The following is a 144,179-nucleotide window of genomic DNA, read 5'->3' as shown; positions in this document are numbered from 1 at the left end:
AGACCTATGTCACGACTTGTGCCCTGGTGATTGGGTGCTTGTGAAAAAACACGTCCGGAAGAACTGCCTAGACGTGCGTTGGAAGGGGCCCTACCAAATAATCCTGACAACGAATACTGCTGTAAAGTGTGGAGGGCTGCCAAACTGGATTCATGCTTCCCATACTCGAAGGGTTCCAGCACCCTTAGAAGAAACAGCTCCTCTCACAGATGAAAATCCAGCTGTGGACGGCGAACCACTAGAGGGGATCAGTCAAGCTGTGGGGGTGTCGAAAGAAGTTGGGAGTGCTACAGATCCAGCAGAAGAAAGACAGGACGACAGTGAAACTGAAGTTGCCACCGAAGGAGAAAGTTGCTGTGAATACGGCTCAGACACGGATCAAGACAAGAGTGATCAAGAACCGAGTGTGAGGACAAGAAATAGGAGAACAAGGCGTGGAGAAGCTAGTTGGCCTGAAAGAAAGGAGAGGCCGAGCTTGAAGCCAACTCCAGAGAGAACTCTTGCTCCTATATCTGAAGACTCGGATTTGGACGAAGGTGCACAAAGACAGGAACAGGAAGGTCCGAGAAGATCGAGGAGGGTGCGAGTGCCCTGCAGAAGATACGCTACTCCTGAGTGGACCTACCTAGCAACAGATGTCCAGTGCACGGAGATCCGGGAGGGTGAGGGAAGTGACAGTGACCAGTACTGACCCAATCATAACATTGGAAGTAGTGTTGTTGGTACCAGGAGTGGAGGTCGAAGGATTGCTGACACTCACTATCCCCAATCCCCCTTATCTGAGCAGGATAAGAGAACTGGTTTTAAACAGAATAGAGTTTCCGACTTTTTGTTCAACGATGCCAACACTCGAGGAGATCATTCTTCGTTTAGAAATATTAGAATACGTGATTAGAGCCGCTGGAACACGTATGATTCCAGATTGCTAAAGACTTTGTAAATAAAACAGATTGAAAGATAACCTAGCGCCAAGTGGAAGAAGAAGAAATTTAGGGACTTCCCATTTAGTGGACGGAGAAGGGCTAGGGTTGTCTGTTGCTATAGAGCTCAAAGACTGATCTTGCAGAAGGGAATATCAGCTTCCAGGTGTGGTTCGGAAAGGCTGAATAAGCATAGAAAAGAGACTTTGTGTTGTGAAAGAAAATCAGAACTACACTGTCTTGAGATCATGGAGGCCGGCAACCCAAACCGCAAGACAAAATGCATAGTAGGCACACTTTTAGTGGGAGTAATTTTTCTTATAGTTTTATTAGTTACTATATCATATGTAGTGGGACATGAAAATGAAGAGAAGGCAACAAAGGAAGCAAAAATTGTATCGATACAGAAACCTACGACTGCTGGTCAAAGGGGGGACAATACAGAGAAAGATAAAGCTTTACTAGCAGCAGAGACTCGTAGGTTGCATGTGGATGAATCACAGGGAAATTTCAAATCAAATGCATATGCTAAATTGCTTTATGAATATATTGATGCTATGGAGGCAAATGATTGCTATGTGTGCATGCAATTGCCAGCCTCTGTAGACGAATGTATTAGATATCATCATCTTCCATTGACTTATGGAATCACATGTAGTTTGTTGCTTAGTATATTTTATGAACGTGATGGTTTTGAGTATTATTTTTCAAATTTTTATGCTGTTTTACCAGAAGTTCCAAACTACAAGCACATGAACAAGTGGGATTATTATAAGAGTGAAGATAGATTAAAGAAATTTATCATTCCTTGGAAAACGTTGGATACTTCACATGCCCGAAGAAATAATTTGACTTGTAAAGTGTCAGAAATTGAGAAAAGGTTTATAGGACAGGTGGATGATCGGTATAGGAGACAGAAGATCTTAAAGGCTTCAGGCCAATGGAAAACAGATTGGACCGAGGAAGAAAGTTCACACAAAAGAAAGGGTAGTAATGGTCCAATAGCTTTAGATCGAGAGCAAAAAGGGAAACTGTGTATATATAGGGGTAAAACCTATTATGAGAATGTGTTTGTGGGAGAAGTAAATTGTGAACATGCTTTCCACTTAGAATATTATACAAAGGATTTCTTGAAGGGAATGCAGGTGATCCCGAATGTATATTTTGTTTGTGGAAGAAATGCATACGTGAAACTACCGGATAATTGGTATGGATCATGTTATTTAGCAATTGTCTTCCCCAAAATATACCATGCTAAGGATCTAGAAATTATAGAGGGAGGAACTCAAGCTAGAGCAAGAAGGGATGTAAGCTATGAGGAGGTAGTTGGAGACGTATTTGGTGCTATGTTTCCTCTTTTAGGGATAGTACTGAATGATGTCAAGATTAGAAGATTGGCAACAGTTGTAGATAGGTTGTCCGCCAGTACTGCTAGATCATTAATGCTGGTGGAGGGAGAGATGCAATCGATAAGGGCAATGGTTCTTCAGAACCGACTTGCTCTAGACGTTCTGTTAGCCAAAGAGGGAGGAGTCTGTAAGGCTTTGAAGGTTCAGGAATGTTGTACTTACATTCCAGACAATTCAAAACCTCTAGAAAAGTATATACGGAACATCACTGAAATTCATCATGAGATTGAGGATTTGACACAGGTAAATGTGTGGGAAAAAGTAGGTCATGGAATGGGTAAAGTTGGAGGTTGGTTTGCCAACCTAGGAAAGGGTTTCATTTGGTACATACTGAAACCTATCATCATAATAGTGATTTGTATAATCACCTTGTGGGGATTGGTGCGGCTGTACCAATGGTATAGATCAAATAGGTTGCAGAGAGCCATGAGAGAGCAGGAGAGGAGATTAGCTGCGATGCAGGATAATCAGTACAGGAGTCTGAGGGCTCTAGAGATGATGAAACGAGAGAGTACTGCAACGAGTTCTGTCTGATTCAGTTCATACCTCAGGGATGGTGTTGTGATGGTGATGACTACTAAAAGTCATCAAAGGGGGGAACTGATAGAGCGCAAATTGAGAAAAAATAGAAGTGCACCATATTTACAAGCACGTTGCATCAGTTTAGTAAAGATTACATAAGAGTGTCGAATTTATAGAGAGAAAATACATAAGAGTGTTTAATTAAACTAGAATGCATATATCAGTGTGAAAAGCTAATGTAGAAGTGTGTAGAGATGTTAGAATGATGTTGAAATCCCATGTTATGTGGCTGTTGTAGAGGAGAATGTAAAACTGCTAAACGTAGAAATGTGTAGGCCACATGGCAGTTCACAGAGAATGAAAGGTGCTGTTACACTCTCACATGATATGGTTTTTTAATGTTGTTGTAATTCAAAGTATTATTGATCATAGAACTGAAATATATGTTTTATAGAAGTGTTTCATATAACCATTGTGTGTAATAAGTTAGAATACTGTTTAGACTAAGAAATTAAAAAGGTTTACAGAGTGCACAGGCCTGTTTCATGTAATTCTAATAGGCCTGAATAGATAAGGTCATTTCTTTTGATCTGCATGTGTTAGTTAGAGGAAGGTCACGTTAAGCATAAATTGCGGAGCCTGCTCGAAGGTTTACGACTTAGAAGATACGGTGGAGGCCGGAATTTGGGGCCCACTGTACAAGTGTCTGTTTGCAGGTGCGAGGAGGTTCCAATCAAGAGAGTGATGAATAGAGTTTTGTTCAGGGAGTCAGGCACAGGCCTGGAGGAGGCTTCAGGAATTTCCTGGGGGGTACCGTCCTGCCGGAGAAGAGCCTGAGAAGCAAGGTCAACGCTAACGATGGGCCCAGAGGAGTATCAGCATGGAAAATGCCAGAACCTACACCACATGAGGGGCGTCTCTAAAGGGCGTTTCTATTGTAAATGTGAATTTTGTATTAGGGACAGCACCCCTGGGTGGAGTTAGGGCAGATGGTCTGAGGAACCTAAGAGAGCGGATGGGTAGGCAGATAGGATAACAGCGAGACACCGATTTACAACGAAGACTAAGGGAAGTGAGTGATCTTCTTTGGAAGTCACCACGGCTGACACCATTTTAGGTTAAGATTTTACTAAGTAGGGATGTCACTTAGTCTAGTGTAGGGACAGTCTAATCTGGATTTTCTTCTTTTTCTGTAAATGACTCACAAGTTACAGCTTGTGTCTATTCTTGCAACTCTGATGATTTTTGAATTGGTTTTGGTAATATTCTTCTGCCGACTAAGAGCATTTAGAAAATGTATGTTTGTATTGATACCAGTATATCTTTTGAACCTTATTTTGAGATGTTTGTATCTCCAGTTAACTTTGGCTTTATAATAAACTTTTAAAACTTATTCGTAGTAAGTGGTTCTTTAGAGTGGTGAAAGTCCTTAACTGATTGACCTAGTAGTGGATTGCCTTTTACTCTATGACAGGTATCAACGGTTCAGTCGACCTGAGTTGGGATCTAGATCTGTAGCAATAGATCAGAAATCCCGCCGTAACAGTCACATTTCATGTACCATTTGTTCACTTCTTTTTACGTGCAGCAGGAAATTAACATGAAAGAAAGACTTATACCTCTGTGTACTTCGATTACAAAGAACTATTTCAATTCATTCTCATCAATTCAAATAATAAATAAGAATATCTGGGCACACTTTTCTTTATAAAAAATAAATGTTAGACAAGTGTCTTATTGTAGTTGACATCCCTGGTAATAAATGATCAGCCTTGACATATAATATCAATGACGGACACCACAATCCATTGATCACTAATGCAGTTATATTGTGTAATATTTTAAGCAACTGATTTGTTTCAAAGTACTAAATACAGAGAAACTCTCATACCTTTTTAATAAATATAGATATTGCCAGTCATCCTATCACAATAATACCACATTAATACCATATATATATATTTTTTTATTGAACATGTCAAAAAGACATTAACCCCCACCCAAAGGAAAAGGAAACTGAACCCAAAACAGAATGTAAAATGCTTTAAAAAATCTAAAACCTTACCTAGACCTAATACTAATCTATTCCTACTCCAAAACTACACTTAACACTACCTAACATCGTACAGTAAGAAATAATATAAAATTATGCATCAAGAAATAGGGAGACTGTACAAGGGGGGAGGGATAAACACGTTTGGGACTCAGAAAGGGAGCCCGAGAGCACCCTTAATGTCCTGTAAGTGTGAGTTCATCTCGGAGATGTCCCGTTCCACATGAACCATCCGTACATTGAGGTCCGAAAGCAACCTATGGTCCTTGTTGGTGTAGCTGATATTTTGTCTCTGTGGTGCAGCTGGTAGCGATGCTGTGCCTTGTGGAGCAGGTTGTGAGAGGGCACCTGGTTGTGGAGCTGAGGTTGGTGCAGCAGGATGGCCAGGTATGGTTGGTTTTGGAGCAGCAGACGGGTGCGGATGTGTGCCACCACGCTGGACACCAGAAGGCATTGCCTCAGTGTCCCTCTGCTGACTTCATGAGGCAAGCAGGATACCACACTTTTGTTCACTTTTTTATCAAAATCTGGCATTGACTTCCACTGTACGGATGCCCTCTCCTCCCGGTACCGCCTAGCCATGGCATTGTAGCCCATTACCACCGGACGTATATGTTGATATTGCTCCTTCTGCAGATGGAACTGCTTCACTTCCTCAGATGTCTGCCTATCCTGTGGGTCTGTGAGTCTGCCCGTCTCTGGGGCTGGGTAATTCGACACGCTCTGTGTGCGCTTCCTGGGCTGGGGAGGCAGAGGTTTTTGTCCAGGTGTTTTGTGGAGCGGCCACTTGGTTGTCCCTTCATACATTTGTTCTGCATTATCGCTTTGCTGTTTTCCTTGCCTCTGTTTTGCACACTGCTGTTCCTTATTCCTTCGTTTGATTAAGTTTTGCACTTTTGCAAGGATCTCTGGTATCCTGCTTTTTTTCTTCTTGGGCCTCTGCTTGTGAGTTCCTCACTATGGGGCCGATTATGATGGCGGACGGACCGGAGTCCGTCCGCCACCATAGAGTAGGAGGGACCGTCCGCAGGGGCTGCGGCTGTCCCTCCGTGCAAATTAGGATGTGACCGCCACCCTGGCGGTCACATCCTGTATTTTTAACATTGCTTGAAGCAGCACCCGCCGTAATGTTAAAAATGTAAGTTGTGCATTTGCATGCACAAAGCGGCAGGCACCGCGCGGTGCCTGCTGCTTTGTTCACGCAAATGCAGGGGGGTATCATAGGTACCCCCCATGTGCATCCCCCACCCCCCCTTCACCCAGGGGGCCCGCAACGGGCCCCCGAAGTGAAGGTCCGTATGCTTTTCCACGGCGGAAAGGCCGCCGTGGAAAAGCATACTTTCTACTCCATCCTAATATGGCTGGCGGTGTCTGATAGACACTGCCAGCCATGTTAAAGCTTTTCCGCCGCGGTCGGAAGGCGACCGCGGCGGAATAGCTGCGGACAGATTGCAAGACCCACCAGCCATCCTAATTTGGCGGTGGGTCTTTCAAGCCTCCGCGGCGGTTTTCCCGCATCCTCCGGGCCGGCGGTGGCTTCCGCCGGGCCGGAGGATGCGGGAAATCCGCAATCGTAATAGGCCCCTATGTTAGGACTGGGACAAGGAGGAACAATGAGGGGGCAATTTCTTGTTACTTACCGGTAATCTTCATTACCCCGATTAGGGTCCTCCTTGTCCCAGTCCTGTTCCCTCCCTCCCTCCTGCTGTGTTTGTGTCTGGACTTGTTGATAACAAGCATGGCGGTGGGTGGGAGGGGCTTATATATTCTTTAAAAAAATTATAAGCATTCTGATTGGCTGTTGGGAGGCAGGATTGCCTCAATATGTTAGGACTGGGACTAGGAGGACCCTAATTGGGGTAATGAAGATTACCAGTAAGTAACAAGACATTTGTGTAAATCAGACGTAAGCGTAAACTTCTCACTCACCGATTCAGAGTAGCTTGCACTCCCCAGTGACGCGATGGTACCACCCATTTCAAAACCTATGAAACGTGAGTGCGGCTCTCAAGCAGTAGACAAAGCTCATCGAAGAAAGATCAGAGCTAAAATGAGGCCGAAAGAAATTAGAATTGTTGTCAGCCATGAACAGACAGACCAGGAGCATTGCATTATTTATACTTGATTTGTTTGTGTGTGTGTATTTTATGACATCCCTGCAGCCGTCTTGCACTCCAAACGCCACAAATATTCAAATGATGCATGTTGTGTGGTATTGACAGGTACTTATGGCCACGCCACGGCAAGTGTATTCACTAAACTACAGTCTTACCCTCAATTCATACAAGTTCATTGTCACTTGCCAAATTTTTTCTTCCTTAATCGTGTTATTAGTGGCACCTTGTAAGTATGTATGTATTGTGACTTATATAGCGCACGTATCACCCGAAGGCATCAAGGCGTTTGCCTTGGGAACCCGTCCTGGCTTTTCCCTGTGAGATAACCCCTACTGGGTATCCCCAGGGTGAAAGCCAAGCATCCCGCAGCGGGTGGGCCGCCGTAGTGGAGATTAAGCAACTATTGCCCAGAGTTGCAGCGTGGGACCCCATGATTAGAATAGGCACCGAGGCGAGAATTATCGAGTCCGTGGACATTTTGGGCTCAGGACCCTGCCGCGTCGGGAATTGAACCCTGGTCCCGGGCCAGACCTCTGCATCAGGGTCTGCCGCTCTAATCAGTGAGCCACACTCCTCCACCCACACTCCACCTTGCTGAACAATCGCGAGGTCTGCCTCACAGGCTTAGTTCACACGAAGTATGGGGGAGTCGTTGGGGATGGCAGCCGGTCTGAGGAACCAGAATTAGATTAGGCCTCACATGGGGAAATAGAGCATGGTTTCTAGGTCAGTGTTCAGCGTGATGCAGCTAATTAACATACTAAGAACGCCCCTATGGCATAAGACACTCCTTTTGTTCTAAACCGTCAGCTATCATGTAATCGTTTTCCTTTTCCCTCCTTGTAAATAGGTTAGCGTCGGTCAGTAGGACCAGCGCCATTTTGTTTGGCCCATTCATAGCCCTGTCTGTAAACTCTCCATGTCTCAGCATTTTCGTAGCTTCCCGTTCTCATGAGAAATAGCTAGACCCATGTAGCCAGCAGCTGCTTCTGCTTTTGGGCCCCGTCAAGGTTATAGGAGGGGGCCGGCCAGATAAGCACATTCTTGCAGGCGCTGTGCGGACTCTCACCGAAACTAGCAGAAGGGAGTCAACCGGCCTGACCTTGCTATACTGAGCTCAGATAGACGCTTTGTGTGCCATATATGGGCATACCCCATGTCACCTCCTGTACCAACCTGTACTTTTCCATTTTGGGTAACGGTTGCAAACTGTGATAGTATATATGTGTTGACCTGACAATGTGCCAGCAGTCTCTCTGCGGTCCTCGGGGTGTGAGGTCGTTGGGAGCTCCTCTGGCAGAGTATTGTTTTGTCTAATAAACGCTTGAAATTTCTACACTGCCAATCGACTGATTATTGATGAACGACCTTTGGTTATTGTAAGTATAATCCGTTAGGGGTTTGTAAATCTCGGTACTTCAGTTGGCGACTCCGCCGGGACTCCGCGTTGGGGTCGTCCCTCCGTATTCGGAAAAGGAAAGGGACATTAAAAGGGGTGCACTCGTTCGGGGGGTGGACTGACCAAAGAAAAAGGGTTGCTCCGCTTTTCCGATCAGGAGAAGCCCCAGCTGCTAGTGGCCCCACGCCGGAGTCCTACGGGTGAAACCCGGAAGAATAGATCGATTGGCAGTGGAGAAATCTGCAACCGGACCTGAGTGCACCAGGTGAGTGTTTGTCTCGTCTCATGTTGGATATCCTTCTGTAATTGATTTGGAATTTGGTGGTCGTTGACCACGGAGATCGCGGTATTTTGGGAGGTGGTCTGACGGGGCAGTAGTGAGACTGCACGGGCGGACACCTCTAATTTGTATTTGATAGAGATATAACTAACATGCCTAAGTATGAACCGTAAAACGTTCATACCTGGCCGGATCGCCCTCTGAAAGGCTGATTGTCATACTAGGGTAGCACTCGGACAGATCTGGAGCGGTGCTTGAAAAAGCGGGCTAAGCCAGCATAGTCCGGGAGGTGAACCAGGAGGGCCGTCGGATGGTCGGTAGGTCGGTCTGTGGTAGTGAAAAGCCTGTGTGGCTATCTCTAGGCAGCCCCTATGGTGAGGCTGTTTTGATCTTTGGTTCTTTGACTTTGTAAAGACCGGTTCTCCACAGACTGGAGTCGACGGGGTCCGTCTTTTGATTTGGGCTAGCATTCGTTCTCACTGGTTTGTACTGTCTGTATTTCGGTCTATGTTCTGTTTTGTGTTATTTGTATTCCGGATGATCAGCTGAATTTTGATTCTGAATAAGTGATTGTATGAGTAAATGAACATGGCCATGTATGTGTGAAAGTATTGTGAATAATAAATTGCCTTTTCCTTTTATACAGATACAATTTGAACAGTAATAAAACAATACCGTGCTTCAGTCGACTATGTTTTGGCTGTACCAGCCCAAATATTACTAGATTAGACGTAAGTCAGCCGGCCCCTCCGGAAGGTACTTCCAGCCATGATCTATACTGTAAGCACGGGATTGGACCGTTGATATTTAATCGTATATGGCACAAGTATACCAAGGATAATGTAGAACTGCAGTGGCCTCTGACAGGGTCCTTCGATGAGAAAAAGATTAATTATTTACAAGAGCGTCTGTTTGCGAAACGCAGCAGACAGTCCATGTTTGATACCCTGAGAACGTGGCAGAAAGAGGCCACTCGCAGAAGAATGAGGGCCGAAAAATTAGTACAAATGAAACAAGGACAGACCATTACCCAGAAAGCAATTGCGCATGACAAAAACCAAACCGAGCAGAATATCGAGTACCTAGGTAGACAGTTTCGGTTGGAGGTAGATAAGACCTATGTTGTTCGAAAGGAAGCCGAAGATGAGATAGAGGATCTGCTGGGTGTCCGCCCCCCTCCGCCGTATGCTCCACAACGGATATATCCAGCAGTGCCTTTAACGGCGCCCACCGCCCCTGTGGCATTGGCTCAAGAGGGGGCCCGACCCGGGTTCCCACCGATGTACCGGCCACCACCGCTCCTGCCCCTAGGAATTTAGCCACCCTGCTCCCGGACACACGCCACCCCTTGGGGGCGACGGGTGTCTCTCCAGTGCTATCGCCCTTGTGTAGCCCGGTAGGAACTTCCCAGTCAGCTAGCACGACACCCGAGTGCCGTGGCCGGGCTCCGATTGGGGATTCGGAAGGCTTGCATGTTAGGCGCTTGTTCACGAGAGGTGCTGTGGGCTACGGAGAGAAAGAGGTGATAGCGGAGCAAGCAGTTAGATGGATGTACAAAGACATCTATACCTTAACTGACATATGGAGTACCATGAAAGACTTTGAACCGGTGATGCAACAAACTGCCCTACAACACATGTCCCGATTTCTCATCGAAATATGGGAACAAAGCTTTGGAACACGGGGATTAGCCCCACAAATTCTGTGCGACATAAAGGATCGCGCTCATAAATTCCAATTAAGTCCCGATGAAGTATATAAGAATGTCGACACCTTAGTGGGTTATCGAGGCAGACTCTTTTTGCAGTTCCCTGAGTTAGGTTCCCAGCACCCCATGAGGGAGGTACACCCGATGTATCATCCCGAAATTCCCGAACTACGCAATGATCAGAATGTAATAACACGAGACCGAGTAGAAGCCAGGTTTCAAGAACAATGGGTGTACACCCCATGGAAGCGAAGTGAAGTGTTGGCTTTAAAAGCACAACTTCCTGACCCCCGTAAGAATCCCGCTGCCTATTATAAAGAATTAACGGAGGCAGCGTCCTCCGCTGTCATGACTTTAGCTGATATTGAGTTATTTTTCGGGTTATTGGTTCCTTTAGATATATGGCGGCAAGTCCATGATACCCCCCATGCGGCCGAGTTGGGGGGTACCTGGGATGAGCTGAAAGGATGGGATCAAGACCGTAAGCCGGGGGATAAGCCGAGGGCTGAAATAATTGCCTTGCCAGCTAAAATGATAGCTTATATGCATACCTTGATCCCTCCACGAAAGGTGGACTGGGATAAACTGACTGCTTGCAAACAAAAGAAGGATGAAAGTGTCTCCGATTTCTTTACCAGATTCGAGGGAACTTTTATCGATTTTAGTGGTCAGGACCTTGCTAGCGAGGGGGGGATACGATTATTTGTGAATAGATTTGTAACAAATCTGATACCTGAAATTTTGACCCGACTACAAGCTGCGGAAAGCACGTGGACTACGTCCACCCCCTCTATCATATTAAGCATGGCCCAGTATTACGAGCATAGGGAGAATGAGAGCAAGGACAAAGACGAAAAGAAGACTAAGGACCTCAAAACTCGAGTGTTGCTACAGCAGGTTATGAGGGGTCGAGGCACAGGGAGAGGTGCCAGGGGGCCCGGGTCCAGCGGGCCAGTCTCCAGAGGGGGAGGAGGGGTTCAGCCCTCCCGATGGGGACCCAATCAGTGCGCTTATTGTAGAGAGGAAGGCCATTGGAAAGATCAGTGTCCGTGGCTGTTAGCACAGAACGGAGCAGCCCGAGGAAGGGGTAGAGGACGTGGCGGAAGGGACCGTAGTGATATGCACCGAGAAGAGGCAGTGCAAGGAGAAAACAAGCAAAATCATTTTGATAAAGCACACGGCACAGCGCGAGGCACAGGTAGGCAGTACTACAATGAAGATTATGGTTTTGAGGATCAGGATAAATTCGGGGATGTATAGGACAGCCAAGGACAGAGTGGGGGCCAAGTGTCGATACCGGTCAATCAGCAGGGACCCTATGTCACAGGGGAATTGATGGGGACCACCGACAAATTTTTGATTGACACAGGAGCCATGAATAGTTCGGTTGCTCGCTCGTTGGTCCCAGGGGCCACTCTGTCCGGGCATAATAATGTTTCAGTGGGATTTTCGGGAGTTCCTGTAATCAGCCCCATCTCTCAGCCTATCCCTTTCACGATTGGTCCATTCACTATGAACACTCCATTCCTTTTAACTTCCGGTTGCGGAGAGAATCTTTTGGGTTTAGATATGTTGAAAAGACTGAATGCTAAAATACATTGTTCCCCCGATGGTGTTTATTTGACCATTCAAAATCCCGATGTAAGTACGAGACAATGTTTTGCTAAAAATGACCCATTGCCACCTGAATTTGTGGATGTATCGCCCAGTCTATGGGCAACAGGAGATACGGATGTCGGTAAACTAGATATGCGAAATCAAGAGAGAGAGAGAGGACCAGATAGCTAGTCCTTATCCCCGGGGTAATATGTAAATTAATCAAAAAGAGACTAGCTCATGTTTATATTAGGTTACAAAAAATAAGAAAAGACTCAAGTATGTTTCGTCATCGGTTGGGAACACCTGGTGAGTGTGTTCATAAAGCCCTCACCCACCAACCTAGTTGGTGGCATGCTTCATCATCGGGCCCACCCAGTGTGTGCTTCGACGCCTGATTACAGCGGAGCTGGTATGTACCAGCCTCCCACAAGATGCCACTCTCACGGTACTCCATGATATCCTTATGGCAGCTCCCTGGGATTACCACACCCCAAGAGCCTTTGTGATGGCCTGTGCCACCCTAGCGCTCAAAGAAAACTACTTTGAGTTTGACGGGACTCTCTACCTACAGACAAATGGGACGTCTATGGGCAGTGTTTTCGCCCTGAGCGTAGCGGGTTTGTACGTCCATCATTTTGAAGAGTCCTACATAGCAACAGACACAAACCCCTACATCAATCATATTCTGAGCTGGCGGAGGTACATAGATGACATTCTGGTGGTCTGGCAGGGATCCCATGCAGACCTGGACAATTTTATGACCTGGCTAAACAAGAGGGACCCTTATCTTAAATTCACCAGCACGGCCAGTAACAGCCACCTCCCCTTCCTAGACCTGGACATCACTGTTAAGGATGGCACCTTAGTAACAACAACCTACTACAAACCCACTGCGAGAAATTCACTGCTTGACTTCACAAGCTTTCACCCCCGCCCACTCCGAGAGAACCTACCCTACGGACAATTCCTGCGCATACGCAGAAACTGCTCCTACATCTCGGATTACAAGAAGCAATCCGCGGAACTGGCAGACAAGTTGGAACAACGTGGCTACCCCAAGTCCATTATTAAAAAAACCCAGAAGAGGGCGAGAAACCAGAATCGGGAAGCCCTCCTTGAGACTGTCATTAAAGACCAAGAGAACCAACCCATCACCTGTGTGACGACCTATAACACAGCATCCAATAAAGTGTCAAAAATTATCAAAAACCACTGGAAAATCATCAACTCAGGACAGAGGAAATGGGAAACTCCTAGATTTGCATACAAGCGATGCAACAATCTCAAAGACCGCTTGGTCAATACTCGCCCTAAACAACCACCCCAAGCCCCCACCAACACCATTTTGAATGCATGGGGCCTCCCCAAAGTTGCCGGACATTATCCTTGCAATGACTGCAGTGTGTGTTACCTCTCCACACACACCAAAACCCTGGACCTGGAGCCTAACAAGGTGTGGACTCAACGTAGCGACACTAACTGCAACTCCCAAAACCTAATATACCTCATCACATGCACGTGTGGTCTCCAATATGTTGGAATGACCACCCGTAAAACAAAAACGAGAATAACAGAACATCGAAGCACCATAAGATGCAAAAAGAACATCAGCAGAATGACCAACCACTTCATTACTCAATGTCACACACCCAATGACCTAACCTGGACGGTCATAGAACAGGTGCCTGAAGGCACTATGGACAATGACAAGAAACTGCTGCATGCAGAACAGCGATGGATTTATCGCCTTTCCACAGCTACCCAGGGGATAAATGATGCCATCCCGTGGAACTCTCTGACCTATCATTGACTTACTCACATTGTCATATCCCATTGAACTGTGAACTGGTTACCTGTCCCCTGGTAACACACCTCCCCCGAGGTTGAGCCTTACAGTACTGAGCATATATATGTTTTTAGATTGTCCCCCTACTTTATTTAAGGTTCCACACACCATTAGTGATTATTATATCCCATTGGCCCAACTCGCAGTGACTACTGCAATCTCCACACTCTGAACTGGCACAGACGATGAGGACAACCGTCCTGTGCATACGCGTCGGAGTCACTACCGACCCGCGCATGCGCAGACCACACCCGGTCACACTATACATGCGCGCACACCGTACTGCCAGCTCTCGTCAGGCTCTCCACGGAGGAGGACACGCCTAGACTCACGCATGCGCACAACGCGCCCTAACGATAGCGCGTACGCACTCTAACTGCGCCAATACTCTCCTCCAGCAACATGACTCGGCTATCCGAGTCTTTCCACTCTTGCCTCCAAAATCTGCAGGTGCACATGGTTATCCAATTAACCAGGGTATTTAAGAACCGGGGAAAACTGCCATTCTTCACCGGTATGCGAAGGAGGCACTACAGGTCCAAAGAAGGCTCGGTCCAGTAAAGCTGTGAGTATGGGAAACAACCACCACCACTCCTGGTAAGTTTTTTTTCTCCTTCTACAGGTCTCTCTAATCAGTGTGGCCAATTGATTGTTCCCCTTAGGGTCAAGCCCTTGCCACCTCCCAACCATGAGGTCAGACTGAGCAAAAACTAGCGTAAGAATGCTCTCTTGCGCCACTCTACACATATGCACTATGTATGTGATTACCGTCTTTTAGCCACCTCACCCTCGAGTTATTTGTGCGATCCTCACTTAATGGTACCACCAATACCATTACACCTTAGTCGCCTATAGCCTACACGAATACCGCTATAGTGACGGCAATCAGATGTGCCCAAACCTCATACATCTGAGTGACTCAACCCCCTTTTTTCCTGTATGTTTTGTCTTTGTCCATACATGTTACGTGTACAGGTGGTCTTGAGAAGGGAATCCCCCCTCTCACACATAGATAAACACTTTAGGGCGTGTAGACACATAGTCTGTATCACACACCCACTAGTTTACTTACACTCACCCTTTTATTTTAGGTCCTGAAGAAAGCCAGCATAGACATAAGGCACTGGCTGAAACATGTTGACCCATTGGATGTGGGAGGTCGTAACTCGCCTCTAACATCCTCCAGCCTTATTTTTTAACCGCTGACGGAGGCCCAGGTATTAAAGTTTAATCCTACCCTCGGGTACTGGGACCCCCGCCAAGCCGTTTTAAACATCACTTTCTTTACTATCTTCACTGCACACTCAGCAACATACCAGCTCCGCTGTAATCAGGCGTCGAAGCACACCCGGGGCACGCTAGGTGTCACTGGGTGGGCCCGATGATGAAGCATGCCACTAACTAGGTTGGTGGGTGAGGGCTTTATGAACACACTCACCAGGTGTTCCCAACCGATGACGAAACATACTTGAGTCTTTTCTTATTTTTTGTAACCTAATATAAACATGAGCTAGTCTCTTTTTGATTAATTTAGGTAAACTAGATATCCCTCCTGTCCGCATTACCTTGAAACCCGGTGCTAGATTGCCCCGTCTACCACAATACAAGACCTCCCCAGCGGGAGAACGAGCTTTGTTTTCCACAATCCAAGACTTGATTGATAAAGGGGTGGTTGAGGAAACTGCATCGAACATCTGTAATAGCCCTATCCTGCCTATTTTGAAAAAAGCTCCCGAGCCAGGGACCCCTGACAATGTTGATGTCTACCGTTTTGTAATTGATTTGCGGGAAGTTAATAAAATAGTGGTGCCCCAATTCCCGGTGGTGTCGGACATCACTACAATCCTTACTATGATACCTCCTACTGCTAAATATTTCTCTGTCATCGACCTGAAGAATGCCTTCTTCAGTATCCCTATCCACCCTGATAGCAGGCAGGTCTTCGGATTCTCATTATCTGGCCGAAGCTTCAGATTCTGTCGCGCTCCACAAGGTTATACCGAAAGTCCTAGCATCTACAGCCAAGCCCTTAAGGCAGTCTTAGATGACCTGTCTTTGCCAGATGGTAGCGTGCTCTTGCAGTACGTCGATGATTTATTGATAGCGTCTGATACAGAAGAGGGTTGTAAGAAAGCAACGGTCCAGTTGTTGCACCATCTGGCGGACAGAGGTAAAAAGGTTTCCCTGTCCAAGTTTCAATATTGTCGACAGGAAGTGACCTACCTCGGCCACTTACTATCGAAGGAGGGTAGACGTTTATCACCTGAACGAATTACTACCATCACTAACAAGCCTGTGCCTTGTACTCAGCGTGAAGTCCGTGCTTTTCTTGGCATTACCTCTTACTGTCGTCAATGGATCCCTAATTTTTCTCTTCTTGCTAAACCTTTGCTACACTTAACCACTAAAGATGTGCATGAACCCCTCCCTTGGACTGATGAATGTCAAGCTGCTTTTTCTGCCTTGAAATCTGCTTTGTGTTCTGCTCCTGTCCTTGGCACTCCTGATTACCGTAAACCTTTTGTACTATATGTGCACGAGGTCGACGGTTGCTCGCTTTCAGTGTTAACACAGGACTTTGGTGGTAAGCAAAGACCGTGTGCTTATTTTTCGACCACATTGGATAATGTGGCCAGAGCACTTCCCAGCTGCTTGAGGGCCACGGCGGCTGTAGCTGCGGCCATCAGGCAGTCAGAAGGGCTCGTTCTAAATTCTAATTTGACGGTGATGGTGCCACATGCTGTAGACGCATTATTGAACAAAACAAAGACTCAGCATCTGACAAGCGCGCGCCTCACTGGTTATGAATTGACTTTGTTCGCCCCACATGTGACCATTAAACGTTGTGCCACATTGAATCCGGCTACACTGTTACCCCTCCCTTCAGAAGAACAGGCGAATGATGTTCATGATTGTATTTTCAGAACAGAAGAAGAGACGAAGGGAAGAATCGATCTCACAGACATTCCTTTATCTGACCCCAGGGGGAACTGTATGTGGACGGTTCTTGTTTTAAATTAGCAGATGGCACAACGACAGCTGCGTATGCAATCACTACTCTAAAAACGGTAGTTGAAACATTCCGAATACCCCATCGATCAGGCCAAGCTCCTGAATTGATGGCTTTACTACGAGCATGTGAGCTGAGTGAGGGGCTAGAGGTCAACATCTTCACGGACAGCCAATACGCCTTTGGCGTGGCTCATAGCTTCGGGAGGTTATGGAGGGAGCGGGGATTCCTTACCTCACATGGTCAGAAAATACAGAATGGACCCTTGGTATTACGATTACTTGCAGCTCTGACGCTCCCCAAGAAAGTAGCAATTGTAAAATGTAGTGCACATAAGACAGTGGTGGATGAAGTAGGAGAGGGTAATGCTTTTGCAGATCAGGTAGCCAAACACACAGCTCAGACAATGATGTCTTCTATGTACGTAAACTCCTCTGCGCGATGGGTGGGGGAGACAGACTTGTTTGATAATACTATTGAAAGTGTCTGAGACATTCAGAAAGAAGCAACTGCAGTGGAGCTAGAGAGATGGGAGCAGGAAGTAGGAAGGTTGGATGAGAATAATTGTTGGGTGGACCTGACAGACAAACAGCGATGGTTACTGCCCAATGCCATGGTACAGGCTGTCGTCACTATGGCCCATGGACCAGCTCATGTTGGAGCTAAAGGCATTTGTGCCTTATTGGACCCAGTGTGGAATAACCCCAATATACAGAAAACAGCTGTACGACTTGTTCAATATTGCATGGTCTGCCTGCAACATAACCCAGGGAAAGGAGAACCAGTTCTGAGTGGAAATTTTGCACCCCGACATTGCCATTTGAGGTGCTCCAGATGGACTACATCCATATGGAGCGCGTCAATGGCTTCAAATATGTACTAGTGGTGGTGTGCGCCTTCAGTAAATGGGTTGAGGCGTACCCTACCAAAGAAATTACTGCCCTAGCCACTGCAAAGGCTCTTATAAAAGAGTTTTTCCCACGCTTTGGATTGCCTCGCTTGATCTGGTCAGACAACGGCGGGCATTTCCATGGGGCCCTTGTGCAAAGTATATGCAATGGGCTCCAAATAAAACAAAAATTTCATGCAGCTAGGCACCCCCAATCAGCAGGATTAGTGGAAAAATATAACGGAATTCTGAAGTTAAAGATGGCGAAAATCCAAGAGAGTACTGGTTTGAAATGGCCTGACACACTCCCATTAGCTCCTATGTCTCTGCGGGTCACCCCCTATTCACGCTCTGGATTATCTCCTTACGAGATAGCGTTTGGGCGGCCCGCTAATACATGGGGCGTGTCTAGGCCAAAATTGTTTTCTGATATTGAATACCCTATGTTGATCGATTACTTGTATACGTTGACTAAAGATCTTCGTTCTATTCATCAGCAGGTAGCCTCTGTACTGCAACCCCTGCCAGAGGGTCCCGGACATCGCCTGGAACCCGGCCAGTGGGTTCTTGTCAAGAAACATGATCGAGGCTCCAGCTTGGCTCCGAGATGGTCTAAGCCACACCAGATCCTGTTGGCCACGCGGACGGCCGTAAGAGTGGAGGGAAAACGACACTGGATCCATGTGTCGCACCTAAAGAGAATTCCTCTTCCACTCCCCTATGATCAGCGACACCCTGAGAGAATTCTGACTCAGGAAAGCGAGAGAGCTGTTGCCTTTGTTCCTTTCTCCGACGCTTGTGAAATCGGAGCTGAAACAGAGACAGGGCCGGTCGGGGCCGTCTCTGGAGAATCAGCAATCACCCCTGGCCCTGTCCATGTTGATTTGGTTGGCAGCAGATCTGACGAAGGTGCTGTACCTTCCACTGTGTTATTCCCGGATCAGGAAGTACCAGGTCATTTCCGTTACAACCTGCGGCCAAAAAAAAAAAAAAACAGTACCTCAGATAACACTAATAGGAGATAAGGAAAGACTTTGATAAAAGTAGGGTTTGCCAGTTTCCGCTCTGTGGTACTGAGCGAGACACTGGACTGAACTAGTTGAGAGCTGGAACATTGATATTGTGCTCTGTTCAGAAAGAAAGACTCTGTTCTTGTCACTGGCCAGGTTGTTTGCAGTAAACCCATTTTCCAGAAAATCTCCATCGTGGGACGCCGTTGGATATGTATGCTGATTAAAAGCCTGCCTGTGAGGCTTTGATGGACACAGGAAAGAAGAACCCTCTGGCAGGAAGGTTGTTCTGATCCCATTTAGTTAGTTTGGACTTTTAGCTAGGAATGTACCCTTTTGGTCGTTTTATAATAGAAGAAGAACTCCCTTTGGCTCCTAGGTATTTGTCTTTTTACGAACCAATGTTTTCTAGTTGGACCATGCGTGTGAAAATAGCTTTCGTAGTTACTATTGCAGTAATTTTAGCAATCTTCATGGGGGTTTTTATATACTTAGAATATAAGCACCCAATGCAATCAATGATGACATCGACTGTCGCTCCTCCTGAACATTTTATGTACACTTTAGCGCCCCACAAAGACTGACATCGCCAGACCTATGCGAAAAATGTATTTGTTGAGATGTTGCACCAAACACATAGCACCACCAACACCACTGACTGCTGGGTTTGTGGACTTCTGCCCTCTGTTGTACACAACCATGATCTGTTCCTCTCGTTACCTCTCTCCTATTTAGGGAGTTGTGAAGCCTGGTTCAAACTGTTCTCCGCCATGTACAATCATTACATAGAAAATTACAAGCAATTTGTCTAGACTGAAAAAGATTATACCATGATCCTAGCGTACATTAGGGCACATCAAGGTTTTGACCCGCAAGGCAATGGGGGGTGGGGATCTCTAGATCCACAGGCGTGTATGAATAAGTATATGGAGGTTCGAAATAGTACTTGGTTGCAGGATGAACTCTATGATTTCGATGATTTCAATTCTACCAAATATTTTCAGCTTTTTGTTGATCGAAAAGTTACAAGCGAACGCATTGTACCCATTCCTATTCTGAATACTTCCTGTGATTTCTGCGTCCAGGGATTGGGGCATGTGCAGGTTGGTGACAGTGTTTGTAATTATACCTATCAGATGAATATACTTAGCAGTACACCATTGTTGACACCACCCAATGTGTATTTCGTATGTGGGGAAAATGCTTACACTTGGTTACCCCGTGGGTGGGCTGGGCACTGTTACCTATCCTTCCTGTACCCACCTGTGTATATAGCACCATCTGACTACCATAGAACACACCAGTTACATTCAACAAGATCAGTACCCAACAGGCAACGTAGGCAGCTCATAGCAACCGAAGTTGATCAGACCGATACCTCCTTGGAACAGTTCACAGACTTTAGCAAAGGCCTGGTTCCCTTCTGGGGACCAATCTTTAACAGCAGAGAAATAAGGCGACTGTCTAGAATAGTAGAAAATGTTATTAACATCACTACTGATATCATGGCCAATCTAACGGTTGAACTTCAGGCGACTAGACTCGTGGCGCTTCAGAACCGTATGGTTTTAGACGTTATCTTGGCTGATCGAGGCGGAGCATGCCGGGTGATCGGCAGCTCTTGCTGTGTTTACATTCCAGACTCCGCCCCTACTGTCCATCTGGCCATTCAGAAGCTCCATCGAATAGCGGCGGAGATGCATGTAGATAATGGGTCTTGGTCCCTGTCTGGGTGGTTCTGGGGTATCCTGGGCACTTGGGGATGGAAGGTATTATTGGTCCTGGGTGGAGCGGCAGGTGTCCTTTTCGTCTGTTGTCTTTGTCTGCAGTGCGGTCCTGCGTGCTGCTCATATTGTGCCACTAGACTAACAGCGGCGGTTACCCCTTCAGTAACCCCCACTAAAGCCCAGATACTCCAGCAGGAGGTCCGTGAACTTATGAGGATAGACGAAGATCTCTTCGACGATTAGGGACCTCTGTTATTAGCTTCATCACGCTAAAAGTAGGGTTTGAGGAACCAGAATTAGATTAGGCCTCACATGGGGAAATAGAGCATGGTTTCTAGGTCAGTGTTCAGCGTGATGCAGCTAATTAACATACTAAGAACTCCCCTATGGCATAAGACACTCCTTTTGTTCCAAACCGTCAGCTATCATGTAATCGTTTTCCTTTTCCCTCCTTGTAAATAGGTTAGCGTCGGTCAGTAAGACCAGCGCCATTTTGTTTGGCCCATTCATAGCCCTGTCTGTAAACTCTCCATGTCTCAGCATTTTCGTAGCTTCCTGTTCTCATAAGAAATAGCTAGACCCATGTAGCCAGCAGCTGCTTCTGCTTTTGGGCCCCGTCAAGGTTATAGGAGGGGGCCGGCCAGATAAGCACATTCTTGCAGGCGCTGTGCGGACTCTCACCGAAACTAGCAGAAGGGAGTCAACCGGCCTGACCTTGCTATACTGAGCTCAGATAGACGCTTTGTGTGCCATATATGGGCATACCCCTTGCCACCTCCTGTACCAACCTGTACTTTTCCATTTTGGGTAACGGTTGCAAACTGTGATAGTATATATGTGTTGACCTGACAATGTGCCAGCAGTCTCTCTGCGGTCCTCGGGGTGTGAGGTCGTTGGGAGCTCCTCTGGCAGAGTATTGTTTTGTCTAATAAACGCTTGAACTTTCTACACTGCCAATTGACTGATTATTGATGAACGACCTTTGGTTATTGTAAGTATAATCCGTTAGGGGTTTGTAAATCTCGGTACTTCAGGTCCCCAATCAGGCTCTGCTTGTTGCCAGTGTTACGTCCATACATTTCATGGGTAGTCACAGGAACTTGCTGTAGAGATGGTTTATTGAGTAGTGCAGCGCATAGGTCTGCCATCAGTTCCATTCCCGGCTTAGGTCCTACTGCCTCTGCTTGGAACATACAGCAAAGGTTGGAGCCGGAGGATTCCAGTATTACATCCACACAATTCGAATGTTAACAAAAAGGAAGGACAAACAAATGCAAACTTGTACAGCCACAACACTGAGGTTCTCATATTGTTGTAATAAAGGCCTGGACTAGAAATCTCCATCATTGGCATGGATGGTGATTACCCTTGGAAGACCAGTCTGGGAGAAACAATAAGCCTTTTGCCATAAACGGTGTTATACAATGTTACATTTCTGTCTATACTGTGAAATCTACATGGCAATTTACTGCGTCACTGAGTTCATCAAACCTGAAATACGGGTTCAAAGTAGGCATGCATTTGAACACATTATTTTCTACAATATTAATCGAGCATTTGGCTGCAACATCCGCTTTAATGGCTCTGGATTAGATGTGTGAGCTTGAGGTGTGGACAGCTGTAGTTGTGATCATCAGGTAACTGGATATGTGTTCCCTTTCCTGAGTGTTGCCTTCAAGTTGAAAGTCTTGTAGCCATTTATTTTGCTCATTGGGTTCCTCCTGAACAACGCTTGCGCTGTGATTGCAGTCTCTAACTTACCATTGTCTGGCTCCCATGTCACTCGCGTTTCCTTACTTCCTATTGGTCAGTGCCTCCTTGTCTAAGACTTCCTCCTGGGCTTCAAGTCTTCACCCTGCAGTGGAGCCTGGACAAAGTACAGCTTTCGATGGCCAGTGTTCTTCCGCTGCAGGCTCCTGCACGTTCTTTTAAAAAAAAGCTTTTCAGCCCCTTCACCTCTACTCTCCTCCCGCTCTGCGTGGTATCAATACCCCCTCCTGTCGTGTCAGCCCCCGCCCTATGATTTCCCCCCACTTTTTTGCTGCTCCGTTCTTTACTGATGTGTTCTAATCTAATTTTTATGATAGTATTTAAATAAATACATCTACAAATTGAAATACATATTTGTATTACAATTATTTTTCAAACAAAGAGTTGCTAAATTGATTCTAGAGTAAAGATTTTAATTGAATGAACTGAAAATGATGATAGAACAAGATGGCCACTAACATTCCATTCAGTTGTTGCCTGCTTAAGTGACCATCTTTTTATGTCAATTGTGGGCCATCCTGTGTTGGGTGTGAAGGGTCAGTGGTCCTTATGGGGAAGACTTATGACTGAGACAATAGCTTTACTGTCAGTGCTAGTGGGATGAATGTTCATAGGAGACAGTTGCAGCCATGTAGTGACCCAGGTACAGGACAGTCTCCTAATGCTTTATTGGAGGGACACCATGCCCATCAGCGCAGGCAGTCTTCCTGAAACACCGAACATACCCCTCATGCACTGCAATAACGAAGAACTGCTATTGCAGGACAGCTATATCTTATATCGTACAGTCTTAACAGAAGAGCAAAATCTTCCTCTGCAGCACAGCTATTTCCTGCAGAACAGTCATACTCAATCGCCCACCCCTTCCAAGCAATACACTGTTGCAGTCACCAACTTCTCTCTAAAACATACCAGAAAACTGTATTCGAAGTTTAAAAAAAAAGCGCTATAACAAGGCTAGACTTAACTAAATCATACCACTTTTTAACTTTAACAGCTCAACTGCTGAGCATCATAAAAAAAACATTGACAAGGAGAATAGAATTTGCATAGGTGAAACCTATTGGCTTTGCCAATGCTTGTGTATTTAGCCCTGGCTTCAACTGGAACAAAGTGAAGTGTTACCAGTGCTGGTGAAAAATGGTCATTCCTTTTGGCCCCAGAGATGAAACGTGCTGCAGTAGGAAGAGCAATCAGGAGTGAATTGCAGTAGTTGATTCTAGATAGCACTAGTGATTGAACCAGTGTTTTGAGATTGTGATTTGAAATGAAGCAGGAAATTCACTAGAAAAAAACGCAATTGAAAGCACACATTTCTGGCCATGGTGTTGATTGACTGTAAATTTAGTTTTTTGGCTAGGATGACTCCTAAGGATTTGGCACATGGTGCCACTCCACTCTACACTATTCCATTGTATGCCACTCCATGCAACTTCACTCTACACCACTCCTCTGTTTGTCACTCCACTCTACACTATTAGATTGTAAGAAACCCTATTCTACTACACTCCACGCTGTGCCACTTCACTCTACACCACTCCACTACGCTATGCCAATCTACCCTCTCCATTCTACACCACTCCTCTCCACGCCACACTACTGTCCGCTAATCCACTGTAAATAAATGCACTTTATGCCACTCCATGCCACACCACTGTACTCCACTCCAATCTACACCAATCCACAATTCGGTCTCCCACTATCTGCTACTGCATTGTATGCTAGTACATTGTATGCTACTCCATTCAACACTATTCCACTTTACTAACTCCACTCTACACCACTCTACGCTACTCCAACTCACTCTATGCCACTCCACCCTACACCATTACACAATATGCCACTCCACTGTACACTACTCCGCTGTATGCCACTCATATCTCCACCAATCCATTCTACGTTATTTCACTGTATAACACTCCCCTAGACACTACTGTACCCTACGCCACTCCAGTCTACGCTATTCCACTGTATGCCACTCCAGACTATGCCACTACACTGTACACCACTCCACAGTGCGCTTTTCCACTGTATGCTACTCCACTGTACAACAATCCACTTTAGGGTGTTGAACTGTTTGCCACTCCACTGTTTGCTACTACACTATATGCCTCTCGAATTTACAACGCTGCACTCAACCCCACTTTATTCTATACTATTCTGTTGTATGTCACTCCACTGTATGCCACTAAACTCTACGGTATTCCACTGTATGCCACTCCACTTTACACCACCCCAGTGTATACCACTCCACTATACCCTATTCCAGTGAACACCACTCCCCTCTCCGGCACTCTACTCTATGCCACTACACTCTACCCTATACCACAATATACTACTCCACTGCACGCCACTATAGTCAGTGCTGTTCCACTTTGCACCAGTCCAATATATGATACTTCATTGTATGCCACTCCACTCCACTAAATTCTATGCTATTCCACTCCACACCACTCTATGCCACTCAACTATACACTGTTAGACTGTACCCAACTACATTCTACCCCACTTCAGTGTAACCCACTCCACTTCACAACACACCACTATAAACTATTCCACTCTAGGCCAATGTACACAATGCCTCTCCACTCTTTGTCACTAACTCTACACCACTCCACTGTTTGACACTCCGGTCTACCCCACTCCACTGTACACTATTCCATGGTACGCAATTCTACTGTATGCCATTCCAGTCTATGCCACTCCACTATATGCCATCTACTGCACCCTATTCTACTGTACGCCACTCCACTCTACACCATTAGACTCTATAATTTACACTTTTCGCCATTGTATTGTATGCCACTCCAATCTATTCAACTGTACGCCCCTACAGTCTAGGCTACTCCAGTCTATGCTATCCCCCTGTACTGACTCCAGTGTACACCACTTCATTCAAAGCTATTACACTGTACACCACTCAATTCTATTACACTCCAGTGTATCCTTTTCCACTGTACAACATTCCACTCCACTCTGCACCTCTGCAGTCTGAGCTATTCCACTTGATACATGTACACTTTACCTCACTCCTCTGTATGGCACACCACTGTACGCCAATCTCCTTTACACCACTCAACTTTAAGCTATTCCACTCTACCCCTCTCCAGTGTACATCACTCCACTCTTCGCTTTTCCACTGTCTGCCACTGCACTAAACCCTACTCCACTGTGTGCCACTCTACTGTACTCCACTACAGTCTATTCCACTATACTTTATCACACTACATTCTTTCACACTGTCCTCCACAACACTCAACTTAATGACACTTGACATTACAATTTCAAGCACATTTTTATGACAAAATAAAAAACATTTAAATGTAATGAAAAGCAAAAAGTTTAAAGGTAGTTTAGAGTTAGGAAACCTTTATTATTCTTTCTATGCAAACCTAACTTAAACTATACAGACTTTAGAAATTCAAAAGTTATAGTTATAACTTAAATTTCTAATTTTCGCAACACCAGTTATAACGTATCTTTATAATTTATTCACCACCTTCAATTTACTATATGTCGTGCCGGGCGCCACTGTATAGTTATAGGTAGGTTCTAGTTTTTTGGGGGTTTGGTAATTATTTTGGTGCCGTTTGATGAATCTTCCCAAGTCTTTACACATAAAAGGTTCATTCACCTCAGCTCCTTCCCGGAGCAGTATAATGTGTGCTTTGTAACAATTTGCCATAAATGTAATGTAAGTTAGCCATGCTGCAGTATTAGTGATTTTTTATATCTACAGGATTAACCTAATAAACGGATGGGAGCTTCCGTTTTGGAATACAATGGTTTGCCATTTTGTGGCTCTGCTAGTCTGTGTGAATCTAGTGTAAGGATATTGCAAGTACCCTGGAAGTAAGTTCTATGACTTTATAATGGAACTCCGCTATTACTTACATTTCTTGTAATGTATGGTAGGAGATATTTCATTGTATATTTAAATTTGTAAACTCTGTAGTACTTTTCACATAGAGTATATGTGAGTGTCATTTTTATCACTCACTTTAACTAGTACTTACTTTATTGACCATGCATGAAAGAAAGATTAAGTTGGTTATGTAGATCGAAGTGGGCAGGAATTATTAGTAATGGCGTTTCGAAACCTTTTTATTTTATTAAAACAGTCCCTATACTTTTTAGGTCTCACCTGGCGATGCAGCGCGAAAGCGCTGTCGCCAGCGAGATCTATTGTTATCGACTTGCCTGCCAAGTGGTACAGACCGGGGCACGCGCCGATTGTGGTCTGTGGCCGCGCTTCTGAGACGCGCTTGCACAGACGTTCTTGCTTCGAAAGTGTTTACTGCTTCCGCTTTCCCTTGGTGCGCAGTTAATTAGGCTCGCATGCAGTAAGTGCGCGTGCACACACATACAGCCAGCCCCCCTGCTTTCGCTTTAATTAGGACACACACAGATATAGCGCTGTACACCGTATGATCCCGGCAGACAGTAAGCTGAAAGAAATCCTTAATATAGCGCCATACACCGTATGATCCCGGCAGACAGTTAAGCTGAAAGAAATCCTTAATATAGTGCTGTACACAGTATGATCCCGGCAGACAGTTAAGCTGAAAGAAATCCTTAATATAGTGCTGTACACCGTATGATTAATTAAGATGCCCACACAGATAGACCACAACCTACAGTTCAAACCAGGCAGCTCTTAGAGGCCGTCGCACTATTCCCCCCCCCCCAGGATAAACAATCTGTGCCTCGGCCCGCTCTCACCTGCTGAACTCCAGCGGAGTTCTACGCATCCTCCGCCAACAAACACACACGCACCAGCCGCACCCAGCCAGTGCATGTGTACTCGTCCCAGTTAACGCACGCATGGCGTGCTTTCGCTTTCCCTTCCTCTGGCATTTCAACCCACGCTCAGGTTCTCCCGCCCGCTGTGGCCCCTTCTCTTCCTCCCTCGCTGCTCTCTCCCCTCCTCTTAGACCCCCCTCTTGTCTTCCTCCCTGCCCCTTGAGTCCCCTTTCTCCCCCTTTGACTTCCTTGTTTCTTCCTCTCCCTCTTATTTCACTTCCTCCCTCGCTCCCCCTCTCCGTTCCTGACTTTTCTCGCCCACCCTCTCCCTCTCCTGCTGGAGGTCCTCGCCTTCCTCGCTTCCTTCTCGGGCTCGTTACGCATGCCCCTCTTCTCCCTCCTTCCCCTTCTTTAAGTGGCTGCTTCTTCACCGTGCAGCCCCGCACTCCCCGGTGATCCTTGGCAGACAGCAGCCCTCACGGCCACAATGATAGAGAACAGGGCCTTCTGCTGCTTTGCCTTCTACACGGCCGCCCTGCTGCTCAAGATGTTCCTGCTGGCGATACTTACCGGCCAGCTGCGGCTGTGCAGGAAGGTGGGTACCCCCGGCAGACACCCTCCCCACCCCCTGCTGGCATGGGAGAGTGATCGACCTGAAACCGCCTGCTGGCATTTACACATGATCAACCTGACACCCCGTGCTGGCATGTGTAAGTGAGTGTGAACGAGCCTGACAACCCCCTGTTGGCATGTGTGAGTCAGTATGAACAAGCCTGACCCCCCCCCCTGTTGGCATGTGTGAGTGAGTGTGAACGAGCCTGACACCCCCCTGGTGGCATGTGTGAGTGAGTGTGAATGAGCCTGACACCCCCCTGTTGGCATGTGTGAGTGAGTGTGAACGAGCCTGACACCCCCCTGGTGGCATGTGTGAGTGAGTGTGAACTAGCCTGACACCCCCCTGGTGGCATGTGTGAGTGAGTGTGAATGAGCCTGACACCCCCCTGTTGGCATGTGTGAGTGAGTGTGAACGAGCCTGACACCTCCCTGTTGGCATGTGTGAGTGAGTGTGAACAAGCCTGACACCCCCCTGTTGGCATGTGTGAGGAAGTGTGAACAAGCCTCATATCCCCCCCTTGCTGGCATGTGTGAGTGAGTGTGAACGAGCCTCACCACCCCCCTTACTGGCATGTGTGAGTGAGTGTGATGAACATATCAAAGTTCTGCACAATGAACGAGCCTGACACCCCCCTGTTGGCATGTGTGAGTCAGTGTGAACGAGCCTGACACTCCCCTAACCCCCCCTGCTGGCATGTGTGAGTGAGTGTGAACGAGCCTGACACCCCTCCTCCCCCCTTTGCTGGCATGTGTGAGTGAGTGTGATGAACATATCAAAGTTCTGCACAATGAAAGATCAAATAAATATCAGCAATCACATATTCGGCAAACATATGGCATCAAAAGCAACGTTCTCAGGTGTTTTTGAAATGTGCCCCAAAAGTAGATTACACAATGGCTCTTGATTTGAGGTACTCTGGTTCACAGACTTTTATCTCACAGCTCTTTTGAGCAATTACAAATCTTGATATTGGCTAAATACACCGACCACTCCATAGCAGAGGCTCATAGGTTAAAAATGCTCTATCTGGGGCCTCTTAGCAATGTTCTGTAAAATCTTGAGATCGGGATCAACTCGGCAGCCATGCTAGTTACAAAGATGCATGGTTGATATTGCCCCCTCATATGGCCAGATTCATCAAACCAAAATTCGCTCGCAAAGATTCTGAGAATCTGGCCCTTTGCGAGCGGTATTTTTGCATTTGGGATGCATCATCCCAAATGCAAAAATCGCAATTTTAGAAATCGCTACATTGCGATTATTTGCATTTGAGGAATCTCAATTTGAGATTCCTTAAATGCAATGCATGAACCATTTCAAAATTGCCAATTCGCAATCTGGGGCCGCTATTTACTGCGAAGTCTAACTACGTGGTAAACAGCAAAAACTTAGAAAAATGCACTTTAGTGCATTTTTCTAAGTTGTATGTTACACACACACACATGTCCTTGGGACATGTGTGTTCGCAACACCAGTGTACATTACCATTTCAGGGGTGCAACAGGGTGTCCTTTGGACACCCTGGCACCCTTGAAATCGCTTCCTTATTTGCAATTCGCTAATTGCTAATCGCAAATAAGGAATGGATGGGACAGCCCTTCCTTATTTGCGATTCGCAATTAGCGAATCGCAAATAAGGAAGCAGTAGAAATCGCTAAAAATATTGCGATTTCTACATGCATCCCGTTTTGCGAGTCTTTAATAGCAAATCCTTAAAATTCGCTATTAAGGACTCGCAAAACATGACTTTGATGAATCTGGGGGTAAGTCCCTTGAGGGATTCTTAGTGCTCTGTTAGATGGAGTACAAATCTTATATCCAAGTGCACGAGTCAAGAAATCCTCAAAGGCCAAGGAATTCTAAACAAGCCTACCTCTTCGGAATTGGATGTAAAATTAAGAACAAGGAGGTATTTACACTCTACATGCACATCAAATGCTAGCACTCTTACGCTCGACCACTACACTAGATGGCATGGATTGCTTCATCTACACTGTGTAATGAAATTATATCATTTGATAATTTTTTGTTTGCATACGCTAACATTTACATACACTGGCCGCAAGGCATATTGTCTTGAAAGAAGAAGCCAGACTATGTTATTCAAGTCTGAATCTAGATCTCAATGGGTACCTTGGCAGGTTCTTACCATCAGTTTAATTAAGGTTCGCTGCCAGTTTACTCAACCAGAGTGGGCTAGCACACCTGTTTAGAACAAGCATTTGCAATGCAATAGGTCTCGCATTTATGCGAGTTTGAGCTATAGACATTGCAAATGACAATGGGGCTTGGTTAGAGACAAAATTTTACCGCTGAGCTGCGGCGATTTTTTCGCAGATAAACCTTGGTATTACCAAGGTTTATCGCAAATGCGATAAAAAACGGCCGCAATGCATGAATATCGCTGAAAAGTCAGCGATATTCATGCATTACCGAGCTAATGCTCTTAGCCATGTTATCCACCTCCCATTGGATAACATGGCTAAGAACTGCTCAGGGCAGGTGTTAGCTTTTGGAAATATTCGCGCTTAGCGTGAATATCTCCAAAAGTTGGTAATAGGAGATAGCGATGTTAGCGACTGTTTCCAGTCGCTAACATCTTGGCACGCCCACTTTGCATGTCATTAGTGATAAATATCACTGACATGCAAAGTGGGGCCCAAGATGGTCGCTATCTCCTACTAGCTGTCGCTAACTGGTGTTAGCGACAGCTAGGTAATAGGGAGATAATTGTTTCTCCGCTTTCTTGGCTTTTAAAGCCAAAAAAGCAGAGATAAACCCCCTTGATAATATGCCCCAATGCTTTTTATTTATGTTTTAAAAACTAAAACAAAAATAAAAGGCATTGTCATTTGCAATGTCAATAGCTCCAACTCTCGCAAATGCGAGACCTATTACATTGTAAATGCTTGTTTTCAAATAGTCAGCTGTTCATAAATGGCTAATCCTGATCTTGACTCGCCCTTGGCTGGGGGACATTTGGAGATGCCCTCCTGTACTTTGATCTAGAGGAGAGGAAAGACAGCTCCAGGATAATAACGAATCAGTAGAAAGCCGGTTTTTATTGACTGCTCAGGAAATGAGTGGGTAATGGGAGACAAGTGGATATATTCAATGTGGTGGCTTGTTGGATTAGGGGGCTTCTTTTCAGATATAGGAGTATATTTACTAAGATTTTATGTCGTATTTGCGTCATTCAACACAAAATCTTTTTTTACCTATTTACTTTCCAGTGCAAAATTTGTTTTGCACTGAAAAATCACTTGAAAAAAATGCAAAGCAGTGCATAGCGCTGCTTGACAATAAATAGTGGCAAGGGGGCATTCCATGAGTGGTGCATGGGCATTTCCATGCAATCACCCAAGGTTTCTGATGCAAAACCCTATTTACTTAAAAAAGTAGATATGCTTTTGCAGCACAAAACTGCGCCCATTTCAAATAGGTACTATGAAGGAGAAATACTTTCATTTATCCTTTCTTTTCTGACTATGCATTTGTGCTGCATTGTAAATCACATATACAAAGTAGGGAAAGTTTTAACGTTAGTCTTAGCATCGTATTATGTACTGGAAGGGTATCCTTTCAGTACAAAACCCAAGGTAGACTCACAGAGACACCCTTGCACTATGGGCAAGGGTGTGTCCATGGCGGACGGCGGCATATTTCTGCACCAGCACTAAGGAGAGGGGAGCGGAATGCTATATTTCTGAAAATATCATGCTGTCCTGCTCTCTCCATCTCACACAGCACAGCATTTGCAGCTGCTGCACTGCGCGATAATCTAGTAAATCTAGGCCACTATCTGCATACAAGTAAATGAAGTTGCAGCCACTTTCAAAAGGTGATTGAAAGTGAACTGTTAACTTGTACTAATTTGTACATTCATGATTGTTGTGTATCTGCATGAAAGCATTAGCAGTAGGGCGATTATGTGTTTTTACCAGTCAACCAAAGATCTTTCTAACTTTGATAAGAATGAAAGGAGTAAAGGAAAGAAAGACACTTTCAGTGACAAAATTTGCTGGAAAATGTAGGAGACATTGAGCGTTTTGCATGTTGTTTCCCAATAGAGTTTTAGGATCTGCTGTACGTTTTGGTACCATACAAAAAGAGGCAGCTCCTCCGCTAAGGCGAAGGAGCGTCACCCTACCGCATTTCAACAGTTTAAAAAAGGAAGAATAATTATTAGCCTTTTATTTTACCCTGCTGAAGCCGTTTTTTGGGGCGACCCTGGGCTGCTCTGTTCACAGAGCAGGGGGAGGAGTGGTGACCACTATGTAAGTACACATGACTTTTCGGCGGCCGTCTTGGGCTGGCCAAACAGTCATGCGCACTTTGCATGTTTTCCACCTTGGCTGTTTTACAGCCTAGGTGGAGATCATGCCTAGGCTCCCACTGCCTGTATGAGCACCGAACCATAGCGCTCAGACCAATCACAGCACTGCATTGCAGCATTCTGATTGGTTCAGGGGAGCCTGGGTGCTTTCTGCTTGGTTCTGGCTGGAACAGACGCCGATTGGCGATTGAGGAGGGACACTGGTAAAAGGGAAGGGAATTTCTTTTTTCTTCCCCCGCCTCACCACCCTCGATATGTGCCAGCCGCCACTGCATACAAGTGTTCTTCCTTCTATGATGGGAGACTACTATCTCCATGACCAGTGCTTGCTGAATGATTGTTGTGGGGTGCAGGCCTTTTTAACTGCATCCCAAAGTAGGGAGACTTCCTACTGGCTCTGCTGTCTGAAATCTGTGTAGTCTGTCATGACTGGCCTCCAGCAATCCGCCTGAGTGTGAGAGGTTTGTGTGTGGTAGTGCTTGGGAAAGTAGGGTAAGGGTAGCTCTGCTTCAAAAGTTTATTAGTAGATAGAAGAATGCTGTCTCCGCCTGCTTTATGGGCCCCTAATCTACTCTTCAGTTTCGCCACCCTTCCGTAGGCAGTGTGAGCCAAGAGTTAAATGCTAACTTTAGGTTTACATCCTCTTCAAATGAGTTAGAGGACTTTGCCTGAGTGCTACTATCACTTTCAATATAAGCTGGCCATGTTCACCTTTCAGTCAAAGAAGATCTGTACACCAGAACAGAGAAAGGACTGGGCACCTGAAAGCCCACCAGAAGGCTGTGGCCAAAGGTAGAAAATTAACCATTCAGCTAAGATATTTACATTATGTGAGATACATTATCTAGTTGAGGAAGTGGAAAGTATGCTGGCAGCCCAAACAAAACAAGAGGGCCCAAAAAAAGAAAGTAATTAACCTGACAAATACCTAAGCCAGTCAAGAACTCTCTACCACATCGAACTGTAATGATTCAAACAACAAAAGGTTCAGGGCCACACCCCTAAGTATGCATCACCAGCCATAGAGCTAAATATGGCCATGGCACAGGCTGCTTCTCTATATGGTGCTGAACTCTGGGGAATCTCTAATATCAAAAGTCTTTCCAGTAAAGAATACAACTTATTGAGATCTCTTTTTAGCCTCCCACAGAGTACACCCACTCTCGCTCTTTTTTATGACACTGGACTAAAAAGGATGGGAGATATAGCAATGCTAAAACCACTCCTCTACTGGGTAAGGATGTGGGCGACCCTTGAGCTCCACTGCTATAGGCTAGCCCTGGAAGAAATGATATGCCATAAAAAATGCCCACCTTCTCCCCTGGCTCAAGCATGTTAAATTCTATCTTTTAGACCTAGGCTTATGCGACCTTTGGAACACTTCATTAATGGGGGCAAGCATATAGAATAGAGTCAAAGCCGCTTACTGGGATAAGAAAACAATGAGTATCACCAGAAAACGGGCTCTGGGGGGTTGGTAGAAGCTTCCCTGGCACGCAAAGTGTCACCTGATAAGGAGGCATGCATTGATCAGATCCAACCATGCCTGGCGCGCACACTTTACATTAAATTCAGACTGGGTACACTTCAAGTAAGCAATCTTACATATTATTATTATTATACTCATTTGTATGGCGCAAAAAATCATCCCAGAAGGGATCTCTCGGCGCCTCAGACAGGACATCCTATGAGCAGTATAATCTTAAAATATATGTAGATGAAAGCTTCACCAGTCCATCTCCTCAGCCTGTGAATTCTGTAAATACACCTCTGAGGATATAGACTTGACCAAATTGCTAGGAATCATGCTCGATAAGAACCTAGACATGCAAGCCCACATCAAATTAATTGCGAAAAGTGAACTACCTTAGAAAATTGAAACCAATCATTACTACGTCAGACCTCAAATTTGCAGTTCAGTCCTTAGTCATCTCAGGGATTGAATACGGTTAAACGGTATTAACAGGACTACCTAAGATCTCCACAGCACCACTAAAAGCCTGCCTCAATGCGGCTACAAGACTCATTACAGGTTCAAGAAAATACGACCACATTTCCACACCCTTAAAGGCGCTAAACTGGCTACCATATGAATCCAGAGTTCAGCTTAAACTGGCATGTATTACCCACAAAGCGCTCCACTACAACCCACCAATGGACCTAGCCCAGAATCTGGTTATCTGGTGGAGGCAGACCACCCGGAGTGCCAAAGACTGGTTGCTGAAATCTCCCATCTTTCAGAAACGTATGACAGATATACTACCATAAACAACTACAGATCATCATCTGCATAGTGGTCAGTTGCCAGGTGTAGCCAAGTCCTTCTCAGGTATGGATGGATCCTCCTCAAGAAGGATCACAGAGGCACCATAACAGTCCGAACCACTGATCTAGGTGTTTGTGCCAATTAGACCTGGTAGAGAAGTTTGCCTCAACAGGACAATAACGTATTTAAGGGTAAACTTTCTAGATCGCTACAAATGCACTTAGGCTGTACATTAGTACACTTAATTGGTCATACTGTTATTGTCGTACCCAGGTAGGAAAGGTACGCATTGGAACTGTGTGTTTGTTACTACTTCTATATTTGCTGTATTCTAAACGAATTACGAATGTAACTGTAAAGCGCTCTGATACCCATGGGTCATGTTCGTGCTATATAAGACTCGGAATAAATAAAACATAAAAAAATATGCAGATAATGTTCTTTTTTTCTGTCCCAAATATGCCAGACCCAGGCAGAGATTAATTAAACCGATGTGTACTCGATGGGGTGTAAGGCAATATCAGTGGACTTGCAGCATTTTGAGATGGGACACCAGGCAGATTCTGGTATGTGGAATCAGTCAATACCTTTATACAGTGTGGCTAAATAGGAAAAAGCAGGGTGCATGTTTTAGCTGCACATACTTGAAATAGCCTACCATTAGGTGCCCTTTGAAGGCCCTAGAGCCGATGTGACTTGGAATACTTCTTAATTCTAAGGGGACTGTTGTTACATTTTTTAATTAATTATTTTATTGCCGACAATGTAACCAAACTGCTTTGTGGATAGTGTTTTAAAAGGTTTTGAAGACTCAGTCCACCGAAATGATGCTGAAATCAACTGATCAATTGGGTACCTGAGGGATCCCATGACCTTCTGTTGGTTTGGACCACCTAGAAAGCATAACGGACCCTTCTTAGCCGACTTTTAGGTCTTGTTAGAGGTTTCTGCTGCTAACTGGTGCTACGTGTATAATCGGGAGGATGATTTAATAATGTGAGATGTCACTTTTATTTTAACCTGTGACAATTGTTTCTGTGTTCCGTAACGTGTAATTTTATTGTGTATTTTATCTTATTTACTATCATGTTTTTATTTCCATGCTGCACTTTTATGGTCATTTGACCGAAATAAAGTTTATTGATGATGATTCAGGCAACAATTGCATTTATTGCAAAAGAGCTGACTAAGGAATTTCCTACTATGGTGCGACAAAAGGTAATTAGGGTGCGACAAAAGGTATCTTATGCATCATCGACTTACCCCTCCAGGACACCTATCCCTTTTGAAATTAATGTGGTATGTAAAAACCCGTTTGATGTTCTAACTGATCTCTCACACAGTATCCCATCGGAAACTAAGAAACATATCGTGGGGCTGATTCACAAAGGTAAACTTACACCTTTGTGTAAGTTTATTATTTTTTGGGTATTCACAAACTAAAAAGTTTAATTTCACTAATAGTAATTTTACGTCTGTGAAGACTCCGTATTCATGGCGGAGACTTTGCATATAAAACGATAGGCCTGTCTCCATATTATAAAATTACTATTATTAAAATTAAACTTGTAGTTTATGAATACCCAAAAAATGATAAACCTACACAAAGTGTAGGTTTACCTTTGTGAATCAGGACCCATATAGGCCACTGAAGTGAACAACCAGGCAGAAGGGAGTGATATTAACCCAGAAAGTTGCGATTAGAACACAAGAGTGGGAATACCTAAAACCATGGCATGATTGAAGAGAGAGATGCGAAAGGCAAAAGAGATATTTAAACAACTAGATAGTATTCTACAATAGATGTCTATAGTTAAGAAAATCAGTACAAATATGAATGTATGACTCCAGCTTCAAAAGTCAGATGTGGCTAATTAGAGACCAAATATAGCCGCAAGACTATTGATCCTATACCATGGTAAAAGACAGCTACGCACAGACCAAAGATTGATTGTTATTCTTAACAGATTAAGAACTGCTACATGGATTAAACTAGGAATGTAAGATCCTTCTGATTTATGGAGGGCATGGGATAGTAAGCTGTAAACTAGCATTCCCTGCATATCTGAAAGTATAGCACTGGCCATTTTAGTATTGGTTTTCTCCCCTTGTCAGTAATACAAAATGTATCACTATAGATGCTCCCACAAAAACAGGAACCTGTAACTCACATATTCTACCCAACCCCAACTGCTCAGATTGTTATCTACTTTTTCTCACAAAGGAGCATATTAACCTTTTACTCCTGGATAAAATCCTATACAGATGTGTTCAATCCTAATGCAAACACTTTATTGGAGAAAACAATTCATTTGATCAGATGCATTCAAGTTTCCAGCATGGGTGCAGGACAGAAGCTGCAATTTGAAAAATAGTTGATGATACTCAATGCATCCTAGAAAATTGGGGCCAATTTCACGTCCACTTCAATGATTGACCACCAAGATGTCACTCAGGGAACGTTTCTTTCTAGTATCATCTTTACCCTCCACATGGAACCACTATCCTCCATTCGCAGCAGCTCCAAATCCATTTCTATGCGAGCGACACTTAGCTCTATCTGGGAATGGCCTCTTCGGATAACATAAACACATGACCGCAGTCCATGAGGCTATCATTCCTGGATACCTGCTTACCTCGGGAATACCAGTGATACCTCAGCTCACTGTGATATATCAGACTAGCTGAAATGCCCCAATTCAAAAATTGGCTAATTTCACGCTAGGGTCTCAACTGCAGTTGCTAAAGTCTGCTAAATTGCCAGGGTTCCACTAAGAAAGTAACCTGAATCCAATTCCAAGCGCACATCAATGCTATGGCAAGAGGAGCACAATTTCGACTCAGATTCCTCTAAAGAAGCAAAGCTTTTATCCCTAAAAAGATTTTAAATGAATACCTTTATCACTTGTACTATCAAGACTTGACTGCCGAAATGCAATATTTGAAGTTATTTGAAGTCTGTAATGCGTTAAAGTTGTATGACACACAATGACAAATATGTAAATCACAAAGCACTATATATTAGAATGCAATCCAATACAAAGCAACCATATTATTGTAGTTAAATATTCTTATCAATGAGATGCTGTGAATTTTCCATACTCTTCCACCTTAATTAGTAATGTGATTGTCACTAAAGTGTGTATTGTCATTTTGTTCAACTTGAAGGTTCTCTAAATTGGTCCCAAGCCTAAGTCTGAGAATGCAGACAGGGTATGCATGACAATTTAAACAAAACTCTCCCCCTGTGAAGCTATATAAGAACAATTGACGGAAACACAGTGTTTACTATTATGATATAACGTTTGTTGAAAAACTAAGGTGCATGTTATACTACTGAAACATCAGTGTGTCTGCATTTGTGAGTCGTGAAATTCCTATTAAAATTGCATAGCTATCAATTAACATTAACATTCTTAATATTTGTGCATGGAGTACAATATGTATAAACAAAATCCTCAACTATAAATCATATCAATTGTATTGTATTGTAAATGCATTTATGTAGCGCTTACTACGCCTGATGGGGTGTCGAATTGCTTTTTTGGCGAGTAGCACGCTACTCCGGAACCCATAAAGAATTAGTGGTGAATTAGTATAGTGAAATATGAAAGTAATTTGAGTGGTGGATATGTTAGTCAGTTAATTGGATTGAGAAGGATAGTAGAGGGATAGAAGCATTCATATAGAGCTTGGCATCCCTGATGGGGTGTTGAAGTGCTTTTTCGGCGAGTAGCATGCTACTCCGGAACCCATAAAGTATTAATGGTGAATTAGTATTTAGAAACATGAAAGTAATTTGAATGGTGTATATGTTAGTCGTCAGTTATTTGGATTGAGAAGTGTAGTGGAAGGATAGAAGAGGGAAGGATTTAGAAATATATTGTGTTTTCTTTCTTTGTTTTGGAGCATATAGCAGTAGAAGGAGGCTTGGGATGAGTAAAAGGGAGGTGGAGGGGGAAGAGTCAGGGGAAGAGTTTAGAAAGGCTTGTTTTGGGGAATCGGAATTGTAAAAGAGGTATGAGATGATGAAAGGAGGGATAGAGTAGGTAAGAGTCTAGAAAGGGTTATTTTGGGAATCATAGTAGTGATTTGGGGTATGGGATGAATGAGAGAGTGGAAGAAGAGGATATATTGATAGAGGTATAGGGTGAGATAGGGTAGTGCATTGGAAAGAGTAGTAGCAAGAGGTTTGAGATGAGTCAGAGTTGCGAAAGTACTGCCTAGGCAAAACCTAAAAATAAAGCAGGATTTTATATAAATTTAAACACCAGATTGAAGTTAAGCAGATAAGTATAGCCGGGGTTATAGATTTCAGAAGCAAAATTAAATCAGTGCACATCAATACGCAAAACTTTAGGATTGCGGTCCATGGTAAAAAACACTAGTGACAATCGATCACGTGCAGTTTGAGCTGCATGAAACCCAAGCAGCGTTAAGGTGATGCGGGTCACAGGCCCAAGCCACAAGTCAGTACGATTTACATGGCTTGAGAAGGGGTCCTGGCTGTCCAAGGTGCTGAAGCAGGAGCCGAGAGGGGGGCGGGGGCAGCTGGCTTTACCACTTACACATCACTGGTGGGGAACAGGTGCAAAAAGTGGACAATGAAGACAGCTGACGTTGTATGAAAATTCTGCGGAGTTCCCTAGAGATGCAACTTCGAGTAAAGGTGGTGTTTGCCCCACTGGCGACCAACAATCCTTGGCAGTGGTAAGCTCGGCAGCAAGTTACTTCAACATCTGGAGGAAAAAGGTAGCCACCTCAAATTTTCTGAAGGTGGCTTCCCACAATGCACTTACCATCTATTTTTGGGCAATCCCTCAGAGGGAGCAAGTTTTTGGTACAGGTGCATTGTTTTTACCTGCGTTGTGCAGGGGACTAGTACCACTTATCAAGAGGAACCTGGAGTTGCCTTTGGCTCTCAAAAGGGTCCCTCTCTCTAGGCGAACTGGTCTTTGGTCCGGGACAATGAACAGTCCTACAGTTCCAGGAAGGTTGTCACAAGTGCAGAGTATCATACCTTTGCTTTCTGCAGGTCCTGTTATCACAGACACAGGTCTCTTCTTTATCCTCTTGCAAGTCAGATCAGAACTGAGGTTCTGGTGTCAGGGGTGCTCCTTAAATTCCAGATTTAGGGGTGTTAGAGGGGTGGATGCAAGGGGCCAATGTATTAATCGAGCTAGCCCAGGATTGAGTGCACAATTGCAGTGCTAGCCTATGGTGTGTAGAGAGGCAGGGCCAGCGAAAAGGCTTGTCCAGGCACAAGGCCAGCAAGCACGTGTATTTTATTCTCCAATGGACTGCTGGCAACAGGGCTTGGCTTGCGCACACATGTGTGTAGGTGCAGGGCCAGCCAACTGGCGTGTGCAAACCGACCGCCAGAGCCCACTTAGAGCTGTATAGACCGGGAGCCCACGTATAGGTAGACACAGGTGCACAGCCCCCATTGGGATTGCGTACAGGTAGGCACAAATTCACAACTCTCAATCGGATTGTGTACAGGTAGACAGGAATGCACAACAGTTATTGGGATTGCATACAGGTGGGCACAGACCACGTAGATATGCACTGAGGCAGGACCTATATACAGAGACCATGTGCAGGTGGGCGCAGGACCCGCACAAGCATGCACACTGATCCTTTTGCGGGTGTGTAGAACTGATTTGCATTCAGTACCAGTTCCTGAGTGGAAGCACATACACAAAGGCGCCAACAGCCTCGGGCCTGTGCAGAGGCATATGCAAAGACAGGGGCTGCAATGTGTACCCACGTGCAACCAGAAGGCCTCTGGGGTGTTGTATACAGACAAAGGGCTGCAGGCAGGTGCATGCACACACACAAGGCCTGCAAACTACAGATTTAATGCGGATGCATACAGACAAGAGGACTACGTACAGGTGTACACAGTTAAACCTACAATTGTGCACACATGTATCCACTGTCTCAAGAGTATGAAGACTGCAATAGAGTTGTCGAGTGGGTGGAAAGAGACGAGGCAATGGCAGGCAGGTGTGTTCAAAAGTGGGTTTATGCTGTTCCTCTGGGTTAGGTGTTGGTAGAGTCCCGAGTGACTGGGTCCCACTATTCCCTGGAAGGGTCATAGATGGGAATCCATATGTTGGATTGTAATGCCCTCACACACCCTTTCAGGTGTCATGCTTCATCATCTGGGCTGCTCCTCGTTGGGTCGGTGGTAATACTCACTGGGCTCCCTAAAGTAGGGGCGCTTTATCGGAGATCTTTTATCCAACAGCCGTTTGGTGAAGTGCGGGTGTAGGGCCAGAACTGTGTAGATGTGGTGCAGTGATTAAAATAGGATTGGGAGTACCTAGAAGGACAAACATTATTCTGGGGTCTCCTACCCTAAATAAAAACAGTGAACAAGGCACTCGCCCGAGGATTATGTCTCGTGTGGTGGTGTCCTTGTTAGAACTGTGGGTCAACATGTTCCTCGCTGTAAGTTCAGTCAACTTGCGACTCTTCAGGACCAAGGTAAGTAAACTATCTACATCTAGCATTGGTGGCATACAATATTCCTCACAAGATTAGTGTCTATTACTAAATGTACCTTTTTACAACCTGGATCTACCTGTTGTGGGAGACAAAAGTGTAGAGGTATCATTCACAATGATGTAGTACATCAGTGTTTCCCAAACTGGGGTCCTCAGACCCCCAGGGGTCCGTGACACATTCCCAGGGGGTCCCTAGGCAGCAGTTTTAAGAGCACAGCAACTTTCTTATGAAATTAGCAGCTTTCGAGCAACAATAAAAGTGTCAAGATAATGGCAGTAATTATTGTACCTGCTGGAGAGAGACAAGAGTTTTGTTCACTGGCAACTTTGACTTAACTAATGTAGCACAGAGGGTTAATATGCCTACTGCAAAGAACGTGTAACATGCATTTTAAGAAGCAGTATTTTATGTGCATAGGTCCGTGGTTTCTGCTTTTATCACAGAGATTCTTTTGTTACTGTGCACTTCATAAGTGACAATCATAATCTAGCAGAGGGACCTATAAACTGTCATCAAAGAGCTGTTGCAAACTGATTGGTATCAGTTAGTTACTTATGTTTTTTTCCCAGTCATTCATTATCCTGATGCTGCTAAAAAGCCCCGTACTGCGAAATAAAACCAACAATTGAAAAGTTAGTCACGGAGATGCAGCACCAACCTTCCGAATAAATTTTTTCCTGTTTTGCAAATTCCTTCAATATAAAATACTACGGGCCAGATGTACGACCCGTTTTCATATGCGCAAATGGGTTCGCTAACCCGTTTGCTCATGCAAAAACCTATTGGGCCATGGCCATGTACATAGCCTATTTCGCGAGTCTCAATTCTTTTGGCGACTCGCTAAATAGGTTTTGCGACTTGCTATTTGGAAGGGGCATTTCCTTCCAAATAGTGAGTCTCAAAACCATGTACAAATGTTTTGCGACCGCAATACTTGCAATTACCACCTACTTCAAGTAGATGGTAATGCATTCGCAAATGGGAAGGGGTCCCCAGGGGACCTATTCCCCTTTGCAAATGCATGCAAAAATGAAACGAAACGTTTTGTTTTCTTTCTTTTTTAAAATGCATGGAAAACGGGCTGCATTTTAAAAAAAAAGCTGCTTTATTTAAAAGCAGTCCCAGACATGGTGGTTTGCTAAGCCCAGCAGGCCACCATCCCTGGGAGGGCTGGCATTCCCAATGGGCTTACAAACTGCGAGAGGCTCATTAATATTAATGAGCTTCGCAATTTGCGAGGAATGGTAGATAGTACAAAGGTCTACTGCATATACTAGTGATTAGAGTTATCTCTATATACATAGGGAAGAGATATAAATGGATATACTCTAAGAGTCACATAGGAATGGTAGAGAGCACAACGGTCTACTGCATATACTAGTGATTAGAGTTATCTCTATATACATAGGGAAGGGATATGACCGGACATACTCTAAGAGTCACATAGGAATGGTAGAAAGCACAGCGGTCTACTGCATATACTAGTGATTAGAGTTATCTCTATATACATAGGTAAAGGATATGACTGGATATACTCTAAGAGTCACATAGGAATGGTAGCTGGTACAAAGGTCTACTGCCTATACTAGTGATTAGAGTTATCCCTATATACATATATATACATACATAGTAGATTTCCTCAGGCAGAGTTCCATTAAGTGGGGTCGGAGGGGGGACGTAGTCACAACACCAAGGGAGGGTGGGAGGGATTCGAGGGTATGGAGAAAAGGCAAAACAGAGAGGTGAAGAAACATTTGAGGATCCTCACGGGGGAAAAGAGGGAAAAGGGTAAAAAGACGAGGGAATGGACAAGATGATGGGTCGGAGACCAGGGAAAAAAACGGCAGAGAACAGCAGCAAAATGGTCGGCAGGACAAAGGGAAAATTAAAGAAGTCCATGAGAGACTGTGGCCCACAATTGCAATGCCTCAGGAGTTTCCCGTACCAGGAGCTGAAATTATGGTCATACGATTCTCCTAAGCGTCTTATAGGAGTGCCCCTAGTCAAAATAAGGTGCCCTGTCCGGCCTGATGCCTGCTTGTAAAGGTGCTTGTAAAGATTTAGCAACCAGCCGCTGGCAATGTCACAAATTGTCATTTAGGGTAATCCGCAACCAGTCAGTTCGGGGCAGTCCCCATCTTGCTCACCGGTGTTTGCAACCGAAAACTCCAATTTCGGGGCCAGCTACACAAGTTAGGGCAGTGAGGTTATGCCCATGTACCTCCAACCAAATTCCGGCGCTGGAACCCGCTCTCTATTCCGAAGTGTGGTGCTGCAAAGATCACTTCTGTAGCTTGGAGAGCAGGGTCAACACGGAGGCGCATTTGAAGGAGATTTCGGCCGCCATGTCAAAGTCAGGCATTAAGGATAGTTACACAGGTGGGTTCACAGGCACAGGCGATGAGCACCCATGGGTACAAAGGGTGGTGGGTTATATTGTAGGAACCACATTAGTGTATTAGGGGATTGACTACGTATTGAATGGTCAAACATGGTCTAGTTCTCGTGTGTACATGTTTATGTTTCAGGTTTGTATTGCACTCCAGGGTATGTCCTCATTGAGCCCTTTGTCATGTGTTGACAAACGGTGTATCCATCTCTGTTCTCTGGCAAATAGATTGCTCTTAGATATGTTGGGGAAAGCTTCTAGGATTACCCATCTCATGTAGTCTGGTGAGTGTGTTAATTCAAGGTAGTGCGCACACATCTTTGTGCTGTTTTTGTGGTAGCGAAAGCTGCTACGATGTTCCGAGACACGTAGTTTGATTGGGCGTGTCGTCATACCCACATAGTACAGGTTACATGGGCATGTGAGTAAATATATGCAATTATCAGTGTTGCAATTTGTGTGGGAATGCATTTCCCATACAAAGGTGTCATTCAGTGTGATGGTCTTATGGACAGAGGTGAACGCGCACGCAGTACATGAGCCACAGGGATAATGGCCTGTGACTGCCGGCAATTGCTACAGTGTAACCTGTTTGTTGTTGGCCTTCGACCTAGGGCTAGTGTGAATAAGCATGTCTTTAAGGTTTCTTGAACACTTAAATACAAAACGTGGTTGGTTGAGGTTCAGGGACTCTGTGTTGAGTATGTTCCAGTGTTTTTTTAGCACTCTGGGGAGCTAGTTTGAAGCTGGTGTAAAGGTCGTTACACAGGTGAGCGTCTCTGTCTCATTTTTCTCTTTGTGCTCTAACAGGCTTTCCCTGTTGTTATTACGCGCTCTCTTTCTGGAAAGGGCAATGTTCCTCGGGTGTAGTTCTTGCAGTGAGATTCTTTGCAAGGGCCGCTGATTCAGCTTTGTAGTCATCCACCGAGCTACTATTTCTCCGTACCCTTAGAAACTGACCAACTGGTAGGTTTTCCTTGAGTGATTTAGGATGATGGCTACTCAAGAGTAGCAGGCTATAGCGGTCGGTGCTTTATTTGTACATAGTTGTAGTCAGTTGACCCCCCTCAATTTTGATAGTGAGGTCTAGGAATGGTATCCGGGTGGAGGATGCAGAAATAGTGAAGTTCAAGTAAGGATTCAGGTTGTTAATCCACTCGAAAAAGTTGTTATAGGTCTCACTGTTCCCCTTCCAAAAAATCAGGATGTCGTCGATGAAGCGCTTCCATAACTGGATGTTATCTCGGTATGGGTTGGACTCATGATGGATATGACATCCTTCAAAAGCTGCCATGTAGAGGCAGGCGAAACTAGGTGCAAAGGTACTCTGTGTCTAGTGGTAGAGCTGCCCCTTGAACTCGAAAAAGTTCTCAGTCAAGGCCAGTGTGGCGCACTCCATGATGAAGCTTGGGGGTGTGGGTGACTCCCAAGTGGCCGCATTGAGATCCTCCTCAATCAAATCTGTAGTGGCCCTTTGTGGGATGTTGGTGCATAGGGCTTCCACGTCTAGTGTGATGAGGAAGTCGATCTCGTCAGATTGTGGGAATTGGGCAAGTAAGCATAGTACATCCTTGGTGTCCTGAAAATAGGAGGGTACAAGTTTCACCAACGGTTGTAGAAAATGATCACAAAATTGTGACAGTGGTTCCAGAACAGAGTCAATTCCCGATACAATTGGTCTACCCAGTACGGGACTCACTCCCTTGTGAATTTTGGGTAAATTGTAGAAATAGGGGGTCCTAGGGTCTTTCTTAATGAGGAAGGAGGCCTCCTTCTTACTCAGCCACCCTTGGCTTTCCGCTGAGTCCCGTGATGGTTCTAGTTAGTCACTCAGTAGGGTTCTTGGTGATTGAGGTGTAATATTTCCGGTCACTCAATTGTCTGAGGTACTCTGTGTCATAGTCAGATGTCACCATTATCACTGTGGCACAGCCCTTGTCGGCCTGTTTTATAGTGATCGATGGGTCATTGGCTAATGATTCTAAAGCTTGCGTCTCTTTCTTAGAAAGGTTGTTGAACGTTCTAGTGGTAGTCAATGTTTTAACATCTTTCAGAATAGCCTGCTCGTAGGTTAACACCTCATTCGGTATCATCCCATTGTGGGCGGTGAAGGTAGACGGATTGTGCAGTCCAGAATCAGCCTTCTCCTGGCTCTCTTTGCCGTCAAAGAATGCTTTGAGTCGTACCTTACGGAAGAACTGATGTCATTCACATGTTTGTCTGAAGTTATCCACCTTGGATGTGGGGACAAAGACCAGACCTTTCTGGAGGACCTCCTCTTCTGTTTTGGTCAGTGTCCTGGGTGACAGGTTGACCACTAGGTTCTTTTCTTGGTGTTGGCGGTGTGGCTCCTGGTTTCGTAAACCCGCTGTTGGGGCTCCTCCCATTGTACCCTGTTTTCCTGTTGATTCCCTCTTCTTCGCCCTCGCCCTCTGCCGCAACCTCTGCCTAAAAAAGGCTGGCTTATGCCTGGGGCTGCAGGTGCCAGGGGCAAAGCTACGGAAGCCGAGCGAGTCTCCTCCACACTGCAGTGCACGCTTATGTTTTCAATGCTTGAAGGTATTCCTGAAGAAAAGTTGGCAGGACACAATTTTTGCTTCTTTACTTCAACTTTATTTAAAGTGCAAATAAATACTTTCCCAGCTTTCTGCTCCGTCAAAACTGAACATATGATAATGACTGTACCTTGAGAATCATTCAACCCACTTCAGTGCAGGAGAAAACGGCTTATGGATGCTGTTTGCTCTACTACATTACACCCTACACATCCTTAAGCTCATTCATGAATCAACACTCTTTATATGTCTCTTGCAGACCTGTCTATGTTTTATTGCGTATCAAGTATACATTGGCCGAGTACTACTGTCATATTATCAATTTACCTCACAGTTTTGCTAAGCTAGTGATCCACACTTTTGGGCCTCCTTACGTATGCTACAATGCCTACAGTACAGTTATGTTGCCCACGGGAGATTTTACAGAGGTTAAGATTGAGGTCACACTGTGTTCCGCTGTACCTCTTCTCCTACCCAGGGCAGCTGGTGAAGTGTTAAAGAGGTGGGGCATAAAATTATAACTTTTGTTCTCAGAGACCAAGCATGATTTTTTCACAAAGAGGAAAGATATGCTAATATTTGAACAAACTTGCAATTAAATGTTATGTGTCATGCTATTTCCTTTTGGTATAGTCAATGACTCACACCCAAAGGCATGTCTCGGCATTTTGTCGACTCAGAAACCCACAAGAGACTAGAACAATCAGGTTTTCAGAAATGGTTTGAACTTATGAAAGTCTGGTCAGCTGCAAAGATGATAAGGGAGTTGATTCCAGGCTGAAGTAACGAAAGGAAAAAGATCTGCTGCCGGAACTAGAAGTGTGGATGCAGGGCACTAACAAGAAGGTCTTTGCCACTGGATTTGAGGGCGCAGGGAGGACAGTAGTGACGTAATTTCTCTGTCAGGTAAGTAAGGTGCCTGCCCATCAAAACTTGTGGGTGAGGCAGAAGAGCTTAAAAACAATGTATTTCCTGAATGGAAGCCGGTATAGAGCCCTCAGAGTCGGCGCCGAGGGAAGCCGGGTGCCTTTCTGAAAGCCACTAAGGAAACAGGCGTTGGCAAAGTCAAAATGTCTTGCAGTTCAATGTCGTCCCCTCACTTTTTGGCTTTGCCAATTCTTTTGCGGATGCTATTCTGCAGTGACAAAAAAATAAACAAGTTGCTTGTTTGCTGATGAATAACAGCATTGGCAAAAAGGCTGCAGCAGTGTGAGAATGTATACATGTGCATGCGTCACTATACATGTGGTGGCCATTGCTTTATTTTAAAGACATAGGGGTCGATTAGGATGGCGGACGGACTAAGTCCGTCCGCCATCCTGTCTGGGGCAGGTACCGTCCGCCACAAGGGCGGAGGAACTGTGCTCCCAATTAGGATGCACCCGCCACAGTGGCGGGTGCATCCCGCATTTTTAACATTGCAGCGGACGGTGGTTAAAGCACCGCCCGCTGCAATGCTAAAAAGGCATGCTGTGCGTTTCAAAGCAGAACATGACAGGCTCTACGCGGGGCCTGCCATGTTGTACTTGGAAACACAGGGGGGTACCATAGGTACCCCCAATGTGCACCCCCCACTCCCCTTCACCCTGGGGGCCCGCAACGGTCCGCCAAAGCAAAGACCGTATGCCTTTCCGTGGCGGCATTGCCGCCACCGAAAGGCATACCCCACACCCATCCTAATATGGCTGGCGGTGTCTGATAGACACCGCCACCATATTAGAGCTTTTCCGCCACGGTCGCAAGCCAACTGCGGCGGAAAAGCGGCGGATGGTGTTTCTGACCGCCGCCATCCGTCCGCCATCCGTGCCCGTCCGCTCTCAATTTCCCCCGCCATATTACAATGGCGGGGGGAAATTGAGAGCGGCCGGGCACGGATGGCGGACGGATCGCCACCGCCTGCATGGCGGTGGTGATCCGTCCGCCATCCTAATCAGCCCCAAAGTATGTACTAATGTACATTTGAGACAAAGGAGCCACCCAGAAGTGGATTGAAGCTACTAGGCCACCAAAAAAGAGAAATATTTCTTTTTTTAAAAGGACAGGGTGAGAGGGGTAGAAGAGCAATGTAAGAGTATTGAGGGGTAAATAGTAAAAATACAAATGGGAGGGTATAGAAAGCAATGAATGAGCTTTGGGGAACAACATGGAGAGCACGAGGGGAGGCATTTGGTTGAGGCCCTCTAGGAGAGAGCAACAAAAGATGTGCCTTCCCATGAAGTGCTGAACGAAAAACTAAAACAGTAGTAACTGAAGGGTAAACAGTGGCACGATACACATCATTCAATCAAAAGAATGGCAAAGAGGTTATGCTCCAGGGGAGGGAGAAACATTAGAAGAGGAAGACAACCTATCAAATAATTAGCAAGCAAAAGAGATTTATAGAAAAACAAAGCAATGGTAAACAATGAGATGACCCAAAGCCCACTGTAAGTTTTGTTATTGTTCCCAATAGGTCTTCGACAACACATAGCTAAAAGCTTTCTATAGGCTAGACATAAAAAACACCATACAGTTTCTTACACTCGTTAAACCGACTCCTTTCTGGCACCCCTTAAACACAGAAGACAACAAGATCTAGACCCCTGGCCAGTTGGTAAATGGAGGAATTCTAACTGATTAAATGCCACTGCAAACTACTGGGTGTCAAATGTAGAATGAGCCAGGAAAATACAGACATTCAAATCTGTCCTGAGACACCACAAAAGAGCTGGACCACGAAACATGTCACTCTGGTGGAGTGCATCAGTGCCAGCACCCACAGAAGCAAAGAAATCTTCACGATACCGAAGAATTTCACTTCACCGGGCTGCCTCCAACACAATAAACCCCTAGTAGGACCTATGCACCAATCTCTCTCAACTCTTAAGCAACAAAAACACCACCATTTACAGCAACTTCAAGCAGCAATTAGACCCAACAGAACTTGCCAAACATCTCCTGATCTTATCCAAAGAACCAAATGTAACCACACGTCCAGTCATCAATCCAGAAGAAATTACTGCCGCCATTAGGTCCATGCACTCCGGTGTCCCATCGTACCCCTGTCCCTACTATGCCTACTCCAGAGGACTGCAACCAATTCTGAATGTCTCCACTATTTCCCCAAACTTCCCAACATGTTACTTTCCTCCCATTGCTGTAGAAACACTCTGCAGACCCTTCAATGCTCACCAACTACAGGCGATGTCCCTGCTACCATTCCCAGCCAAAGGAAAATCATCAACAGGTGCCTCACCACACACCTCAACGACCGCCAACTCCTTGACACTATCAGTCTGGTTTCAGACCCAACCAAAGCACAGAAACAGCCCTCGTCGCCACCACAAATGACATCCGTATGACTCTGGACAGAGGAGACACAGCAACCCTTATACTCCTGGACCTCTCCTCAGCATGTGACATAGTCTACCATCCCATCATCATCCAATACCTACATGGCATCAGAATCCAAGAACACCCATTCTGATGCATCTGCCCCTTCCTAGATGGAAAGACCCAGTAAGTCAGCCTGGCACCATACACCTTGGACGCCCTCAACCTTATCTGCGCAGTTCCTCAAAGATCCACTAAGCTTAACACCAATAAGACCGAAATTGTGATCTTCGGGAAGAGCAGATCACCGTGGGACTTCAACTGGTGGCTAGGACTGATTCCCAACTCCACCATCCATGCCAAAATCCTCAGGATTGCCATCAACAGCAAACTCGACCTGACAACCCAAGTCAATGCTGTCAACGCATCATGCTTTCCATACCCTGAAGATGTTGGGAAGATTTTTAAATGGCTCCTAATCAGCACCCGGAAGACAGTCACACACACCCTGTCCACAAGTAAGCTGGACTACGGGAACACCCTCCATGCCAATATCAACAAAAAAACTCTCCAAAAGGCTGTGGACCACTCAGAACTTGGCAGCCAGATTCACCCTCAACCTCTCATGCAGCACTGACATCACACCTCATCTGAAGGAGCTCCATTGGCCCGTCTTACACAAATTAGCACAATTCAACTCCTCAGCCACACTTTCAAGAAACTGCATAACACTAGCCAAGCATACCTCAACAATCGCGTCTCCTTTCACAATCCTTCCAGAAACCTCTGCTCATCTGGACTCCTACTTACACACATTTCACACATACTAAAACCAGATTCGGCAGTCTATCCTTTTCCTACATTGCTCTTAAAGTATGTAAAGGCCTGCCACTACACAGAAGAGCCTCCACCTCACTTCTTAAATTCTACAAGAAGCTGAAGACCTGGCTTTTCGAGCAGTCCTATTAGGCCCAAGGTTTTGCTAGGCTCACACCTGCTCAATGCCAGGATACACTCACAGGTGATAGTGTGCTCTACAAATCTGCATTACATAACATAACATAACCTTTCATTTATCTTTCCACCCTCCACTACCACATTCCCTCCTGTCAAGCCCGTCAATAGTGAGGATCTAAAAATGCAAGACAGACAAAGAAAGCACAATTCCAGGCTGAAAGACCTATAAAAACTGTTTGAAGACATAGTTAAGGATTACTGGAGGCTTAATGGCTATGTTTAACACCAGGCATAATTTGTGAGAGGCAATCCTGGAGAAAGTGCAGTCATCATACCTGGTTGTATGATCTGTTAATGATTTCTATGAGGGATGGGATAACCTCAAAAGGAGAGTCAAGACAGTAGTAAAAGACCATTATCGAAAGTTTCTCATCACAAACAAATGACCAATACGTGTAAAGTACATAGGGCTTGTGAGAGCTGACTATCTCTATAATTTACATGCTTTTTAAGGTGACAGTAGAAGTTGTGAAGCCTAGAAGAGCAGAGAGCCAAGAAGCAGGCGAGTGGATTACTGACAGACTATAATATTGTAGACTCTCAACAGACGGCAACACACATAGAGATTTGTGCTAAAACATAGGAATTTCTTTCTATGCTGTGAACTGATTTTTCATTTATAAACCTATAATAGCACACTGTGGATGTGGGAACATTTTATTGCACTACATCAGCAAAACAAAATAAATGTATGTTACTTTGCTCATTTATTGCATTTCTCGGGTACCGTAAATGAGACCTATAACTTCGTGCCTGTACCAAATCACATGTCATTTTTAACATCACAGGGCACATACAGAGAGGAACTATCCAAACAATGATGATGTATTGGACCCAAAGGAAAGATCGGGCTCAAAACGCAAACTTGAATCTCAAAAGGGCCTCCCAATACCACAAAAAGAGGCACACAAGTGCAAGGAGACAGCACCATCAAAGTCTTTTCATGTTGTCAAGTCAGGAATTTAAATACCTGTGGCCAGGTGGCATACTCCAACATCTCTGTAGAGAAAGCAGGAGGTGAAAGTTATACTGATAATTCTATGGATGATGTAAACTCATGCATCATTAAGGAATTAGCCCCAGTGCACATGCCTCACGTAACCATTAACCTGCCGTACCCCGATCGGAAACACTGACACCAAGTTCCACCCAAAAGCACATCTTTTCAGGTGTGTGATCTATAAATCTACATTGACAGGTGTTGCATTTTCTCTTCCAGAAGCCCAGAAGACATGCACTTTTGTCTTTGGAGGTACCAGATGAGCACATGTCCAATCCATTACACCAATGATGCATAGAAATTGCAATAGGGCACAGAAATAAGTTTTGACTATATTTATAGAATGTCAGTCTGTTGCGGATAAGGTAAAATAAGGCATTCAGGACCTAGGGAACAATGTTAGAAAAGCATCATAGAGAGGTCTGGTGTGCCAATGCAACAGCATTTTACCATGATGCAACATCTATTTTGTTTTGATTTCTGTAGGAAGCTGGGTCTCTATATACTATACCAAAATGAGATATAGTGTGTGCAGAGTCCAGTGGAACCCCAAAGGTAAGCAGAGGTAAAAGTAGATAGCACTTTTACTCTCTATTTGTGGAAGTGTGGGCGAGAAGTAAGACTTTATCATAGGGTAGTGTTAAGCATTTGTTGTACACACTCAGGCAGCAAATGATGTCACACACTCAAAGACTGAACTCAGACCAAATTGTTTGTATCAGAAATATTATTTTCACGCCGCCGTAGTGCTTCCGGTTTCCTTGCGGCTCGCGGCTCGGCCCATGGCTGCAGCGTTGGATTCTATCCTACTGCTCCGCCGCTTTGCCGAAAATTATTGCTGAATTACCGGGAGGTCTGATATGGCGCCTCGCCGCTGCTGCTGCTCTACTGCCTTCTGCTGCCTTTTGCGGAACTCGCAGCCCGAGTGAGTCTCGCAGTTGCGGTGTCGGACTTCTGAGACGCCGAGTCGTCGAGAGCTGAGGTATTTCGCCCGCACCCTCCACTAACTCTCTCGCATACCTGCCCTGCCCTGCGTCACGCCGAGTTGCGCCACAAGTTCCAAACATCGAGCTGCCCCTCACCACGGGGCCCCATTTATTCCTCCGTTACTCTTCTGATGCTCTGCAAGCTCAGAACTTAGAAGTTTTGGAGGCAGAGGTCCTAAGTGAAGTGGGGGCAGAGACTGAGGCATGGAAAAGGGAGCCGGGCTGAGCAATCCAAAGAGAGGCTGATGTGAATAAGATCTCTGGCAGAAATTTTTTACTGGGCTATAGCTATAGCAAAACACACTACCCACCCAATTTGGATAATAAGTAGGGGGTGTCTGTGCATAATCTGAAAAAACGGAGAGATATTTAAATAAACCAATAAACCATACGCAATTATGGCGGCAAGAGTGAAAGGCAAGCAGGCCAAGCCGGAGCTGGGGAGGGAGCTACTAAAGTCACCGATTAGACCTCCACCAGCAGAAGCAGCAGCAGCAGCTAAGGGAGAAAAAAATATAGAAGGAAAACCCAGCAAAAAAGCGCCCTGAAACAAAAAGCAACAGAGACCGCCGAGATATACAGAAAAAATAAATATAATGTCTTAAAACAAGTTGATGAAGACAACAAGGATAATGAAGACGACCAGGAGGAGGGTGAGGAAGATGAAGATGCAGAGAGCTTGACTCTGTCTGAGCTTTCGGCAGAACTGAGCCTGCTAGCTGTCAGTGAGAAAGGAGAGGCGGATGGGAAGGACAAGGGAACAAAGACAGGCCGGCTAGAGAAAGCGGTGGACAAGGGGGTCAAAGCTGATAACATGCCTCCGCCTAAGGGATCTGAGAGTCAATCAACCCCCAAGCAATACCCTCTCTTCTCAAAACCTCTTCTCCAACAGGGGCAATTTTCGAGCACTCCCACACGGGGTGAGACTAGTCAAGGAGGGGCAAGTGACATGGCGGACCGAGATGTTTCTAACGCTGGGGGGAATATAATCGGCCCTACAACGCCTACAACGCCTGACCCACCAGCAGCGGGCACAAGAAGTCATTGTAGGCATAGAAGAAGCAGTCTCGGCAGCATTAACTGCAACAACCACAATTTCTCCTTCCGTTGCGCTGCCCCAGACCCTCTCCCACCCGCTGGTCCAGCTGATTACAAGCCCAAGCCGTAAGCTAACTATGAAGGCTCTAAGCCAAGACTCAAGCTCACGAGTACCTCAGGTTCCCCAAGAAGGCGGTTTGTCCTCTCTCCCGAATGCCATAAAAATGAACTCTATCGAAGACATGCTTGTAACTATCCTTCAGGAACTAAGAGACTTTAAAAACTCTCAGGCTCTGGAGATCTCACAGCTGCACAGTAGGCTCACGAAAATGGAGGAACATCTTGGCAATCTCCCCTCGAGAGTCTCTGAAGAGGAAGCTCGAATCTCGTCCCTAGAGGATTCTCTTACGACAATGCAGAAAGATCTCCATGTGGCAAATAAAGAGAAAACTCAACTAACGGAAAAAATGCAGGACCTTGAAAATTATAACAGGAGGTCCAACCTACGGTTAGTAGGCATACCAGAGGGACTGGAAGATAAGGATGTGGTTAAATGGTCAGAGTCCCTCCTGAAAAAAGCTATACCTGAACTCGAAGGTGACCTAACGATCACAAGGGCCCACAGAGTCCCGGCGTATAAACCCCCGAACAATTTTGCTCAACTTTTCCGATTTTAGGGTAAAGGAGAAAATTCTAAATACTGCATTTTCTAAGAAAATATTCAATGCGGAGGGGGCAAATAACTTTCGGATTTTTTCTGATATGTCGGCGGCATCCGCCCATAGACGCAGGGACTTTGTTAAATTGATCGACTCTTTTAAGAGCAAGGGAGCTCAAGCCATGATAGTACAACAATCGAAACCTAAAGTACTGGCCAAAGGGACATTTTTTATTTTTACGGATCTGCATGAAGCTCAGTCTTTTCTTGAAGGTCTGGGAGCCTAAGTCGCTGTTAAGCTTTCAATTACCTTAAGAGCGAGTCCGCGGCAGAGACAGGAAGCACACAAGGATGCAATGAAATGGCATCCAAGAAGAAGAAATATCAGAGAAGGACGGAAGTGGGACACTGGGTATCTCTGTCCACTCTAGGGGGGAGGGAAGGGGGGTGAAGGGGGGTGTTGCAGGGGAAAAAAAGAGAGTTCATATACTGAAGTATTATTTGTTTTTATACTGACACAGCTATGGTACGGACAATGTTACAGTTAAAAGGTTTTTTTCGTACAAAAGGGCGATTCAATTTTCGCCATCCTGCACCTGTCACTTTAAAGTTCAATTAATATGTTTTTGCTCCTATCCTTCCTGCTTTGTTGCTATTATAAATCATCTGCTTATTTGCGCATTTACACACAGGGAGGTCAAGAACAATATGTTTTTCTGCTGTTAATTTGCTCTTTTGTACAGGGAGAGGTCTACAACAACATAATGCTGCTCTTTTTTTGTCTGTTTCGATTATATATTTGTGTCTATTCGCTTATTGCGTATTTGCACAAGGGGAGGTTTAAACCTCTTTTGCACAGGGAGAGGTTTACGACAACATAATGCTGCTCTTTTTTGTTCGTTTCGATTACATATTTGTGTCTATTCGCTTATTGCGTATTTGCACAAGGGGAGGTTTAAACCTTTATGTTTTGCTGCTATTATACAACTGTGCTGCTTATTCGCATATTTGCACAAAGAGAGATTAAATCTTTTTGCTCTATCGCACATATATGCTGCTCTTTTCTGCTTATGTTGCACAATGAGAGGTTTAGAACAAAAAATGTGTTGTAGTTTTACTATGACTATTTGTTGCTATAATACATTTATGCTGCTTTTTGCTTCTTTGCACAGGCTGAGGTTTAAAATTCCCTGGGATATGTTTATTTATATATTACTTGCCGTCGCTACAGATGTTTTTATATTGTGATGAATAGCATGTTGAAGCTTATCTCTTTCAACGCGAATTGCTTGAATAATGTTAGCAAAAAAAACGCCATTGAGTGCTGGTTAGAAAATCTTCTCCCAGATGTTATCTACCTACAAGAAACCCACTATAGAGATCAAGCTGAGTCAGATAAAAAAATTTAAGAGCTGGGTTGGTCATAAGATATCCTCAACAGCTGGGATGGCGCAGAGATGAGTATGTATATTAATAGGAAGACATATAGGCTTTAATCTGGAAGAGGCACTTATAGAGCCCAGAGGTAGATGGGCAGTTGCGCACGGTAAATTAAACAATGCAAATATAATCTTTGCCACAATCTATGCACCTATTCTAGATGACCCTCTGCCAATTCTACAGATAAAGCATGCTATAACAGGCCTTCCTGGACCGATAATATGGGGGGGGGAGATTTTAATTTTCTACAAAATCCTTTATTGGACTCCTCCAAAAAAGATCGCCGCCAGAACAAACCCCAAGTTGCTACGGCCTTCCAAAGCTGCAAACTAGACCTCGACGTTATTGATAATTGGCGTTTCTTTAATCCCCTAAACGAGAATATTCATGCCATTCAGCAAAGTACAACTCTGCATCCAGGTTAGATTTTTTTTAATATCTCATGATTTAGAGCTATATAATTATGTCCATCTACCAAATGCCTTCTCAGACCATGCGGCACTTTGTATGGAGGTAAAATTGGGAATACAAGATGCAAGGCCCTTAAGAAGATGTTTTTTTAACAAATCGAATCTCCTAGACCCACAATGGTGTATAGATATAGAAGAAGAGATTGAGCAGTTTTTTGCACAGAATAGAGGCACAGCCCCATTAAATATAACCTGGGATGCATTTAAGGCCACCCTACGGGGGATAATAACGTCTAAAGATATACCAAAGCAGATAGCAAGAAGGGAGGAGAAAACCAATTTACAAATTGAACTCACGCAGGCAACCCAAGAACACTACAGGCTTCGGTCACCGCTCTCTGGGCAAAAGTTGTCTGAGGCAAAGTGTAGGATGAAGGATTTTTATTATGACCTAGGTGAGACTAATAGTAATCTCTATGCCCAAAAGATATACGAGGAGAGTGAATACACAGGGAAGCTCCTGGCATGGCAAGCCAAAGAAAAACAGGCTCGAAATAGGATAGACCAACTAACTGACCCCATCACTAAATTGCATGCCAAGACTACTGCCTCTATTGGCGAGTTGTTTTTGAAACACTACGAGGGAATCTATCAAGCAACTGAAGGGGCTACATCCTTATCCATTGGGGAAATTTTAGAGTTTTTTGCACAGAATAGAGGCACAGCCCCATTAAATATAACCTGGGATGCATTTAAGGCCACCCTACGGGGGATAATAACGTCTAAAGATATACCAAAGCAGATAGCAAGAAGGAAGGAGAAAACCAATTTACAAATTGAACTCACGCAGGCAACCCAAGAACACTACAGGCTTCGGTCACCGCTCTCTGGGCAAAAGTTGTCTGAGGCAAAGTGTAGGATGAAGGATTTTTATTATGACCTAGGTGAGACTAATAGTAATCTCTATGCCCAAAAGATATACGAGGAGAGTGAATACACAGGGAAGCTCCTGGCATGGCAAGCCAAAGAAAAACAGGCTCGAAATAGGATAGACCAACTAACTGACCCCATCACTAAATTGCATGCCAAGACTACTGCCTCTATTGGCGAGTTGTTTTTGAAACACTACGAGGGAATCTATCAAGCAACTGAAGGGGCTACATCCTTATCCATTGGGGAAATTTTAGAGTCACTCGCGATACCTAAACTAGAGGATGAGGGGAAGAAATACCTAATAGAGGACTTCTCAAAGCTTGAACTAGAGGAGGTGATTGGCTGCTTCCCAAATGGTAAGGCCAATGGTGATGATGGTCTTCCTATCGAATTTAAAAAAAAATTTGGAGGTACCCTGCGTAAAGAACTTTTGTTTTTAGTTAACCATTTACTTCAAGGAGGTCTTCCACCGGACTCTTTTCATTCAGTGGTGGTGGTTAGCATTTTAAAAAAAGGAAAGGACAAGTAAAATCTAAATTCGTACAGACCCATAAGTCTTTTAAATACAGACTATAACATTTTTACAAAACTTTTAGCAAACCGATTAAATAAAATAGTGGGGTCTCTAGTAGCCCATGATCAGTGCGGTTGTATTGCTGGTAGGCACCTTCATTCAAATACAAAATTTTTATTGGAGGCACTAGATTATTTTAAGATTAATAAGGTGAACGCTCAAATCTGGCTTTTAGACGCGGAGAAAGCCTTCGATCTAGTGTCATGGGATTGCCTTTTTGCTATTTTGCACAGTTTCAATTTCCCGATTGTTTTTATTTCTCTTTTAAAACAACTTTATATGAATTCTAGGGCACAGATTATCATTAATAACACCAACATTGGGACATGTCAGGTCACTAGGGGCACGCGACAAGGATGCCCCCTATCGACAATTTTATTTGCGTTATTTATTGAACCGTTGGCGATTGCAATTAGGGATACAAGGACCGACACTGCCCCAGTAGTTGGAATGACAAATATAAAATTATATGCGGATGATATTGCCCTTTTTTTAGATTCTAAACCCTCAAGTAAATTAAAAATTTAGAACATTTTCTCTGACTTCCAAAAATTAGGGAGCTACAAGATTAATGTTAACAAAACGCAAATTATTTTAACTAACTGTACTTTAGACACTTTAGTACCGGAATTCAGGCAGATTTACAATACATGCCCAAAAAGATATCTGGGAATATTCATATCGGACAATCTGGAAGACCTTCATTCGATAAATGTTCTACCTCTGTTAAAAAAGGTGGGGTCTCTTTTAGATCGTTGGAATTTATTACCCTTGTCTTTAATGGGACAGGCAGCGTTAGTACGTATGTCAATTTTACTGCTTTTTAATTTTCTTATTGTGCAATCCAGGCCTCCTTTTTTAAAAAGTAGATGCTTTGATCTCCTCTTTCCTCTGGGCCAAAAAATCTCCTAGAGTAACACTCAGCACTTTATATCTTCCATCTGCACAAGGAGGGCTGTCCCTCCCAAATATTAGAGAATATTATTTTGCATCGTTTGCACACCATAGTTTTAGTTTTTTTTCTCAGAAACACACGAGGTGGACAATTTTTTTATGAAGAAGATGCTGTCAGACTCAAAAATCACTGACCCGGTTAGAATTACGAAAGATCCCAAAAAAGTTTGTTACAAGTCCCTACAGTGGATTTTTAAACAGAAATTTTTATTGTATCCCCAAAATAGGTAATACAACGGATTTAATTAACTTCAGTTTAGGGGAAGAGGGCTGTATTGACAATAGTATAATAAATCTCTGGAAGGAGAACGGCCTTGAGAAAATTGAAGACTTCCTTATAGGTAACAGGTGGAAGTCTTGGGATGAAATTTCTAGACATATACACCACTCCCATACAATTCTGAACTGGTCATTTCTTATGCTCACTCCAAAACTCAGAGAGCTCGATATAGGAAACGTATTCCATAAAGTAAATATCTCTACAGCTCTTAATAATCAAACACAAAAGAAGATGAGCATGTGGATTAAAATATTAAAAGAAAATAAAGGGCAGGAACTCTCTAGTAAGATCATTGAGAGGTGGAAAAAGAGGAAAGATATTGAAATTAGTCAGCAGATATGGGATAAGATAAATAAATTTAATAAAACCATCTTCCGCTGTGCTAATTTTAAACGCATGCAATTTTACAATAAATGGTTAATCTACAGAACTCCCTCTTTTCTCCACAGTATCTTTCCACACGTCGCCAACAAATGTTTTCGATGTGAAGAAAAAGGTACCTGGAAACATATTGTCTGGGAGTGCCCAAAAATTCAGCCATTCTGGAAGGAAATAGAAAAACACCTCTCCATTGAGCTCAAAGCCACTATAATCTTTGATGATTTAATTCCTGTCCTAGGCTGCTCTTCGAGTTATACTCCATATGATGAGCCCCTTTTTATTGCCTCTTTAATAGCGAAATCCTTAATTTTGCAGTCCTGGAAAACAGATCGTGTGCCAACCTTTCAGGCATGGAAAGTAAAACTATTACGAATCCAGGGCAGGGAAAGAAAATATGCACTGAGATCTGGGGCCCTTACGAAATATGAAAAGTTCTGGAGTATATTTGAATCCTAGTTTGTTTTGTTTTCTATCGATACCTAACTGTAAACACATCTTTTTAATATTAGTCTGCCAGATTGTTTATATTTATTCACATCGCACTTTATAAGTAAGTTTCTGAATCGATGAAATTTGAACACGTTTTTGTATATTTTATGTCCTGTACTGTATTAATTCTATTACTAAATGTGTCTTGTAAAGTATATTCTATCTTTATGAACTCTCAATAAAAAAAAAGAAAAAAAAAAGAAATATTATTTAGTTATTTTATTTCTAGAACAAAGCAAACCCTGGTGCAGTTAAGTGAAATAATACTTTGCAAAAATCGTATGCAGGGTTTTACACTTGAATGCCGGTTTAAATGCTGTTGTTTGAATTACAGGTAAGTCAACAGTTCATAAATACTTTTTAGCTACTTTACAGATTACTATCTACATTACTTTTTAGATTACTTTTCAGATTACTTTTGCTAATCAGTGTGATATGCCTAGATATGACAAGTAATTCACTTTTAGTACATATGCAATTTTGCAAAATGTTCCATACAAACCAACTCCTCACAAAACAATTTTCAAGAAAAGCAGTCAATGAAATCATATGGGAGGAAATGAGGTTAACGGTTTGCTGGTAAGTACTTATTTGTGGGAGTTGGTATTCTGGGGTTAGAACCAGGGTTCCTCCAGGGTCAAGAATGCCATCTTGAAACACCCTCAGCGGCACTAGGGCAGCTGGGTGCAGAGTGCGGAGGCCTAATATTATCCAAAGGGGGGCAGGGGGCCTCCGGTTGATGGCTGCTCACGAGCAGGCAACAAGGATGAGGGAGCAAAGCTCCTCGTATTAGGCACAGGGCAAAGGGGGATCTGAGGTAGCACCCAAAGTACACCCGCAGAGGCACATGGGCGGCTTGGTGCAGGGTGCTGTTTTCGTGCCGGTGCCCTGTTGTTTTCAATTGGGATTCTCAGGTTGCAACAAAGACTGTAGGCTCGGGACGAAGATCTTCTCGAGGTGACCACTAGTTAGAAAGGTAAGTTGGGATGCCTGGGGATGCTGGGACACCATCGGGTGGGCCACCCAAGGCCATGGGACATAGAGTGTCTTTAGACATCGGGTTTTTCTTACCAGCTCCTGTCTCGGTCGGGGGGGATCCTCCATAAAGGGGCTGCAAGCTTAGCTTGGAGATTCAAGGCAGGTCAAATATCACCAGATTCCAGGTCAGGATCGCCAGGGAGATCTCCGTGTGGTGTTGGGTCACTCGAACACGGCCCGTGGGCATTGGGTGCAGAGTGGTGCAGACATGCTGTTTTGGCTGGGGCCAAAGTCTGCTGGTGAGCAAATCAGGTGCTCACTGGAGACGAAGTGTTGGGTTTGGAAAGCAGACAGGTCTTTTGGGTTCTTGAGGCTGCGCGCTGCAGGACCCACCGGGATTTCCCTGGAGCAGGTTCGAGGTGCGGACAGGCCGGTAGGGCTGGGGCTAAGTCAGTGGGCGTCCTCCTCTTCTTAGTTTCAGCATGGCTTCTTCGGTCCTCCTTCTTCTTCTTTTTGTCTTGTCAGTTCTTGTCTGGCGAGGCAAGGTTCGGGGTTGCCCCTAAATACTAGATATAGGGGCGTTACAGGTAAGTAAAGGCTGGGGTAGATCACAAAGGCACAAGCCTTTGAAGCTTCCCCTTTATGGACCGTGCCCATTCTGTGGGAGGAGGCTTGGCACCTCGTCCCAGGATGTGCATTGTTGCAGACCACCAAGAGCAGCAGGTTCTCAACCCAGGGGTCCAGATACATGTTTGGTAGTGGCAGCTGGCAAGCACCCACTCAGCCAGGACACTAGAAATAGGTAGTTTTTTAGGGGACATCTTTAAGATGCCCTCTAAGTGCATTTTCATTAAATCCACACTGACATCAGTGTGGGTTTAATGCCCTGAGAAGTTTGATACCAAACTTCCCAGATTTCAGTATAGCCGTTATGGTGCTGGGGAAATCGTAATGACAAACTCCCGGCACCATATATTCTTAATGTCATTACTGCACTTACAATGTCTAAGAATTGACTTAGACACTGTAGGGGTTCAGGGCTCATGCACCTGTATCCTCACCACTGGTGTAGTGCGCCCAGCTAGAGGGGTGGCTGGCCTATGCCAGGGCAGTGAGTTGTAGGCATGGCACACAGGGATGTGTGCCATGTCGACTCTTCACTTTATTCTGCACCAAAACACGCAGCCTGCAATGGCAGTGTGTGTGTGTCTAAAGGTACAGGGCCTCTATAGGTGGCACAATAAGTGCTGCCACTCTAGGATGCCTTCCCTGGTCACAGTGCCCTTGGTACCTGTGGTACCATTTACAAGGGATTGACATGTGGCCAAAGAGTGCCAATTGGGTTTTGTCTCAATGCAGTTTAGGAAAAGAACATTGGCCCTGAGTACCTGTTTGGCAGGAACCCAGGGCACACTCAAAGTACATCAGCAGTTTGGCAAAACGTGGGGGCAACCATGCAAAGAGGGCACTTTATTACAATTGTTAGATGGGATGCCCCCTTGTAAATATAATGTGTGATCTTTACATCATATAGATACATTCTTATTCCATGTGTGGCATTCCCATATGAGCATTAAGGTGCTGTTTTCCTCCAGTCTGTGATTTTTTTTATTTATAAATGTAGTTGTAGATTGGGAACTTCACTGCAAGTATCTGAGGACTGTACAGTAAGCAACAGAGGCTATTAACAGAGTAAATAGCATAACAGGCCAGTTAAAGGATAAATGATTGCTTTAGCAGATGATCCTTGAAAAGGTGTTGAATTTCAAGAGCAATGGCGAGATTCTGCATATTTCAGGTAAAGATATACATAGTTTTGGTCTACAGCTTTAGACAACCTGATTGGCTTTTTTATCTTTGGGACTTTGAGACTTGGATGCAAATGGAAGATGGCTATTTCCTCAAAGGCAAGAATGTGTGAAGTAGCACTAGTCATTATTATTATTAGTAGTAATTCAAATGTTTAAAGTGCTCTTCTACCCATGGTGGTATGCTTGCTTTAAGGATCAAACACTAAACCTTAACAGAAAATGATGTCAAATCATCTTGAAAACCACCAGATTTTCAATTGCTAATGGAGCGTCCAATGATTTACTTGGCAAAAGACATCAAGACATATGACAAAAAACTGACTTACCCATACGTCAGTGAAGAGTACTATATCCAAGACTCCCAGGGATACTATACACATCGCAACAAAGTGGGCAAGAAAGTGATTCCGAAGGGGCAAGCACCAGCTCAGACACCAGGGGGTACCAACCAGGTTCAATCTACCAACAGCCAAGAGGCTACCTCCCTGGGTCACCACCGCGTGGTGGTCAACAACAATACCAGGATTCATTTGGACCTCAACAGAATTCCACGTCTTTTTTAGGGGATCCTACATGGAACAACCGAGACCCCAATTGGAGCCGCCCACAGAGATGCAACAGAGGAACTGGCAACCGCCAAGGCAACACCAGAGTCAGATTCCATGCACAACCACCACAGAACCACGGGGAAATCAGCACCAGGTGACAGACTTACCGCTGGTAACTCTGGACACGACTGAGAGAGGAAACCCAATCACGACAGAACCACTACAAAATCAGTGCCAGACTTGAGACCCGCTGCCAATATCCTTGGACACCGTCCCACACGCAAACAATATGGACGGAACTAACACCACTACAGACAAGGATCCTATATTAAACATTTCAGACCACATCCTCAGGCAAGCAGAACAGGACATCCTTGCTAAAGGGTTATCATTTGTACCCACGGTTCCCCCCAATTCCTTCAACATCAAACTAGAGCTCCAACAGTTCTTCAGGAAGATAAGGTTGAAATATTTATTTACTAAAAAAGATGAATATACAAGAAAAGCTGCAGCCACTCAATTTCGTCCCCATCTACCTTTAACCCGGGTAGCTATTTAATGAATGAAAGGATACTAGCCTATGAAAAAGTGGTGATGACAGAAGTCATGAACAACCTACAAAAAACAAAATACAACAAGCACGTCACAAAAGAAGAGAGAGTGGCGTTACTCTCACTAAAATACAATAAAGCAATCGTTATAAAGAACGCGGACAAGGGAGGAGCAGTGGTCATCCAGAAGAGAGAAGATTATATCTCAGAAATCACACAGCAACTTACGTGTGAGAAGAGCTATGTCCGCATACCAGGTGACCCCTCGAAGGAAATTGCCAAACTCATAAAAGATCTGACAAGGCAAGGATTGGAAGAAGGATTCCTCTCGGAGTTGGAATTTAAATTCCTGAACAACGAAACACCAAGGATTCCCACAATATATACAATCCCAAACGTACATAAGAATCTGCAAAAACCACCCGGGAGACCCATAGTCTCGGGGTGCGGTTCTGTCCTAGAACCGGTCAATCAATTCCTGGACAACTTCCTACAACCGTTTGTATGGGAAACGGAATCATTTTTACTGGACACAATGCACACAATTAACATCTTAGAAAATCAACCTTTTGATAAATCCAATCAACTATTTGTGACGTTGGATGTGTGTTCATTGTACACAAGCATACCTCAAGAAGAAGCTATCACAGTGATAAAGGAGGTCTTGGATACCCGCCCGACACCAGAGTGGATCCCTAACTGAATTCCTAATTCAATTACTCAGGATAGCCATGACGTAAAATTACTTTATATTTCAAAATGTCCTCTACTACCAGTGCAAGGGAGTGGCCATGGGCGCGGGCTTTGCTCCTAGCCTGGCAAACTTATACATGAACAACTTTGAACACCAATACATGTACCCTGACCACAACCCGTACAACGAGAATATCACATCTTGGAACCGATATATAGATGACGTCTTAATGATCTGGACAGGAACGGAAGAAAAACTCCAACAATTCCTTACATGGATGAACACTCGCTCCACTGACATTCAGTTCACCATGGCACATAGCAATGATTCCATCCCTTTCCTGGATTTCACATTGGAAACAGAAGACAGAAAAATCATAATGAATCTATTCAAAAAACCAACGGATCGAAATACACTTTTAAAATACAACTCACACCACCCCAGAAGCCTGAAAGACAACCTGCCATATGGGCAATTTTTGCGAGTGCGGAGAAACTGCACAAGAAGAAAGGATTATTTCAATGAGAGTGACCAGCTTATCATCAAGCTAAGAGACAGGGGATATCCCAAAGGACTCCTAAACAGAGCCAGAAAAAGAGCCTGGTACAGACCAAGAGAAACGCCACTGGAAATACAACCAAGAGACAACAAAACAGACAGGTTGATATGTGTGACCACGTTTAATACCAAAAGCCATGAAATCAACAATATCATTAAGAAATACTGGGATCTGGTAGGCCCAGAGATTGAAATAACAGAGGCACCCATGTTTGCTTTTAAAAGGGCGAAAAATGTCAAGGATTACGTTGTCTCCTGATTTCTGGACATGCTGCCTGCTCCAGACACACTGTCACAGCTGGGTCTCCCACCGATTACAGGACATCAAAGATGTGGCAATTGCAAAGCCTGTAAATATGCAATAATGGGAAACAAAATCACCCACCGAGGAAAGACCTACAACTTGAATCATTTCACAAATTGCAACAGCCAAAACGTTATTTATGCAATAAGGTGTCCATGCCAACTCATCTATATAGGCCAAACTACCCAGAAGGTAAAAAGTAGGGTCCTGCAGCACCAAAGCAGAATCAAGTGTAAAGTGCAAGGTGCGCCACTGGTGGAACATTATACCACACTTGGGCACACGCCAGATGAAATTGAATGGACAGTGTTGGAAAAGGTTATCCTTCACCAAAGAGGAGGAAACATCATGAACCAACTGAATTTCAAAGAATGCCAGTGGATACATACTACGGAAGCCACAACTCATGGTCTCAATAAGCAGGAAGAGACATATGTTCAAATGAGCTGATTACAACACAGATAATATCAAACACCACAATACATCTACAGACCTGGGGGCTACATTCCATGAGCCATGACAGTAGAGGCCATACTCATCTACATCACCCAGTTGTCATACGCAGATGCGCTCAATATGGGTCCTACTCCAGTTAGTCTCTGAGTGATGACACTGTGTTACACTCAGATGCACTTAAATATGGGGATGCAGGAATGAAATTCCTTCACAAACTCTTGTGACAATATGTATAAATAAAGAGTTACCAAAAGAAATACCTCAAAGGCACAGAATTAAACCAACTATGTATGTGAGTGAAAATACCAGGTGCATGCCAATGTACTTGTAACTAGAATTTGGGACAGTGAATTGAAACCGTAAGGGATCCAGTCCTCAACTGTTTTTGTGAAGAATTATAAACAAGATTCATTCCTCCACAACTGTTCACGTTAGGAATTATAAATAACACATCCTTTCAACTGTATAAATTACTTTGGTATGGAAGCACATGGCTTCAATGTTACAGCTGAATTCTATGTTCCATGCTCTCAATATTACCATAGTCATCTTGATGGTTGAGTGGGAACACCATGTACATGCTAATGTATTTAACACAAGGACAATTTGTGATAGCTCAACATTAACGCACAAATGTAATTAATATGTTGAAACTAAAATGGATCCCTTCCACATCCTCTTTTCGTCAATAAGTAGAACAGAGATTTTATAACACTTTTTAGCTAGGCGGATCTATTATGTGCACGTTAAACATTGGTGTAAATACACGTAGTTCCAATGCAACAGCAGAATGCAGTACTCGACTCGAAAGAGTTACCCAATCATTGATAGTAAACGTGACGAGGCCCAGCAATCACGTTTCACACGCGCGCATAGACAACCGGCGCAGGTCAAATAGCACGACCGGAGACACTCTTGTTGGCATTCACGACGAAGAATCTGAAGGAGACGGTCGCTCCTTTTTTCACGCTCGAGTAAGTTGGAATCCTCAATATTTCCAGAGGCTTAGGTGCTGCGCATTCACTGTTTTTTAACTCCCATTGAGGATCAGCACCACACTTGATGCACTCACATCGTTTTAGTTTCAATGAAGATTTTCTTCCCCTTTGTTTTAAAAAAAAAATAGCCACGCCGCTCGAGAAAATACATTCTGTTTCCTTTAAGTATCACTGTGTTATATATTTACGCTCGTAAACCCATAATCGGTGGGTTCACAAGTTCACCTTGCTCCTCTCATTTTTAGGTTTCGCCTCACCGAAAGGCTGCGCAGCAGACTTTCCGCGCAAGGCGAAAGCTTATGTCTAGAGATGTGTACTCATGTCCCGCCCCTCTGTTCCATTGGCTAGCTCCATAAATGGAGGCTAGCCATTGGAACAGAGATCTGTCCGTCATGGCCGGAGCAGATTCGTGGGCGTTCCGGCCATTTTTACTCATCCCGCCCCCTTGCGATCGTCATGCGGCGGTGGGCGGTGTTTATTATTATTTTTTTTACAGCTTTGTTTTCCACCATTTCGGAAGTGTCCTTTGCAGGGGTGGGTTGCGCGGTGTCCCGCTGTCCGTTCCCGCCCCCCTCCCGCTGTCCGTGTGCCCGTTCCTGCCCCTCCCTCCCGCTGTCCGTGTGCCCGTCCCCGCCCCCCTCCCGCTGATACCTTGACCCGCCAAGTTCGCTTCCTAGCTCCGAGGATGAGGTTCCTCGGCGTCCGCTGCTTTGGCTTTCTCTCCGGTTTCCCTTTGGTCGTCATCCTCTCAGTGTCCGTTCCCGCCCCCTCCCGCTGTCCGTGTGCCCGTTCCTGCCCCCCCTCCGGCTGTCCGTCTGCCCATCCCCGCCCCCCCTCCCGCTGATACCTTGTTTGTAGGAGGTTACCAGTGGTTGTCTCTCGGCCGCCAATGAATGATCATGTGAATATTGTCTTGACTCATTGGAAGCTCTTACCGTTTACTACTTCTGAATATTACCCAGCCTGCGGGCAGACTAGAACCAGCCCAGGGCACAACTTCAGTATTAACACCAACTGGCAGGCAGCTGATGATTAAAGCACCCTGCGGCCTAAAAGCAAATTAAATGAACAAACACTCAGCGGGCTGCACGCTCACTAATTCCTCTTACTTGCGAGGAGAGCCACCACAATTTGTTACCAGGCGGCAGGCAGCCGCCCGCCTCCTCAGAGTCCTGGCTGTTGCAACAACTCACTCCCTCAGCCAACGCGGCCACAGGGTCATGATGATTGATTTTGAATTAACATCGCAGCTGTACGAGCATCACTGCCATGATTCGCTGCAGCCCCACACAAAATCTGCAGCAGGACTACTGGACGTCCCACTACGCCTAAGTCTGACTCTGTGACTGTGTCACTCAACCTAACTAGTTGGCGGATGTCTTGGTAGTAACCATTGGGCACTGCCTCCACAAGACGTCATGTAATCACGTCACAGCGGGAATCGCCTTCTAGAGATACATAGTAGCAGCAGCTAGTCAGCCAGCGGAGTCCCCATGCCTGTAGGGAGCAGCGTGTGCATGCCACAGTGCGCTGACAGACGCTCCACCTTAATTATATCAGTATAGCAGCATCAGGCAGCACTAACGGCTTGACAGCCAAGAAGCATCAGTACCGGCTGACATAAGTATTAAAGATGGGGCGTTCGGTTAGGGTAGCAGTGTTGCATCAGAGAGGTGGAAGAATGGGGATTTCTGGAAGAAGATGTCACTATACGTAGAAAGACAATTTAGCACCAACTGAAGTCTTTCTGTGATAGACACCGAGGAATAGTTTTTGCACACTGCTCCATTGCTGTGTATATTTTGGCACATTAATGTTGTTTGGGGAAAACCATTGCTGTGCACCTTTCAAGAAATGGACCAGTCTGCATTCGGTAACTAGGTCCAGCACATATTCTTAAGTTGTCAAGGACTGCTTCCGTCCAGTGCATGAACAGGGAGGCATCCATTCATTAAAACTGTAGGGCATTGATTGTTATGGAAATGTAGGGCTGTCTTACCTACAAAGTGTAGGTAAGTTTGACCAAGAGTGTTGAAAAACTCCCGCAGGTGCAACGTTCTGTTGACTCAGGGTGAGCCATAGTTTAGAAACAAAGGAGAAAGCTAAAAAAATGTGTCTATATGCAGAAAGGAAGGATGATGTTATCCTAAATTTGTGCACGGGGAGCTGCCATCAGGGCAGCCTCTATTGGCGACCAGACCACCAAACCTGGCATGGGAGTTTGGAACTGGAAATCTCTCCTCTCTAAGAGGAACTGAGCAAGAGTTTGGCCCCCTCCATGATGATGGGCCATACCTGTGGAGACCCAAGTGTAGAACGGCCTGATACTTTCAGAAGACACCAGGTGCAGTAGATGGAGAGGAGTCTGCAACCCAGACCTACTGATTCATGGGTATGCAGTATTTGACAATGTGCTGCAAGTCACCATTGTAGGGATCACAACCTGGGTGGGTGAGTTCAGGGCATCAGGTAGGGTAGGACCACTTTGTGACTTGGATCCATTGCCACAAGCCTCATACTCAAGACACAGATCTTACCAATGTGGATGCAGAGACATATGTGCAACTGACCTCACGTCCTGCTCCCATGGACAAGTAGCAGCCTCACCATCTATTGCACTACAACCTCGGAGTCGGTGCTAGGGAGTGCTAGGGAGTGCAGAGTGACTAGGGAGTGCTAGGGAGTGCAGAGTGACTGCAGAGTGCTAGGGAGTGCAGAGTGACTAGGGAGTGCTAGGGAGTGCAGAGTGACTAGAGAGTGCTAGGGAGTGCTAGGGAGTGCAGAGTGACTAGGGAGTGCTAGGGAGTGCAGAGTGACTAGGGAGTGCTATGGAGTGCTAGGGAGTGCAGAGTGACTAGGGAGTGCTAGGGAGTGCAGAGTGACTAGGGAGTGCTAGGGAGTGCAGAGTGACTAGGGAGTGCTAGGGAGTGCAGTGTGACTAGGGAGTGCTAGGGAGTGCAGAGTGACTGCAGAGTGTTAGGGAGTGCAGAGTGACTAGGGAGTGCAGAGTGACTAGGGAGTGCTAGGGAGTGCAGAGTGCTAGGGAGTGCAGAGTGCAAGGGAGTGCTAGGGAGTGCAGAGTGCTAGGGAGTGCAGAGTGACTAGGGAGTGCTAGGGAGTGCAGAGTGCAGAGGGCTAGGGAGTGCAGAGTTCTAGGGAGTGCAGAGTGACTGCAGAGTGTTAGGGAGTGCTAGGGAGTGCAGAGTGACTAGGGAGGGCAGAGTGACTAGGGAGTGCTAGGGAGTGCAGAGTGCTAGGGAGTGCAGAGTGCTAGGGAGTGCAGAGTGCAAGGGAGTGCTAGGGAGTGCAGAGTGACTAGGGAGTGCTAGGGAGTGCAGAGTGACTAGGGAGTGCTAAGGAGTGCAGAGTGCAGAGGGCTAGGGAGTGCAGAGTGCTAGGGAGTGCAGAGTGACTAGGGAGGGCTAGGGAGTGCTAGGGAGTGCAGAGTGACTAGGGAGTGCTAGGGAGTGCTAGGGAGTGCAGAGTGACTAGGGAGTGCTATGGAGTGCTAGGGACTGCAGAGTGACTGCAGAGGCTAATGGCAATGTAAATGACAATGCCATTTATTTATCTGTTTTCAAAACCAACACATAAATACAAATTTTGTCATTTACAATGCCAATAGCTCTAACTTTTCCAAAGGCGAAACCATTGCATTGTAAATGCTTGTTTTATAATGCTCACACCGCCTGCGGATAGATATTTGGCTCTTTAAGGAACTCAGCCCTGTTTTGTAATTTCACTTAGTCAACCCACTATCAGTGCATCCACATTGAGCTTATCACGAGTTCAATCGCCACCCTAATTTATGTTGTTAGGAGCCAGGACTGTCACAAGTATAGATACACACTCTGGCCTTTGAATACCACGTAATCGGTGCATTCACATTGAGCCATATAAGTAGTTTAATCGCCACGTTAATTTTCACATTAGGAGACGATATAGTAACAAAGTGTAGATACACACTCTGGTCCTCAAAACCAGGTTAATCCCCGAAATTTGTTTTTAATAAAACAGATTTCCTCATGTCAAATTTCGCACAGGCTCACCGTTATTAACAGTGCCACTGTACATCATGCACACTCGAGTTATGATCCCAGATAATCTTTAAATATGTCGAGCCTAAGACCCAGCCTATTATTGTAATTTTCGAACCGGTTGGTTTTGAAGAAACTCTCAAGGTATGTGGATAATGTAAACCATGATAGCACTTCCACATAACCACCGACCGGATACATACTAAGGTTCACTGTACATAATTTCTTAGGAGCAGTGACCTAACCGCATCCAGTGTGCCTAGTCGGCTGACAGACACCTGAAGAAACTTAGAAGAAGAAATATTATCAAGGTGAGCACATCTTGAGGTGCCCCATACACTAACCAGATTCCTCACTGACCCTTGGAAAGCCCTGACACTCTGTTATTCTTATCCATAGGCTGTCCAACCCTTGTCCCAGTCCTCATGAAGACCCGCCCCAGATGCACGTAGTCAGCGCATCACCACTAGGGTCGAAATGTCGACACACCATGTTATAGATCTAACTGTACAAAGTCGGCTAGGAACAAAAGAAATCATTTTGCCTAATGACTATTGTGTTTACAGTTGATAACCTTGAATAATTGCAACCTTCATGTATTTATGTTTTGTAACCTGTATTAGTCCTTCACAAATCACGTTGTATTGCACAGTATATGTCTTCTTGTATTTTGGACAGCACAACTAATGCGTGATATAAGTAAAAAATATTGAGAAAGCTGAATACTAAAGATTTACTTTCTCAGCCATTTGGGTCAGTGTTTATTGATTTGTGCTACTACGTCTGCACCCCACCAGGGACACACTATTGAGATTACAGGTTGAAATACCTTGTTGAATTGTATTTCCACCCGACAGAACCATTATTGTTTGTTCAATGATTTACTTAGGCATGGCATGATAAGGTAAAAGATTCCATCAGGATGTAAAATTAAAGAAATAAGAGGTATCTCCTTTCTGTGTTCTTCAAGCCTTAGTAGTCATTAGCAGTCTAATAAATGAAGAGCAGAGAGAACCAGCTGGAAATTAGTGTGAGAAGGCCTTTTGGCTAAAAACTGGTCCAGCTCCTTTGGCTATCTTGCGGCAAATACACAAGCCCTAAAGTATAGAGGGATGATCTACAGGGGGGTCAGTGGATTAATAAATATAAGCAACTGCCCAGCTAGGTTTTGAACAATCTGTAGTGGATTAAAAAAATAAAAGGGAAATCCAAGATACAGTAAATTACAATACTTCATGGAGGGAAATAATAACTGGCTGGGCCACTCCAAAGCGATTGAAGTTGGAAACATCAGGATGATCTTTCTAAGCATCTTTAATTCGAGAATACAAATCAGAGGGATTTTGGTTATTTGAAAGGTCCCTGGTCAAAAACAAACCAGCTGTTCCTAAATGTTTTCACTGAGGAAGGTGAATGACCAAGATTGGATGGCTGCCAGCCTTCAGATCAGATGTTAGAAGAACAACCTACAATTAGTATCATTTTAAAGAATTGTTATCCGTCTAGCAGGCAACACCAGCTACAGCCCTTGCAACTTTTTTCTTTGATTGGTGCCCAGGGAGCCGCAAGGGTTAGAGAGCTCTGTTTCTCACCCAACTGGAGTTGTGTTCCAGGTGTTGGTACTCGGTGGCGACTCTGGTGGGCACATGAGGGCTGTGGTGGTAAGGGAGGGGGTCTTGATGTTTCTGGATGTTCCATGACTAATGTTGCTGGTGTGTGGCGGGTAAAGCATTTTTGATGGTTGACTGGACCAGTTTGAATGAAAGATATAGGCAGACCCTCAAACGCCCTTTTAACTTTGGGTCATAAATGTCGAGGGCTCACTGCAATGAGGGATCTTGACTCAGAGTGGACCACTGCTCACAGCTGCTAGTGGGGATGAGAGAAATGAGGGATTTGCATGCAGGACTTTTTGAGTCAACAAATGCAACGTTAAAGAAAAATTTTTAAATCCGAGAATGCAACATGTTGCTGCCTAACGAGTCTTTCTCAAATGTATAAACCACATGCAGTGCATGTCCAAGATCCATTTTGGCTAACACGCCTGAATCCTCTTAGGATCTTAGGAATCTAAAGCCTTTACTGCAGTATAGATTTTAAGTTGTCATTTTTAAGAAAGTGCTTTCCCCCACCCGTGTCTGTTTACATTTGCCTCTTTGTTTTTCTGAAAACTTGGTATTTTTAAACTGATGCTTTGTGCTACCTGTGACTGTATGCATTTCCCTCCAAGTTTATCACAAAGGTTATATTAAGCCTTACCACCCATACACCTCAATGGCTAACCATAGTATGCTTAGGAGACTGCTTAATCTGCTCTGTGGCTTAAACTGTGCTCGGAAGGTGTATGCAGCTCTCGTTTTTTTACTTGAAAAGTAGTTAGTTTAAATGCGTGAAAAGCAGTATTTCAGTGGCTTCAAAATTGTCCCTTACCTGAAAAGTAGAATCTGGAATCTAGGAAGTGTGGATTGTGCCTATCTGTATCCAAAGAGATTCCGACTAGAGGGGCATCTCCCTGCCACAGCAGTCTAGGCTTAAGGTCAATTGGCTCTTATTTATGTTTTCTATGGGGCATATGTAGGAAATTTTGTGTTTGCGATTCTCAAAATGCGTTTTTTAGCAAATCGCATTTTGAGAATCGCAAAACGTGATGTTAATAAAAAATCGCTAATATTTTTCGATTCCCAAAAATTAGCAGAAATATACTGCGACCCCGCAAATAGCGATTCCTTAATTGGGAAATCTCAATCAAAGAATTGCAAAAATAGAGAATCTGCAATTCAGGTGCAGCTTTATGCCATCACACCCAGGAAGTGTGACTGCCCATGCTGCACCTGATTGCCTGAGGCTGGGTCAGAGGCTGGGAGGAGAGGCAGACAACTGAGTACTGCATTTGCAACTATTCCCAATGGATTCCCAGGAGAAAGAGAAGGGCCAGGAGGAGGCTGGGGGAAAAAGAAAGCAGAAGTTCAGCAAGAGGGAGCAGGAGGTGCTGATTGAGGCCATGAGCTGCTATTTGGAAAGAAATTACTCTGTGTGCCAGAGTCAAGAAAGAGAAAAATATGGCTGGACATCCAGGCAAAGGTAAATGCCATCGGTGTGACCCAGCGCTCTGTGGAGGACCTGCGCAAGCAATGGTACGATATGCGCTCCAGGTCTAAGGACAAGGTGGCAACCAAGTTGGCAGAGGCTAAGAAGACTGGTGGGGGAATTCCAACTGCAACAGACTCTACCCCCATCAAGGAGTTGGTGGAATCCACCCTCCAGCCCGAGAGCGTCAGTGGTGTGGCTGACATTGACAGCTCCAACCCTCCCAACACCAGACAAGGTAAGACGCATGCCAAATCATGCCTCACACATCACCATCCCAATCACACACTCAAGAATGCTCTAACTACAGAGTACATATGCTACTCCAGTACACTTTTTCCAGCACACCCAGCAATGCATCATGGGAGATGTAGTCACATGCATCATACAGTGGAGAAATGAGACACAGCAATGTAGAAGCAGTATGAGTAAATCAGTAAAGGCAAAAAACGCTAGACAGCACTTAGCCAATGCAAAATCAGAAAACTTTATTCAGTGAACAATGCTGAGCAGAACAAGAAACAAAGCTGACAATACCTATCTCTGATGAGACAGCGTAACATTCTGCCCCCGCTGCCACTGCTAGAGGCAGAAACACAGTTTGTAGGGGAGGATGGTGCCTAGCCTGACCCAGGCCAGTGTGCAACACAGGTCTAGGAACAGCCCACTCTGCACCGTATGGAGGAAACATCTGTGAGACGCAGGCCAAGGACAGGCACCTGCGATACTGCTGAAGAGGAACACATAGTGTTTGCTGGACTGGAAGGCAGCACGGTCAAAATACAGCGCCTGCAAACAAGATCAATGCGGTCAATACACTGGCAGCTGGTCTCAGTCAACCACAACCTTAGTGACAAGAGGGAGGGCATCCGGGAAAGGATCTGGGCGCAATCAAAGAACTGTGTGCCACTATGAAGCAAGAGCAGGCAGCCAGATGCAGGGGAAGACAACATCTCTACAGCCACATGGGCACCTACAGCAAGGCGGTCAACCGCATGTGTACTGCCACGACCCTTCTCTCACGTCACTCAGTGAGCATGCAAGTTGAGATGGCCCACTGCAGCCAGGATGTGGCCGAAGGCCTGATGCAGGTGACGACCGCCGTGGAACAGCTAAAGACATCTACCACAAATGGCACAGGACTTCTGGGCTCAGGGGATAGCGAGGAGCCGTCAAGCAGGCGCGGCATCACCCCACCAGTTCCTGATACCAGATGGCGCAGTGGTAGGCAGGGCACAACACCTGACGAGTCAAGGGAGAGCAGTCAGCACCCTGAGCGTGCGCCAGCAGGGCGTTCACGTAAAAAATTAACTGCCACCACTGAGGAAAGCCAATGGGTGAAGCAACCCATTGCATGTGGACTTGTGTTTTGCATACATACATGCACTGTGCCCATAACATGTGCAACATCTCGTGACACTCATAAAGTGACTGTCAGGCTGTGTGACTAGAATTATCCTGATGCCAAAGGATTGATTAAACACAGTCGTGCACAAAAACATATTTTGCATTGTGTCATCATTACTCACCTAGAAATAGTTTTGTGTGATCTCATCACGTCTCTGTCATCCGACAGCTGCCCCAACACCACCATCCTCAGATGCATCTGTATCAGTAAGATCTACTGGAATGCCTTTTTTCATAGCTGTGTTGTGGAGCATGGCACAAGTAGCCACATTCTTGCAGCAGGCCTCTGGGCTGTATTGTTGTGCTCCTTTGCTTTTATGCAGGCAGTGGAACCTGCTCTTCAGTATCCCAAATGTCTTCTCATTACACAGCGCGTAGATTTGTGTGCGCGATTAAATCTCCTTTCCCTTGCATTGACAGAATTGAGGTATGGTGTCCCGCACTGCATATGCACTGTCACCTACAAGATGAAAGACATGAGGTAAATCACTGTCCTCCCACCCCAGACATTAACTGTATGTTTGAATGTTAGACATGCATTTACCTAGCAGGTAGCCCTCACCAAAATCGCCAGCATTAAGACTTCTGTATAACCCACTATGTCTAAAGATAAATGAGTTGTGTGTACTGCCCGGGTATTTTGCAACTATATCGTTGATGATATATTTTGCATTGCAGATCACCTGTATGTTTAGTGAATGATAAGATTTGTGGTTCCTGAATATATACTCATTGTTTGATGGGGGCGAGAGGGCTACATGGGTTCCATCTATGCAGCCAATTATGTGGGGGAATTGTGCAATCTAGTAGAAGTCCTGTTTTGTTTGCTGTAATGCCTGTTGTGTGCTGGGGAATCAGATGTGAAGATGTAGCCTCTGTACCATTGCATCCAGGAATGCATGGAAGAAGTGTGACAGGCAACTCTGGGAGACCCCACCAGCTGCTGCTGTCACCCCTTGAAAACTCCCTGATGCCAGTAAGTGCAGTGCACACAGGACCTGCACATGGGTTGAAATGGTTTTGGTCCTGCGTGTTGGGTGTTCCAGCAGGGGTTTCAGCTCCTCTATCAGGTCCATAATGGTGGCTGAGTCCAGCTTATACTTCTCATGGATTCCTTGTCAGTCTGCTGGAACAGAGTGATGCAGCCCGAATTCGCCGCCTCCTGGCTATCACATATAGCGCTGCCATTGTGGAAGCCCCTGTTGCATTGTGGGCTTGTTTAAATAGGTTGCACCTGGTTACCACTACGCTTTGAGTTGGTGGTAAAATCAATGTGCAAAATTGCGAATCTCACGAATTCGCATTTTAGCTTACTGCGCTGCGCGGTGAGGCTGTTTTGTTTTTAAACTCCCGTTTTTCTTTTTTGTTCGTTTTTTTTTCTTGACCCTGATTTTAAAATAGAGGTGTTTGCTGGGCTCTCCCCTTACCTGCACATTAATAGTGGAGCACCGCTGCTCGAGCGGACCCGGTTCCGGGGTGGTCGGGGGTCTCCCGAGTCTGTCTAACGGCCGCCATTTTGGGAAGGGCATTGACGCTCTTTGAGCGCCATCTTGAGTGTCCTGGTGGTGCGCTTTGCCCCTCACCTGGAGGCACCACTTAAGGCGGTCCTCCTAGTGTGATACCTTGATAGGTTTCAGCGTTCAGGTGCTGGCAGCTCATTTTAGCTTACTGCGCTGCGCGGTGAGGCTGTTTTGTTTTTAAACTCCCGTTTTTCTTTTTTGTTAGTTTTTTTTCCTTGACCCTGATTTTAAAATAGAGGTGTTTGCTGGGCTCTCCCCTTACCTGCACATTAATAGTGGAGCACCGCTGCTCGAGCGGACCCGGTTCCGGGGTGGTCGGGGGTCTCCCGAGTCTGTCTAACGGCCGCCATTTTGGGAAGGGCATTTACGCTCTTTGAGCGCCATCTTGAGTGTCCTGGTGGTGCGCTTTGCCCCTCACCTGGAGGCACTACTTAAACCTGTCCTCTGAGCGTAGCAGGATCGCGTAGCGGGTCGGCCTTCGCTTTGCCTGAGTCTTGCCAGAGTCCTGCCCGTCTGCGCTCGTCAGCGTCTCGGAGGCGGCGGGGCGGCGGTAGGGACTGGTGGTATACTGTTCTCGGGTATGATGATTTGTTACTCTGCTAGGGAACTTTGCGCTTTGCAAAAACGTCCCTGTGCTTGCCGATCTGTGTTCCCGGGCCGCTACAGGGGTAAACGGTTTTGCCCTGGTTGCGGCTGGGTGCCTAACTATACTCCCGCCGCCTCCCAAGGGAGAGGTGAGGACCGAGTGAGACATCTTTTCTTACTGCTCAATACTAGATCGGTAGGCAAGCATGCCCTGGAGATCTTTGACCTCCTTGTGAGAGAAAAGCCACTCTGCCTTTTGCTGACCGAAACCTGGTTGGGGGAGCTGTCCAATCCGGACATCATGGCAGCGATTCCCCCGGATTATAATATCTTCCGGGAAGATAGAGCTAAAGGCAGGGGAGGGGGGTAGCGGTGATAGTGAATAAATCAGTTTCCTGCTCTATTCTCCCTCTTAACGTCATCGCAGGATCTGAATCTCTTGCATTTACCATCAGACTGACCCCGCAACAAGCCTTGAAAGGGCTTCTGGTGTATAGACCCCCTGGCCCAGTTGGATCTTTTTTTGACGACCTCCAGGCTGCCATTGCTGGGCTGGCCCTGAGTGCACAGCACTGCCTCCTGGCAGGAGACTTTAACTTTCATATGGATGTCGCCGGTGACTCGGATGCTAACAAACTGCAGGATATCACGGCTCCTCTGGGCCTTGTCCCTTTCCTCACAGGTCCCACTCATGATAAGGGACATACCTTAGACCAGGTTTTCTCTTCAATCCCTCTCCACGACATCGAGCTCCTTCCGGTGCTCTGGACTGACCATAGGCTGGCCAGATTTTCTGTATTAGCCAGCGAGAAACTCCCTTGTAGCGTGCCGAGACGGCATGGCCCGGCGCGGAGGGCTCTGCATAGAGTCACGCTCGAGATGTTAAACCAGGCGGCTGTGGATCATCCGTGCCCTCTATCAGCCAACTTAGAGCAGGACGTTGAGTCCTTACAGGGGTGGTTGACGGCGAGGCTGAATGATCTGGCCCCCGTAATGGCCCCGAGGAATAAGGTCAAGAGGGTTTCGGCCCCGTGGTTTACTGAGGCATTGTGGGCCACTCGTCGCCAATGTAAGGTGGCGGAGAGGGCATGGCGCCTCCACTATGATCTGGAGGCCAGAGTGGCTTATAGGTCGATGGTTAAAGCCTACCATTGTGATATTCTCCGTGCGAAAAAGGTCTTTTTGGCCAGGAGGATTGAGGCCGCCTCGAACTCATGTAAGGAGATCTTTACTGTAGTTAGGGAGTTCATGGCCCCCAGATCCAACCTGCCCCAAGGGGTTCCATCTGAGTCATGGGTCTGTGACCTGGCCAGATTTTTCACGGAAAAGGTCAAGTCCATCCAGGACTCTTTCGCAGTGGGTTCAGCCGAGGTGCTTGCAAGTGTGGTGGCGGGACCGGTGCGGCTGTCCGCGCAGGCTGTGGTTCTCGCAGAGTTCCCACCTATTTCCATCGATGCCTCCTTGGCGCTTCTGGCCAATCTTAAGTCGGGTTCGCCATTAGATCCCTGCCCGGCCAAATTTTTGGCTAAGATGGCGACTGTGGTCAACCCTGTGGTTAATTCACTTGTGAATTTGTCTTTGAGGGAGGGGCAGGTCCCATCACCCTGGAAAAGGGCTATGGTGATCCCCCTCCTCAAGAAGCCTGGGCTTGACCCGGAGGTTCTGGCCAATTACAGGCCGATTTCCCTCCTCCCGGCATTGGCCAAGATCACGGAGAAGCATGTGCACGGTGCTCTTTCCAGCTTTCTTGAGTCCAGTGATCTGCTACATCCTTCACAGTCCGGCTTCCGCCCTAATTTAAGCACGGAGACGGCACTGTTGGAGGTGTCAGAGATCATTAGGGAGACACTGGACTCTGGAGGCCGGGCCATGCTTGTCATGCTTGATCTGTCGGCGGCCTTTGACACCGTCCCCCACGAGATGCTTCTCGCCAGACTTTATGACATCGGTCTGAGGGGGACGGTGCTTGATTGGTTTTCATCTTTTCTGGAGGGCCGCCGACAAACGGTCTGGGCCTCTCCGAGCTCCGCCGAGATGCCGCCATTGGGAGTCGGTGTTCCGCAGGGCTCTGTGTTGAGCCCGACTCTCTTTAACATCTTTATGACACCGTTGGCGGCACTGGTGGAGTCTTTTGTGGCCCAGATCGTGTCCTACGCTGATGACACGCAGGTGATCTTCACGTGTGGGAAAGATCAGGCTTTCGATGGGGAGAATATCCGGGGCTGTCTGGAGTTGGTCTTCAGCTGGTTCCAGTCGAACGGCCTCAAGGCCAATTCCAATAAATCGGAGGTGTTGTTCTTCGGTTGCTCCCATGACCCCGACTGGCGGGCCTGGTGGCCCACAGATATGTGTCCTCCTGCCTTGGCATCGCTGGTGGCAAAGAATCTGGGAGTAAAGATGGACAACAGCCTGACGCTGGTGTCACATGTTCGTGGCCTAACGGGCACTTGCTTTGGGCTACTCAAGATGCTTCGGAAGTTTTTGCCCCTGCTCACAGAAAGCATAGAAGGATCACTGTGCAGGCCTTAGTTGGTTCCAGATTGGACTATGCTAATGTCCTGTACAGTGGTCTGCCGGACTATCTTGTTCAGCGGCTGCAGGTTGTGCAGAATGCTGCAGCCCGCGCCATTTTTGGCCTCCATAGGCGAGTAGGAGCCTCCGGTTTGTTGCAGTCGCTTCATTGGCTGCCCATCCGGAAGCGGATCATGTTTAAAGTTCTGACGTTGGCTCATAAAGCGCTTTTTGGGGAGCAAAGTACCTCCAACGCAGGCTCGCCTTTTACCGTCCGGCCAGATCTTTGCGATCTGAATCATTGTTCTTGGCTGTGGTTCCTCGAATCAGGAAGGCACGTACTGGGGGGTGCTCCTTTAGTTTGAGGGCCCCTCAGTTGTGGAACACCCTGCCTCTGGCCCTACGGTCCTCCTCTAATCTGCTTCACTTTAGGAAGAGCCTGAAGACCTGGCTTTTTAACCTTTAGTATTTCTGTTGTTTTCTTCCTGTTTCAGTTGTTCGCTGTTTGGTGTTATGTTTTTTATTTTGAGCTGCCTCGAGAAAGCGCCGGGACACTCCTTTGGAGTAGCCGTGCGCTATAAAAATAAATGTATAACATAACATAACATAACATAACATATTGCGATTACTCTATTTGCGATCTTTACAAGATGCGTATCGCAGACTGCGATTTCGCAATGGATATTCGCAGATCTGACTAGTTAGGGTTAGGGCTCGGTTCCATTAGCCAAACGGGCAATTTTAACCATAGGGCTCAGGGCGCCTCAGCCCAGGTGTCGAGGCTAAGGGTGGAGAGGACCAGGGCAGTTTCCTGTTTGGCTGGGTGGAGAGGACAAGTCAGTTGCCTGTTTGGAGAGGATCATAGCAGTTGCCTGATTAGCCTGTTCGAGGCAGGCCTGTGGCCAGAGATGCTGCCCAATTTTCACTTACGAGCTACCACCTTAAGCCTTCCACATCTTCCACATCTGCCGACATCCAAACACAATACCAGCAAAGGCATTCTACTCATGCACCACAAAAAAGTCATACAGATTTCAATATGTATTGAACCACTCCAAAACCACTACAAAACCCCACAAACCACACCTACACCCAGTTCTACCCCAACTGAAACTTGCATTCTCACACAAAACACGACTCCGTCCTATACCACTAACACATCCACACATCACCAACGCAAAACAGTCACATTATACATAACTTTAATGCATCCAAAAACACACTCCCTGTTCAAACAAAACACCAGCTCTATCCTCTACTTGCTCCTAACAGAGCCCCTTTTATCATGACAAAACCTATACCCAGACTTCCATCACACCATCCATCAATAATGCCTCCTCTTTTTACCAATTGATCAGAAATAATACAATCCTTGCATGCCACTCCACTAGACGTATTACCTATTCCAATGTGCGAATCTAACACAAACACTCATAACTCTTGTTCATCCCCTCTTACACACCACATACTCTTCTCCAAAACACATCACCACCCCTGTACTATTCATATACCACTCACCAACAGTACTGCAAATACAAATCTTTTACAGAAAAACCACAACATCAATTTCCCCTCTCACTACTCCACTAAAACAAAATACACAAATCTCCATATATTATGTTCCTTACACATGTATTCCCTTTTTTATTTTAGTCCTATCATACAAGAAAAATAATTGATCTATTGAAAGCTTTACTCTGTCCTACCATCACCCTACACCTCTATCAATTTATCATCTAGCTTCACTCTCTCTCAATCCAAACCCTTTCTACTACTATGATCTCCAAATTAACCCTTCCTATACTCATACCTTCTTTACATCTCCTGGCTCACCCCAAGCATCATTTTACTTCTATGATCTCCTAAACAACCCTACTAAATTCTCCCTCCTGCTATCTCTCCTTTGACTCATCCCGGTACTCATTTCCTACTCTTTCTCCCTAACACCTCTCTACAGGCTCTTCCCTCCTCCATCCCTCCTTTGCTCATCCCAGACTTCAATTTACTACTATAATCTCCCAATTAACACTTCTGATTTTCTCCCTTTTCTAACACTCTATTACTCTATTCAATCCAACTAACAGACTCACATGTTCTCAGCTCATATTAACCTCCCTACACTAATACTATACTCATATTTCCCTGTACTAATCCACCACTAATCCTTTTAGGTTTTGGAGTAGCGTGCTAATTACCGAAAAGCACTTCGATGTCTCATTAGGGGTAGTAAATGCTATATAAATACAATTACAATTACAACAACAACTAACTGAAGTGACACATTGTGACTTGCAAGCATTGCAAAGGGTAAATCTAAGGAGGGCCATTGTAACACCCCTAAAAAAAGGTGAAAATCAGATTTCTATGGAGGAATGAAAACTGCCTATATCCAGCAGTCAATAAAGAAGAGAGCCAGTCCGAAGCCTTTGAATGGATGCCCGATCCAAAAAAGTCTGCCAAAAGCAGGGCACAAGTATAAGAGGAACTATGTGGTAATGCCGCCTTGGCCAATTATCATTCAAAGTTGACAAGGCAGACAGTAAGGCAACTTCTGTCCTAAATCATAGACAAAGTCCTGAGTGGCATGGGTCAAGAACCTCATTTGCATCAATATCTGTAGAAAATTGGTAATTGAAATCTTCCTGTAAAGCGTTAGTGGCCAGAAAGAGTACATAGAGGGGTCTAGCGTTACTTAATATCATAGGATCTGCACTCTATTTTGAGTAAGGGATAAATAAAACTTGTATGGAAGGATTCAGGGCCGTGTTCAATCTAATAGATGAATATCTTCTTAGGAATCTAGATGTAGATGTGGGTCATTTATATAGTGCAACTAACTGAATTATGACTTGCTTTGGAGTAGCAACGTTTGGTGGTATTGCACCAATTTCATTCTTGCTGTGTGCGCTGCCTTGATCATGTGCTTGCGTCTATTGGGAATTTCTTTTGCCGATAGTAATGTTTACTGGCAATAATTTGTGTACCTGTTATTTTCTTCCTGTAGTATAGTCCTTAATTAGCTCTTCATTTCAAAAAGTGCAGTATTTTCTGTTCCATTTACTCATTCTCATTTAAGGGATGAGACAACAGGAGTGTTCCCAGACGTCAGTAGCAACCATCAGTCTAAACACCAATATGAAGTGAAATACAAATCTTCAGTAAAGTAACATAGAATGATACCTTACAATGCAGCTCATTCACGAACTCATGACTAGATTTACTGCGTATCCATGCTTCAGGCTCACAGCACTGTTTGCAGAGCATCTGTGCTGTAACCATGTCAGACCTGTGCGCTACCCTGGGTGTACTAGTCCAACATAGTGTAATCGATCATTTCACAAGGAGGCACATTATTATACATAAAGAGGTATGGACTCTTCAATTTCTGGCTGAGCATGTAGAGATGGAGGACTACTAGGAACATCTGATCTTCCTCTCTGTTTTCGCTCTCCGGAGTCACAATTCTAAAAAAAAATGGCACAATAGAAAAGGTACATCACTGGGAATTCAGTTGTCCAGGTGACTGCTGTCTGTGCCACCGCAGGCTGGCAGCTGTAACATACACAGTGGAACCCGTTCCTCAAGGGCAGCTTCCACTTGGAGAAGGACAATTCAATTTTTTGCAATTGCAGGAGCGGTCGCAAACATTGATACTCTTCCTTGTGTGTTGCCGCTGTGGATGCCTCCTTACCCCCAGGTCCCTTCTGTCATCGTCCCATTCATTACAAAGTGGAGATAACCATCTCCCGACAGAAAAAAAGACCTGATGAATGCTGAGGACCCTAACCCCGCCCCTCCCGCTGGGAGTACGTAAGCAGTACTTACCCAGCATTCTCCCAGTTCTTTTATCAACAGAATTGGAACAAGGTGCTGGTGTTACTCCTGCTGGGCTGGAGTAACGTTTTCTTCTTCCACTCTCTATCTGGCTGCCTGGCTGGGGAGTCTGCTGGTTCAACTCCCGGCCTGCTGGGAGGCTCGGATGTTCCTGGCCGGCTCGTGCATGCTGGCCAGCCCTTTGCGGCTGGTGCGCCGGCCTCTCCGATCCTTCCAGGTTGCTCTGCGCGTGTTCCTGTGGCCAGGTCGGGTGGAAGACGTGCTGCAATTGCTGGTTCTCCTGCCTTGGTGTGGCTGCTGGTTGGGTGCCTTGGGCTCGTTGGCGGCGGTGGGGGGCCTTGTTCCTGTTTACTGGCCCCTCCTGGTGAGAACCGTATAGCAGTGTATCTTTCCGTCCCTTTTTTGGCTCCTTGCTGCTGTCGTGTTACACGATTCGATTGTGGCTGAATCCCTCCTGCCCTGGCATGGTTCTGGGGGGGTGCGCCTGGGTGCCCGGGGGAGCCTTGTACTTGTCGCCCAGTCCCCACCTCCAGGTGTGTACCACGTTTCAGTCTCTTCAACTCACATCCTGACGGGCGGTTGTAGTGAATGAGCCACTTTAGTGGTCTGATGATCTGTGATGACCCTCGATCACCACCATTGTGAACTGATTTTAGTGTGCTATGTTACTTTAGCCTTAATATAGGATGGTCTTGCATTAGAATAATCTTGCCTAAGAATAGAAGGTATGGGATGTCGAGGTGCAGAGTTGTTGGTGATGGTGCACACATGTGCTCCATAGTGGATACTGAGGGATTAAGGGCATAGTGTTATTTGAGTTAGGTGAATTATGACTTTAGCCTATGGGCTCTGACGTGGTCTAATATCATTCTGCTTTCCAAGTAGTAGAGGCCTATGCTTGAGCAACTCCATATTCTAAACTGCAGCCATCTTCTGAGCCTCTGTAGGTGAGAGGTTATATTTTAGATTACATGTGTTGTTCACCGGCAGTGAACCAGAGCAGACCAGTTCTTATCAGGAGGAATGTGCCTTCTTCGCATTGGCGCCATAACAAAACACTTGGCCAGCTGCTGTTGGGTGCTTGGTGTGGAAAGGTACAGGAATCTTGTGAGAAAGGTAGGCGGGTTCTTCCAGAAGCTTCGTTAGAGGATAGAGTTCTATATTAGAGAAAGGGGGTCCGAGAGAGGGAGAGATTCAAGATGCTGAGAGATGCTGAGCTGGGATGCTGAGCTGAGATGCTGGTCTGATGTTTTGGCGGTCTGATGATACATCACGGTGCAGACATGCAGTCGAGTTTGTGCAACAGAGAGTCCGGACCCAACCAGAGAGGGAAAGAGAGACGGACTGTTCTTCAGATGACAAGACGCCTAAGATTATGGTGAGGTGTTCCAGGTGTACTTATTGTACCTAACTATGCTTTTATTTTCAGGCTCTATGTATATGTATGTGTTGATGATTGCTACTAATGTTTACTGTGATGTTTAGTCATTTCTTTCTTTTGTCATCCTATTATCATGTAATAAAGAAACCCTAGAGCATATCATTTGTTTGTATTCCTTGTGAGGAAAGGGCGGGACCCTTTTTTTACCAAGTACTTACAGAGGGATGGGCGATTCCCCTCTAATGGGTAATTGTTGATACGGGAGGGAAATCGGCTCCCATCAGGGATGTCTAAATTACATTGCTAGGAGGAGCATGTGCTGTGTACCCTCTTAGATGAGGAGGTGTTGTGAATTTCTGCGTACCCTCTCGGATGGGGAGGTGTTGTGACTTGTTGTTATTTGCGAGTTCCTCGGCAATGGTCCTATATGTTGTCAGTGTTTATTCCTTTCTTGGGTAAGTATTGTGAAATGTGGTGTCTTTCTGGATCTTGAGGAAGGATGTGGTAAGTAATGGCCTGGTGACTGACAGAAGCACCAAAATATACAGAGAAGTAGGTCATTACAGCGGTTCAATAGTAGCTGCCTGGGGCTCTGTGTGCAGTGTCTTCGGTGTGCAACGGAGCTTCTCTTTGGTGGCCTAAGGGTCATAAGTTTGAATCTTGGCACAGTGGATTCTGTCAATGTTTTTCATTTCTTGGGTTCTGCAGACGTCCTCTGTTATTTCCAGCACTCACTGTTCCTCTCTTTCTTGCTCCATGCCCTCCCGCAGGTGGTGCTGCTTCCTCCTGCCCTGGCGTGACTCCCAGTGGTGCACCTTGGGCTGGCTGGAGAGGGCCTTCTTCCTGTCTCCCGGTCTCCCTGGGTGTGTGCAGCATCGCATGGTGGTGTCTGCTTTCCCCGTGTGCTGTCCACTGGCTGCAGCTCTGTGCTGGTGCTCCTTACCCACGTTTAGGTCCCTGGTGCGGGGGGTGGTGCTTCCACGGGCTCCATTTCGCCATGCTTTTGTTTCTGTTTGTTGCTTGTTGGCCCCCTTCTTCCACTGGGTGTCTCTTCATGGATGCCTAGGTGCTTCGGGCCGCTTTGTTGTCTTCCCTTCCCACGTGGCGGTGGCTGTTTCCACCTTTGAGTGAATGGCTCCTTGTGCTGGCTGCTGCGCTGCCCTGTTACGCCTCACCTATTGTCTTGTGCCCCTTCTGCCTAGTGTTAGGCTCTTCGTGGGTCTAAGGGGGGGTCTGTTGGTTAGCCTCCTTTGGGTGCGGGCAGCGTGGCAAAGCCATTTTCTTTCTGGGTGGGGCTGTCCTCCAGTGCTTCGTTGCCAGGAGTTCTTTTTCCTGGCCTTGTCGGTCCTGGTTTGGAGTCCTCCTGGATAGGACCGGTGCTGGGGTAGTTCGCCTCTTCTGTCTTTCCTTTGTAGCTGTCAATTTGGGTTCCTGGCTCATCCTGTGTGACGGGGTTCCTCGCCTGGTCGCTTCCCTTGCTGCTTCTGTGCCGCATTTCCTCTTGTTTGCGCCCTTGGCCCTGGTTTCAGTCTTACCTCCTGGGGGGCATCTGCCCTCCACTTGTTCTGACCCGGTGGCTCCCTGGGTGGGTGCCTGCCTGGGTTTTCAGGGGGTTGTGCCTCTACAACCGCTTGGTATCCTACTCTTGTGGCTTGTGCTGGGTGGGTCTGGTCCTTCCCTGTTTTTGTGTCCACCTGGGGCTGCCGCGGGCTGCGGTGTGTGTTCCTCCTGTGGTGGCACCTTTGGGTGTGTTTTCTGTTTCTCTTTGTTGGGCCCTCCCTGCCTCTGGCTGGGTTCCCTGCTGGGCCCTGGTCTTCTCTGGTCTTGGCCTTTGTTTTTGGTGGGTCGGGACTGGTTGATGTCCTGCTTGTACTTGCCTGGGTGGTCCGAGGGCTCTGGGTTTCTAATGCCGGCTGTTCTCCTCTGCCCTCTGGCATTTGACGGGGTCAGGCCTGGCTGTTTCCTAGTTGTGGGTCTCCCGGCTCTTCGGCTGTGCTGTTCTCTTTGCTGTTTTGGGGCTTCTGGCCCTGCTCTGGTTTCTGGCTGGCATGGTCTCCGTCTGGGGTTGGCTGTTCCCTCTGCAGTAGCGTCCTGGTTCTTGCAGGGTTGGGGTGGTCCTGCCCCTTGTGGCCTCGATCCCCCCACATTCTGGCTGCATGCCCCCCTCTTTTTAGACCGCTCTTGTTGGTGGTGTCTTTTGTTCTGTCCCGCCCCTTTTTTCTCTGTCGGAGGTACCATCGCCGGGTGCTTGTCTAGCCCTTTTGGGTGCCTGCTTGCCTGGCTACTGGTTTCCTGCTGCTTGCTGCTGTGGTGGTGGGGGGGTCAGGGGCTTGTGCCTCTGGCTACTCGTGCCCTCCCTCTTGCCTGTGCCCTGCTGGGGCCCTACCCTATTTGGACCTTCCCAGTGTGTGGGTTGGGCCGCCGGGTCCTTCTGTTTGGGCGAGTGCTTGGCTTCTGCCCTGGCTTTAGTTTTGCTTAGCGCTCTTTTTGCCTTGGTTCTGCCCTGTGGGTTTCTCCCCTGCTTCTGCCCTCCCATGATGCGTGCTGGGCTGTGGAGTTTGTGGGCCTGCGTGGTTTGCTTTGGCTTTCGCCCTGACTACTGTTGCCTCTCTGGCTTGCCTGGTTTTAGGGGTTCTTTTCCCCTTGGAGTTAGGGTTTCCAGGCTATGGCTTTTGGCCCTGTCCCTCCCCTTTCGGGCCTTTGCGGTGCAGTGTAGTTGACCCCTGGTCTTGCTAGCCTGTCTGTTGTTGGTCGGTGGTCTGCCTGGATTTTTGGGGGGCATCTCTGGCTGGCCTGTTCTGTTGCAAGTATCCTGCTCATACACAGAACTGTGCACAGAGACCGAGGACGTCAGTGAATTGTGGTGTACCAGAAACTCATCTTCGTACTTAGAAAACCCCCAACCAGCTAGCATCAATGTCACATTAGCTCTTCGTCCTATAGCAAAGTAACCAATGATTAGACAACCTAGAACATGCGACTTAGGATCATCTGAGGAATGGTGGGAAGTGAGAACACTCTTTGGTTATACTCTCATACCAGTCCACAACAGGAGTAAATAAGAGACACAGTAAGGTTAAAATATTTATTTTAATGACGTGATCTCATGTGCAGTATCATAGCCAACATAAGCAGACATATGATTAAAAGTAATATGGTCAGCATGGTTACAATTCCATGAAATACAAAAGGAGAAATCCTATTACAATGATGTTGCAAACAGGTCCTATAGCGCCTAGTTTTAACACCCTCCCTATATAGGAACTATGAATTATAAACTATAGAAGGTCTCTTAGGCTTGCTTTGGAGGACCCCATTAGCTTTCCGCTCAGTAAGCATAAATTACATCTGGCTCAGCATAAGCTCTCTGCATCCCTGGAAACGGAAGTCTTCCAAGTGCCTGAAATCATGGCTAGTGTGTGATAATAAGGACGCCAGAATCTTACTTGGCTCACAGCTGCCAAAATGTTGTGTCTAGAAAACGTTACCCGAACATGTCGAAAAACAATGAACATGTTTTGATAACCTTGACGGCTTTAGCACCCACTGTGCAGACTAATGGCATGATGTAAGTCTAGAGATGTCGAAAACAGACCTTTTCTCATATGTAGACGTTCGTGAAGGCTAACTTACAAAAACAGCTATGGAGTGTCGTGGGCAAAAGCACCAAAAGGTAAATGTGAGGCGACGATCCACAGACCCCTACCAGGAGGGCGCCCTCCCCCTCGTGTACCTTGTCCGGCACCCCCGGGACTGTCTTCATGTCACGAAAACGCCGCAACCAAGGCAGGAAGCCGAACACCAGCCATCACCAACGAAACCCCGCCCTTCTCTCTCCCACAGGAGCCAACCAGAACGACAGGGCCAGAGGAACCTTATCACGATGACCCCGGAAGTCCCGCCCCAAAGGCAGAGCCAGCACAGGATAAAAACAGGGATGCAACACAACACGGCGTCGGAGTTTCGTGGCAGGACCCTCTGGCTGGAGACGGAGAAGGAGAGCAGACGTGCGAGGACGAAGTGTGGACCGAGGAGTGGTGGAGTCCCTTGGAGGTGGCTGGAGAGCGGCCGTAACTCGGAGGAGAGTTACGGCGGACCGCGTGAGTGCCTTTTTCCTCCTTTATCCCTACTCATTAGGAGTCCGTGTTAAAGTCCCTGTACATATTCCCTCTCTCCATAGCCTCACCGCCCCTGCACTGTATTATAAGTGTACAGCACTTCACTTGAAGACCCCTTCCGTTCCTCTCACGCCCCACCCCAGCACCCTCTCTATTTTCTCGACCTGTATTCCGTCCTCCCGGTACCTTCCTTCCCGCACTGTCGCTTTCCGCCCCTTCCTGCACTACCCGGGTGTCGGTAAACAGTTAAGTCTCGGTACTTGCTGGATAGGACTAACGGTCCCTTGTTTTTCCTCTCTTCCGGTCCTCCTGGGAGCCTCCCCGTCACCGGAACCTTCCCCGGACCATCGGTGGACGCCGAGAAGCAGAGAAGCACCGACCCAGAGTCCATCGCCTGGAGCCACACCTTCCGCCTCTTGGAACTATCTGTACTGTGCAAACCGTAATAAAAGCCAACTATTGCCCACTACATACGGCCTCCTCGCCTGCTTTTCCGGCCCGCTACACCCACTCCATCACAGTAAAATAGCGTTTAAACTTCTAATAAGCCATGCTAACATAACATGCACTCAAAGCAGGCCCTAGGCCATACTACACCCTCCCTTGATCGGGAAATGCACAATAAAGGGGGCAAGATTCATAGAATGCAGAGCTCAAGTTCAAATGAGACAGAACCAAGTTCAGGAATTTTGCCAAACTTGATAATTGGGAGTAAAATCTGAATTAAAAAGAAACCAAGTTAGTGAAAACAACCACGGTTGGCCATGGTGTGAAAAAAGACCTAAAAATTGTAAGAAAAACATTAAGGCAGTACAGGGAGAGAAAAAAAATCTTCACGAGTTCAGTTTGTGTCTATGAAGCAAAAAAGTCACACTTCAATCCAACAGCATATAGGCACCATAAGTTGCAACTGCCTCCATTAGGAAGTTGTTGTCATCATCCATGAACATTTCAGCCACCCAATTAAGTAATGGAAATGGACATACATGCTCTTCGATTGCCGGAGCCTCTAGCACCATCAGAGGACAATTTGGGCTTACTTCAATATAACTGCGCGCCAGAAAGTCTTTGGCAGCAGTTCAAATGTTCCAATTGCCTAGAACCCCATGAGCCGCTGCGCAGGCCATAATCCCGAAACTAGAACAATCTATTTCATGAGCAACTAAGGGACTCATTAGTAGATTAAAATCCAGGTCAGGAGACACCGTGTTGCAAAAATCCAGGGCCCATTCAAATCCACAATCCAGGCAATGGAAAACAGGCTGCACGCAAGTGAAAAAAGAGAATCGGAAAGATAAACCATACTCCACACTCAAAGTCACCCGAGGCAGCGACCCATAGTATTCTAACATCCGGTTACGAAGCTGGAGCAGCCGGGGCAGATCGTCATGGGGCACAGATTGTGCATCCATTCTGGAGTAAACAAATTAACAGCAGTATGCCCGCTCCCAAAGCGAGAATTAACGGGAAAACGCCGAAGACACAAGAAAAAATAGAATGAAAAATGCAGTGATCACACCAAATAATGTTTGAAATGAGGTCACAAGGCCAGAATATACTACTTTAAAAAAGTGTGCCAGGCCAGTGGTCGACGAGGCATTAAAGATTGTGTGAATCAAAGCACCGAAATGCAGGGGCAGGTCTGTGTTTAATAAGGCATAACCTCAGTACGAGTATTTGCAATGTGAAGGACGAATGCCTCAAGTGCAGGTGTAAGGGGGACTTCCTTTTGGGACAAAAGAGCTCCTATTCGACTCATCTTGTTGAACTCTGCTTTCAAGGTCAGGATAGAAGGCCAGATGGAAACATCGAGCCTCCCATGTGGAGGAGGAAACAAGACATTCTTACAGCAAACCACGTGCTGGGAAACTGTAAAGATATATGGAGTACCGGCAAGCATACCAAAACAATTTTCATTATTTAATAATAAATAACTACCGTTTGCAAGCAGTGTGAAAGTCTGTGTAGTAGCTGGGGTGGGGGTGCCTTTCAAAACACACGCAAGATTTGAGCTTGGACATTGCAAGAACCGTACAATTGCAGATTTCTACAGACTAATGAATGATCTGGTGTTGATGTGCAATCTTCACCTTTCAAATAAACTTCCTTTCCTTCCCTCAGGCACCTATATGTGAACGGGAGATTCCAAACTTCATGAAGATAAACACTACCTAAAGGTTCAAATCTACCTATGGCGTAGTGTTTCATGCAAGACTCAAATTTAAACAGGGGAAAAGATAGAGTTATCAACCCATGAATGAGCCAAACTGCATAATTCAACTCAGCCACTGAAAATCATAACGGCTCAAGTTTTTCAATATGCAACAGCGAAAATGTGGCATCCTTCATTGACATAAATTGTTGTTTAACAGTCAAATTAAAAGGCAAAAATAACAAACTCGTGTTCATGTAATCCCAAAGCACATTGCCATTTTTCAACGTTTGAAGAGTCCATGCAAACTGCATAACAGAACGCAATTGATTCTGCCCATGGTACAGTACGGTACAAAAGGGGGTGGTGATGGACGGAGCATCTGAACCAGTCATAAACTCACACCCAGTCAACAGATCTGGGTTTAATCCATCACCGTTCTTTAGCCCACTCGGCCACCCCAGTACAGACATAGCCATATGCAAATCAGTCCGACCCTGTGCCTCATGGGAACAGTCCAGCCCAAACTGCCAAGCCAAGCCTTCCCTGGACCGGAAGCAAGCTTCCTATGACCAGTTTCTGGCATTTCAGCCGTCTTCGGCTTGCTTGAATCCAGTGGCAAAGTGAGCAAGGGACTCACGTCTGAGCATACCCTGCCAACTTATGGCGAACAAAGCGGTACATAAGGGGGCGGTGATGGACAGAGCATCTGAAGCAATCAAACACTCACACCCAGTCAACAGATCTGGGTGTAATCCATCACCATTCTTTAGCCCACTCTGCCACCCCAGTTCAGACATGGCCATATGCAAATCAGTCTGACCCTGTGCCTCATGGGAACAGTCCAGCCCGAACTGCCAAGCCATGCCTTCCCTTGACCGGAAACAAGCTTCCTAGGACCGGTTTTTGGCATTTCAGCCGTCTTCAGCCAGGCTTGCTTGAATCCAAAGGCAAAGTGAGCAAGGGACTCACGTATGAGCATATGAATCTTCAGCATCAAAGGCAGCATAATATTTCAAATCAGAAAACAAAGCCTCTACGGCCTGGACGTCCCAATCAGCAGAGCAAATATTTTGTTTAACCCCATCCCCCATAGAAACACGGAGTACATTGGGAACATTAATAACCTCTGTGGGACCATGAATCTGGAACTTTACAGCATCCCATAGAATCCCATCTAAAACGGGCCAAGCAGTTATATTCACAAATGTCTGGTCCCTCTTCACTTTGTGAGAAGAGGAGTGGGGGGGCCAAAGTTCCATCAATCTGTCTAATTGAAGTTCTTTCTTGAACGTAGTGTCCATTGATAAAACAAAAAAATACACCACAAATGCGACGAACATGAATAAAAAAACTGCAAACAGTACCAGCCAAATGTAAGTCCAAGGGGGTATCAAAAAATGTTTTTTAAACCAGGTAGCAAAAATCGAAACTTTTGAAGGGGCCTTAGATGTTGTAGAGCCAGTGTCAAATGAAAAACGGGATAGCCACACGGGTCTCCAAACCAGGCATAGACAAGTCAGTGGGGTAAGTATATTCAGTATAATTAAGAGGATCACCAGCAGTTGAATTCAATAAAGGATTCGCAACTGTAGTGGAGTGGTGTGGCTCACTGGTTAGAGGCGGCAGACCCGGAAGCAGGAGTCGGCCCGGGACCAGGGCTCAATTCCCGACGCGGCAGGGTCTTGGACCAGGGTCAGCGGACTCGATAATTCTCGACTCGGTGCCTACTCTAACCAGAGGTCCCACTCGGCAACTCTGCCTAATCTCCACAATGGCCCCATCAACGCCGGGGATGCCTGGCTCCACCTTGGAGACTCCCAGTAGGGACCATCCCACAGGGAAAGCCAGGACGGGTTCCCCAGTGGCATACCGCGCCAGGATACTCCGGTAGTAATTGTGCGCGTTACAAAACAGCTTATAACATAACATAACTATATGCATTTGAATGACAACATCAGGCCCGATGGCAGGATCCGGAACTAAAACAGAGTGTCGCACCATTGCTGGACACAAAACTGCAGGAGTCATACTATGATGAATCGGCCACCCTGTGTAGTTTGACATTGTCAATGGAGATGTACCTGTTCCCCTTGCGCCCAGGAAGAGGAGGTAAAATGACTGTTCTTGTACCCTGCACACCAAGCACGGCAACTAGAGCTTGATAGGAAGGACCAAATTCTTTCTTGTTGTCCATCTTCTCTTGGACCAGTTCTCCAACTTGAGGTAGCCAGCTGACTACCGGAATCTGCAACGCATTTTCAGATGTGGAAGGCAAGTGTTCCTTTGCAAGACTGTCTCTGGTCTTTTGTAGGTTCTGCAAAACATTACAATGTTCATCTATGTCAAAGGATGCGGCTGTCGTCGCCATGCCTAGACCATCAAGGTCCAGGACCAACATTTTGATGCCAAAGAGCATTTCGTATGGGATCCGGCCACCCAGAGACCTTCTAGGGAGATTATTTAGTGCACGTTGTATGCTATTGAGGTGTTTAAGCCAGTCTCTGCCAGTAACTAATACCTTAGCTGTCAAGGATTGCTTTAAGTCACGGTTTATCAGCTTCACAACACTATTACCTTCAGGCCGGTATGGAGACGAAAATTTGACCTGGACCCCCAATGAAGCCATGGCATCCTTGTACGCCTTAGAGGCGAACGCTGGACCCTGGTCCGAATGGAAGGTACCACAAACAAAAATTCCCACAAAGACACGCAAATTCCTTACGACAGTTCTGGAATCAGCACTCCTTTGAGAACATAGCCACACAAAGCGCGTGCAGGAGTAAACTGCTACTAAGATGTACTTATAGGCAGTATCAGATGAGAAAGGACCGCAGTGATCTAAATAAACACACGCAAGTGATTTATTAGATATGTACAACTGAGTTTGGGGCGGTCGTGTAGCAGTAGAAGGTTTAATTTGCTGACAAATGCCACATTGAAGGACATAATCACGCGCTTGTTTGTACAAACCCCGCCACCAATATCGTTGCTGGAGAGGAGAAACAGTAGCTAACACGCCGGCATGCGCCGAAGCCATCCCGGCGTGGGCTGCTGTAATCAAAGCCTGCCAGCGGGCCACGTTGGGTATTAACCTTTCACCAACTTTGTTAATTCTCACAGAAGGAACTTTATCAGGGCTTAAATGATAAGAGTATTTAGAAGGGAAACCTCTATGGTAATTACCTCCCTTCTCTGTTGCGGCAATAGCTGCCAAGATGTCATCATCAATCTTACTTTTGGAACGTGTAACCGCTGCTACTGCATATGTTGCAACTGCTGTCTTCGCAGCCTCATCCACGGGACAGTTGCCAACAGCGTGCACTCCAACACGCTGGTGACCCAGAGTATGAATTCCAAAGACAAGTGGCAGCCTCTCTTTAAGCTCAGCCACCCGAACCCAGATCATTTTATGCTTTATTGTGCGCCCCTTGGAGTCACGATAATCATTTTGAGTCCAGAAGGGTAGATTGTCTTTGTAGGATTGAACACAGTAGTAAGAGTCGCTTACAATTAGAGTGGTCACACTGGGGTCCGTGTACTCCAATGCAAGCATCAGAGCACGGAGCTCTGCCAATTGGGCGGTACAGTCCCCTAATGTCTGAGTATGCACGACATTGGACTTGAATTCACCATCCACCATAGTACCAACCACAATTGCGCAGGCTGAAAAATATGCTTGCTTTGATCCGGAGCCGGTTGTGCGCTTCTGTCAGTGTAAATGAAACAATGGAAATCCTCAAGTGGGCGCAGAGTCAGAGGAGCAGGATGAACAAATTCATACTGCAAGTACTCTTGAGTCTGCAGTGAGGAATCAAAGATGAACGTGACATCTGGAGATGTCAAGGACGTAGCTCATTGTATCCACTGAGGGTGCAAAGCTTTGGAATTTGGTACACTGGCTTTCGTCACTGCCTCTAAGGCAGGATTCGGAGTAACAACCAAAATGGGTTTTCTCTGCGACAGTGCAGGTTCCTTAAGAATCGCCATTTGCACTGCTGTCAAAACTTTTTCCACAGTGGAAAACCGCAACTCAGCCGAAGTGTATAAGTATGACTTGTAAGTGATAGGGACTGTGTCACCCTCATTAGAAGTGAGGTACGTGAAACCCACCACCCCAGGTACGATTCTGATTACCAGGTTGGTGTGGTTATCACGGGTCAGCAAGAATTTAGATTCAAGCAGATCAGCCTGCAAAGATTGCAAGATGGCTGAATGCTCAGGCAGCCAGTACGATTTGGAAAAAGAAGGTTATATCAAAGCATTAAGAGGCTTGATACGCTGGGCATATTCTGGTATGTAGGTTCGCCCAAAATTCAGAAAGCCCAGTAAAGATTGTAGTTTCTTCAGTGTTGTGGGAGCTCGCAAAAGTTCGCATTTCTTCAAGAAGTGAGGAGCTAAACCTTGACCTTCATTGTTTTTTTTTTCCAATACATTTTTATTGTTGTACTAAGCACATCATCCAAGAAAAGATAGTGACACGGGCTGGCTTCAACATTCAGCCAGTATCCGTACAGACCGCAACTTTTCATTCGCCTATGTAAGAGTACCCCCCCCCCAGCCCTCGGATTAATGCAAATCAAACCAAGGCATGTTATAACTGTAACTCAGTGAGAAAAACAACCCCTCAACTACAGCTCCTGCTCGCCCACCCCCGCCCCATCCCATAATTCCTCCATCCCTTCTCAATGAAGTGCGTCTCCTCGAACCCACACAGGGCACCCCCTAGGTATAGTGTAGCAGGCCCAGACTCTTCCCCCTTTAAATTCGTGCATGCATCTATCACCAGGTGTAGCAGTGCTCCCCTTTAGAACTCATGTGAGGTCACTCTAGTCCGTGGTAGAGCCTCCACTTTGTCCATACCCTTCTGAACTTCTTTGGGCACCCTCTAGCCTTGTATGTCACTCTCTCCGCCGCCATGTAGAGGTCGAGCCCTCTCCTCCACTCCTCTAGTTCTGGTGGCTCGGCCGCACCCCAGCACTTAGCGATGTCCCTCTTGGCCACCACCAGGGCCAGCAGTAGAAATATGATCAGAGGGCGAGCCAAGTCGACTTCCGTCATCAACCCCAACAGTGCTAGTTTGGGGTCACGTGGTAAAGTGGTTTCCAGGACCTCTTCCAGTTCTGCAAATACATCCTCCCAATACCTCTGTATGACTGCACAGCCCCAAAGTGTGTGGTAGAAAGTTCCCTCTGACTGGTGGCACCTAAGGCATGACATGTCAAAGATCTTCCCCATTTTGAACAGTCGTACCCTATCGTAGTATACTCTATGGAGCACTTTCAGCTGAATGAGACGGAGTCTGGACTTAATCGCCACCTCGCGAGGGTGCATGAGGACCAGCTCCCAATCCAGGTCTTCCATGTCCCCTACATCTGCCTCCCATCTATTCCGCAGGGCCTGTAGTGTGCCTAATGTATTGTTGGTCAGTGTCCTGTAAGTTAGGGACACCGCCCCCCTCCCAATATGCTCCTGTAGCAACCTGCCCTCTAAAGGGGCGTATTCTGGGATGTCTGTCAGATCTATGTTCTGCGCCCTCCAGGCGTGCCTGAGCTGGGAATACCTATAGCGCTGAGTGTCATGCAAGTTAAATTCCTCCTGTAGGGCGCGGAATGTTTTCAGTTCTCCCCCGGCAATTACGTCTCCAATAGACGAGATGCCGATGGTGTCCCAATGTCTAAAGCCCGTCAGTTTGTGTAGCTCACCCAGCCACCTACAGTGCCATAGCGGGGTTTGCCGGGTGGGACGTTTGTCCCATCCCATGTGTTTAATTGCCCTGTTCCACGCCGCCAGCGTGATCCTGGTAGCCGGTAAAAAATGCCTCCCAGCTGGGCCACCGTATAGGTAGTACAGAAGGTTCATGTGAGACCATTTTGAGCGTTCTAGTGCGTATGTGGGGTAGTCCATTGCTGTGTGTAACCACTCATTTATCGGGGCGAGGTGTTCTGCCCAATAGTATGCCTCGAGGTTGGGAAGGGAGATCCCACCGCTGTACTGGTGGCGTTGCAGTGTGGTTAAAGCCACTCTTGGGTGTTTCCCCAACCATAGGAATGTTCGCAGATCCCCGTGTATAGCTGACAAGGTTGCGGGCGGGAGGGGATAGTATTCATTCTGGAGTACATAGAGGAACTTTGGCAGCAGGACCATCTTATATAGTGCTGCTCGTCCCAGTATAGTGAGCGGAAGCTGCTTCCACCGGTCCATGTCTAGTTTAGCACTCGCCACGACGCGTGCCACATTTTTAGTGAAGGAGAGTGTTTCGTCTAGTGTTATGAAGACCCCCAGATATTGGAATCCCTCCGTGGTGTGGATGAGAAGCTCCGGCAGGCACTCCCTCCGCTCTCGGCCGTGTGGGTCATACAGGATCGATTTATGCCAATTTATGGTATGACCAGCTCGCGCCCCGAAGTCATCCAACTCCTTGAACAGGACCGGGATCGTGGTCTCCGGGTCCGTCACGAACAGCAGAACGTCGTCCGCATACAGTGAGATTTTTTCCTGGGTTGACTCCGGAGTCCCCCAGGTAAACCCCCTGATCCCTTGATTCTGTCGGATCCGGATCATTAGTATTTCTATCGTCAAAGTGAACAATAGGGGGGACAGTGGGCACCCTTGACGTGTTCCCCTGTAAATACTGAATTCGCGCGACAGTCGTCCATTTACTCGCACTCGTGCCTTTGGGCCCGAGTACAGGAGTCGAAGCCACTGCAGAAACTTAGGTCCAATGCCGAACCTCTGCAACGTCTCAAACAAGAAGGGCCAGTGAACCGCATCAAAGGCCTTCTCGGCGTCCAACGAGAGGAACCAGTGTGGCTCGCTCCTCTCTCGGACTTCCTGTAGCCAGTTATGGGTGCGGCGGAGATTTAGTTTGGTCGCCCTGTCCGGCAGAAACCCGGACTGATCTGCATGTACTAAGTCAGAAATGACCCCCCGTAAGCGCCTAGCCAGTATCGTAGCCAGAATCTTCGTCTCCATATTAAGGAGAGAGATCGGGCGGTAGGAGGTGCACTTGTCTCTAGGTTTCCCTTCCTTATGGATAGGGACAATTGTGGCCATGGCCAAGTCTGGTGGCAAGCTCGCCGTTTGGCGTGCCTCGGCAAATAACTGACTAATATGGCGTTGCAGCAGGTCCGCTGTACGTTTGAAGAATTCCGCCGGGAAGCCGTTGGGTCCCGGTGTCTTCCCCGGCTTCAGGGACGTTATTGCTTCTCCTATTTCTTCGAGCGTGATCTCCGCCTCCAGTGCCGTAGCGTCTTCCTGAGACAGTTGCGGAATCTCCATGTCACTTAGATAGTGGTTAGCGTCCGTCTCGTTCCCCAAGTCTCTAGCTCTATAGAAGTCCTCGTAATATGCTGCAAAGGCCTCCGCTATATCCTCGTCTGTGTAGGCTGTCCTGTGCCCTGCCCCTTCAATCCTGTCAACCCATCGCGTTGCCCTTTCTCTCTTGCTCAGCCATGCCAGGAGTTTTCCCGATTTGTCACCCACGTCGTAGAGGCGGTGGATGGTCGCCAGGGCTTGTGTTCGTGCCTCCCCCGTGACCAGTTCTCTATAGTGTCTCCGCGTGTCTAGTAGCTTCCTAAGCGTCTTTTCTTCCTTTCCCTGGTGGTATTCTGACTCGAGGTCTAAAATCGTGGCCTCCTCTGTCATAACCGCCTGGTGTAATTCCCTCCTGGCAGTTCCCAATCTGCAATTTACACGACCTCTAAGGACCGGCTTCAATGCTTCCCAGAGCGTGATCCCTGATTCTACTGAGCCCTCATTCTCAGCCATATAGACCTTTATGTCTGCTCTGATTCCCTTCAGTATATCTGGTGTTTGCAGATCCCATGTTGCGAGGCGCCATTCCCTAGTCTTTACCCTTCTCTCTCTTCCCAGGTGTACATATAGGGGGGAGTGGTCCGAAATTCCCCGTGCTTTATATTCCGCTATGTCAGTGACCAGAATAAAAGGAGTAGGCCTCCTGTGTCGGGTGGAGCCATCTCCAAACATCAGTGAGGCCCAAAGTGTTCATCTGTCTAGCCAGTGCTGTACCCTGTCCTGCCGTACGTGGGGATCCCGATCTATCTCTGGTGGTACACATTACATCGTTAAAGTCCCCCCCCACTATCTGAATCGTGTCTGCCGTGTCCAGAAGGATAGCCGTGACCGCAGTGAGGGTGCGTGCCTGCAGTTTTGGTGGGGCGTAAACCGAAACAATTGTGTATCTGCGCCTCTTCCATGTTCCCTGCACTCCTGCATATGTCCCCTGTGGGTCCAACCATGTGCGGGTTACGTCAAACGGTGTGGATTTTTTAACTAGGACTGCCGCCCCCCTGGAATCTGCCGTGTAACCTGCGTGCGCCAGCACCACGTGCCTACCTCTTGCTATAAAAGCGCATTGAGTGCCTCTGAGATGCGTCTCCTGAAGTAATATTATGTCAGGCGCTAGCCTCCTAAGATAGGTATTCACTAGACCCCTTTTAATCTTTGACCCAAGGCCATTCACATTCCATGAGAGTATAGTGACCCCAGGGTCACCGGTGTGGTTGTGATCTAGTGGGCCTGCCATTGTGCGTTTCTTCCGTAGTTCCCCGGATGACACTCGTAGTGGTGTGGTGTAAGGAGCGTATTAGCATGCAGTCGCTGTTTCACAACATCCCCCCCTCCCCAACTCAAAAGAACTCTGGTCCCCCCTGGACCCCCCCCCCCCCCCCACCACCCTCCCCGTCCAGACTCACCCCCATATAGGACCGAGCTTTCAGCGGGAGACGGTCTGTCGCCCACCCCTTCCCACCCCTTAACTCAACTAAAACCTTGCCTTTCCCCCCAACTCGAAAGGCAGTGAGAGCGCCTGGTCCAGTGTCTATCTAGCCCAGTGTCTCAACCAAGTCTATGAAGGAAAGCATAGACACTGAACCGGGGAATGACAACCAACACAAGGGAGGACTGGGAACTTGCGTCTCCTCGTGTCTCCCGGCCGTCTTCTTCAGTTAGCCACTCTGCATTGTTCAGGAGTGTGAGTCTTGCGTGGCGGTGTCGGTCCCGCTCTGTTTGCCGGATGAGTCTAGTTCCAGGTGGTGGATCTCCTTCTCCAGCGGATGCATCGAGTCTCTCTCCTCACCAGGGTCTACTTCCCCCTGTACCGAGTTCCCATCGTCCGTTCGATCGTCATCGTCTCCTTCCGAGAGTGCCGAATGGCGTGGGATTTGTCATCTCGCGCCCGCCGTGGAGGACCCTCCTGGCGATTCTGATCGGCCTCTCCTGGCCCCCGCGGGTATGCGTGCCTGATACGGAGTCCCAGTCACGCGGGAATGGAGTCTCCTCGATGTCCGCCGTTGTGGCTTCGGGAGCCCCCAGCTGACTCTCTCTCTCAACGACCTGTCTAATTCCTCGCGTCCTGCCGTCTCTCTGCTGTTAAGGACAGGCCTCTCTTCCAGCCACTGCCAAGCGTCTTCCGGGTGCGTAAAGAAGATTGACCTGTCTGGGAACAGCAGCATGTAGGTGATATTCAGTGTTCTCAGTTTTGCTTTCACCTGGTCAAAAGAGCGTCGCTGTTTCTGGACTTCCTGGCTATAATCCGGGAAGATCATGACGTTGGTGTTCTCCAGCCGGATCTCCCCCATTTTTCTGGCCTCACGGAGAATTAGATTGCGATCCGCAAAGTTCAGGAAACGCGCTATTACTGGCCTAGGTCGTGCACCCTCCGGTGGCTTCGCCAGCAGGGCCCTATGGGCTCTTTCGATTATGAAGCACGTCGAGAAGCGTGCCGTAGGGAAGGTCGAGGTCAACCATGTGTGGAGGAAGGCCGCCATATCTTTCCCCTCAATTCCTTCTCTAAAACCCACGAAGCGGAGGTTATTGCGGCGTGCCCTATTTTCTGCATCGTCCACCTTCCAGAGGAGTTGTCTATGAGATGCTTGAAGTTCTGCCATGTCTTTGCGGAGCGTAGTAATGGAACCCTCTGCTTCTCCAAGGCGTGTCTCATTTTCCGTGACCCGTGCCGAAAGGTTCCTGAAGTCCTGTCGGAGGAGGGTGACCTCCGACCCCACCTCGCCTATTTTAACTTCCAATGCCGCTCTCGAGTCTTGGATGTCGGATCTTGAGGCTTGAATGGCTGCCAGAAGCCTATCCGTGTCTGGTAAGCCCTCTGGAGGTGCACTGGGGTGTTCCTTCCCTGGGCGGGAGGTCGCGAAGTTGTCCATTGGGCCTTGTTTCAGGGATTTGGGAGCCGGATTGTTTTTCCCCATGGTCACCCACCGATAGGGCGTACACCTCCGGTGTTGATGAGGGCTACCTCCCTTCCCCCCCTCCTCGCACTGACAGATGGATGTATTCCGCTTGTATCTAGTGCTTACAGATATGAATTTCCAAGTCCCACTCCGCTGCCCGGAATATCGACATGCGTGTCTGTTCCCTGTCTGGTAAGTGTTCTCCGCTCCGTGGGCTGACAGATACTCGCCTCTGCTGTGTCACGGTGTGAAGCGAGGATCTACCCTTAAAGGAGGAGGCAGGATGGCAGGATGAGGCAGGTTTGGCGTAGGAGCCCCCACCGGCAGAATCCGTAGGTTCACACAATATTCAGGCGGTAGCCGGGCGTCCTAGCGCAGGGTTTCGCGCTGTTTCACTGCACACGTGGATAGTAGTGGGTTGGCCGGTGGCCAAGAGTGAGGAGTCCCCCGCGGATGGGGTGACGTGCAGGCTTCCCCTCCAGCAATCTGGTATCACCCGGGTCAGGAGGGGGCTCAGTAGGCCTCTGGTCCGGTAGCCCCCACAGCACAGAGCCGGCACTCCGGCGATCTCCTGCGTGCGCTTGTGTTGCTTCACTTTGGCCGGCACCGATGATCCCCAGATGTCGCCCGTTTCCTTCCGCCTCCCCTCCGTGTTCCCGCCGAAGTCGTCTCTCGGACTGTCAGTAGGCAGGCGCGGGGCCACTTCAGTTGGGCGCCATCTTGGTAAAGGTTGTCCCCGTATGTGCCGGGTTATGTGAGGCCGCTCCCCGCGGTGTCAGATCTTCCGCCGGTGGTCGGGACGCTTCCCCGGGTCCCGTGCTCCAGTCCCAGGCAGGTCCCTCCGCCCCCGGCAATCCCAGACCCCCAACCGCCAGTCAGGCCGCCATATTGGTAAAGGAGGAGGCTATCGCGGCACGGTATGGGGGGGTGCGGGGGGGGGTGACCCTCTCTTCCTACCTGGGGCTTGCCGTGGGTCGCCGCCACGAGGGTCTCGGGCTCCCGCCGGAGTCCGCTATGCTGTGCGTCGGAGACCCCCGGTGTATCCTTCCGGCCGCCTCGCCGCCCCTGTCTCCGCCGACAGCTGCGACTCCCGCCTCTCTCGGATCAATGCGTGCGGGTAATCCGGCCGCGGCACACTCCTCTCCTGTTCCGCGTCTTGTCGCGAACACCTCCCGACAGCCGCGTTCTGCTCCCGGTGTCCGGCCGAGGCTAGCGCCGGGCCCTGGCCGCCATCTTGGTTCGCCTCCTCCACCTTCTACAGACCAGGGATTCACGAAATGCGGGCTCTCCGCCCGTTCGCAGACTCTCGCAGCAGAGTCAAAGCTGCAGCGTCCCTTTCGGAGCTCACCACAGCGATTTTCGAGTTTGTGGCATTCAATTTACGGCGGATTTAGGTTTAGACGGCCGGGAGCTCTCAAGCCCTGCGTCTAGCCTGGCATGCTGCTAAGCCACGCCCCCCTTGACCTTCATTGTTGAGCTCGTAGCTCAGGAACAACACTGTGTACTCTGCAATGTGAGATTTTGCAAAGTTAAATTTGTAGCCCAAATCCGCAAAATTGCAAATTATGTAGTCCACTCGGCACAGATACGGCCATAATTCGTCGTCCGTGAGATAAATGTCATCCGCATACGAACATGCATCCGTGTCGATCCCCTCCAAGAGAGAGATAACGCGAGCGGCAAATACGCCTGGACTGTTCTTATAGCCCATAGCCAAACGGCGAAAGTGGCGCTGTTTACCACCACTGGTAAAAGCTGTCCATTGACTACTAAGTGGGGACAGATTGTGGGCAAAAAAAACATTGGATATGTCAAGCGTAGTTTTGAACAGTTTACGCACAAGACTATCCACAAGAGCAGAACTGTAAGTATTCTGCACCGTGCATGTATGACAATGTGAGTTTAAGTGGCAGTAATCCAATACCAAACGGTACGAACCATCTGGTTTGGTCATAGTAAAAAGGGGGTTATTCATCGGAGACACAGACGTTTCAATTACACCTTGATATTCTAATTGTTCAAGGATTTCCGCAACGGAAGCTTTTGCTTCTCGCTGCATGGGGTATTGGGGTTGAGGCTGTGGCATTGACCGCAAAGGAATCTCATGTCGGGGGGAAAATTTGTCCCACCCACAGTGAGTACGGTACAAAGCCGGCGCAAGTGCCTTAGCCCAGTCTTCTACAAAATGATGCGCCTGCTCGTTTGGCACTATGTGCGCGAAACTCGGGAGGATTACCTCCTCCCCTTGGGGAGCAGCTAAGACCAAAGGTGGGGGCCAGTCGACCTCCGCCAACAATATATCATTGGTAGTAGTTAGATTTTCCCCAAATACCCCTTTTATGGTATGTTCTATGTCACCTTGAATTACAAGGACAATTTCATAAAGCCTGTCAGGGGGAGCGACTCTAGTGTCTGCTGTCTCAACCACAACGAAGGTGTCAGTTGCTGTCACCTTCAGTTGTGGACGCAGGGCCTCTCGCACTATGGTCATCTTCGCCGCGCTGTATAACAGCGCCAGCGCCAATGTCTGATTCCAAAGCTGCGTTCTCACTATCTGTGGCATATCTTGCGGTTACAGCAGCAACTTTCTTCTTTTGAAACTCGGGTCTTTGTCGCTGTGACTCGTCTTGCTTGCCTTTTCCATCAGCCTTGCGAGGCTGCTCACGGCTCTGTTGGGCACCTCGACCTCTGCCGCCGCCGCCTCCTCCACCGGTGGTTGAGATCGATGTTTCCTGCAAAGAACGGGGAGAACGTTGTAGGAACCTGAAATCTATCAGGTGACTTAATAGTATTACAGTCGCACAACTCATATGTACGCTCAGAAGAGGCAGGTGTTGGTGAAGCAGGACGGGACCCCTGTTTCAGTTGCTGTTTTCCCTGTTTTTTGTTCTTACTCCAATTTTGTTTCTGAACTTTTGGTTGGTCATTCTTATCAGATGACGCTTGGTGAGTTTGCTGCTCTGTTTTTTTTTTTTAGCAAAAGGCCTAACACCCAAACTATTACGGCCAATGGTCTTATAATCCTCCGTAATAATTTTCGGTATCTGACGGTGTTTGTCGGCGTTAGGGGACATCGCTCAAAGCATTAGACACCTGGAAACTAACCGCATCCCCCTTGACATTTGCAAGGACGAGATCGCGTACCATGTCAAATGCTCCCACGAGTCGCATTCCCAACTCCACAGCCGCCTCCAGCCCATGTTCATCCTGAACACACCTAATGACGAAGGGCAGGACAGCCATTGACGGGGTGCCGAAGCACCTAGTATAGACAGCCGCAAAAATCACACCCCAAGTTGTACAGTCATTCAGGTCTGGCACTAAGTCTTTCTGCAAACTTATGGTTAGGATCCTGTGCTTTTCCACAGGAGTAGTATTCGGGAATACTCTTCCATTTGGTCGAATTTCTCGGCAAGCCAAAAAGGCATCTCATCCTTATCCTGGGGATGCTTGCCCATGACCGCATTAACCATGACGGGACTAAGCTTCAGGCCGCCTCCTCCAACTGGATGCACTGCACCACCCGGGAGGTTGCGGGAAATGCAATGAACCAGACCCCTTATTACCAACACTTCAGAGGCATAAAGGGGTCTTAGTTGCGGAGCTGTTAACTGCCCGCATTAGGATGTGGGGCATAAGCAGCTAAAACAGGCCAAGTATCTCCTGGGATTGACAACGGCCCTTGTCTGACCGCCATTATAACGTGTGGGAGGGCGCAATTAAACCAAACTGCATGCTGCCAAGTCGAAATCGGAATTTCCACTGTCCTATATGGAGCGTACACTGCAGGCTCATCAGCAGGGGTGTAAGTGTGAAATACACCAGACACAGCATCTATCGCAGGAAATGTGACCCATGAGTAGAACAACTCAAATGGGTACACTGTGTCAGCTGAAACAAAAAAAATCTGCCTGCCCTTCTAATGAAATTAGGTAATCCTGCAAATAATTCAACACAGCCAAGCGACTGTGTGCTGGTATATCAACCGCAACCATAATATCACAGTGATAGATAAGTACAATGCAATAGAAAAAGGCACAACTGGGTAGTAATTCAATAGAAAACCGTTTTTAAATATTAAGCTTGAAAAGACCTATGTAACGTTAGGTAGGTTTTATCCGTCACTACTGTCAACCGGAAACAATAGTGACGGGGTCGTAGACTGATATAAGCACTACTCAAGTGTCTCACAATAAGACCACACTCGTTGGCGGTGCCATGTTGCAAGGATCCTGCTCATACACAGAACTATGCACAGAGACCTAGGACGTCAGTGAATTGTGGTGTACCAGAAACTCACCTTCGTACCTAGAAAAACCCCAACCAGCTAGCATCAGTGCCACATTAGCTCTTCGTCCTATAGCAAAGTAACCAATGCTTAGACAACCTAGAACATGCGACTTAGGACCATCTCAGGAATGGTGGGAAGTGAGAACACTCTTTGGTTATACTCTCATATCAGTCCACAACAGGAGTAAACAAGAGACACGGTAAGGTTAAAATATTTATTTTAACGACATGATCTTATTTGCAGTATCTTAGCCAACATAAGCAGACATATGATTAAAAATAATATGGTCAGCATGGTTACAATTCCATAAAATACAAAAGGAGAAATCATATTACAATGATGGTGTAAACAGGTCCTATAGAGCCTAGATTTAACACCCTCCCTATAGAGGAACTATGTATTATAAACTATAGAAGGTCTCTTAGGCTTGCTTTGGGGGACCCCATTACCTTTCCGCTCAGTAAGAGTAAATTACATCTGGCTCAGCATAAGCTCTCTGCATCCCTGGAAACGGAAGTCTTCCAAGTGCTTGAAATCATGGCTAGTGTGTGATAATAAGGACATCATAATCTTAGTAATTCACAAATCAGATTACGTCGTTACAAGTACTCCCGTACATCTTCCAGACTGCGAATGCCTTCCCTTTTTTATAAAATTTAGCGCCACACATACCGTTTTGGGTATGCTTATATACCGTCCGCCAGGTTCACAAGGGCAGTTTCTCTCTGACCTCGCCTCGATAGCGGCAAGTCTTGCAGTCAGCACTGCAAATTTTACAATCCTGGGTGACCTTAACATCCACCTGGACGACCCAAACGACTCCACAGCCAGAGAACTATCCTCTAGCCTAACCGCCCTCGAATTAAATCAACGTGTACATGGGCCCACCCACTTAAAGGGACATCTCCTAGACCCCATTTTCAGTAATTGCCAAAACCTTCACGTTGGAAACCCTTCCCCCCTTCCCTGGTCAGACCATTTCCTTATCCCATTTACTTGGACCCTGCCTCATCACCTCCCCCGTAAACCCCCGACGCTTCAACGGTCGCGCAATTGGTCTAAAATCCCTCTATCTGAGTGGCAGGATCTCCTACAACGTTCCAAACCCGCCAATACATCTATTCCCACTCAAGATAACGAGAATTATAATAGATGGATCACCTGCACCTTAGATCAAGTACTACCTCTAAAAAGTTCCCATCCCAAGTGGGGCAATCCCACAGCTCCATGGTATACGACTGATCTACGAGAGGCCAAACGCGTCTGCAAACGACTTGAAAGGAAATGGCGCCTCAATTACCTCCCAGCAGACAAAACGAGCTACAGAACAGCAATTAAAAACTATAAAACAGACATCCATCTAGTTCAGGCTAAATATTTTGAATATAAGATGGAGCAGGCAGCATCCAAACCTAAGGAGATTTACCGGATAGCCAAATCCCTCCTGCAACTTCCTGAGGCCCTAAAAGACCATAACAACACTCAGACCCACTGTGAGGAAATAGCCGAGTTCTTCCACCAGAAGATACAAACCATCAATTCTTCCTTTCCCCATCCCGTCACCTTGCCCGCAGATTCTGTTAACATAGACCACACGACAGTCCCTCCCAATGTTCTTAATAGCTTCCCTCCATTAGAACTTACTAACCTAGAAAAACTCATGGGACAGGTTAAATCTGGATCACCCACCGACCCAGCTCCCCCCAGTATTCTCACCCAGATAACCCATCAGATCTCGCCTACCATCAAAGACCTGCTCAACTCTTCCCTACTCACTGGCACTGTTCCACCTCTTTGGAAAAGAGCAATGGTCAAAGCTTTACTAAAAAAAAACCAGTCTTGATCAATCTAACCCCGGTAATTACCGACCTATTTCACTCTTGCCTTGGCTTAGCAAGATTCTTGAGAAGCACGTTAATTCCATTCTTACGGACTTCCTGGAAGCCAATAACATACTGGATCTTTCCCAGACCGACTTCAGGCCTCGTCATGGAACGGAGACTGCACTGATTGCAGTGACGGAGGAGGCAAGAAGAATCATGGACGATGGCGGGTCCGCGGCCATCGTCCTACTTGACCTGAGTGCCGCCTTCGACACTGTTAATCACAATATCCTACTACATCGCCTCAATAAAATAGGAGTGTAAGGCACAGCACTCAATTGGATGAGGTCCTTTCTCACAGACAGATCCTTCCAAATCTTTGAGAGGGACTTCACCTCTTCCAGCAAACCTCTCAACTGTGGAGTGCCTCAGGGCTCCTCCCTGAGCCCTACCCTTTTTAATGTCTACCTCTGCCCTCTAGCTGATGTCGTCCGCCCCTTCGGCGTGAAGATTGTCACCTATGCGGACGACACGCAGCTAGTGGTAGCTCTGGACCCCCTTCTCAACTCACACCACAGCTTACACAAATGCCTGGAAGCTGTCGCCGCTTGGATGTCCGGCTCCTGTTTAAAGCTCAACGGGGACAAAACAGAGGTAATGCTCCTTGGTAATAACATCCCGAAATCCATTGATTCTATCTGGCCCCTTTGTTTCGGAAGTCCCCCGCAACCCAAGGAGCAAATAAAGAGCCTAGGGATCTGGCTCGACCAAAAACTCACCTTTAACCATCAAGCCACCAAGCTCGCCGCCACCTGTTTCGGGCTGATGAGACTACTTCGTAAGATTCTCCCTCTCCTTCCGTTCCACTCAAGACGGATTATGGTTCAAGGACTAATCCTCTCCCGCCTGGACTGTGGAAACGCCCTATATCTCGGGGCCCCGCAGTCCACACTCAATAAACTCCAGGTTATTCAAAGTTGCGCAGCAAGAATCCTCCTGAATATTCCCCGCCGAACCTCAGTAAGATCAGAGCCCAATCTACTCACCTTCCGTAAACTTCTTAAAACTTGGCTTTTCAGTAAAACCCCGGTCTAAATCTTCAATCAGCTTCACTCATTCCAGCCTTCTGGTCCAACTCTATCTTTTCGCAGCGCTGGGACGCCCCTGGGTAGCCAACGCGCTTTACAAATCCCCATTCCATTCCAGTTGTCTCACAGCTGCCAAAATGTTGTGTCTAGAAAATGTTACCCGAACATGTCAAAAAACAATGAACATGTTTTGATAACCTTGAAGGCTTTAGCACTCACTGTGCAGACTAGTGGCACGATGTAGGTCTAGAGATGTCGAAAACAAACCTTTTCTAATGGGTAGACCTTCATGAAGGCTAACTTACAAAACAGCCATGCAGTGTTGTGTGCAAAAGCAGCCAAAGGTAAAATGGTGTTTAAACTTCTAATAAGCCATGCTAACATAACATGCACGCAAAGCAGGCCCTAGCCCATACTACAGTTCTTTCGTCCATTTCTGGTCTTGGCTCATCTGCTGCTAGTGTTGGGGCTCCCTTGGGTTTCCCTTGCTCTGGTCTTGGGTTCTCTGGGCCGCTTGGTCAGCTGGCTGTCCTGTTGGGGGCCCGTTGAGCCTCTTCTCCGGTGGTTCGTGTGTGCCTCCTCCGGGGTTGTGGCTTCCTGCTCCGGTCTCCCCGGGTTTGCAGTTGGGGTGTTCTGGGGCTGTGTTATTTGGGGCTGGGTCTCCATTCTTCCTTGGTTTCCCCTGGACTCGTTGTCCTTGGAGGTTGGCCTTGTCGGCTCTTGCTTCTCGGGCCTTTCCTGGCAGGCCCTGGTTCTGTTTTTCGGCCTTTCTCCGTGGGCTCTGTTTGGGCCTACTGGGGTTGTGGTCTCTGCTGGGCCTGCTCCCTTCTGGCTCTTGGGGCCTTGTGGGACTGCATTCCTGGGTTGTGTTCATGATTCCCCGGTTTTGTTTGTGGATGCCTTGGCTTTCCCACTTGGCTTGTCCCTGGGCTCTGTCTTGCCTCCCGGGCTGGCTGCTTGGGGGTTGTCGTCTGTCATCTCTCTTCTTTCCTAGGCCTGGTGTTCCACTGTGGGGTTCCGGGCCTTTGTCCTCTGGGCTCTCTGTTTCCAGGTGATTCTGTTGGGGGGGCTTGTGCCTGGTCACTGCATTTTTGGTTTGGTCTGGGTGGTCCTGCCCTTGTCTTGTTTTTTGAGTTTGTGCCTTTGCCCTGTAGGTTGGCTGTGTCCTCTTTCCTTTTTGGATTGGTCCTGTGTGCCTGCCTGGTGGTGCTGGGATTCTTGGCCTTTTGTCTGGTGTGCGTCCTTGGCCGTGTCCTGTTAGGCTTCCTTTTCTCTGGCCCTCTGCGGTCCGAGGTGTTGTTCGCTTTGGCGCCTTTCCCTTCTGGGGTTTTGCCTTTGGGGTCGCTTTGGGGTTCCTCCTTTTGGCTTCCTTTTTTGGTCTAGTCACCTTTATGGGCTTGCTCCCCTTTGCCTGGCGGTGTGGGTTTTTCCCTTTAGTTGGTCTGCATACTCTATTTCTCGTTTTCTGTTTGGATGCCTCCTTGCTGGCGATGTCGCCTTCTATTTTCTTTGGTTCTAATTCCAGTCTTTGGTGTGTCCCTGCTGGCTGGTTCTGGCTTGTTGGCCCATTGGGCCACTTGGAGTCTACTTCTTTGGGTAGCCTTCTCGCTGCCCTTTGTTGTTGACAGCCTTATTTGCATTTTTTTTGTGGAGCTTGTTCTTCCTCTTCCTTGTCTGCTGGGGTGCGGGGGGGGAGGTACTCCTGGTCTTTGCTGGTTGCCATCTGTGGGTTGTCCGCCTCTTCGTCTTGCCCATTGTTTTGCTGGGTGCATCCCTGGTTTGGTGGGGCGCCCTCCTGTCTGGATGGTGTGCCTGGTGTCTACGGCAGTTCTCCCTTTTGCTTCCCTTGGGTTGCTGCCTTTGGTGTGGTTTCCTGGGTGTGCTTGCGGGTTTTGGAAGGCCGGGTTTCTGCTTTGCTGTTGTCCACTTTGTAATGAAAGAGACGAGGACAGGTGGGACCTGGGGGTAATGCTCTATTACTTACCAATAATCTTCATTACTCCGGGTCCTGTTGCCCTCGTTCATACGCCCACCCTCCCTCCCGGACGGCCGTCCTTCCTATTGGAGGCTTGGTAGTTCAGGGGGAATGCTGGGTAAGTACTGCTTATGTACTCCCAGTGGGAGGGGTTGGAGTTAGGATCCCCAGCATTCATCTGGTCTTTTTTTCTGTCTTGAGATGGTTATCTCTACTTTCAATCAATCAATCAATCAATCAAGTGTTTGTTAAGCGCTACTAATCACCCGTGAGGGTCTCAAGGCACTGGGGGAGGGGGGTTTCGCAGGTTCCAGTACATCAAGGAGGGGGTCTGTTGAAGAGCCAGGTTTTGAGGTTTCTTGTGAAGAGGGGAGAGATGTTGTCTGTCTGAGCTGGAGAGGGAGGGCGTTCCAGGCTCTAGCCACGAGGAAGGAGAAGGAGCGGCCACCTGATCTGGTCTTTCTGGTGCAGGGGACCATGGCGTAGGAGAGCTGGGCTGATCGTTGGGTCCTTTGACGTGCGTGTAATTGGAGTCAGCTGTTCAGGTATGCTGATCCAGTGTCGTGGAGGGCCTTGTGAGTGTGGGTGAGCATCTTGAAGGTGACTCTAGCTTCGATGGGGATCCATTGGAGTGTACGCAGATGCTGGAAGATGTGGCAGTGTCTAGGCAGGTTGAGAACCAGTCTTGCTGTGGCGTTCTGGATGTTCTGTAGCTTGCGTGTGAGGTTTGTGTTTAATCCGGCGTAGAGTGCATTGCCATAGTCGAGCCTGCTGGTGACCAGGGTGTGAGTGACGGTCTTTCTGTGCTCGAGGGGGATCCATTTGAAGGTCTTGCGTAGGAGGTGGAGGGTGTGGAAGTAGGAAGACGAGACTGCGTTGATCTGGCGGTGCATTTTGAGTTCGGAGTCCAGGATGATTCCCAGGTTGTGTGCATGGTCCGTGGGGTGGGCGGCCTTCTGAGGGCGGTGGGCCACCAGGTGTCGTTCCAGGCGTCGGGGTGTGGGACCATGATAAGTACTTCTGTTTTGTTGATGTTTAGTTGAAGGCAGCTGTTTTTCATCTATTTGGCGACGGCTTCCATGCCTTCTCGAAAATTGTGTCTGGCGGTGTTGGGTACGTTTGATAGGGAGACTTTGTAATGAATGGGACGAGGACAACGGGACACGGAGTAAGGAAGACTACTGGTAAGCAATGGAGCATTACTATGGTCTTGCCTTGCGACTGTCAGAAAAAAACGTACAGATAGACATTCCAACTGACAACCAAACTTGTGAATTGTAATGTCTCATTAGTACGTTGCAATTTCTAATTTTGGGATGCATGCAGTGGCCTGGCAAAAACAAATTTATTTTTGTGCATACGATACCCGGCTTGTTATCCTCAAACAGCAAATTAATTCTATGTTCCACCAAATTATAACTCGAACTCAATGATCAGGGTAAAAGTAACCCCCAGGGCCAACTACTTTTCACTTCCCAGACCACAAACCTACATTCCCTCTTGCCAAGCCCTGGATGGGCGTGCAATATCGCTGAGATGATTGCCCATCGGCGGATCCCTTTCTCACCGCTGAAACATGGGACATGCATTTTGCTGCAGCAGCAGTCTAAACTTTCAAATGCTTACTCTCGTGGAAACAGTACACAGTGGAAATAATATTTAGAAGAAAATGTTTCTAATTTCAGCTGTTTCATACAATGCCTGCAAGGTTAAGTATAAAATATGGCATACATAAATAGTAGAGTGAACGTTCTGCATCTTGTTGTCATGGCTACGGCCTACTTATAGCACATTAAGCTGATTCATGTCTTTTCTCGCCTCTCTGTTAATAAATTATAGTGGCTGATGAGAATTAAGCCAGCTGGAATGGCTGGTGTAGAGCAGCAAATTGATTTCTGACATGATGCCAGATTGTATTTTTTGTTTTTAATTAACCCTTTCCCAAGAATAACCATGATTCACTTTCCGATATAAATACCATATCTTGCCTATATAAATAAAACAAATCTTTTTTGTTTTTTTTAAACAAGTTGCTTGTGGGATATTTTAGTTAATCTTTAAACAGCAAGCAAAATTCTGCTTCTTATGATTGAAAATACTCTAGAGAATTCATAGGTGGTAAATGCTGAATGGATTGGGGATACCTGGCTTTTGAAGTTGATGGGCGCAAGGGAACTTTTTGCAAAATGTGCGCCTCATAAATGCTTAAAATAAATGAGTTAATTAAAAATAGCACGCAATGCAAGTTCGTGGTAGTTAGTTCTTACCAACAAAAAAAAAATAATACACGTGAACAAATGCATCTGTTAATACAGCAACCACATTATTGTAAAGGGAAACATTTATCATCCACCTAGATCTTTAGACCCTGTGTACATTTTGAGGACGCCGAAAGATAACTTTTGCGCGCTAAAACATTTGTGATAAAAAGGGTTGTCTCCTTTCCGTTCTTCTTCGTTTCCAGCTAGCGCTGTGAAGTGCTGTCCACACCATTAGCTATTCATTCATCAGTTCTTTCTTTTAGCTAATCTGAGGCAATTGTTTCCATCGATCGGCAGCACGGGCTCCATGGGATGCCTGCACTTCAGAGCTCTGCCTCAGTGGACCGTCCGGATTGATTTACACACTCACCGCGGTCTGAGCCCTTCACCTCTAACCTGTCCATTCAGGACGGGCTCGGGCTCTTTACCTTGACACTCAGCCCCGCCGCCCCGTATCGATCTTGCCTCGTGGTGCACCCACCAACGAGAAGCAAAGAGGCTGGTGAGAGGATGTGGTCTCACGGCTAGACTGCCGATTTTAGAGCTGAGGAACCAAGGTTCGCGCCTCGGGGTGGACTCCAAGGGGCATATTGGCAAGAACCTCTTTAAAATTATCGCCGTTTTAGCAGGAAACTGCCGCTAAAACGGCGATAATGGGCTGGCTAATATGCGTTATAGAATTCCATTAGAAGCCCAGGTTAGATGTGCAGGACATCTATCTAACCTGGGCTCTATTGGAATTCTATAACGCATATTAGCAAGCCCATTATCGCCGTTTTAGCTGCAGTTTCATGCCGCTAAAAGGGCAATAATTTTAACGACGTTCTTGCTAATATGCCTCTCAATCCTGTGATTCTGTGCAAATCGCTTAATCTTCCTGCGCCTACCAAGAAAATGAACCTGCCCTTGTGTAACGTAACTGGTGCTCATGTAAAGCGCTCAAAAACCTTCGGGTCGAGTTTATGCTATATAAACATGCAAAAAATACAAACAAATAAAAAGACCCATGTAATATTAGGTGGCATTGTAGGCACAGTGAAACAGAGCCCTTCTTATTCTTCCCACATGCAGAGAGCCATTGCTTATTACATCACAAAAGCGGTTGAGGTTGTTCAGTACCTAATAGTCCTAGTGGCGTAACGAAACTTGATGTGGAGGGGGGAGGGGAGGGCAAAGTAATTGGAGGGGGGCCCCACCCTTTGGACCCTCTCAGGAGCTCTTAGCCACTGCCCGTGCACAGTGCCGGAGTGGGTCTCCTGATGCACGCCCCCCCATGCACTACAGGGGCTGCAATGGCTTTTGTTACGCCACTGTATAGTCCACACTAGTGCACCCAGAAGCTCTTTTAGGGGCGCAGGCCCAGATTTATTAAGATTTTGTGTCAAGGTTGTGTCACTTTTTTGATGCAGCTCGACACAAAATCTTTTTAGACATTTACTATGCCACGCAAAGCCTAGTATGTGTGGTTCTGCAATGCTTTGCAAAAAAAACCAAAGTAACGCAAGGCAGTGCATAGTGCTGCTTTGCATTACCCTGCAGCAGAAAGGCGTTACATGAGTGGAATACGGGCATGCACCCACCCATTTATTTTAACGTAAACCCATATTTACTAAGTTAATAAGCATGGGCTTGCTTTAAAATGGCGCACCTACCCATGGCTGGAGCAATGAGGAGACATATCTATTTCTCCTCATAATTTTTTTCTTAGCATTTATGCAGCACACATACAAAGAGGAATAATCCTCAAAGGATAGTTTTTGTGCAGGAAGTTATACTTTCCTGCACAAAAACTATCCGGATCACAATGCAGGAACACTTATCCTATTGTGCAAGGGTGTCTCTGTTGACACTAGGGAGCCCAAAGTGTGCCAGCTCAAGGAGTGAACTGAACTGTGCCATATGTAACCAATAACACTGAACTAACCGTCAACCTTGGGACCCGGAGCAGCGTGCTGCTCAGCGTAAAGCGCTTCGATGCCTCGTCAAGGCTGCATAAATGCCATTACAATACAATACAATACAATATTTTCACCAAATTTCTCTACTAACCCTTTCACACAGTACAGCGCTTCAACTACAGTTGCTGCACGGTATTGTGTGAAATGTTAGTAAATGTACCCCAGAGTGCATTAGCATGTCATTGTTGTCAAATGCAGAGCTGCCGCCTTGTTGCAAGTGAATAAGGAATTAAGGGCTAGATGTAAGAAGCATTTTTGCAGTTGCAAATGGCCCTAATTGCCGAATCGGGCAGTTTCTGAACGCAAAACACATTTTGGTATGTATTAATTACAACTTGCGATTTGGTAACATGTCACGAATCGCAATTTGGAATTGTGAATACATACCAATTCGGTATTTGGAAGGGGCGTTTTCAGGGCGTTCCTTCCAAATTCCAAATCAGAATGGGATATGTGAATGTTTTGCGACCGAAATGTGGGTGCAAATCATTCACATTTTACCACCAACTCAAAGTTAGTGGTAATCCATTCACAAAGGGGAAGGGACCCCTTCCCCTAAGAGCATGTATAAAAAGAAAAATTGTAAACACAGTCTGTGGTCTCAATGACCACTACCTATTCTTAAAGAATATACAGCCAGATGCATCAACCAAAATAGCACCCGCAATAGGTGCGAAATAGCTATTGCGAACGCTAATAAAAGAAAAGCTATGCATGATGTCAAAAAACCGCAAATAGCGATTTCGCAAAACCGAAATTGCAAAATCGCTAAATAAATCGCAGATTCCAGCAGGAACACCCTTAGCAAATCGGAATGTGCGAGAATCCACGGATATTGCGAAATTACTTGCGATTTCACTAAATTAAAATTGCGATATCGCTAAATATTCGCAAACACCGTTCATGAATAATCGCAAATAGCGATGACATAAAAAATCACTATTTTGCGATAGCAGTTTAAAGGGAATCACAAGCAGGTGGTAAAAAAAAAAGAAAATGTACTCACCTGCTATCCATCTGAAGTCTATTTAAACAGACCCATGAGGCCATAGTGGCCTCCCACAATGGCAGCAGTCTACATTTTTGCGAGGAGGAGGAGGATACTTGCAGCAGGCCAGGCCAGAAGGAGAATCCAAGAGAGAATCTTCCGCCTGCGCATCACTTTGGTGGAACAGACTTGTGAGCAAATATATGACAAGTACAGGATGAATGCAGCAATTATTCTATACTTAATAGATGAATTGGACCCACTATTGCAGCGCCAAACACTTAGGACCCAGGCAATCCCAACTCATGTCCAGGTGCTATGTTGCCTGCACCTGCTTGCGTCAGGTAGCTTCCAGGATATAGTGGCAGAAGCCGGAGGGGTATCACAGAGCTCCCTCTCGCGGTTCTTTAAATCCTTCCTGGCCGCCATGATGTCTTTGATCAACAACCATATCACCTTCCCCACAACCCAACAGGAATTGAGCCAAACGAAACAGGACTTCTACCAAGTTGCCCAGTTTCCACACGTGATCGGATGCATAGATTGCACCAACGTAGCCATATGTCCCCCTGCCGTAAATGAGTACATCTTCCTCAACCGGAAAGAATATCACTCAATAAATGTCCAAGCAGTGTGCAATGCTAAAAACATCATCACCGACCTCGTAGCACAATACCCTGGGAGCACTCAAGATTCCTACATCTTCGGCCATAGAGGCTTGAACACACGTCTGCTCAGGGGTGATTTTGGCGATGGACACCTGCTAGGTAAATTGAATACAATACTCATCACTGAATAATGTAATGGCAATGCATACCTGACAATAACATATTGCTTGTAACTCTGTAGGTGACAGTGCATACGCGGTGAGGCATTACATCTTGACTCCATACCTGAACCCAGCCAGCCCACAACAACAGAGGTACAATGCAGCCCACATCAGGACACGTAATGTAATCGAACGGACATTTGGAATGCTCAAGAGTCGCTTCCGCATCCTGCATAAAACTGGAGGAGCAATGCTGTACCAACCGGAAACATGCTGCAGGATAGTGGCGGCATGTGCTATGTTTTGCACAACATAGCAACAAGGAGAGGTATCCCCATTGAGGAATCCGACACAGAGGGCAACCAGCTCCCAGCACACCCACGCCGGGCACATCTTGCGAGTTCAGCGGAGGGGCAAAGAAAATGTACAGACATCACCCAGCATTATTTCTAAGGTATGTAATGATGACACACAACACTCATTTGCATTTGAAGAAAAAGTATTTATTACCACGTCAGGTGGTAGGGGTGGAAAATATAACTGAGCGGGTGGCCATTAGCACATTTGTGGTAAATAAAATATTACCCTGGCAGAATTTCTAGGCATTAACAAAGTATCATGCATCAAATGAGAGACAGGATCCGTGGTGTCCAAGTTAAATGGGCTTTATTCCAATAACTCGAGTCAAAGGGAGAATCAGTTCCGTCACCACAGAGGTTCAGGAAGAGTCTTCTAACATTTAATAACAATGAACAGAATATATACATTTTACTCCTTGTACATAGCGCGGAGCGCTCCAGGCAGAGCAAGAAAGAAAGAGATAAGAGCATGTGGGCGTACATGAGGGTGTGTACTTCGATGAGTCATAGGTAGGTGATAGGTAGGTGTCATAGGTGGGTGGTACACAGAGGAGGAGTTTGCATGACCAGCTCAAACTTTGTCCTACTTGTGTGCAACATGAGCATGACGTGCAATTGACGTGTAACTGGGAGGAGAGCTGACTTTCAGTCTAGAAGAGAGATCTCTTGTGTCAGGGCGACCAGCACATCTAGTACTAACTGATATCTTGAGTCAGGGGATGTATTATCTGAAGCAAAGGTTGCTCGTCACTAAATGACAGAAAGGGCATATTTATTCGTTCGTTGCATGAGCTTTCTATGGATGCAAGCACTGTAATCCACTTAAACAGAGACAGAATGGCTGGGCCCTATCTATGCAGATGGGTTCTGTGTACCTTCTTCACCAGACTGAAATGTGATTCTGTGAAGCAAACAGATAACTGTTATTCATAATACTGTCTTGGCAGGCCTCTTGCTGGGCTTCTTGCGGCTTTCAGTGTGTCAGGAGTCATGAAAACATTAATTCAGGGACTGGTGGTTCAATCTGAACCACAAAAAGGGTTCAGTACGATATTTATTTAAAAGTGCACAATGTAAAATACATGGGCCTTATGCTACCTTAACGTTTGGGAGACTTTGATGACTGGCATTTCTAATGCAGGACATGATTGCAGGGGTCTAGTGATTCAGGCCACTACAAGGAAATATGCATGGATGACATGCACACACATGTAACATAGGGTATACGTAGGGGGCATCTTGGTCAGGCAAAATTTCATTTTCCTCATTCCCTCCTTGTCCCCTACTTAACCCTTCAGGATACATCTATATTCATGAGACAGTATAGTTCATCATACAGCATCATTTGTTCATCTTTTATCCTTTGTTTACGTGGATGTGGAATACAGGCAGTAGCACACAGGCCGCAAATGGCCGGGCCACACTGCAGACAGAGACAGCAACCAAATACCATAAGTAGGATCATTCCTAGGAAGGACATAACTTTCCATCCCCATGCCGATATTACACCCCAGAACCAACTGGACCAAGTCCATGTGCCTGGATCTTGATGTATGGCATGAGCAATTTTGTGGAGCCTTGTTATTGCTTCGTACACAGATGGTGCATTATCTGGGATGAAAATGCAACAACTAGATCGGATGACTCTACAAGCTCCGCCCCTATCCGCCAAGATGACGTCTAGAACGAGGCGGTTTTGTAAAACGACAAGTCTCATAGCAGATTGCTCCTGGGTTAAGTTCGCCAGGGCAGATGCAGTCACATTCACTACTGCTTCCAGGGTTCTTGTTAATTTGCGTATCAGCTTACTATTTTGGACGGGGCCAACGAAGAAAAAGAAACCTTTGTTGAAGTCTGTATATTGCTCCCAAGCTGTTTCAGTCTGATCAATCCCTGCAGAATCTGTCTCTCTCTTTTGTCTAACATGTTCTAGTTGTGAATCTCTGTGATAATGGGATGGGGCCAAGAAAACAGGTGGCAATAAGAATGCTATATAACAAGTCCCACCCCAGTCTAAGGGCAGATGTACATAGGCTGTCTGACCACAAATGAAATAGGTATGGCGTGATGTTTTGAAAGAAGAAAGTCCTTTATCATTAAATTCTACTACAGTGTTACACTCGCTGTGTCCCATATGTACTGAGCCTTCCTTATTAACACATAAATCACCTTTTGCTGGCAGGACTGATATAAACGGTGGACCTGTATTTTGTTTGGGCTGAACATTTAACATTATAAAATTAACGGATGCATTTCCCTGCTCATACTCTTCATTTTCTAGATCGGTTCCCTTTCTTTGGGGGAATCCGTCTTTGTCTGGAAAACATGCTTCATTCATTACTTTATTCAGGTTTCCATATATCCAGCCACCTGGATAAGCTATGTACTTTCTATCTATTGAGGTCATTAGAGCAAACCATGCTCCACACGAACCATTGTGTGAGAACGGTAAAGGGTAGAAGGGCAGAACTCCCTTCGTTTCTTGATAAGGAGGCAGTTGGCCACATACCCAGCAATCAGTTGCATTGCTGGTCTGGTGAGAATGGTGTAACATACGAATAAAAGTATTGTTACGTAGTGCAAGTCGATATGACAGTTCATGAGGTGGCAGGTCACTGAATGTATGCTCTACAGTATTGTTAAGGGATGAGTGCATATGTGAGGCAAGAGGAAAGAAAACATGTAGTAATAAACTGACACAGATTATAAAAATGCACAGAATAAAAAGAATGATCAAAGTAACTATACATCTACTGCATAATATCTTGCAGTATTTTTCCTTCTTATCTCTCTTCTTGCTATTCTCATATGTGATCTTATACATGTCAGAAATCAAGTCTAACCGATTCACCACCGGGTGGGCTTAAACAATTAAACTACGTCTGACTTACTAGATCGCAACTTAAACCTATACTCCTGCTGTGGAGTCTTTTCTAGCAAAGGTCAGTGTTCTTTATAAAAGTTCCAAAGTTCCAAATAGTCCAAAGTATCTTTTGTAGTGATGAAGGTGAGTTCGGCCTTTACGTCCTTCCACCAACTTCGGCGTCTTCCAACGTGGCTCAAGGGGACTTGAACGATCAAAATTCCGGATGCATACAAAATTCTCGGGGACAATGGCGTGTTCCTTGACCTGGGTGTTGTCAGGGAAGGCAGCAGCAACCTGTGAACAACAAGAGAGTAGTGCAGAAATCAAGGAAGCCAGGTAATCTGTCAGCATGTTACTGTCAACATCAGGTATTTTTTTAGGCATAGGCGTACCCCACATATTTCGCGGTCTACCGAAAACTACTTCATAAGGAGATAGGCCTGTTCTGGAATGAGCTACCATACGCATGTAAAAGAGGGCAACCGGCAAGGCAACCATCCAATCCACGCCTTTTTCTGTACAGATCTTAGCAACATTTGTCTTAATTGTCTGATTATGTCTTTCTACAAGGCCTGCTGCTTCTGGGTGTCTTACACAATGGAATTTCCAAGTATATCCTAACAGAAGAGACACTTGTTTCATTAATTCAGAAGAGAATGGCTGGCCGTTATCAGAATAGACGACCCGAGGTAATCCATACCTGGGGAAGTACTCACGTACTAACTGTCTAGCTGTTGTCACAGCAGTATGATCTGGAACTGGATATGCTTCTGTCCATCTAGATAGTGTACACACAACTACTAAGACATATTTGTAACCTCTACATCTGTCTATTTGGATATAATCCGTCTGGAGAACCTCAAAAGGGTGGTCAGGAGGATGAAATCCGCCTTGTTCCACCGGAATGCCTTTACCTGGATTGAACTGGCAACAGATCATACATGTTCGCACTTTGTTTTGCTGCTGCACGCATGTGCTTGTTAAACCAAATGTTCTGTAAACTGTCTAACATTGCTTTTTCTCCCAAGTGTGCGGGACTATGTGTTGTGTTTATGATTATTTGTACCATAATCCGAAAGAGACCATGTACTTTTTCCCTTAGTCATCCAACCTTGGTTAGTCTGGACCCCTCCTTGTTCAGTCCAATTCTTTATCTCATCTGTTGTGGCATGTGTCTGTATGTCGAGTACATCTTGAGTGGGATCCCTGACTGTCATACATGTTGTCAGTAATGGTACCTCTGTCTTTGTCGTGTCTGTTGGTGTCTGTGCTGTAAGTTTAGCTGTTCGGTCTGCCAGGTCATTACTCTGGGAAATGATGTCTGTAACTTTGGTGTGAGCTTTGCACTTCAGTATAGAAATGGCTGTAGGTCAATGTATGGCCTCTAACAGGGCTTGAATAAGCTGGCCATGCTGAATCTTGGCACCATGAGAGGTCAAAAAACCTCTCTCCCTCCATAGGACCCCAAAATCATGAACTACGCCATAGGCATATTGTGAGTCAGTATAAATGTTTACTTTCAAGTGCTTAGCTCTTATGCAGGCTTGTGTCAGAGCGATGAGCTCTGCTGCTTGTGCTGACAGTGTGTCTATTTTTTCTTGCAGGATTCAGAATGTTACAACGTCTGATCTCTATGTGTGGCTGAAATAATGTCAGTTCATAACCTGTCAGTCTCGCTACAGTCAAATGTAAAAATAAATAAAAATAAAAAAGCATAAAATGTTTACTGTAACATGGAGTCGCTAAAACTGGCGCTTGACATAATGCTCTTTTTAATTCCTCAAATGCCAAGGTGTGTTCTTGTGTCCAAGGGAGTACAGTCAGAGTGGCTGCCTCCTGTGTAGTTAACTGTATGAGTGGTTGGCTAGATACGCATACTGGGGAATCCATTGCTTACAGTAAGAAGTGAGGCCAATAAATGCACGAACTTCCTTTTGTGTCATGGGCTGTGAAAGGTTAGTAAGTAACTGAATACGTTCTTGTGTTAGCTGTCTACAGCTAACCTTGGAAAGCAAGTGTTCAAGGAACACCACTTGCTTTACACAGAACTGTAACTGTCAGTGATGCATTCTCGCATTCTGTGTCTGATCGTGCTGTAACCAGGATGTCGTCTACGTACTGTATCAGTCCTGTGTTGGCAGGCATGTGAATACTGTCTAGCCGTTTCTTTAGTGTCTGACTGTAAATACTAGGGCTCACTGTCATCAATCTAGCAAAAATAAATTATATAGAAATAAAAAAATAAAAAAAAATGAATTTTCAATTCAAAAGCACAATTTTTATTTTGGGGAAACCTCTTTCCAAAAAGCTCTATAGTTTAAAAAAAAAATCCTACTCTAAATCTTGGGAATAGCATGACCATACTACCTACAACATGTTCTCTAAATGTATTTGAATAAAATCCAAATTATTCTAACATAGACAGAAAACTTGGAGCCTCGCTACTCCTCACTCCTTTGAGAAGCAGCCCCTCCCTCTAGAAAGATGTTCGCGCTCGGAGTTTTGAATCAACTCCAAGCCGGGCTACACTGTGATCCAAAATTGAATGACTGCCAGATGCTGAACCCATTGCAAGAGCGAAACTCCTGCCAATTATGCTGTTTACACTACTGAAGGAAAAACTATTCATTTGCAAGCGTGAATTTATCTGAAGTCAATGAAGCTTTTAGTGTTGACTGTAAGGAAGAACAATTTTTTTTTTTTGTACACAAGTCAGAGGGGCTGGGGAGGTAACTTCGCTACGAACTCACTCCTTGCTCACCTGCCCCTCCCCTCAGAGCCAGGAGCTGGCTCAGTGTCAAACATAACAAAGAGGAGACAAGCCTCTCACTCGTCTCTGCTTCTCTAAAATTGGGTCGCTGCCAACGCTGAGCTCATTGAAAGAGCCAAACGTCTGCCAAGTTTCTTAAAGAGTGAGCTGCAAGCCTCCTCCCTCCACATTCGAAGGAAGCTAGTGTAAGTCGGAGCAGTAGCCCTCCCTTTAAACATTTCTCTGCGGCTCATCACGGAGGCTCTGAGAGCTGAGAACAGCTGCCAAGTTACTGAAGACAGAGCTCGGTCTCGTCCGCGGAAAAGAATTGGAGTATGGCCAATAATAACAAGACAGGCACGGCAAGAGGGAAAAACCCTCCCTTTACATAAACATATACTGGAAGCCAGGACCTTCAAGGTCGAAAAACACATTCTCTGTAATTCAAAACATATCTGTACCCAGGCCAGGGAGCTAAACCAACATTCTCTAATTTCACTGAAGCCAATTTAATAAGGACATATTTTCTGTAACTAAGTGACATGCTAGTACTTTAAAATAATCCTGTACTGCTACTTAAAAGCTCCACTTTCTAATAAACACTTTTGTCTAACTAATTCAGCTAGAAGGCAAGACATTTGAAACATGGGCATTTGTTTAGCATGCAAATTAACACACAAATATGGGACAATGTGCTTCTGCACACAAGGCTATGCATTTTGCAGTTGAGAGAAAAAACGAATTATCATGGACTGTTGGGTTGGGACTGTTCTCTGCATACATCAATTGAAGCTTCTCCACTAAATGTTTATCTGAAACCATCTGTGTAAGCATTGCAGCCTAACTGACCTCTGAATCAGACATAATAAATCCTATTTTCACAGGCTGGTGGACATAAATCAGGCAGCATGTTAAATGAACACTGCTTTCACCGTGCAAGATATTACCTTTCTATCAGCAGCCTGTCAAAGTACATAGGTGAGCCTTGAAACTAAATGCAAATGTAACTAATGTAGGGGACACATAGCAATGCATTAAGATGGTAATGTATTATAGCTATCAAAAAGGGCCACGTTCATTAATTTACAAATAGCCACTTTCCTAAGTGAGTGTGCAAGCTCTTCTATTCTACCTATTCAAAGGGCCAGATTCATAATTTTTCAAACAAAATAAATAAAAAAAAACATGTTTTCTAATTGAGTCTATTAACTGTCACAACGCTATTCTAAAGGGCAGCTTGCATTGGGAAAAATATTCTGTAGAAACATTCCTATTTAAAAAAAAAACACACGGTTGCAGTACACTAATTAAAAGCACATTCTCTAATGGGTCTATTCTATAATTTCTTCTCAACCGTGAAAAACATTAAAGCACTCTCCGTGTAAAAACCCTTATCTCAATAAGACTGGTTTATTTACAACTACCGACCTCTGAGTTAAACACAATAAAATCAAGTGTTCCAAGGCAAACCCTTTACAAATACACTTCTTTACTCTCCATGCAAGATTTTACCATTCAATCTGCAAACTGACAAAGCACATAGGCAGACCCAGAATGAAAAATCAAGGAAACCTTTATCTCAATTTTCAGAAATACGCCCATTGGATAACATGGCAAATCGCACCTCCACACAAAACATGCTTTTTCCACCACTTCCACAGCTCAGATCCTTTTCAAATTTGGCATCACAGTAGTCCAAGCTATTCCCTAAATCCTCACCAAAAAAACAACCAAATCCCTCCACTGGAACGGGTACGAATTTCCGCTCAAAAACACGCCCCCCCCAAACACCAAAAAACGCCAAAATCCCTCAACACCTTGTTAAACAGCATGTTAAAACAAATACTGCCTACTCAGTACAAGATATTAACTCTTTGGCAGCTGAAGCACAATCTTTCCTCAATGACTGCAGTACATGGGAAAGTCATGAACTCATCTCTCCATGTTATCACATAACACGTACGCACATCTTCAAAACGTTTTCTCCAAGCACTTGAAAGAGATCCAGCTCTCTCCTGCCTAACGTAATGACAACATACTCTGCACAAAACATAACCACATGGCGCTATTCACAAGCCATATTCACAAGAAACTCAACTTGTCACAAAAATGACACGCTATTCACAAGGCATATTTACAAGGCGCTATTTACAAGGAACTCCACAGTAAACTTATAGCTCTAACTCTAACTCTAGCTAGTTCTTCTGAGAGGACGTGATTCTTTTTCTTTGGCTTTTTCCTCTGCTTGTTTATTTCTCTCTACTTTGTTGAATTCTTTCTCTGTTCTCCTATGTTACTCTTTGCGCCATAACTCAATAGCGTCTTTCTGAGAGGGTCTTGACTTCTTTTATACATATCATGACCAGGTGTATCTCTTGGCGGGATGTTAACTGACTCTTCTAGTATACCTTTCCTGGTCCCTATCTGACGTAATTTTGAGAACAATACACAAAAAATAGACTGTAATAATCAACAATCATTCGCACTAAAACAACATAACATTGAAACACTAAAACAGATACCATTACAGAGAGTTAAACATGTACTTGAAAAACAGTTTTGTGCACTGGAATACAGTACAACCATACCGGTCTCAGAAAATGAGACACGTCTTTACCGGGCCCACGTTTTACAGTGGACCCGTCTTGACCGTTCCCACCTTTTACAGTGGACCCGTCTTGAAACTTGATGCATTCCCCATAGTGGTACTCACCGGGAAGCAGAACTTGAAACTTGAAGGCCTCGGAAACTTGACTTGACTACGCTTGCGCCTTGGAACAGGTGGACCTCTGGAGACCTCGGACCTTGCTCTCTCACGGGCTGGGCTCTGGTTGAGACGATCCGCGTTCCTCACCGCCTCGTATGGATGCCTGGTCGCAGTCCGTCCTCCTCCTGGGCCTGAGGGAGTAGCGGGAAATCCCGATGGCGTGCGCACTTGAAGTCCGTCACGGCTGTAGAAGGGGGCAAAGACTAGACCCACAACTCCGGCGAGTGGGGAAAGGGATATGTCCCTGTAAGGGCGCCAAATTATGTGGGAAATAAAATATTACCCTGGCAGAATTTCTAGGCATTAACAAAGTATCATGCATCAAATGAGAGACAGGATCCGTGGTGTCCAAGTTAAATGGGCTTTATTCCAATAACTCGAGTCAAAGGGAGAATCAGTTCCGTCACCACAGAGGTTCAGGAAGAGTCTTCTAACATTTAATAACAATGAACAGAATATATACATTTTACTCCTTGTACATAGGGCGGAGCGCTCCAGGCAGAGCAAGAAAGAAAGAGATAAGAGCATGTGGGCGTACATGAGGGTGTGTACTTCGATGAGTCATAGGTAGGTGATAGGTAGGTGTCATAGGTGGGTGGTACACAGAGGAGGAGTTTGCATGACCAGCTCGAACTTTGTCCTACTTGTGTGCAACATGAGCATGACGTGCAATTGACGTGTAACTGGGAGGAGAGCTGACTTTCAGTCTAGAAGAGAGATCTCTTGTGTCAGGGCGACCAGCACATCTAGTACTAACTGATATCTTGAGTCAGGGGATGTATTATCTGAAGCAAAGGTTGCTCGTCACTAAATGACAGAAAGGGCATATTTATTCGTTCGTTGCATGAGCTTTCTATGGATGCAAGCACTGTAATCCACTTAAACAGAGACAGAATGGCTGGGCCCTATCTATGCAGATGGGTTCTGTGTACCTTCTTCACCAGACTGAAATGTGATTCTGTGAAGCAAACAGATAACTGTTATTCATAATACTGTCTTGGCAGGCCTCTTGCTGGGCTTCTTGCGGCTTTCAGTGTGTCAGGAGTCATGAAAACATTAATTCAGGGACTGGTGGTTCAATCTGAACCACAAAAAGGGTTCAGTACGATATTTATTTAAAAGTGCACAATGTAAAATACATGGGCCTTATGCTACCTTAACGTTTGGGAGACTTTGATGACTGGCATTTCTAATGCAGGACATGATTGCAGGGGCCTAGTTATTCAGGCCACTACAAGGAAATATGCACGGATGACATGCACACACATGTAACATAGGGTATACGTAGGGGGCATCTTGGTCAGGCAAAATTTCATTTTCCTCACATTAACTGCATGCACTGAAGGACAAATGAGACACCCAAAGGACTTGAAATGCAGTCACAAAGAATATCTTTGACATGGTTACGTCACCATGATGAATTGCACCCTTCTGATTATGTTTAGCGTTTCCTCCCTCTCACACCCAAATGTCTTTCAACTGCATCTGCATCTGCATTCCCGGATGCAGCGGGAGGTGTTTGTCTATGGCTACTGCTCCTCCTGACAGTGGTGAGTGGCGTAGTGATGCTGCTCAGGCTGGATGCTTCACTACCCTCTTCCCCTGTAACATTGCCGTGACCACCAGTGCTAGACTGCATCATTTCTACGGCAGTGGTAATTTGACCAAGTTCCTTGGACACATCCCCACAACAATGGCCCATATCGATCTGCATTTGCACCGACTGACATGACAGCTGTGCTATGCTGGTGCAAATCTTGTTGTTGGACCTGGTATAGCCACCCATGCAGGTCACAAACTGGTGATGCCTCCTCCTCTGTGTGGTGTGTCCCTCCTGCATCACACGCGCACCTCCTGCAGTGTGTTGTTTGATTGTCTGTTTGCTTCCACAAGTGCAGTAGTTAGCTCCCTCACACTCTCGGCCATGACTGATATGTTTTTGTTCATTTTCGTCATCTGAAGGTTGATGGCTCCCATATGCCTCGCTTGCAGGCGCTGCACCCGCACCATCTGTGACTCCACGCCACCCCACTCATTGGGAGTTCCTGCCTCCTGTGCCCAGACATGTGTCCTTGGCCTGCGTCTTATTCCTGGACGGACATGTGCCTGGGGTGTAGTTGGGTGGCTGGCACTTGGACGGCTTGACCCAGGAGCAGTTACTGGTTCGTGTTCTGACTCCATTGACTGCAGTGGTGTAACTGTGGCCCTGCGTTTTGCTGGTGCCTTGGATTTTGGTGGTGGTGTCACAGGTTTTGACACGGCAGCCTCTTGGATGACCTGTGTGCTGTCTCCACTATCACTGTCATCAGTGTGTACTTCTGCTGCATCTGTGATGTGAAACAGTGCAATGTTATTTTATGTTGTTGCATTAGTTGAGCAACATTAAAATTATATACAGTTATGCTTTCACTGTCTCTCATCACTGACTGTACTGCATTTTGGTAGCATTTGGCATTACTATGTTGGATTGTGACAGGCAATTGGGTTCTACAACCTACAGGTACCATGATGCATTAGTGTCCCTATGTAAAATGTGGACTGGACTATTTCTACTGTGATTTTGCTGGTTGATTGAAGTTTGGGCACAATCAGTATGTACATTGATATGTTGATTTACACGCATCTTACCTTGTGTGCTACTGGCCGCACCGGAAATATCCAGCTGCGTTACTCCCACCACTGCTTCAGGCTCGATTGTGCCCTCAACCATATCCTCCTGGGCTGTGTTGTCTGGGACTGTTAGGCTTCCTCCTCCGGTCCCCTTCGCCTCCTTCAGCCTTTCCGCTATCCGCTCCTTGGCACGGCTACGCAGGTCGTACCAACGTTTCTTTAAGTCATCTATGCTGCGATGGGTGACCCCCACAGCATTCACCTTGTTTTTGATCCGGTTCCATATCCTTCTTTTTTTAGCCTCTGGTACTTTAAGGGAGAGCTTCCCAAATAGCTTCTCATGGTTGTTTGCCACCTCCTCAATGAGGTGCTCAAGTTCACTCTCACTGAACTTTATTTTTCTCTTCCTTGCCACTGCACCCTCCTCTGTAGCTGTTTGGGACATTTTGGCTGTCTCCCCTTGTCAGCAAACAACAGTTTGTTTTTTCTGTACTCTCTCCCAGCACTCTGCTTCTGCCTCTCTGTTCCTCTGTGCACAGGTGGCAGCATGGGCTGATTGACTTCCTGGTTGTGATGTCATCAGCCTGCTCCCAATGCGACTCTGTAGTTTTCACGATCCCGCTATTTGCGAAATCGCTAATAGCGATATCGCATTTTGCGATATCGCAAATAGCGGGATCGCAAAATGCGAGAGTGGAGGTTTTTGACGATAGCGATTCCTTAACATGGAATCGCTATTGTATTTTGCGATTTATAGTGATTCTTTATTTTTTCGCTATCCTCATCATGCATAGCTAACAGCGAGTCCTTATTTGCGATTCTTTAATAATCGCAAATAAGAAATCGCTATTTCTTTGCTTGATGCATCTGGCCCATAAACTTTTCATTTTTTATTTTTAAACACATCCCGTGTTCCTTTGAAGAAAACTGGCTGCATTAAAAAAAAAGTCTTGCTTTATTTAAAAGCAATCACAGACATGGTTGTCTGCTGTGATGAAAGCAAACTCTAGTGGGTCACAAATTGCGACCTACCTCATTAATAATCATGAGGCAGGATCTATTTGTAACCCACTATGGGCCAGATATTACTTTTGCGCATTGGTAATAGCGATTACCAAATAGCGATTCGCAAAAAAATCGCTATTTGGTAATCACTATTAATAATCTTCGTACATCCAGCCCTAAGTCCATGTTCAATAGGAAATTGATGGATCAAATAGTAACATTTGCGAACGAAATTGAGAAAGACATGCTCATTGCTGAAAATGGGATATCAAATGTTGCATTGGAACGCAACCTAGCTTATAGTTTGACAACAGAAACAGTACATTTCAGCCCAATCAATTTCACCTTCAATTTGCCACCTCGCCTGCCTAATTTCCAAAGCCTTCTAAAGACGTATGCAAATGGAAATAGGAGCAGAAAAACTACAAGCTCATGCAGGGACATGCTGACTAGCCGGGTACCAATGAACATTTGTTAGGAATGATAATGTAAACTTCTCAAATTCATGCTAGATTGAAAATACCTCTGGTCTTTCTGATGCTGGCTTAATTTAAATTTGAGATATGCGGTCATCATGTTTCTCATTCCTCGTCTTTCTCAGCTCGGTGGCCGTGCCTGATGTTACCAGGAAAGAATAAAGATGCTTGCTGCCTAAGTTAGAATTCATAAGATATAAACTTTCAACGCAGAACGCTGTATTAGAGCCAACACAATAGTCACACATTCCTTCATAGATATTTACAGGCAGACAAACAATTATAGGCAGGCACAAAGGGGCACATTTACGAGCCCCCTGCGCCACCAGCACGTCACTTTTTGTGACGTACTGGAGGCGCATTTCTTTTCTCCATATTTACAAGGAGAGGAAAGGCACCCTGCGTGAGTTTTCCTCTCCTTGTAAATATGGCCCCTTCACATGCGCACTTTGCGTGGAAGGGGCGTTCCATGGGTGTTGCTGTGGGTGTTTCCACGCAACGCTCATGGAATGAGACAGATTTCCAGATTTACGAGTAATCGTAAATGTGGAAATGTGTGTCACTGCTACGCCTCCTCGTTTTTTCCTCTTTCAAAGCGTGCTGCATTCTACAGCACGCTTTGAAAGAGGAAAATACCTGTAGTGATTGTTTTTGTGCAGGAAGGTGCCCCTTCCTGCACAAAAACAATAGGCTTGCGTTGGCGCGCTGCAGCACTTCCTTGTAGATCTGCCCCTCAGTGTAAAAGTCAGAGGCAAACACATCTCTCAGAGAGAATGAAAAAGGCTTTTGAATTATAAAACAGTGCTCCAAGCATGGCTAAGTGTGTCGCATGACCTCATGTAATCAAAAGAAAAGAGCACTACCTACAGGACCTTTGGTTCTACCCACATGTTGATTACCTTGAGTACAGATTTGGATTGGGCAGTAGGTGTTTTCTTCAGCTGAAAATGAGCACTTTTTTTGAATGTTTTGCCTTGTGGTAAAGCTGATGTTCAATAAGGCAGGACTAATTTGGTCACAGGTACAAGCCATTGATCAAGACAATAGGCCTGATAGGTTTACTACGAAAAATAAGACAAAAGCAGTAGGCCTAGCTTACTTTTTGTGAAAAGCATATGTTACCACCAAAGGAGGGCTGGCATTACATTGTGTTTTTTTGTTGCTTTTTGTTAAATGTCTTTATTGTTGTTACACTATATTTGCCTTGTAAACATAATAACAGTGGCATTGGCAATTAGTAAATGGCGGTACAGGTACACAGTATAGCAGTTTGCAAAAGAAAGTGCAGGAGCACTGCGCCCCACTTGTGTGCTTCCCCAACTTCCTAAGGAGAAATCAGGTGATCTCCCCTAAAGAATCAAATAATAAAGTAAAACAAACTCCTACTGCCTGCCATTCCCTGAACGCAATTCCAGCGTATTACCAATATGTGTATGCATTTCGTCCCCCAACACCTTCCTCATGCACCCTTGACACCTGCCCCTAAACTCTCATTACCAGCCCCCCAAGTCGGCCCTCTCCCAGCCTACGGTGTGCCAGCAGTCCCACTTCACCCAGATCGAACCACCGATAAAGCACCAACTCGTCGCACAACATCCATCCACTTGGGTCACGAGCCGAACAATCTGTCCTACCTCTCTACAGATTACCTTGGTGACCTCCCTGTGTTTTGTGCACACCTTTGGTGCTTGGACAAGCAAGCTTCCACAATGAAGTTAATCATCAAATTTATTGAAGTGTCATCATTACTTTCATGATATGGAACATCTTTTTTTCATGCTTTATATATTATACATTTCCGAAGCAGCTCCAATGCATTTCGGGTGGTGTACCCTTCTTCAGGGAGCTTCTGTGGGCAAATAGAAAATATAGCGCTAAGAACGGGGTTGTGTTCTAAAGGTATGATTGTCGTATCATGCAGGTGGGGTCAGTGAGGTGTGTCCGGCATTTAAAAACAGTGTCTTAGGTGTTAGGGTGGAGGTGACAAGTTCATAAAACAATAATGTGCTCGGTTGTACTTTAAGTGTCTAAACGCGGGTAGAGAAAAGAGGAAAAGGGGCATTTTAGTGCACTCACGTGTGGTCCGATGTACGGGATATCTAGATGAGAAGGATCATGCAAAAATACGTTAGTATCACTGAGTTAGTGCGTTTGGCATTGAGCGTTAACGCACCAATGCATACAAGTTAGATGGGTCGCGACGCGCTGACTTACTTAGTTGTTAGTGTGCTCCGTGTTTGTTGAACCTCTATCCGGCGTTTGTCATCCCGGCAGGTCCCGGAAGTGGATGTGTCGAGCGGAAACACGGTGTAATAAATAGAAAAGTAGGACTAGAAGGTGGCGGCCATGTTGGGTGAGCGAAAGTGCATAGGGCTGGGGGTGTATCGAGCCCAAAAAGTGGCAAACTCGGTGATATCAATAAACGTAAATAGACAATAGGAATGTGAATGAAACACAATGGTATAAAGAATTAAATGACGAAAACATGAAAGTACAATCAAAAATGAAATCAAAAATCAAAAAATTAATGAACAGCAGCATTTCAGGAATGTCTGTAGGCGACATAAGGCACCATTAAGTCGGTGATTTATAAATAGCAAGAAAATTCCAAACGGTCATTCAGTCCCATTGGCTTCATGGACTGCAATCTGAAAATCCATGTCATCTCTCTCCTTAGTAATTGTTTGTTGTTGTCTGTGCCTTCGTGTTTTTCAACGACTTCAAGTATCAAAAATTTTAACTGTGAGATGTTGTGTCTGGATTCTGTAAAATGTACTGCCACGTTAGATTTGGAATTTCGTGTCCTGATGTTAGATTTGTGCTCGTTGATAAGAGTCTTGATTTTCCTTTCGGTTTTGCCGATATATATCATGCCACATGGACATTTGATTAGGTAGATGACGTTCTGTGTATCACATGTTGCGTTGACTTTCAGTTGTATCTCATTCCCTTTCATGGGGTGATTTATTGAGTTACCCTTAAAGATGCAGTTGCAATTGCCACAGTTCATGCAGGGTTGGGTGCCCCTGTAGTTGCCTTGTATGGGTGACTTTTTGTTGAGAATTTCTTTGAAGTTTGCGCTGCGAGTGTATGCAAAAATGGGAGGATTTGAAAAAGTGGTTCCAAAGTCTTGCTCTGCGGTTAGTATCGGCCAGTGTCTTAAGATGATCTTTTTAAACGCTATACTAAGCGTTGAGAATTTGGACACTAAGACCATTCTGTCATCGTGTCGTTGGATGGTTCTTGTCAATAGCTTTTCTCTGGGGGTTTCTAAGGCTCTTGTTTTGGCCTTTTGTATTATCCCTTCTGGGTATCCTCTCTCTTGAAATCTTCTTCCCATTTCATTCAATCGTGTTTCTATTTGTGTGGGGTTGGAGATAATCCTTTTTACCCGTAGCATTTGTGATGCTGGTAAATGTTGTTTCAGTGATCCTTGGTGGAAACTCGTGTAGAGAAGTGTGTTGTTTCTATCCGTGGATTTGCGAAAAAGATCTGTTTCAAAGCCAGATTCGGTGATGGTGATTTTGACGTCCAGAAAGGTTATGGTTTTGTTGTTGATCTCCCATGTGAATTGGATTCTTTCATTGGCTGAGTTCAAAGCGATTAGTGATTGTGTTAAGGTTTCTTCTGAATTCTTCCAAATGATGAACACGTCATCAATATATCTGGCGTACATTTTGATGTTCTCAGTCCAAGTTGGGTTGTTGTAGATATGTTCTTCTTCGAAATATTTCATATAGATGTTGGCGTAGGTCGGTGCGGCACAGTTGCCCATAGAGGTCCCGGACAGTTGGAGGTACCAGTTGTCTTCTTGTCGAAAGTAGCTGTGGTAGAGCGTGAAGATCATTATTTCCATCAGGAATGGTTGCATTCCTGTATCTATGTTGCTCTCGAGAATGCCCCTTTTTCTCTTTTCTCTACCCGCGTTTAGACACTTAAAGTACAGCCGAGCACATTATTGTTTTATGAACTTGTCACCTCCACTCTAACACCTAAGACACTGTTTTTAAATGCCGGACACACCTCACTGACCCCACCTGCATGATACGACAATCATACCTTTAGAACACGACCCCGTTCTTAGCGCTATATTTTCTATTTGCCCACAGAAGCTCCCTGAAGAAGGGTACACCACCCGAAATGCATTGGAGCTGCTTCGGAAATGTATAATATATAAAGCATGAAAAAAAGATGTTCCATATCATGAAAGTAATGATGACACTTCAATAAATTTGATGATTAACTTCATTGTGGAAGCTCGCTTGTCCAAGCACCAAAGGTGTGCACAAAACACAGGGAGGTCACCAAGATAATATGGTGACACATCAACCGAATTTATCATAGACGTGTGCCGGACGGACACGCCACCTGCTTGGAGCACCCAACCTTTTAAGAAGGATTCCAAATCATAATTAATTTAGCTGTGCGCCCCCCATCTATATTCTCTTAGTCACTACCTCTCTACAGAAACATCGCATTGATCCATGGGGTGGCACCTCTCTTCTCTGGCGTCTGCATACACCAATAATTCCGCCCGATGTCCATCTAACCATATCCACCTTCTGCCACATATGCCCAAAAGGAGCCGCAGCTGCCTTCCAAGACATAACTATGCAGTGTTTTGCAAGTTCTAAAGGCACATTCTGAAATCTGGCTAGCTGCCTTATCTTCTTAGTGCCCACTCCTGCATTAAGTAAGCAACGCAAAGAATCCTGAGGTAAAATAGAAGCCATCACTTGTGAGAGACATTGAGTAACTGTAGCGCGGCGGGGCCTGGTTACAGCTAGGCCGCAGCAGCGCTGTAAAGGCACACGACACAAGTGGTTACATATCGAGGCCGGAAAACCCAGAGCGGTCTTCGGTCATTTATTTATCCCCTCGGGGCGTGCCCACCCCAAGGCGTGTGGGGATGCATGAAAACTGCAACAAATTAGTAGAGGGCCCAGGTGGTTCTCTACATCCCCCCTTTCTTTCGGTTCTGGACCATCAAGTCATCCCAGTTCAGGAGAAGCATATACAAAGTCCTTGAGTTGCTGGCTTGGCGCCGGATTCGACCGGAGGCCGTACTTCTGGCTCCGGACCCTGTAGCCAGCCGACGCCCTGGATGGGATACTCCCAGACAATTCAGCAGCGGTGTCCTGACCCGACGATCGTGTAGGATCAGCACAGCCCTGGCTGACTTGCTGGGATACCTCTGATGGTGTACTCCCCATGCTGGGTAAGGAAGGAGGGGAGAAACTTGGAAAAGAGTCTTGATCGTCAGACGCTTCTTGATCCAGCACCCTCTCGGCGGTCTTCTTGAAACTGGACACATTCCTCGTTACGGATTGCTGTCCCTTTTGAGCAGTGATCATGGTCCCTTGAACACCTACAATGATCCATACTTCTGGCTCGTAGGGCGTCCAGAACTTCCAACCGGGGAGTCGATCTTTGATCACCACCCGGTCTCCCACTCTTAGTTGATGTTCTTGAGCTCTCTGGGCTTCGCTGGCCTTCTGATTCGTTGTCTCCCTCCTTGCTTGGACGGCGGCATCATCCTGCTCCATGAGCACCCACGTCTGATCTGACGGGATACTGTCTTGTGGGACTCGCTTGAACAGGAGATGAGCCGGAGCACACTTGGTGGTGCTATGAGGGGTCTGCCGGTACGCACGAGGAACTGGTCAAGTGCTGTTTCGGCGTCTTCTTTATTCTCCACTGTGATGCACAATGCGCGGTTCAGTGTTCTCATTAGCCGTTCTACTTCCCCATTCGCTCGTGGCCATAGAGGGGTGATCTTCCTTTGGTGAATTGCCAGATTGTCAAGATACTCCTGGAACTCTCGCCCCTGGAAAGGGGGCCGTTGTCAGACTTAGCCTCTTCTGGTAATCCCATCATTGCGAAGACCCTGTCCAAGTCCCTTTTCACATGGGGAAAAGCTGTCGACGCTACCACTTCGACGATGGGGACCTTCGAGAATGAGTCAACCATGTTCAAGGCGATGTGTCTAGTACACAAGGCCCTCTACGGAGTAGGGTCGGCCTACCTTAAAGAACATTTTTATTGGTATACGCCAAGCAGACTGTTACGATCATCAGATGCCAAACTGGTGCATGTCCCATTTGTCAGAAAGGCCACCTGGGGTGGCAAAAGCTTTGTGGCAAATACAGCCAAAGCATGGAACAAACTTCCCCTTCAGCTCAGAGCTATTTCGAAACTATTCATCTTTCGAAAGAACTTAAAAAACTGTCTGTTTTCAGAATAGTGGACCAGGTATCTGCCTGGCTCGGTCCCTCTGTAGAGATTTCACATAGCGCCAGGACACCCATGGGTAACAGCGCGCTCTATAAATGCCATAAATAAATAAATAAATAAATAAACCATGACCAGCATGTGACGTCCATCTGGGAAGCTCCCAAAGTCCAGGCTGAGGTGTGTCAAGGGGGTCTTGCTGGGCTCTACCGTGATCATGGGTGCTGGCGCGGGGTCTCCTCCGGTTATCTTGCAGGTGTGGCACTGCCTTACCATCTCCTCCACCAAGGAGTCCATCACTGGGAACCAGACCTTGTCTCACAACCTGGCCTTGGTCTTCACCATTCCTTGATGGCTGACGTGTGCTAGCGTGAGGATCCGTCTCTGCAAACTCTCTGGGACCACTATCAGGTGTCCTCTCAAAACAACTCCTTCTACTCCCACACTGAGTTCGTTACGGACCTGCCATAGTTGTTGGTGGGCGTGGCTGAACTCCGGCCAGAGGGCGGGGCCCCGTCCATGATATGGGCCCATCCATTATTCTCCAGCGCACCTCTCACCCGGGTGTGAGTGGGATCTTCCTGAGTGGCTCGTCCGATCTCTTTGAACATCATGGCCGTGGGACACGCCCCATGCGACATCATGTTGATGAAAGCTTGCAGGCGTCCGCCGACAGGACCGATGGGAATAGATCACTTTAAAGTTGTATGCTTGCAACTTGCCCAGCCCAACTTTCAATCCTCTGGGGTTTTAGCCAGGATGAGCCCGCAAACAGTGGGAGTAGCGGTTTGTGATCGATCACGACATGGAACTCCTGGCTGCCCAGATACAGGTGGAAGTGTTGGCACGTCCATTTGATAGCCAATGCCTCCCTCTCGATTTGTGCGTATCTGGTCTCGGTGTCAGTGAGAGCTTTGCTGGCGTAGGCGACTGGCTTTCACACTTCCGGGCCATGTTTTTGAAGGAGGACCGCTCCTAGGTCCACAGGGATGGTGTCGACGACCAGTTCCGTTCGTTGTCTTGGGTGGAAGTAGGCCATTACTGTCTTGTCCAGAAACCCCGCTTTGATGTCTTGGAATGCTTTGTTGGCCGCCGGCGTCCACTCCCACTTGTGATCGTGTCGTGTAAGGACCCATAGTGGCTCTGACATGGCTGCGAGATTGGGGATGAAGCGCCAACAGTACGTGGCCATGCCGAGGAAGCTCCTCACTTTGGTGGGACTTCATGGTGTGCTGGCCGCTCGGATGGCTTCGGCCTTCTTCTGATCCACCGGGAGCCCTTCTTGGGTGAAAGTGTATCCAAAGAAGTCAATGCTCTCCTGATAGAACGAACACTTGGACTTGTGCAGAGTCAGCCCGCAGTCCATCAACCTCTTCAGAGTGGCTCGGAGGTGAGAGTGGTGTTGATCACCCCTTGCAGCCCCGATAGTGTTTCCCGGATGGCATTTTGGAAGACCTCGTCAGCTGAGGATACTCCGAAGCTGAGCCTCTTGTACCTTCGGAGGCCAACGTGCGCCGAGAAGGTGGTGGTATACCTGCTCTCGGGCTCCAGCTCCAGCTGATGGTAGCCGACATTCTGGTCTAGTTTGGAGAACCACTTCGCCCCATTGAGGTCAGCCACAATGTCGGCCATTGTGGGGGTGATGTGACGTTCTCTTTTCACAGGGGTTTTTGGCAGCCTTATGTCGACACAGAGCCGAATGGCTCCCGGTTGTTTGGGTTTGGGCGCCATGACCTGCGGGGACACCCACAGAGTGGGGCCAGAGACCTTCTCGATCACATGTAGCTCTTCGAGCTTTCTCAGCTCCTCTTCGACTTGCGGGCGTAGGTTGAAGGGCACTCGCTGGTGTCGGAGGGCCACAGGTCGTACCAAAGGGTCAATGTGGAGCTTGAACTTCTTGCCCTTGAGCTTCCCCAGTCCTTTGAAGAGAGCCGGAAACTCCTCCAGCATCGCTTCCGCGTGGGAGTAATGGATCTGATTGGCGAAGAAGACAAGTCCTAGGTCTTCAGCCGTGTGGCAGCTGAGTAGAGTTCCCTTTTTACCTTCAGTGATGTGGAACCTTGCCTCGGTGGAGTAGTTTCCGCTGGCGACGGTGGTCTAGATGACGCCACGGAGAGGAAGCGGATGAGTCCCTCCATACGTTTAGATTCGGGCTATGGACGGTGCAAGTGGGGGTCGCGGTGACAGGCGGTCATACTGTTCTGAGTCCATCACATTGACAGAGGCACCAGTGTCAATGAGGGGTTGTGCATCAGTGCCTTCGATGGAGACTAAGCACATGGGAGGTGGCCCTGGACGAGTACCTGTTCTGCTGACATACGACACCACAAATACTTCCTCGTCCTCGTACATTGGGCATCGATCCTGTGGCTAGTCTTCCAATACTGGCGGTGGGTCATCGACGGAGATTTGGCGAATGCGCTGGGACATGCTTCTGGGTTTGAGGACGTTTGTCTGAATCGCCCACCCCGGCACACTTTGGCATAGTGGTTCAGCCTTCCTCAGCGGGAGCACGTTTTTCCTTTCGCCCCGCAGACGGCCGTTGCACGGATGATCCTCACCACAATATCCACACGGTCCAACTGGTGGCGGTCTGGGCACCTGGCGAGTCGTCATGGGACGTCTCTGGATTACATCCACCCTTTCCTCCTTGATTGGTGGGTGTCTGAGCGCATGTGAGGCGGCAACCGGTGTGTGTAGGGCGGCTTCCATCTCCTCTGCTCTAACATCCGACAGCTAATGGGAGCGGGCTTGGACCAGGATCTCGTCCAGCGAGATTCCCGGTTGCCGGAGGATCAGCTTCCACAGGAGTTTTGATCTGCACCCCAGGATGATCTGGTCTCGGATCTCCTCCCGTTGGTCGGCGAAGGGACACGTGCTAGCCAGCCGGCATAGCCGTGCATAGAACATATCGACGGATTCTGAGTCAGTCTGCCACACCCTCTTGAACTTGAATGTCTCAAAATCATGGTTGAGCTGAGGGTCAATGTGCCTATTGAGCGCGGCGACCGCCGCTTCATAGTCGTCGCCATTTCCCGTGTTGGGGAGCGTCTCGAACAGGTCATAGATCTCCGCACCCCCGTAGTAGATAAGGAGCAACCGTTTTACAGTTCCATCAGTTTTCCTTGTCCACCTTAAAGTAGTGGTTGAGTCGTCCGACCCATGCCTTCCATCTGGGCGCGGCAGTGGCGGGGTCCGAGGCCTCACTGAAGGGGGGTAGGGGTTCAACTGCAGTGTGGGTATGCACCGGTGGGGCGGATTGGCACCTCCGTCTGGCTGGGCGGCAGCAGCAGCCGCTGGAGGGTTGCTCATTGTGGCCATGTGATGGTTCGTGGAAGTGGAGGCATGACCTGCTTGCTGATGGTTTGCGCCTGGGCGAGCGTCGTAGTACGTGGTCTTGCGTCACGGGTCGTCCAGTGGCTCCACGTGCGCACAGTGTGGGGAGAAGGCAGTTCGCCCTCTGGTGCAGCTTTGTGGTGGAGATAGCGCGTGATTGAGGCAGGCCTGTGCATTACTTTGCCGTGGCGCGGTTCTCCTTTCCCCAGTGTCTTCTGCTATATCTCCCTCTTTTTTATTCAGCTGCAGCCGTGAAGTCCTGTCAGTGGTGCCTGCTTCATGTGCCCCAGAACAGCCAGCTTTCTTCACTGTTCCCTTGGAGGACAATTTGACCCCACACGCTGAAGTGCACAAGGCTCTCCTCAGAAGAATAAGGGCTTGCAGACTGTGGGCCCCTCGTGACCCTGTAGGGGGTGTGCAGTGTCAGGCACAGGCAGCAGAGGAGGCAGCCCACTCCCGGTGCCTTGCAGCATAGATGCGGGCCAGCCGGCCCAGACGCGTTAGATGGTCCCAGGGGGGCATGGGGTAGACGTGACCCTCGGAGCAGCCCGGTGCAGGAGGGGCAGGCTGGACACAGCGAGGCGCTCAGAGCGCTCACACACTTACCCGCGAGATGCATGAAAGGCGCCGCCAGCTGAACGCGCTCCTGTTGGGCAGGGAGACGCATGGGCGGGCGCAGGCCAGATCTTCGCTGAGGCGGGCAGGCACTGACTTGGGCAGAGGCCGCAGAAGATGAGGGACACCAGGAGCAGCAGGCGACAGGTGAACTTGATTGGCGTGGGTGGACACCGCACGCTCGTAGAAGGTTACCGCACAGCAGCGGAGGGAGCAGGGCAGCATGGGTGGGCTACGCACTCTCCCAGCAGGGCTCCGGAAGGTAGGCCAAAACACCCGACGGGTGCTACAGGCCTCGTCGCCAATGTAGAGCGGCGGGGCTGGTTACAGCTAGGCCACAGAAGCGCAGTAAAGGCACACAACACAAGTGGTTTCACTATCGTGGCCGGAAGACCCCAAGCGGTCTCCGGCCATTTATTTATCCCCTGCGTGAAAACTGCAACAAATTAGTAGAGGGCCCGGGTGGCTCTCTACAGGTAACCTCTCGCCAAAACTCAGCGACTACAGGGCATGCCCACACCATGTGAATAAAATCCGCTTTCTCTACCTGGCATCTAGGACAAGTGGCCCTGGCACCCAAATACATCTTCCCTAGCCTAACTGGAGAGAGGTATGTATGGTGTACGTAATTGAATTGGGTGAAACGAAAGCGGATGTTCTGCGAGATCACCTTAATGGGTCCCAGACATCGCTCCCATGCAGCCTCTGGAATATCTACTAATAGGCAGTCCTCCCACCAATCCTTAAGAACCTGGATAACCAGACTAACAGACCCTCCTAATAGTGCCCCATAGAGGCCTGAGACTACCTGCTTTGTTCTGGTCATGTCTATCACCATTTCTAGCTGACCGGCCACTGGTGGCAGTTGCAGTCAGCTCCCCCATGGAGGGCCGAGTATAAAAGGAATTGTCCTGGGTATAAGTCACTCATGGCAACCAGGATAGGAAATGGGTGTCATTTCCTCTCGGTCACTATATCTCCCCACCTCATAAGTCCTGCCGCGGTCCATCTCCCAGTAGCGTGCATCTCAGCCAATTGTTTACAAAGAGACAGGCCCACAGCAGGAGACCCTGATCATAGGGCACCACCCTCCTGCCACCGTGTACATATTTCCTCCACACCAGACAACCACCCAGAGATGCACATTAGGAATACCACGAAAGGAAAGAGAGCCCAAGAACCACTCCAACAATGACCTGCCCTTGAAATCAAGCCTGATCATTTCCTGTTCAGGACTCGGGCTTGCCCCAAGCAACACATTTGCCACTGGGGCTGGGGAGATGAGGCTCCTGGCCCCCTGTCCTCCATTGCGGCGTATAAAGTGAAAATCATCACCCTATGTCTCCTGTTTCCCCATTGAAAGAAGCAAACAGTAACTGCAGGTCCTAGGGTTGAAAAGAAATTGAGAAGACGGCAGGGAATGAACATTTTTGCTATTGACACCCTACCCATGGGTGACTGTGTCCAAAACGGCAGGGACTGTCGAATCGATGTCAACGCCATACACTAGTTACCCTGTATAAATTTGCATTCCATGTGATATATGTGAACGCAGGTACTTAATGGTTTCAAATTTCCACTGCAGTGTTCACACCTATGCGGCCCAGTGGTTCAGGTGTCTGTAAGAGGGGGAATATACATGATTTTCCCCAGTTAATGCGGAGCCTGAATATCCGTCCAAAGTGGTCTTGGACTGTCATAACATTTGGGGGGGCAATAGGCATACATCAACAACACATGAGGGTGTGCAGAAACACAAATACCCCACTGATAGGCCTGAGCATGCAACAAACAGGCCAAGGGCTCTCTGCCCAGGATGAACAATAAGCAAAAAGAACAATTGATGGACAGGATGCAGAACAATGTCATACATTCACCCCAGTACAGAGACCTGGGCCTAAATCCATCGTTTTTTTTTTGCTCACCATGCCATTCCAGTTTGGACCCAGCCATATGCAAATCAGTCTTCACCCTGCGCCCCAATGGGAACAGTCCAGCCCGAACTTCCAAGCCAGGTCCTCCCTGGACTGGAGAAAGCATCCTAGGACTGGTTTTGGGTGAACAATAAGGAATAAAGAGGGCAGCCCTGTCTGGTGCCTTGTTCAATGTCAAACCTGCCTTATATAATCTCCCCTGTGTGAACCCTGGCCAAGGGACACTGATTTAAGACTCCAAGCCACCTGCTAGACTCCGGTATCATACCCAATTTGGTCAGTGTGGTCTGCAGATAGACCCACCCCAGGGTATCAAATGCCTTCTCGATATTCAGGGAGCCTACCCAACAGTGGGTGTCCTGCATACCCAGTCCATAATACATAATAAACTGCATAAATTCAAGAATGTGTTCCTACCACAAATGAACCCGCTCTGATCTATGTGGATAATGCTCTGTATGAGGGGTGTCAATCTGTTGGCTAGCAGTTTTCCCAGAGTCTTGTAATCTAGATTAAGCAGAGAGAGAGAGAGAGAGGGCGATACAAAGCCACTTCCTAAGGGTCCCGCCCTGGTTTCGGAGGCACTGTTATTAGAGACTCTCTCATGGAATATGTAAGCCTACCATGTTTTTTTCTCTTTTCGTAGACCTGTAAGTTGGGTTCGATAAGTGGCATAAAACTCAAGGGGTAGACAATCCATGCCTGGAACCCAGCCCCTGGCCATCTGTTATATAACGGATTCGATCCCTTCAAGAGAAACTGATGCATCTACCTCCTGTCTCTGCAATGGTCCAAAGATTGGGGTCACAATGTTCCCCAAATAGGCCGATATTGACCCTTGGTCTGCTTCCTCAAGGACCCTATAGAGTGCCCTAAAATAGTTCTCGAATTCCCAATTAATACACTGCTGTGAGCTCACCACGGGGCCTGTAGCAGCCTGAATAGCTCCCATAGGAATGTGTGGTATCTCTGAGCACAGTAACCAGGCAGATAATGAACTGGCCTTATCATACAACTCATGTTGGCTTTTAATATATTCTTTGTAATCCAATGCAGGCAAACATCTTAACGTCTCCTTGCATTCAGCTCTAATGCTCTCCAGCATAGCATTTAATTGTGGCTTGGCTGCCCACTCCCTTTCTGCTGCTTTCATGTGATCCTCTAGGCTCAGTGCCCCCTCCCTCAACCCTCGCTTCAATCCGCCTTGCTAGGCCATGCTCACCCGCCTAATCACCACCTTGAAGGCATTCCATTTCAACACAGCATCTGTAGCAGATCCCTCATTGTCAGCAAAATATCTGCTTATATGCTCACCCGCATGAGTTCCGAATGACCCATCCACGAATGCCAGTGCCTGTAATCGCCTTGTGGTTATCACTGGATGTGGATGCTGCCACAAAAAGGTCACCAACAATGGACAGTGCCTTGCCCAGTTACTCATCATGTGTGCATGTAGTCACCAGGGCCACACTGCCATAGATCATGTTAATCCGTGTGCGCAGAGCATGGAGTGCTGAGTAATGTGAGTAATCCCGCAGACATGAAGTTAAGGTATGCCAAACATACACCACCTATACATTTTGTGCCCACCTGTGCAGCTGCTTGGTGTTAGTGTGCGATTGGGCTCCTGCTACAGGTGGAGTCGACCTGTCACTCATAGGTTCTGGGACACAATTAAAGTCCCCACACCAGAAAATCAGGAAAAGCATTGATCGTAGGAGCGCTGGCTTCGAGGAGGCAAGTAAAAGTGGTTTGGCAACATTCAGAGCATATAATTCAGTCACTATGAGAGGCTCAACGTCCAGGGTGTCTGCAGAATAAAGTAATGACTATCGGGGTCTAACAAGGTATGTTTCATTACAAACGGGACTCCAGGTGCCACCCATATCAAGACCCTCCTGGTATACGCTGAGTACGCGGTGGCACTTGCACAACTCGGTTAGTTCCCCATCCGACAAATGTGTCTCCTTGAGACTGGTAAACTGAATCTGGTGGTATTTTAAGTATGAATTAAGCTGGTAACGTTTGCTATATGTGCCCATTCCCCATCACAAAGCGATATTCTCATTTGGCCATATAAACTGTGTGTGCAGAAGAGTATTTGTGACATCAGGTGTAGTGAGGGACTTGTGGAGGCGAGAACAGGCACAACAGTTATAAACCAAACATTAAAACAAAATAAACAAACCCCTACAATCTCACATCCCTGGCCACGCCATCAATCGGAAAAGCCACCAATGCCTCCAATGATTCGGCAAGCAATCTGTAGTCATTCCTCCACAGGGGTGGTCCAAATAAACCATGACACAGAAGTGAAATCCATTCCCCCCCCGTCGTCAGCACTGCACGAGCCTTCTCCCCACAAAACAGTTCAAGTGCTGGGGGCCCCTGCCCCCTCCCCCTCCTGCGTGGATGGCACAGAAAGCATCACAACCACAAAGAAAAGGATATCACTTCAGTTAAGGACACATTAGTAGTTCTGAGGTCATCGGTGTAACCTGGGGGACGCCCCTCAGTTCCTCTAGGATTTCCTCTATATGCAAAGGGTCAACGGACCCAACCGTGTCCCTATCAGAGTCTCAACAGTCCTAGCCAGTCACAACTGATTGTTCCACTGCGGTGAGCACCTCTGTCTTGCCCATTGCAGCATGTACTTTCGTCGGTTTACCTCTGATGTTTCTCATGGAGTGCCGTTGATTCCTCTGCATCTTTGACTAGCCTCCAACCTCTGGCAGGATAGTGTGTAGGCTCTTGTTTCTAGCCAGGCCCACACTTCCTTTGGAATGAGGAAGAAGAGAGTGTTATTGTTCATGATGACCTTCAGTTTTGCCGGGTACAACAGGGCATATTTGAACCCCAGGTGGCAGTGGTGCTGTTTCACCTCATGATAAACTCCTGCTATCGTCGAACATCCACTGTGTACTCCAGGAAAATTGTGACGGGGTTATTGTCCACTGTACATGTGCACCTGGCTCTAGCGATCTACAGGATGTTGTCCCTCACAGTGAACAATCTCGCCACCACTTGCCGCAGAGGGGCTCCTAGGTTAGGAGCATGACCCGGCACTCTGTGGGCTCAGCACAGGATCTGCCAACCAAGTGTCTAGGTACAAATCTATGTTTGGCCACTCCACTCCTTTGGACAGCCCCACTACCCATATATTATTTCTCCTGGAGTGATCCTCCATATCA

Source organism: Lissotriton helveticus, chromosome 6, assembly GCF_964261635.1.
Source record: "Lissotriton helveticus chromosome 6, aLisHel1.1, whole genome shotgun sequence".
Classification (NCBI taxonomy): Eukaryota; Metazoa; Chordata; class Amphibia; order Caudata; family Salamandridae; genus Lissotriton; species Lissotriton helveticus.
This window is presented reverse-complemented; position numbering follows the sequence as displayed.